This window comes from Pseudorasbora parva, chromosome 2 (assembly GCF_024679245.1).
Source record: "Pseudorasbora parva isolate DD20220531a chromosome 2, ASM2467924v1, whole genome shotgun sequence".
Lineage (NCBI taxonomy): Eukaryota > Metazoa > Chordata > Actinopteri > Cypriniformes > Gobionidae > Pseudorasbora > Pseudorasbora parva.
The window spans coordinates 20,956,919-21,074,878 of NC_090173.1; the positions used below are offsets into that span (position 1 = coordinate 20,956,919).

Genomic DNA, 117,960 nt, shown 5'->3' on the forward strand with positions numbered 1-117,960 from the left:
AACTAAATCATTTACACAATAGACAAAATATTACAGTATTTTAAAATAAATAAATGAATATAGCATAAGATGCTTCCCCCCCCCCCAAAAAAAAACATTTGACCAACCAAATACAGGTCCTTCTCAAAAAATGTGCATATTGTGATAAAGTTAATTATTTTCCATAATGTAATGATAAAAATTAAACTTTCATGTATTTTAGATTCATTGCACACCAACTGAAATATTTCAGGTCTTTGCTCATGAAAATCCAAAATTCCTATCTCAAAAAATTAGAGCTAAAAATTAGAGCTAAAATTAGCATATTTAATCCGACCAATAAAAGAAAAATGTTTTTAATTTAAAAAAAGTCAACCTTCAAATAATTATGTTCAGTTATTCAATACTTGGTCAGGAATCCTTTTGCAGAAAGGACTGCTTCAATGCGGCGTGGCATGGAGGCGATCAGCCTGTGGCACTGCTGAGGTGTTATGGAGGCCCAGGATGCTTGGATAGCGGCCTTAAGCTCATCCAGAGTGTTGGGTCTTGCGTCTCTCAACTTTCTCTTCACAATATCCCACAGATTCTCTATGGGGTTCAGGTCAGGAGAATTGGCAGGCCAATTGAGCAGAGTATAACCATGGTCAGAAAACCATTTACCAGTGGTTTTGGCACTGTGAGCAGGTGCCAGGTCGTGCTGAAAAACAAAATCTTCATCTCCATAAAGCTTTTCAGCAGATGGAAGCATGAAGTGCTCCAAAATCTCCTGATAGCTAGCTGCATTGACCCTGCCCTTGATAAAACACAGTGGACCAACACCAGCAGCTGACATGGCACCCCAGACCATCACTGACTGTGGGTACTTGACACTGGACTTCAGGCTTTTTGGCATTTCCTTCTCCCCAGTCTTCATCCAGGGACCACTGAGCAACAGTCCAGTGCTGCTTCTCTGTAGCCCAAAGTGGCTTGACCTGGGGAATGCGGCACCTGTAGCCCATTTCCTGCACACGCCTGTGGACAGTGGCTCTGGATGTTTCTACTCCAGACTCAGTCCACTGCTTCCGCAGGTCCCCAAGGTCTGGAATCGGTCCTTCTCCACAATCTTCTTCAGGGTCCGGTCACCTCTTCTCGTTGTGCAGCGTTTTTTGCCACACTTTTTCCTTCCCGTAGACTTCCCACTGAGGTGCCTTGATACAGCAGTCTGGGAACAGCCTATTCATTCAGAAATGTCTTTCTGTGTCTCACCCTCTCGCTTGAGGGTGTCAGTGATGGCCTTCTGGACAGGGTCGGGTCGGCAGTCTTACCCATGATTGCGGTTTTGAGTAATGAACCAGGCTGGGAGTTTTTAAAAGCCTCAGGAATCTTTTGCAGGTGTTTAGAGTTAATTAGTTGATTCAGATGATTAGGTTAATAGCTCGTTTAGAGAACCTTTTCATGATATGCTAATTTTTTGAGACAGGAATTTTTCATGAGCTGTATGCCAAAATGATCAGTATTAAAACAATAAAAGACCTGAAATATTTTAGTTAGTGTGCAATGAATCTAAAATATATGAAAGTTTAATTTTTATCATTACATTATGGAAAATAATGAACTTTATCACAATATGCTAATTGTTTTAGAAGGACCTGTATATAAACACTTCTGGGCCAGCCTAGACACAAATGGCTAAACACTAAGCTTTTAATTTGTCTTAACCACAAATTGTTGGTCAGCAAAATTTAAGCAAATGCACTACTTACAAAATATGCATAATTACATGCAGCTAACCCTCAACCAAACCCGAATCCTACCATAACCCTATATTATGTACATGAAGTGAATTTATATTACTCAGAACTTAAATATAGAATTACACAGTAACAATGACACCTTAAAGTGTAACCGCCATTTAAGTCGCAGAAAAACATCAAAGACAGAATTAAGTTTAGGGCAGAATATGGGAAGTTGTGTCTGGAATGATGAATCAGAATTGAACACACGAGTTGCTCGGTGATGGTCCAGAGCGATGACTTCGCAAATCTGCTGAGGAATATAATAATAAATGCATCTCTAGCACATTGAAGCATGGAGGAAGAGACGGTCATTGTGTGGGGAGCCTTTTTTAGCTGCTGCTATTGGGGAGATACTTCACTGTGAAAAGTCATTTAATGCTTTGGAGTGCAGTGAATATTGCAGAATATATTTTGTCCCACACCACAGATGAAAAGTTGTAATCTATCAGCTGATATTTTTCAACCAGACAATGCTCCTGCCCAAACTGCAAAGACAACCAACAAGTGTCTTGAGCACAAGTCCATCAGGCTCATGTTTTGGCCTGTTTTGAAGCCTTTATCATTGAGTGTAACAACACTGATTCTTCGCTCTATAAAAAACTGTCTGCAAGTCGGGGACGACTAATTTATCTGCAGTGTGCAATTCATGTAATATTTATATAAAATATTTATATACAACAATTTTTTATGGTTAGATTGGATGGTTGAATGTCAGCAACAAAGACCCAATTTGTCTCAACATGGAGACAGGAGAGCTGTCAGTCAAAACATGGGGTCATTAAGTTATTTAAAAAAAGTAACTGAGATATTGTTATGAATATAAAAGTAATGAGTTCCTTTACTCAATACTTGAGTAATTACTTGTAATGTGTTACCTCCATAACATGAGATCAACATTAATGTTTTCAGTTCCAAATCTAGTCAGAGTTTTCCACATTCTCTCTGTCTGACCTTTGTGGCTTCGCCTTTAAGACAGCTATATGTACACCTTATTTGCATGCAAAATAGGTAACACAGCCTTGTTGTGCTCATTAAAAAAGTAGATTAGTACTTACACTGTTAATTATAAAAGTAAATTATTAAAAAAGGTTAGTTCAAAGTTGACTTTAAGAGCAGAGCTTCAGTGAGGCTGTCTTGGAAACATTCAACAGTAAAATGCCTCACAACCGTGACCTCCCTTCTCCTTCAAAGGGCAAAAATGCAGTCTACACTCTCAGAAAATTGTACCTTTAGGGGTACTAAAAGTAGAAAAAGTTGGCACATCAAAGCTCCAAAATATATTCTGATAGTGCAACAATGTTCAGAAATGCAGGTTTTTAAAGATTTTACCCACATTGAGAGACATATTTGCAGTTTTGCATGAAATGTTGCCTCTTATTTTGCAGTATGTGGATGTTTGAAAGTTTTATAAGTAGAATTGTTGACAGTAAGCCTACTGCATCTATAATTGTCAAAAGGCACTTTATATAAAAAAATGTGGAGGGGTTAAACTTGAGCTCAGACCAAAATACTGCGAAGATTTGTTGGTTTTGGCTAGCTACTACACTACTTTTTCAACAACAACAAAAAAATTACAGTTGAGATCATCTTTTGCCAATGTGAGTATTGAATAAAGCAATTGACTTGATGTTCAAAGGTCTTCTGTCTTTTAACAAGACACTCATGTTGTGACAGCTATTCATGACATGACTCCCAGCTGAATGAATCCATTCTTCCTTGTGTGCTCTTGTGCTAAACCTGAAAAATTGCTGTTCGATTTTAGTGCACTGCTATTTTCTTTAAAAAGCTGAGACTCCATAACAAAGAAATCATCAATGTATCATTTCCATAGAACAATGTGCCACAATACAGGGATGCACAACTAAAGGCCATTTTGGAACCCATACTTACACTAGAGATCTGTAAATAAAAATCTGTTTAATGTACGACAATACCAATTTAGTAAATTCCAGTAAACCTTGCGAGTCTGTATGGTTATGTGCCAATTTATATGGTCTTTTATGTTTCAGCATACTGTAGATGCAACATCAGTTTCAACAATCCAATGCAGTTTATAGTTGTATGATGAAGAGTCTGTGTTGCTCTAAACGTATCCCGTGTGTGAGTCTACTATTATTATTTTTTTGGAGCTTTGGTGTGCTGACTTTCCCCCCGCATTGTGGTATATGAAGCTGCCTGAATATGAGTAGACTCGCTTCCTGGGTTAAAATCGAGGGAGCAAGGGTCTGTCCATATAAACTTCCCTTGGAAGTGGAATGCACTTCAAAATGGCGGCGGGGATTCTCCCGAGGGGAAGTGCTTAGGGAAGTTCGCAAGTGCCTGTCTAATAGTGGAGTGGAACGTAGCACAAGTCACTTTCAAAAGCCAATGCTCCCTTTACATAGCCTACCCTTTACCTATTTGTCTGGTCTGACGACACTACAGACTTCAACCGGCTCACCTGAGTTACTTACCTGCTTTCCTAAACAGTATTCTGTCTGCCATCTTCAGATCCCATCGTCATCTTTCTGGAATCCCTGTGGATAAGAGGAAACACTGTGTCACTTCCAGATAAGCCTTCAGTCAATTATCAACCTGTGCATTACTGACCTGATTGATTCCCCTGCATATAAAGACTTATTATTTGTCACTTACCTTGTCTGTCCTCTTCTGTTTATGACAATTTCATGGAAACGTGTCTCTTAAATCAAGCTATTCTACAGTGTAGCTATAAAAACACAATACCAAAACAGTCCCATTGATTCATTGAGTCTTATTGAAGAATTACAAACATGTTTTGGCTGCACACTGGCTTTTAAAAGGCCAAATTTGCTATTTTAATAATGAATAAGTCTGTCTTAGATAAATATTTTATTGATCTTAATAAATTATCAGTCTGATCAAAGAGCTACGGAATGCTCAAGTTTGCCCAAAAATGTCTGTTTGTCCGTGTTTTGCCGATTGAGGAAAGAGAGTAGAAGTGAGAGAAAAAGCAAAAGTGCATTAGGCTAGAAAGACAGAGTAATGTGAAATAGAGGTATAAAGTAATTGGGGAGTTGAGCTGATGGAGATGGAGGGATCAGGAGAGAGAGAGAGAGAGAGAGAGAGAGAGAGAGAGAGAGAGAGAGAGAGAGAGAGAGAGAGAGAGAGAGAGAGAGAGAGAGAGAGAGAGAGAGAGAGAGAGAGAGAGAGAGAGAGAGGAGCTCATTTGGCAGGGAGACAGAGAGAGAGAGAGAGAGAGAGAGAGAGAGAGAGAGAGAGAGAGAGAGAGAGAGAGAGAGAGAGAGAGAGAGAGAGAGGAGCTCATTTGGCAGGGAGACAGAGAGAGAGAGAGAGAGAGAGAGAGAGAGAGGGAGGAGTTTGATTACACAGACATTTTCCTCCCTCTCTCTCTCCATCTATCCATCCATCTCACACACTCACTCTTCTGCCAGGGGAGCCGAACAGACGTATCTGGGCAAAACAAACATGAGGGATTATATGTCACGGAAACACACACGCACAAATGCAAACAAACAAACCCAAAAGATGGAGAAGAAACAGGAAATGGATGCAGAAATGATGCATGATGGGGAAAGACTGAAATATAGATGGAAAGCTGACAAGGACATCAGGTGGACAGACACATCCTTGGTTCATGGTTAAAGAGTTAGAAAGTTTCAGATGATCAGCATCACACTCACATGATCAGCTTTTCTCTCTCTTTGCACCTTTTTACACTCGTCTCTTCTTTTAGCCTTGTAAAACAACACCTACACCCCCATCCCCCCTTTCCGCCTTCTTTCCTGGACCTGGAGTCAAAAGTAATTTATACTGACTGACAGCTCCTGACAAACAGACTGAGAGAGAGAAAGACGGCGAGAAAAACAAAAAGAGGGGGAGGCTTGGTGGAGGTGAGAAATATCGCTTTTGTTTGGTCACAATAAGAGATGAGGAAATAGGAGAGAGAGCTGACTAAATTTTAAAATTTTGTTTTTATTTTAAATTTTTAGAGCCTAAAATTAAAAATATAAATAAAGATAAAAATTTAAATGAGCCTAAAATGACTAAATTAAAATGATAAACTAAACTGAAATATGAATAATGAATAAATTCCGCACAATATAGCTTTTAATAACTCTGCGAACAGCGCTTATTTGTATAGCCAGCCTACAGATACATGTGCTGCAGATACAATCTGCCCTCACGTTGTTCCAGATCTGCAAATTACTTTTCTGTGGAAATCAAAAAGATACGTTTTTGATTCCATTTATTGCACACAGTTATATGACTTCAGAAGGTTTAAACAACAGGAGAGAGTAAAAAAAAATTCTATGAGACACTAAACAATAGACTATTAAAAAAAAGTTTGTTTGGTTTTTAGTAAGATCATATGTTTTTTAAGATATTTCCTTAGTTGCTATATAAAAGTTATTCATTCATGATTTTATCGCAGTTATACCCCGTCATGCCTAAAGGCCCGTTCACACCAAGAAAGATATCAAGAAAAGAAAACTTTAAAGATATTGTTATGTTCATTCTAAGCACGTGCTTGTCGGTTGCTTTAAATGCCCAAGCTCAGTACAGCAGGATTGATTCTGATTGGCTGTTTTTGATGATTTTGTTCATCAGCTAAAATTAATCTGAAAATGACGTCCTTTTGAAAAATAAAGCATATGCGGTATGTTTTGAAGCATGGCAGCTGGTTTGAGCTGGACAAATGCTGGTCCTATTGCTGCCTTCTCGTGCTATCGGAATTATCGTAAATATGAGGTTCCTAGGTAAAAATTGCACATGAACACCCTCCCATTTCAAAATGTGAATGTGATAAGCTCGTAATCACGACTCCAGAAGTGGGAATTATCAAATTTCTGATAGCACGTGAAGGTGGATTATAAGAAACAATAGCTCCAGCTCAGGACCAGCTCATGATGACCAACCAAGGACCAGCATAAACCAGCTGCCATGCTTCAAAACATACCTACCCAGAATGCTGTTTTTTTTTTTACCATGGCGAAATTTATTATAGCTGTGCTGTGAACTCATTTTTATATTGAGAACGATTTTTAGAACTATATCTTTATTATTATCGTTCTTGGTGTGAATGGGCCTTAACACTTAAAGGATTAGTTCACCCAAAAATGAAAATTATTTCATTAATTACTCACCCTCATGTCGTTGGACACCCATAAGACCTTCGTTCATCTTCAGAGCACAAATGAAGATATTTTTGTTGAACGCTGATGGCTGAGAAAGCCTGCAGATAGTCCTCCATTGGCATTCAGTACATTCCCACTCACAAGACCCATAAAGGCACTAAAGACGTCGCTACAAAGTCCATCTTACTACAGTGGCTCTACAATCATTTTACCAAGCGACGAGAATAGTTTTTGTGCGCAAAAAAATCAAAATAATGACTTTATCCGCCAAGAAATTGTCTTCTGTGTAGGTCTCGGACGTGAACTCACGTGATAGCAGCGCTCCTCCTCCTCCGGGTCAGGTATTGAACGGCAGAGCTGCGTCATATTCTCGCACATGCGTCGAGTTCACGTCAACTTTTTTTTTGCGCACAGAAACTAATTCTCGTGGCTTGTTAAAATTATTGTACAGCCACTGTAGTGAGATGGACTTTGTAAGTCTTTAGTGCCTTTAATGGGTCTTGTGAGTGGGTCAGTGGAAATGTACTAAATGCTAATGGAGGCCTTTTTGAAGCCTTTCTTAATGAGTAATTAATGAAATAATTTCAGGGGAGATAGTGATTGCAGTGTCAGGTTTGGCCACAATCTTACACACACTTCCTTTAAATTTTGACATTCTCAATGGCATTGTTTGAAAGGAAGTGAAGCTATTTTATTTAATTGCACGATAATTTGACTAGTTTTGCAGAATTCTGTGTATCTATTTACAATGAAAACATTGTCACGTGCAGGGCATCACACTATAGAAATGTCCAAATAAAAATATGTGCTCAACAAGCTGTAAGTCGTGATCATTTTGTGATTATTTTATGGCCTTCATCAGTGATCATTAATAGATTTGCTTTCTGGCGTCTTCTTATCACCCTGTGAACCTGACACATAGAAAAGGCGAAAAAAAAAGGAACATATTACATTGTCCAGTAAAAAAAATTTTAAAAAACATTTTCTAGTGTCTGATCACATCTAAATTTTTCAGTTGGCCAAATTGAATTTCTGTGAATTGATGCAATTTAATGAACAAAAATTCAATTTGGCCAACTAAAATTTTAGATGTGATCACTCAATTTTCAATTTTCAATTGGAGACCTGATTTTTTTTTTACAGTGAACTTAAAAAAAAAATGTTTTTTTTTTTTTTGCAGTGTAATGCACTGCCCCTTGTGGCTTATATGCTAAATGCCAGTAAACCTATTGCATTGCAAATCACAGACATGCAGAATTCAGATCCTGAAAAAGATGAACCGAACAGACAGATAAACACAAAGCAAATGGGTACATGGGTTTATCCAAGGCTACTTGCCTCCATTTTGAAGAGAAATGGCATGATCAGGCCAGAGAGAGAGAGAGAGAGAGAGAGAGAGAGAGAGAGAGAGAGAGAGAGAGAGAGAGAGAGAGAGAGAGAGAGAGAGAGAGAGAGGGTCTGAAATGATTAAAGATAAGTTACCCCAGGCCTGAACGCTCATCGCCCCTTATTTCTCCCACAAGACCTCTGGACTCATCCGTTCCTTCCCCGTGGTGCCGAGAGCCGCTGCTGCACCACAGCAATAATTCAAAAACACAGACCCGGACACTGATTTTGAGTACAAAGATGCTACGGGAGGAGAAAGAAACAGAAATGCAGGGAAACAAATGATGAAATTACCAAAGTCATGGATTCAATTTGCAGAGAACACCTTGAACCTTAAATGTGACTGACTAAATGTGGATATGTATGTGATTCAAAAGCTTTAAGACAATGGATTGCGTGAGATGATTCCCCGTGGCCAGAGGAAGGCTAAGCTTCCTCCAGTCTCCGTTGGCCGCGGCCCATTTTCTGAAACATCAGTGCTGTAGATCAGCCCGTTTAAATGAGTCAGAAATATTTAACAGCAATCAGAGCTCACAGAGCCACCGGCAACCAAAACACTCAACGAAAACATTATCATATATGCAAATGATTCTTTCCTTCTCTCTCTATTCCTGTTGTTCTTTCTTTGACCTCATTTATTTTCTTGTCTCTGCTGCTTTTTATCCAACTCTCAATGGGTGAATCTCACGAAAGCAGATGTAAAAGTATTGTTGTGATTTGTCTCATTGTGACACTATGTTTCGTGATAGTTTAAAGGGGTACTTTTAATGTTAGCAAAATGGGCTTTCAATAAAACTTTGCTACCTATTCAGTAGAAAAGTGATGTTGTTTTTTTGGTGCTATATAGAGTAAACAGAGAAAAAATGTTGTTGTTCACATTTCCCAAATAGGCTGGAAAACAACACCTGTAATGCACTGTGCATGGCCACTCCCACCAGTCTGCTATAGATACACTTGACCAGAGTCAAATAGGAGGAAATTAGTAGGAAATATTGCTTTAGTAGGAAATATTTCTTAGCAAACTTTAAGCCATAATGGTGCCGACTTGTTCCTGGGAAGAATTCAAAGAGTAAACGTTTAGCGGGAGTGAGTTACTTTAGGTTTTCAACAGAGGATCCAGTGCTTTGTAGGCAGCGGCTAAAGTCTGCAATGAATCATAAATACAGAGAGAACATTGCGACAGGAAATCTAAAAAATATCAGTTTGTAGTCAGCATTTCAAACTGGATGACAGAAGAACAGTATTTCAGGCCAAACGGAGGGGAAAACTGAAAGAAACTGCCATTCTGTCAGCAAAGTGTTTTCTTGTACAGGTAAGGCAGCTGTTGTCATAGTTTTTTTACCATGATGCGGTTTAAAGAGTAGATAAAGTACAGCACAATTTTCAGTGATTAACCTACCCTTACAACAACTGTTCTGTTAATAACCCTCTGATGATCTGACTGTCCGTCAGCCGTATAATCTGTAGTTTTCACGAAAGCCCTGGAGCTTTCAAAAAGTCCGGATCATGCATTATGAATCATCTAGCAGACTTTTGCTGACAAATAAACATATATTTCTTCTTTGAATTTAATTTATGTGCAAAATGGGAATATCGTATAAAACATTAGCAAAAAAAAAAGCACATTCCATCTAGTAGGTTCGAAGAGAACAAAATAATCACTTCCTGATAAACTGGTGCTAAAAATAACAAAATAAGATAAAGTAGAAGAAGCCACTGTACATAATATTTGTCATACTTTAATAAATGATGTGTCTCAGAGCACGCAGACAGAGCGCACTAAAGGCCTTTCAGAGGAAGATGCCTGCCATTTGGGTACGCAGTCGTGTAAAGCCTGGGATACACTGCATGATTTTCGCCCGTCCTAGACAAAATATTGCCCTTGTGAAACAATCACAGCGATTTCTGTGATCTCGGCTCCTAATCAGTGGTCGTACAAGAGAGGTTCAAAGACGGCCTCTTTTTTCAGCACACATAAAAACTACAACTACCAAAGTGTGATTCATTATGGTCTTTTTGTTTACCACTGGCGCATGCTGATGACGTTTTATTCTTCTATAGAAACTTGCATCAAAGCCTATGAGTAAATAGGTTATAGGTTATCATTATACTGTCTACATGTATGTCGTACCCAAATTTAATAGATCCATGTCGGACAGTGCGATTTTTAAATAAAAAAAGATCAGTCCACTGGTTGGTCCTGTTATGCCGTCCCATCACGGAGGACACTTTTTTTTTTTTTTTTTTTTGATGCACAACAAGGAATTTATTCGGAAAATGTGTTTCCATTGTAATTTATGTGCATATCTTATTGGATAAAAAAATGTATCCGACTCAAACAAGCGCATATGTTTTTTATGCACATTTTTAGAACTTATGCCCATCTTGTCGTTTATACCATATAAAAAAATGTGCATAAAAATAGGTGGATTTAAACATAGCTACTGTTTGCTTACATAAACTACCAAAAGTGTAACGATACAAATTGGCAACACATTTAAGCGCCCCTCCCCAACTGTCAGTTGCAGCAAAGGTTTATTGAAAAAACGTTTCTGTGAAAACTAAAATGTTACATTTTGTTGCATTGTTTAGGAGACATAAATACCTTTGCAAGACCCTGTATTTTTATACTATGCTTCTAAATAAGAGTCTACAAATTGGAAATATTTTTTTCTTTGCTGTTTTAGATTAAAATATTCTACGTGACGACATTTTTGCATTTACAAGGGAAATAAGACCCATCTTTCTGTTCAAACCTTTAAATTTACTCTCTCCTCAGTCCATATTTCCCATTTCTCTCTTTCGTCTTTGCTTCCTCTACACGATTCCTCTGTTCCGTTAATCTCCTGCTGCTTCCTGCCCATCATCTCAGCCAAACCCCAAAAGAGTGACACACACACACACACACACACACACACACACACACACACACACACACACACACACACACACACACACACACACACACACACACACACACACACACACACACACACACACACACACACACACACACACACACACACACACACACACACACACACACACAGATCTGTGACCTGCTGTCTCAGTAAACACTGCTGCAGTCATCTGTTGAACCACAAGATTTTGAGAGAGAGAGACAGACAAATTGATAATTGAAACAAGAGTATAGAATTTAATAGGCAATCATGTTCCTATACCAATTTCCATTGACTACTAAATTGTCCCTAAATGTTGGCCAAACAAATAAAGAATATATATAATCCCTGTTGTAATTTTGTCCACATTTAAAATTATTAAAACACTGATATTACCTGAGAAGTTAAATCGGCATGAAAAATAAGTTGAGATAGTCTTTTCTTCTCTATAGTGACGTACACTCACCGGAACACCTGTTCAATTTCTCATCAATGCAATTATCTAATCAACCAATCACATGACAGTTGCTTCAATGCATTTAGAGGTGTGGTCCTGGTTAAGACAATCTCCTGAACTCCAAACTGAATGTCAGAATGGGAAAGAAAGGTGATTTAAGCAATTTTGAGCGTGGAATGGTTGTTGGTGCCAGACGGGCCGGTCTGAGAAGTTCACAATCTGCTCAGTTACTGGGATTTTCACACACACAATCATTTCTAGGGTTTACAATGGAATTTAAAATGGTGTGAAAAGGGAAAAACATCCAGTATGCGGCAGTCCTGTGGAAGAAAATGCCTTGTTGATGCTAGAGGTCAGAGGAGAATGGGCCGACTGATTCAAGCTGATAGAAGAGCAACTTTGACTGAAATAACCACTCGTTACAACCGAGGTATGAGGCAGAGCATTTGTGTAGCCACAACACACACAAACTTGAGGCGGATGGGCTACAACAGCAGAAGACCCCACCGGGTACCACTCATCTCCACTACAAACAGGAAAAAGAGGCTACAATTTACACAAGCTCACCAAAATTGGGCAGTTGAAGTCTTGATTTCTGTTGAGACATTTAGATGGTAGAGTCAGAATTTGGTGTAAACAGAATTAGAACATGGATCCATCATGCTTTGTTACCACTGTGCAGGCTGGTGGTGGTGGTGTAATGGTGTGGGGGATGTTTTCTTGGCACACTTTGGACCCCTTAGTGCCAATTGGGCATTGTTTAAATGACACAGCCTACCTGAGTATTGTTTCTGACCATGTCCATCCCTTTATGACCACTATGTACCCATCCTCTGATGGCTACTTCCAGCAGGATAATTCACCATGTCACAAAGCTTGAATCATTTCAAACTGGTTTCTTGAACATGACAATGAGTTCACTGTACTATAATGGCCCCCACAAATCTCCATCAACTGCAAGATGCTATCCGATCAATATGTGCCAACATTTCTAAAGAATGCTTTCAGCACCTTGTTGAATCAATGCCACGTAGAATTAAGGCAGCTCTGAAGGCGAAAGGGGGTCAAACACAGTATTAGTATGGTGGTCCTAATAATACTTTAGGTGAGTGTATAGTGAAAAGGCTACTCGAACAAGAAAAATGGTGGGACTTGATTTTGTCCATAAGGAATTGATTGGATGGTTGTGGTTTGCTATTTCTGTGATGTCATGTGAGTGACAGTTTGCCCCGGCCTCGCGCCGCTGCAAGAGCAAGGGGAAGACATTTTGATTAAAGACGACATGCGCAGTTAAAAAGTTTTTACTGCAATATTCATTCATCATCGGCCTAATTCATTTCAAATTTTAAAACAAAGTTAATGTACAAAGCCATTAGGAAGCCCCTTAAAGACAAAAGTGTTGGCATAAAGTCACCATGAAATCAAAATGGACAATTCTTATTTTTTTTTATGGAATATTCCAGTATTTATTTTAAATGATTTATTGGTGCACATCAATATTTCATAAAAAATGAATGTGTCCTCTTTAATCAAATCTCTCTTTTCTAACAATTTGTTTACCGATGCAAGGGCGGGACAACCAGTCACTCAAATGACATCAAAGCAATAGCAAACCCCAAACATGCAATCAATTCCCAATGGACAACATCAAGTCGCCCTACTTTTTTTTTTTATTGTTTGAGAAGCACGGATAGAAGCTTTATTATTTTTCACTTGGATATGTCACAATTGGGAAGAAAAGACACAACATCTGTTTCATGGTGACTTTAAAGGCTTTAGATGACCTCAAAATGGAAATAAAAGTCTATCATAAATACAAAAAAAGGTTGGCATGAACCCCATCCATGTCAAAATCAAACTTACCCTCTTGATTGACACACAAAAAAAGATAGCAGGTTGTGGAGACAGTGAGTGCAGATAAACATATGGCAAACAAGAGGCGGGAACAGACAGAAACAGGGGGAAACGACAGGAATATTTTTGAACAGTGAGAACAAAACATGCATGGGACAAAGGAGGGAGAAGGTGTCAATGACAGAAGGAAAAAAAGGGAGAGGGGGGGGGCGAGTCAGCAAACGAGATACGCTCATTCGCTCACGAGACAAACTGAGTGAGAGAGAGAGAGAGTGAGGGAGGGAGAGAGAGAGGGGGAGAGAGAGGGAGCACAAGCCACTATCATTCGTTCCTGACTCCACACGGGAACACACCATCCCTGGAACACGGAATCTGGCAGGCGGAGAACGGAGAAGCGGGAATGCACTGGGACGAAAAAACTGAGGAGAATAAAGATTACCTGCCATCTGTTGGTCTTCCTCACTCATCTGTCATCCACTGTCACTTTTTCTTTTTCTGAGGAGAACTTCTTCAGAGCCTCCAGTGAAAACACATACATATAGCGATATATCTATAACAATCCTATACATATATCAATATACAGTATGCCTGTTTTCATAAACAGCGTATGGGTAAGCCGATGGATTCAGATTCTACGCTTCAGAAGCATTTCCTCCGTTGTAGGAAGCTGATCTGTTGCATTCTGAGACGTGTGCATCTGCATCGTGCATTTTGCCTCATCCACATGGAGAAAGACAGGCATAGAGAGGGAGCTTAGAGCAGGTGCTTTGGGAGCTGGATTAGGTGTGCTGTTGTGACTTTTAGCATTTGTGTGTGTGTGTGTGTGTGTGTGTGTGTGTGAGAGAGAGAGAGAGAGCGTTTTGTGTTTTGTGCGTGGTTTCTAAGTGAAGAAACCGAGTAATGCTGAGACCCTCTTTTTCATTGTGTGTGTGTGTGTGGTAGATTCAGAAGGACAGCAAAAGGAAAGAGAGCAGCAAAATGATAGAAAAACTGAGAAGAGGCCCCAAAGAAGCCACACAAACCCAGAGGAAAATGCGTTGACGTCGCTCAGAGGTTGCTCTTTTATAGCTCAGGAGACTTCTCACTTGTGTTTGTTTGAGTAGCAACTTTGTCTCAGATGTTTCTGTTAAAATTTCTTTGGAGCAAGTGAAACAATTTGAATAGCGTAGCTCAGATCATTTTGATTTAGATTAGAAATGAGTTTGAGCGCTCATATTGAAATCACAGACTTCAATGTTTTGGTCCAGTCAGAGCAGTTTGAAAAAAATGTTGCGATTTCTTTTGAAACTCTCTTCAGAAGAAACATCTGAGCAGCAGAAGCCCTCCATTGAATGCAGACTGTGGTCTATAGGAGAAAGAATGGAGATGTTAAAAAGATCTCATTTGTGACTGCTCTTTCTTGTGGGGACTGCAAGTATGTTTGTGAAGCAGAGAAGCAGAGTGTGTGAACGAGAGAGAATATCTGATCAAAAGTGCCCGATGTGAGATACAGCTGCATGTTCACACACAGAACAGAGTTCAGCAGATCAGATCAGATATTCAAAAAGAAGAGCTGTTTTGGCTCCTAATTATATCAAATGTATATTTATTCTATTGTCATTTAGATTTATATATTTCGATTTGTATATATTTAGACCTATAACTATACATTCTGATTAACATTTACGTATTAGAGTAAGTGAAAGCATACTATATATATATATGTACATACCTAGTAAGTGCATGAATACATAATAAAAAAAACATTTTTCTTTATAAACTAGAGTCTAAAAACTAAAACTACTATAGTGTGTGAAAAAATGTCTGATGTTTTGTCACAGGGGACAGAACTGAGCAGAAGGAAGACACCTTGATTTTGAAAACATAAGCATCAGGGGGACTAAAGAACAACAGATATTCCTCTGAGAGAACAGAAGAGTGAAAAACACCGAGAATGACTTGTAGATTACCTACGAACTGTAGCGTGACGCACCTCTTCCTCGCTGGCATCACGCAACGTTCGGTAGGACAAAGATCACGGATAAGGCTTGATTCCAACGCTGCGATTCCTTCAGGCTTCTGAACTGGAATTTTACCAAGTGCTGTTTTTTTTTTCCTTCCCGGGCCACGGAACAGTTTGTCTCAGGGTGAGATCCTGGAGTCTCTGGAGTCTCTCCAAAGGGGAGGAATCTTGCTTGCTCTCGCTCTCTCCCTGTAGTGATGACAACAGCGAGCATGTTGTGTGCTGAAGTGGCGTGGAAAGCTCTCCGTCTTGTTCACTGATGAGGGCTGCTTTCCCTGTATCAGCTTGCCGTTCTCCTAGGAGCCGGACAACAAGTCAGCAATAAAACTGCTCTAAACTTGGAGACATAACTCTTTGCTCAGCAAACTTGCTTTCTTGGTTCACATTAACTAAACTCCATTGGTTTAACTGTCCCCAGTGGCGTGGTTGCATTCTGGGATACGCATTGTGGGATTACTCGAAGAAGATTATGGCTGCCTCACACCTGTTTATGAATGTGTTAACTGCTATTTTACTGTTGAGCTACATCTCATACGGTCAAAAATCCAACACTGCCAGCACAGGTGTGCAAGCCACCAATCGGACGGCTGCTCCGTCTGGTGCTCCGGAGGTCACTCTTGCGACCCCGGGGGCAGAAGCAGAAGAAATCCCGTCAGCTGGAAGTCGTTGTTGGGGTTACTATGACGTGATGGGCCAATGGGATCCTCCGTTTAACTGTAACGCTGGAATCTACCTGTTCTGCTGCGGCTCATGTTTCTATCGATTTTGCTGCCAGTTCAAGATCCACAGCCTGGACCAGACGTCTTGTTCCAACTACGACACGCCGGTGTGGGCCAACACGGGCAAGCCGGCGGCTCCGGTGACGGATGTCCAGGAGGAACCGGATCGAGACCGCACTCACATGATCGTGTATATTATATGTGGAGTGGTGGCCATCATGGTGCTGGTTGGGATCTTCACCAAACTGGGCCTGGAAAAAAGTCAAGGAGGACAGACGGACATGACAAACTCCAGGTGAGTGGGTGTTGCTCGCTAATTAAGTTCTCTGATATGTCTCATATGTAGATATTGCTTCACGAGCAAAATAAAAACGAGACAACTGTTGACATGCAGTAGAAGTACAGAGCTGTAAAAATCTCTGTAAACCTCTGAGTTTTGCATCTTGGTAAATCTGAACACAGTTTGAGATCTCTTCTGAATCTGTAGAGGAAACTCGTGCGAGGGTGTTTTTCTCAGCAGAAAAATCTGAGGAGGAGATTCAGGCAAAAATCGCCATGCATTCTCTATGTTATCCAATAGCAGACAAACCCTTTTCATAAGAGAACCATTTTAGGGCTGGATCAGGGTAACAGCGCTTTTGCAGTGTTAAAATGTTACCTCTGGATGTTTAGCAACAGACAACTGATTGCGTACTCTTATTTGTGTGCTTTGGGCAGTCACGGAAACACTGCACATTGTATATAAACAGTAAATTCAGTGATTAAGAGGTCAAATGCTGACAGAAAACGCAACAATTTGAGTCAAGAAGAGACTTCTTTCTTTCCTTTATAGTCAGAAATTTCCCTTTAGTATAAACTTGATAGTACGATCAGCAATACGAGGATGTGCATTGCTAGAGCTTTTATGTAAACATGTCGTGTGCTGCGTTCTTCCAATCAATTACACTGGCACTGCAAATATGCAAATAACAATGTTAAGCCATGGTTTAGAAATGCCATTTTATAAATAACTGTTTTGTTTAGGCAAATTAGAGTTTTTTTTTAGATTATTAAACTGTTCTTCTGACTAAGAAAAACTAGTTTACTGTTCTAAATGCATAAATCTCTTGTCTCAGGGGGATATGCTTTAAAGAGTTAATTCACCTGAAAATGCTGTCATTAATTCCTCACCCTCGTGTCGTTCGACACCCGTAAGACCTCCGTTCATCTTCAGAACACAAATGAAGATATTTTTGTTGAAATCCGATGGCTCAGAAAGGCCTTCATTGACACCAATGTCATTTCCTCTCTCAAGACCCATAAAGGCACTAAAGACGTCGATACAAAGCCCATCTCACTACAGTGGCTCTACAATAGTTTTATGAAGAAAGTGTTTTGAAGTCAGCTATAAGTCGTTAATTAGGGGGTTTTTGGCGCACAGAAACTATTCTCGTGTCTTCATAAAATGATTGTAGAGCCACTGTAGTGAGATGGGCTTTGTAACGTCTTTAGTGCCTTTTATGGGTCTTGAGAGAGGAAATGACATTGGTGTCAATGAAGGGCTGTCTGAGCCATCGGATTTTCAATAGAAATATCTTCATTTGTGTTCTGAAGATGAACGGAGGTGTGATGGGTGTCGAATGACATGAGGGTGAGGAATTAATGACAGATTTTTTTTGGGGGGGGGGGGGGACTAACCCTTTAAATGAAAGCAGCTCTAAAAAAACATGAACTATACAAATTCGTATAAAACCTGATAAACGCTCTCCTGCATGATTTAAGATGACAAGTGTGTATGTGCTTCAATGGAAGGAAGAACATCTGACCGTTTGTACAGTCACATTTATCATTTGATTAGTAACTTCATTTTATATAGTACCTTTTTTGTCTTATTTCAAAATGCAGACTTTAATGTGGTCTCAGACATTTGCACCCCACTGTATTTCTAAGATCATATGTTCATGTTTATTTCTAGCTCAGCTTTTGCTTTAGTGGAACTGTACAGCACTAGCTGAAATCAATTAAAAAAGAAGCACCATGAAAAATTAAAATGTTTGTACTTATCTGTTATGTGTTCTGACTATATCACGTCTGGAAATAAAAAGGAAAAGAAATAACTATTTTAAAGCACTCAGCACCATCATAATGTAAATAAAGTTGACACTTTGGTCTTTTCAGCGTGAGGGGAAGCGGAGTGCTTTCCTCTGGGGGTGGGAAGAGTGGACGTCAGTCCAGCTATCTGTCTCTCATCTGTAATGTGGCATGGCAGACAGACACCACCATGATTTAATGAGGGTTATTGATAAGGGCTGGAAGCATGCCATGCCCAAGATAGAAAGTGAGTGCGCGAGAGAGCGGATGATAGATTATCCGCTGTTTGATGATTTTAGGGGGTGGGTAAAAACAAATCACATGGCAGAGACATATTTCTGAATGTATTAAAGTTTATGAGAGTTTCACTTGGTAAGGACGTACTTGGGTTTCTGTAAACACAGGAATTGTGTGTGTGTGTGTGATGTGCCCAATGACTCAGGCAGTGTTGGAAGGGCAAGCTAGCAAAGTGTATAGCCAGCTTGTTGTAATTTAACACGATTTATCATAGGAAAGCTTAATGAGGCTTGATAAATGGGTGCCAAAAGTAGCTAAATAAAGTGTGTGTCATAATGGCACAAGTTAACTATAGTGGGTGTTGGGATGAAATACAGAGGCTCAACGAGAGAGTGATTCTATTGACCAGCTTTGAAAATCCAATGAGGTCTGGATTCATCCAACACAAACATCAGCCAGTATAGAGCCCAACGTGCGCACGCACACACACACACACACACACACACACACACACACACACACACACACACACACACACACACACACACACACACACACACACACACACACACACACACACACACACACACACACACACACACACACACACACACACACACACACACACACACACACACACACACACACCATCCTATGCCACTGACCTTATAAAATCGCAGGGTCAGAACAGTGACTAATGACTGGTGAAACGTCTAGAAACCGAAATGATGTGCTTCATTTGGATGTGCGAATGCACGTGCGCTCTGAGCAAACAAACCGTGCTGGCAGTCCTTCAGGCTTTACGTTTTCATGCATAATCTGACCTTTAATAATTACCTTCAGTGTATTTGAAGGGCATATCATATGTGAGTACGTTTGCAAACGTGTGCATTCGCTGCTAGTGTTATGGGTTTATACAAGTGATGGTTGGACCGTACAAACGTGCTGTTTTCTACTTGTATTATTTTTATGTGCATGCTTGACAAGTCTCTTGGTCGGACATGCCAAATTTGACCAAGACAGAGCTAGTAAACAGAGACCGAGAGAGTGTTTGAGGGCGTACTCAACTAGGCACGATTGCCTGCCTTTTACTGTGCCCTGGCAGGATTGCCCCCACCCTTCCCTTCCCACTCCCCCGCTGGCCTGCTCTCACACTGCACTTACCGTTCCGGGATGGAGCAACGCTTACGTCATTCACGATCAAACTTTTTGTTTGAAAGAAAACAGGAAGAAAAGCACTTTCCCTAATAGATTGCCAAATAGATTTATCTTTTATGCCATGCAGCGATTCTCACTTTATTGTGTTGCACATATCAGAAGATTATAATGGAAGCAGCTGATGTTTGCAGCTTTACTCGCAAACTACAATTCCTGTTCATCAAAGGTGAAAACCAGTTTTAAACATCATATACTCTAATTAATTGAAAAGTGCACTATCCAATTAGTAATAGATGTTTGCTGTCGTAATGATGAGTAGTGCGAACAAGAGTGTTAGCTGTTCGTGCTGCGGCGTGGTTAGCGATCACACTACATGCATACCAGCGTCTGAGCCCACCTCTTAAAGGAATACTTCACCGGTTTTTATATTGAACTATGTTATTCCCTTAACTAAAACGAGTTGACACATAACTCTCTTGTCTTAATGCGTGCACTTAATCTCTCTGACGCGCGGTGACGATCTGATATCATTTAGCTTAGCCCACTACGCCCAGTTCATTCACTATGGTACCAAACAGAGATCAAGTTAGAAGCGAGTTAGAACCTCCACGTTTTCCCTATTCAGTTACACGAATAGTTGAACGATCAAGTATGATGACACAAAATAAAACATAGTTGCTCCTCCCTCACATCTCCCTCTCCCTCTCTCATTTCTGTCAATATGGGGGAGATGTGAGGGAGGATGTTTCGGCCGGGACTTTTTACTGCGCCGAGTCGAAGTACTCTCAGAAGTGCTATTCCGCCATACATTATAGTTCTTCTTTTTAATTCGCTTAGAAAAGCGTCATGTTTTATTTTATGTCACCATACTTGATCGTTCAACTATTCTTGTAACTGTATTTAAATAGGGGAAACGTGGAGGTGTTTGGCCGCTTCTAACTTGATCTCTGTTTGGTACCATAGTGAATGAACTGGGCTTAGAGGGCTAAGCTAAATGCTATCAGATCGTCACCGCGCGTCAGAGAGATTAAGAGCACACACTCAGACGAGAGAGGTATGTGTCAACTCGTCTTAGTTAAGGGAATAACATAGTTTAATATGAAAAAGCGGTAAGGTATCCCTTTTAAAGTGGGCTAGGGCATGGTTCAGAGCAATCACACAAGTCAAACGAACCAGATTTTGGGGGTAAACACGTGCTCGGTTCAGATTCTATTTGTGTGAGTGTTACCTTGTATGTCCGTGCTGAGTGCTTCCGCATTACATGATCATCCCGGCAATAATGGAAGTGGTTCCTTAATGTTTTTTTAATGTCTAAAATGTGTGAACATGCAAATAAAGATTCACATTGAGAGGCTGGGAGAAAAGGAAGAGCATTAGAAGGACAAAATTAAGGGTAGAAACTCGTAACTATGTTTTTAATGAGCGTGTCCTTAGTAAACACACATTACATACCAAGATGCCTACTTTCTATTTTAAACCAGATTGGACCTTATTTATTTTCTTAGTACATGTATGTTCTCTAATATCTGGTTAGTAGAATTATTTACATACTACTTGCAAAGTTACTAATTACAAAGTTAATTTTTACTTAACAGGTCCTCTGTTGGAGGACCATCAAAACAAACAGTTTACAGATTTGAAACAGTCTCCAATGACTGGTAGTTGACACACGTAGTTGCAGTTACTTATAGGTAGTAGAATCAAATGTGTAAAGTGGATCATTGAAAAAATTGTTAACCCATGTAGCTACCATGTTGCCAAGAGTAAGCCCATAATAGCAAATACTGGTAAACTTGAAAAAAAATTGTTACCATAGGCTATGTTGTGATGCTCTTGAGGGAGAACTTTTCCTTCAGCCTACATGTTCTGGTCAAAATGTATGTTTTCTGCAGGCAAATGAGAATGTGTCAAGGTTTGTTTGGTTAGCATGGTCCAGTTATTCCCTGGTGGTTGGTGATGTGACTACACCATCTGGTTCAAAAGTGCATCTTTCCCCATTGATGTCCATTCAAAAGTATAGCCTGTAATCCTGACAAAATAAAATGTTGCAAGCAACATATCACAAAATTTTTATTATTACATTATTGTAGATGTTCTGGAGGACTCGTACGAGTGTGAAATGGCTTGTCATGATCCAATCAATTCCTGACAGTTACAAATGGTGAATGTCATTGTGAGCGCATTTTAGCAGCGTAGTGCATATGAACTCCACATTAAAGATCTTCCAGATGGAAATACACACTGAATGTCTTATGTACGTGTACATTGGAGGGCCTTGTGGTTCGTTTTATGGATAAATCTCACCACAGATTTCTCTTTTTTTGATTTCATAGAGTTTTTTGCCAGTCTATATTTAGCTTTACTGACCAACACACTTGGGCCACAGTCACAGAATACAGTGTCCCATTAAAAATGCATTACAACTTCTGATAGAGATGATTCCCATGCTGGTCCAGGAACTATTAATGCACTAGACAAACAAACTGAACTCCACAGTGGAGGCAGAAACCAGCGGGAGACGTCTCACAGGTCCTTCCATACAAGCATCATGAATACAAACCTGCTGCACTTCACTTACCCACAGGTCAAAGACTCCTGGGTGTTTTTCACAGCATTTCAGATGAGACGATGAGAACTGATGCAGAATGACACTTGACACATTTGGCAGTGTAATGAGGAAGAAATTAATCTTGAAGAGCAAAAAAGCAAAACAAAAACCAATTTATTGGCCTAGAAAAAAAAGGAAGGCATTTTACCTATAAAATTGTTAGCCTATGTGTTTACTTGTTCAAAAAAAGCAAAAATATTCCAAATGGTAAAATGATCAAAATTTGTATAAATACAATTCTGAAGGTGGAAAAAGACTAAACACTTTGATTCTTTCATGATCTGTAACAATATATGTCTTCCAACTGAGGAGTTAGCTATTACCCTACCCACTCGTAAATTTCCATCAACAACAAATCATGCATATGCTGCTAAAACATCATATTAAACTCAATTGTGTTCATAGGTCTACAACATGAACCTTCATGTTCTTTAACATGCTAATGCATGTAACTAACCGGTTATGTTAATAGTTGGACAGGTTGATTGTTAGCATAAATGCTTTAATGTTAGCATTTTAATGCTAAAAAGTAGCCTATTGTAATAATGTGTTGAAATTGTGCTCACTGAAAACATTTCATAGCGAACAATATTGTCCTTACAAGTAAATAGCTTCCCAATTAACTATAGCGTAGCCTCATCAGTGTCATTGTGATATTGTTTTCTATGTCTCAGCCCATGAGAATATAGTTTGATTAGTCATTCTCTTTGAAAGTATAGAGGGAAAATATGTATGTAGGCGAGATCGGGAGAAGGCTGTCTCATGGAAGCCCAATTACAAAAAAACACGTTTTCTTCCGCAGTGGCTTTCTATAGTGGCTTCTTTTTATAAAAGCATCTTAAATTAAATGTCAATATCATAACGTTTAGGTGTTGGGTAACAATTGAAGGGATAGTTCACTAAAAAATGAAAATTCTGTCATCATTTACACACCTGTATGAATTTCTTTCTTATGCAGAGCACAAAAGAAGATATTTTGAAGAATATTTTTTTCTTACTGTGAAATTCAATGAGTTATAAAGTCAGAATTGCGTGATATAAAGCCAGAAATGCGAGATATAGGCTAACTCGCGATTGTGAGGAAAAAAAGTCAGATTTGCGAGATATAAATTCACAACTGCAACCTTAATAACTAAGAATAACAATTCTGAGAAAGAAAGTCAGAATTGTGAGATAAAAAGACAATTACCTTTTTCAATGTTTTTATTCTGGGGTGGAAACAAGCTTCCATGGGGTCCATCAACTGTTTGGTTTTCCATATTCTTCAAAATATCTTCTTTTGTGCATGTTCAGCAGAAGAAAGAAATTCATACAGGTTTGAACTCATGTCCTCCCCACACACACACCAACTTAAATGAGTTAAAGTTAAAGCAATACATTTACAAACTGGAATGAATGAATTAATGAAAAATCAATTCAACATAAATGGTAATTTTTAAAAATAATAATAATAATAAATAAACAACTAGAAAATTACTAAAAACTAAACCAAAATGGACACTTAATTAGCAGTCTCCTATCTAAAAAGATACTCCACATAGTGTGACAAGACAACATGCCCTGCGAATGTGTTCATTAACATGTTCTTTTTATCCTGGCCAAAAATAGTGGAAATAGTGGAAAGTGATTATACATCAACTCACTGTCTACTACCCCTTGTCACATTTACAGTTCCTCTACAGAATGTCCTGTTGTTTGAAGACGTGACCTGTCAGTTTCTATGCATGCTTGGACACATTAAACTGTGGTGTGCTCAAGTGGGTGACAGAAAATGGCAAAATCTCACCTCCTTGTAATTTCTTGTCAATTTTATTGACTCTATCTATCATTAACAACTGTACCCCGTAATGCCACTTTAGCATCCCTGACACACCAATACCCCATCACACAGACGGATACACATGTTCACACACACATGTCCTGTTCTGCTTCACTGAAGATCGAGAGGGTTCAGAGGGCTCTTTGGCAGCCAGAGGCTCAAGCTATCAGAGCCCTTTGAGATTTGCAGTTTCACTGCATGTACCTGTCTATCAATGCCTCGTGAGGAAGCTGAACTGCACGTTACACACGGACGGACATCACTCCGGCTATAAAGGTGACCGTCTTGTAAAGCTACTAAATGGACCATTGCGCCCATTATTGTTGCAATTCCTCTAGGAAACTGCCTCCCTGAGCTCAAGAGCAAAGATGTCAGTGACGGATGCTGCCACTATGGATGGATTAGACACCGATTACAGAGCTTCACCGCAGGATACTGCTCTGCCCCAGATTTCATTTTGACTCAAATACCATGTATTTGAGTAAAAGGCTAAAAGCAAAAAATGATGTATTTTGCTGGGGCGACATGAAAAATAATGTCAGAAGGCAAACTAGTCTAATGGCAGAAAAACATTACTTTAAAGGACAAAAATATTTCATTTCATACAGTCATGACTTTGATTTTCTAGAAAACTACTGGAAAAAAAGCACAACATCCTGGCTCTTTTCTTTGGGGGGGGGGGGGGGGGGGGCACTCAGTTTCAGTCAATCTCATGTCAATCTTGAATACCTAGAGTAGTACTGCATCCTTCATTTCTCCAAAAAGTCTTTAGTTTTATTATATTTATAAAAGAAAGATACGCACCTATAAACCTCACTCACAACAGTCTGAGGACGACAACAGTGCCACGCTACAGTCTCATGCCGGAAGTGGGCGGAGCTGATTTATCTTCGTATAGAGGGAATGCACGTGACGTCATCGTCAGCTGGAGTGACTGTGATTACGCCCCGCTGAGTGGCAGAAAGACTGAGAGGCAGCATTGGTTTACAGCGCGAACGCAGCGAAAACTCACAAAACCAGGCCCGGCGCCAGAAGGGGGGTAGGGGGAGGGAATACGGACCGCATTAAGACGGACTTGAGCTTAAGACGGACTTGATAATAGCGTGTAATTTTCTCACTCAAACCACTGCCAACTGCTGCAGCTTCTGCTTTTGGAGTGACATTTTTTTTTACCTTTCCCTTCTTTTTCTTACCATTAACATGAAGATCCCACTGTAAATAGAGCCATCCAACTGTTGTGGAACAGTCTAAAACAATAGAAAATTATAGAATAGAACTATATAACATTCCTGGAAAATGTGAAATATAACAACACACTATATGTATAAGTAGCTTCTGTCTTTATGAGAGCTTTTTAAAACCAACCTTGTTTTTGATCAGCTTCCTTTCCAATGGAAGCTGTATGTATGTATGTATGTATGTATGTATGTATGTATGTATGTATGTATATATATATATATATATATATATATATATATATATATATATATATATATATATATATATAATGCTTGGTTGTGTATTTAATTTAATCAAACACATGAAGTTATGTTTGTATTTTGTTAGCTTAAGCACATTGTGTATTATATATATATATATATATATATATATATATATATATATATATATATATATATATATATATACATACATACATACATACATACACACACACACACACACACACACACACACACACACACACACACACACACACACACACACACACACACACACACACACACACAGACACACACACACACACACTTGAAACTTTAAAACCAACTCATTAAAAAGGGATAACAAATAAATACTATTTCTTGCCACTGTGTATAAACAAATAACTCAAAACCTTCATACCTCTATGGACAGCTGCTGTTTGAAGTGAATAAGTGAATATGAAGGTGTACTGTGCCATCTGGTCAGTTTAAAACACTGGGCAGTGGAAACTGTTGCAGAATGTCTTGCATTGATGAACATGAAGTAAAGCTGAGCCTCTCCAAATTGTAATGCCTCTATAAATTAGAGGGAAAAAAATCCACATAAAATACTCGTCAGTAGGCTATCAGATAAATGACAATCACAAACAATATGTTACTTGAAGCAAGACCATAACAGACGCGATAGACATCGTAAAGCCCATTAGGAAAAAAATAGAGCCATGTTCTGAATAAAGTGTTAATACAACAACGATGGCTCAAATACACAAAACAAATAAACTTGATAGATTAAAACCACAACACAAAACAGCTGTTTACCTCCTTCCGCCGTGCCGATTGTTTAGTTTTCGTTAACTCCGCCCACTTCTGGCATGAGACTGTGGCGTGGTGCTGTTGTCCTCAGACTGTTGTGAGTGACTTATATGGGTTCTGCGGTTCTGCAGTTGGTTATGATTGGAGACATTTTACGGAAAAAAAGGAGAACGACCTGTGGGCGGAGCTAAAGAGCCCTTGCAGCTAGTGCGTTGAGAGTGGTTGAGAGCATCTGAAAGCTGTGCCATCCTCAAATGTGGAAAAGAAAACGTTATCCTAAATAAACCATGGATATCAATCAGATTCAACCATACATTTATGATCCAGAATCAGACCCGGAGGCTGAAATTGAACAGAAGCAGCAGCAACAGCAGGACGTCTCCTTGTGGTATGTACTGTAACTGTATGCTTAGCGGCTTGTCAACATTTGTGTCTGTTTACTCGTGGTTTATGAGGACATGATTTGGTTTTTTTGGCTATACTATTGTTTAAGACTAAACCTTAGCAGTAGCAAGCGGAAGAGTTTTGCACGTCAGACTAGTGTTTACATAGAAAAACAATGGATTAGTAACGTTAGCACATTTTAATGAAGAAGCTTCGTGTGAACTAGGTTTAATATGAAATAATTAATTTAGCTCAACACATAGTGGTCAGCTAAACAAATGTATTTAAACACACACCATCCTTTGCATTCTCCATTGACAAATTAACTATACACGGTCAGTCACTTTGTTTCAGTTTGTGTACATGACGATAGCCAACAACATTCAAATAGACATTTGAAGCAGTTTCGCTCACCGCCTGCTTACAATGCTCGACTGTAAACCTTTATCTTTGGGATCGCTCCATCAAAAACACACTTTTGTGGTGACATTGTTCATTTGGAGAAGTCCTGTGACTGCAGTGCAGCCGGTGTCATGACAAATCCTGTCAGAGCAAAGCGCGTTTATGGGCGTGCATTTGCTCTGGCTGTGCGCGCCCTTCCGGGAGAAGAGCCCATACAAGGGATTTATTCTACCTTCTCTATGTGCTATCGGAATTATCGTAAATACGAGTTTCCTAGGTAAAAATTGCACATGAACGCCTTCCCATTTTAAAATTTGAATGCAATAAGCTCGTAATCACTTGTGAGAAACCATAAGGAGTATTTTTGACACAGAAATACTCCATCAAACGTCCAACTTATTTTTTAAAACTTTGTCCATGTTTAGCATGGGAATCCAAGTCTTTAGCCCTATTCGCACAGGATTAGTATTATCTGGTGACCTCTGGTGATTTGTAATAATTGCAGAGAATGTCTGTGATCTTAATCCCGTGCGAATCGGCCATGTCTGTAATTTGTAAAGTAAAAAATCCCCCGCAAATTACCTACCATATTTCGCAGAACACCAAGGTCCTGTGAAAATATTAGTCCCGTGCGAATCGGCATCTCTGTGATTTGTCTTTCATGAAGAATGGAGTCTGCATTCATAATGCACACCGTTATGAATTCCTGTGAGGCCACATGGATTACTTTCACTTTACCAATTTGGGAGCAAACTGATTGAATGGTGTGTTTAATATTAAAGTATTCTTAATGAAAAACAAAACAACAGTGACAATGACAAGCTCGCAAAAATGGAGGCTGCGTCCGAAACCTGGAAAATGCTGCCTTCGGAGGACACATTTGAAGGCAGGAAGGCATCAAGCAACAAAAATTGTTATTTGCACATTGTTCATGACACATTTTTTTCCCCTAAATGTTTTAGCTGGACGTTCATGTAACATTTTTTAAATGTTATTTCTCATTGAGAAAAACACACCAGTGATGTCTGAGTGACTTCAGCTGATGAAACCGCAAACTATTTACTTTTTTTTAATTGATTTTATCTCTTGACTCCTGGTCTTCATTCATCATATCTGGTCCTTTGAGTCTCTAACTGTAAATGCTGATTAGACGTTGAACTGAGGTTCTCTGTGGTCATTGAAAATCCCATTTCACTTCACGTAAAGAGTATGGGTGTAACTTCCGGTGTCCTGGTCAAATTCCCTCCATTGGCCCTTACCAATCATGGGCTCCTCATAATCCACATCCACTGAAATGGCTCTATCTCCTCTCTCCACCTATTGCTGGTGTGTGTTGAGCGTGCTGGCACCGTTGTTCAGTGGCTGCCATCATATCATTCAAGTGGCGGTTGAGGAGAGACCCATGACATGAGTGTAAAGCGCTTTGGGTGTACAGTAGTACACATGAAAGCGCTATATAAATGCCTCATTCATTCATTAATTCAAATTCCCCCAGTTAATGGTGGAGAATATGACACATACCAATTATACATTTTACGATTTCTACAAAATGGTATTATGTTGTTTCTTGCACGTTTCACTGTTTTTTTAAATGTGAAATGTCCATTGAGTGGCACTAAAAGTGCATTACATTTTCTCTGAAACTGATGAACATGAATATGGCAGTAATTTTATGTTGGTTTTAGTGAGTATCAGGGCAGTTTGAAAATGAAATGTCCGGTCAGTGGTGCAAAAAAGGTTCATGCTCCATTGTGTTTGACAATAACGACCCACCTACATTAAACCCTACCCTGAACCTAACTGATAGTGCTAAGAAAAGCAAAGTGAGATAAAAAAGCATTTGCTGAAGCAAGCAACCGTTTTGTTGAGTCTTTGAGCTCTTTTATAGTGACTTGTGCTTCACGGGACTTGTTCTCGAGTGCAATGCTATTTCAGATGAGCTATTAAGCAAGTTAACTACGTCAGAAAAGCCAGACATATGAAGTGTGATGCAACGTCAAATTGTATTTGTTAATAATTCAAGCAACAACAAGAAAACAAGTCTTTATGAATTGATAATCTGCTCCTCTAATCATAATTTGTGTAAAAAATAATACAAGTTGTCAGTGTCTTACATCCAGTGTTAATTTCAGCTGGAAACGGCAGTGAATTGTATAGTTGGGATGTAATGTTATATGTATTCGTCCTGAACAGTCATGGTATAGACGTCACGGTTCGGTGCGTACAGTCTGACAACGAATATAGTCGGTTACAGGCAATCCATACTCCAATCAAGGGCTGCGCAATATATCGGAATATCGCAAATGTATATATCGCAATAAGCATATCGCAATGGCATGCAATATCTGAATGATTTTAATTGCTACTTCAGCACTTGTGAAAAAGTGTACTTTTAGGTCGAAGCCGCGACGCATATAGCAGAGAATAGACTGAGCACATGACTTTTACTTATGGGACTTGCTTGATGTTAAGGAGTTATTAAACGCAATAACTTGCGAAAAAGCACAATTAGCAGTCTTGCGCTGTCTGACACACACACACACACACACACACACACACACACACACACACACACACACACACACACACACACACACACACACACACACACACACGTGTTTTCATTTTTAAAAAAGTGTATTTAAATGGATTTTACACACTAATAGCAATATCGCATCGCATATCGAATATCGCATTAATAAACATGGTATCGCATTTTGCATTTTTCTTCAATATGGCACTTCAATACTCCAATCCAACAGGGCACGTACAGTAATGCTGTTTGCTAACCGCCACAGCAAAAGAGATATGCACCAACCCAAAACAAGAGTTCAGATGGCACTCAAGAGCTTGCTAGTAGTGTATACACTGCATGAGTTTCAATTCATTTTTGTGACGCATTCCACAAGCGTCACGGAAAGGAAACCGGGACAGCAGAAGGCAGCATCCTGTTTGTTTTCTTTATTTCACAAACACACAATGATATGTTTTGAATGATGTCTAACTCTTATCTGCATGGCCATAAATGATGGAGTATTTTAATATGTTTCCACTGTTATAATAAGACAAAATCAATCGTTTTGTAATTTGGAATCGATTTGTGTCGTTAAAGTATGTAGATGGCTCTTTTTCTTCTTCTCGCTCGTGATTTCTTGAAAAAGCGTAATATTGAATTCTATGCATCCGCCAGTGTCACCGTTTGAAAACAGTCGTTGCATTTTACTGCGCAGCACTGGTCAATCTATCAATTAGAATAACAAATCATCAGTTCGGTCATTTTTATTCACTCGATTCTAACCATGACCCCAAAACAGTGGTATGTACCGAACCGTGACTTCTGTGTACTGTTACACCCCTAATATATGTTTGACACTTTTTCAAAGGAGCCCACAGTGGATATTGGGGCTGCAGGATCCAAAAATGGCACAAAAAAATACTAAAAGTGGTCTATTTAACTCGTTCAAAAAAGTCTTCTAAAGTAGTGGATCTGTGTAAGGAACAGACCACAAATCATTCCTATTAATATTACCCTCCAAAGCTCTTAAGATGAACTGTATGGACAGAAAAATTGTATATTGTTGCCATTTGATGCCACTGATGCCGAATGACATTGGTTCTTATGACTAAGACTATTGGATGGATAACTTTTCTGATGGTATTATGCTTCTTTTTTTTTCTTAACATCATAGTGACCAGGATATTTAAAAAAAAACATACAAACGACAACGTTTTCTGAAGAAAAAAAAGGTGGCATGGAATGACATGAGGGTGAATAAGAAAGATTGAGAGGAAGATTTTTATTTTTTTGGGTAACGGTCTCTTTAAATTGGACATTTCTTTTTACTCAATCATGTTATCTAATAATAATAGTAATAATAATAATAATAAAAACATATATGCTAATTCAGGAGGATTTTAGCTATTAAAAAATCTAAAACTATTTGGCTTGAAAATCGAAATCTCCTTTTAAGGCACAATCATAAAATGGACACACTGAACCATGCCTACTTCAGTTTAAAAAGCCGTAGATGCCTGTGGTGCGTGTGCGTATGTTCTGTTTTCGGCTTCCACCGCATGCTAAGCATATTTGTGGTCCCCAACTGTTTAATGGTAACACACACAACACACACACAGCCATTTTGCAGCATTACATAACGTGGGGTGATATTGAATACACCCCGGGCACAGTGTGTGACATCACTTAAATGCATCTCATTTCCCACCCTTGTAATATAGATAATGAACAGCAAACTTAACACACACACACACACACACACACACACACACAGTATTCATACGTGCCCCGTTCCGAGGCCTAGTAAACTGCCTTGCTGTCATACATAATGAGCACTGAAATGGAACTTCACAACGATGCTTTAGGCTAGCATACATGTACCACACAAATCGAAGTGCATGGGGGATCCAACTCACACTTAAATCCAATAGTTACACATTTGCGTTCCAGCCAACAGGGAACATTCTCAGAACGTTGGCTAATGTTATAAAAGGTTCAAAGTTATGAACCTATGTTCTAGTAACATTAATAGAATTTTCCTTCAAAGTTATCTGGTCTCCTTCAGAGTTATCTATGTTCTCAAAATATTAGCACAAAAAATGTTATTTGCACATTGTTCATGACACGTTTTTCCCCCTAAATGTTTTAGCTGGACGTTCATTTTGAAAGGGGGTATCTTAAGGTACAGTCTCTTTCATGCCAGGAGCACACTACGAATCTTGAAAATGCTTGAACAAATAAGGAGAGAAAGTTTTGTGAGCGATTATAACATATACGTGGTTTCAAGTTTGTATTTAGGTGGATTTATAAAAAAACATTAAACTGCTAGTGTGTGAAAGATGCATTTATCTGTGTGTATGCTGCATTACCTCATGCATATTTGTTTGGTGGTCACGTGTATTAGTGTAACTTCTTCGGGGCACTCATGAACTTCATACCTCAAACGTCTGCAGACAGATAAACAGGACAGAAGGATCAAAAGATGAAGGGGTGCTTGGTATGCTCTACACCAGGGCTATTCAAATCTTACCCTGGAGGGCCAATGCGGTGCAGAGTTTAGCTCCAACCCTAATCAAACACACCTGAACATGCTAATCAATGTCTTCAGGATTATTAGAAAATCACAGGTGGGTGTGTTTGATCAGGGTTGGAGCGAAACTCTGCACCGCATTGGCCCTCCAGGGTAAGATTTGAATAGCCCTGCTCTACACCATCTATTTAATGAGACAACAATTTTTCTTCAGAATAAAACTGTATTTGTAGACCAAGAGCCAATATAGATGCACAGGTTATAACCAGGTGCAACAAGCTATTTCTGTGTTTATCTGGTTTAATCTCCAAACCAGCTATGACCGGAATATGACAATTAGGTTTCTATGCCTGTGGAAAAAAGGTTTTGTCTGGTAACATATAAATTGTCTTGCAGAATTCTTTTTTTTAACCTAAAACCAGTTTATTGGAGACTTTTACCTGGTAAAATTATCCACGTTACCAACATGGGGTGTAAATATCCATGAATATTAATAATCACAAAAGGAAGTGATTTCAGTTATGTCAATTTGTTTAAAAACTACTTGTCGCTGGAAAATTACACTTCCAATTACATTCACAAGAAATTCTTGATTCTTGGTACTTTTTAGAATGTAAAACAGTAAGTGTGTTTTGGCCTTCACAGTGAGTTGTGTGTTTGTACATGTGCTTTGTGCCTTAATCACATTGATGGAAAGTCGATGGCTAATTTGCAATTTGTTACAGCAATTGAGTACTTTACCTTCTCCTCTCTCTCTCTCTCTCTCTCTCTCTCTCTCTCTCTCTCTCTCTCTCTCTCTCTCTCTCTCTCTCTCTCTCTCTCTCTCTCTCTCTCTCTCTCACTCTCACCTTGATCTTGAATCACTGCTGCACAGTGTCCTGTTAATCCCATATAAAAAAAGATTGTGAAAACTAGGGCTGCACGATTTGGGGAAAATATATAATTGCGATAATTCTGGGTAAAATTGCGATCGCGATTTAAAATGCGATTATTATATATTTTTTTACAGAACTTATTTTACAAACAAACAAAAAAAACTGCTGGGTTACCTATTAATATGCAGACAGCCTATGACTAAAAACATTAGAAAGGTCTAAGGAGTTATTGTAAGAAAAATATTATAAAACAAAAATATTATTATTAAAATCTGTGTTTGTTTATCTGTGATATAATTTCTTAAAGTCTATGTCTTTAATATGAAATATGAAATATAAACCTCTTGTGCATCCACTGTGGGGTAAAAAACTCATGTACATTGAAGAAAAACATGGATTGTCCTATAAATTTATAATTTTTTAAGTTTATTAAGTTTTAAAATGTATTCTGTATTATTTTCTTATTATTTATTACCTAAAGTTTTTAATTCATACTGAAGGCCAGAGGGCGCCCTTGAGCGGAAAAGCTACATTTGCCTCAGAGAAGTAATGACGACGTTAGTTTTCAGGAAATCCATGATGTAAACAGAAGATAGAAATGCGTTGATTAAACATGACGACAAATAAACACGACTGCAGCAAAATATGGTGTATTTGAGTTCTTCAAGCCGTCAAGGGTATTTTCATGATAATAAAGTATATTATAATGCAGTGTTGATTGACATAGACTTCATCACTGTATAGAATACTATAAAATAATGCATTATCTTCCTCACTCTGTGATGAGAAGCCACATCAGCTCACACACACTCGACTGACGATATGAAGTGAGGTTATTAAACGTTGTCTTTTGTTGAACAGGTTTATGAACGCTTCACTAGTTTGTGAAGATGTTTGACTCCTGTTGCTTTTTCAAATGCACGTTATAAGCGACTCAAACTCGCAGTCTTTCAGACGGAGCAGCGTTACTCCAGCCTTAGAGCTTTCATAATCGCAAACAAGCTAAATCGCGATTGCGGTTCGATTTCGATTTATCGTGCAGCCCTAGTGAAAACACAAAACCGCATGGCCATAAGTATCCCCAATGAGCTGCCCAGAGCTGAAGCCCTGCGGGAGGAGCGATTCTTTCCCTCTCCGCCACTCATCCCTCATTTCAGAAGCTCAGCGCTGCTCAGTCATTCGGAACGGACTTGTTCCAGGAAGGGATGGCTGGATGGGGGGTTTTGTCAAGGCCGAGTGTATTAAGAGAGGACCTGTTTGAGACCAGGGGGTGTGGGGTAGATATTTATCTTGATCTCTGTCCTGTCAATCAAGCTACACACACTGGGGATAGTTGATGGGAAGATGAGGGAGATCGTGTCAGTGAGTGGAGGAAGGGTAGAGTGTGAGTGTGAAAGAGAGGGATATGTATTGTTCATTTGACTGATGAGTCAAGTAGAATCGAAGATTATTCTGACAAACAAAAACGGGGTATTGAGGGCATCTATTTTATCTTGATATACCACTTCAAAAAACAAATGTTCATGATGCGAGATGCTGAACAGAAAAATCCTTCTGATACAAACAGTGTTTACAAATACCTAGCCTGGATGCCAGCCAAACTTAGCCCACAACATTTGAGGTCGGGAAGTTGGGTCTGGACTTTATCCGTTGTGGTTGTCTGGCTATCACCAGACGAAGCCTTTTATTTAAGACTAGGGTTGGGCACCGAGAACCGGTTCTAACTTGGAACCGTTTAAAAAATAACGATTCCATTGGAATCGTTTAGAAAATGTATTTTCGGTTCCGATCTTCGGTTCCAAGCGCGCAAGTTTTGGTTTCCATTGCCACCTGATTTCCGGTGCTTGCGCGCCCGCTTGTTCTTTTAGTCATGGAAGCCCGGTAAGCGGCTCTGAAGTGTGGATTTATTTCACTTTTAAAAGCCTGGGTCGGAACAGTGCAACTAGTGTTGTCAAAAATATCGATACTGAAATATCTGAAAAGATACGATAGCCTGCTCAGCCTACACAATCGTTTCCAGCTGCTCTCCTCTCCTCTCCTTCTCTGACCGACAGCGAGTTGACGCGCAGCCGCATATTCTCATTCAGCCGGTTAACCTCTGAACACGACGGACGCTTGTTCTGCTGGACTTTTCCTTACGACAGCGTCTTAGTGTTAGTGTGTGTGATCGGTCTGAATTTCGCGCGGGGTTGCACATAATTCTACGAATCCCTCAGATTTCAAGCTCACATCTGAAGCGCACACACACACATACCGTAATAAAGCCACCCCTGACATACAAGTGCAAATATTTGCTTATTTTTCCAGCTTATTATTGGTCAAATACACTCAAACAAATTCTCAGTGCACATTTTGAACAGTATGTAAACACAGTCTTAAACAATTCAGGAAGAAATGAAGAATGAGTAACAGGAACAGTGTTCAGGATCCATGAGTGCGGCAGTTCTTAAAGGGACAGCAGTCATTTGTTATTCAAAGTCAAACTACAAAAAGACCAACGATCACACTGCTCTTGACTGATCAACTTGTCTAACTTTAATGGTTTCATATGAAACTATTTAATTTTTTGCAAAAACATTATCCAATGTTATTTTAAATTGATTTAGCCACTTTGCGTTTTTTTATTCAGTTTTTTACCTGAATGTTAGACCTACCTGAAATATAAAGCAGTCTATTTCATTTATATATTTTATTCTATTGTGTTTATTTGTGCTATTTTTTGTAATATGTATCTTTGTTTATTCAATTTACAATTCAAAATCAAGCTTTCTAGTGCTGTGTGTAAGCTATTGCAACACAATTACCCCGTTGTAAAAATTACATTGAGTTAACAAATATTTGTGAGATAATTTTAATAGTAATTGATCAATGTTTATATATGAAAGAAGCTTTATCATATAAAGTGATCTCTTCAGAAGAAATGTTTGATTGCCTAGACTTTCAAAAGACAGACAAAAAAAAAAATTATATAAAAAATATCTAATTGACAGTATATGCAGCGTTTTTCCCCCGTTGTATTGAAAATAGCATTGAATATCGATGTGACATGTTTTGACTCCACCCCTCAAAGAATCGGAATCGAGAATCGAAAAGAACCGGAATCGAAAGTAAGAATCGGAATCGGAATCAGAATCGTTCAAATCAAAACGATGCCCAACCCTATTTAAGACTGAACATTGAACTAAGGGAGTCTGCGCTTTAATTTCTACTGCACAAGAGGCATGATCAACGAGCATAATTCAAATGACTGTACGCATACGTCTACCATTGTGGAGCAACTATGCTCGAACCAGAGCTGTTCGGACCAATCAAAATGTCAGGGCGGGTTTTATACGATGATTGACATGTCTGCAGATAACACTGTAGTCATCCACATCACCAAAGAGCGCTTGGGTAAAAATTGTTCTAATCCTAAACAGAGAACGAATTGCCTGTCTTTTTCAACCTTGACTACTTGGCAGATTTGTGCCAAAAAAGTTGACTTTTTTTTACCTGACAAAATAACCAAATCCCTAACAGCATTGTTATTGTTAAAGCTACACTGTGTAACTTTTTTAGTTTATTCTTAGCTAAAAACACTTAGTTCTTTAAAAAAATAGATGTGCTTATTAATGTATATTTACTTCTTTCAAGTAATAAAGTATTCATGTAAGTTTATAATATGCCATTGAAAATACATACGGGTGAGGGGTTCGAATCACGGTCGCCATGTTGGCCCTCCATCTTGAAAGTACATTAGCCAAAGAGGGACATACCCATAAATTCAAGCTTCACCTTTCGCGTTTTAACACTCGATGGCACCGTGTTTAATGTGAAGAGGGGGATTGCCATGTTAATCTTGGACTAAATTGGCCACTGTAGGAGTTAAAACGAAATCGGAATTGAGAGGAACAGAAACTGGATGGTCATATACCTTTTCACCGCTAGATGGGGGAAAATATCACACAGTGTAGCTTTAACTAAAACTTTACACTTAAACTAAATATTTTAACTAAAACTAAAATAAAATAAAATAAAGCTGAAATAAAATATAAATATTAGATTATTAGACAAAAACTAAAATAAAAATAAATTAAAATCTACAGTATAGAGAAATGTTTTAAAAAAAGAAGACAAAAGCACATAACAAAATGACTAAAAACATAAACTAAAATGAAAACTGAAAATATAATATTTTAAAAGCTAATTCAAATATGAATAAATATATATAAATAACGCCATAATATTAACAAATATAAATTTGATCCAAACAGCAATAACCCCTGCAGACAGGCTTCATATCTCCTCTATAAAGCTTGCAGGTGCAGTCTGACCTTTACAGAAGGAGGTGCAGGTCCACATGGAGGTTCAGGTCATTCATCTTAGAGGTGAAGAACGGTTTTCTCTTATTCCAGAGAGGATGGCGGTTGGTGTGCTAGTTGGTGCAGTGAGGCAGGATTGATGTTTTTATAAACCTTCACCCAGCAAAGGTGTCGGTGGTTCATCATTTCTCCCTAATTGCACCGTCTTGGACTGTAGCGTGTGCACCAGTTAAGTCAGTCGATGTTTGTGTGTGAAAGAGAGAGGCAGTGTTTTTGTGGAAACACTGTGGATTAATACTTGCGTGAAGCATTCATCCTCATAAGAGAGTGATAAATGTGTGTATTTATTTTCTCTTTAAACCCCTCATCACATTCAGACCCTCGGTTCACTGAACCTGGTCTAACAACATTCTGGTCCCTCAATACCCAGAGCACAAACCCGTCGGTGTTTCTTCCACAAGCACATTAGTTCGAGTACAGCTGACCCAAATTGAAGTGCCTGGCTCAAACCACATGTCCATTGTGGATCTGTTTGGAATTCTCTGTGCGGCAGTACCCCAAATGGCTGTTGGTTTTCAGACAGTAGAGCCGATTAACTTGATTTGGGAATAAATTGCTTGCACAAAATTTCATTTACTGCTTACCTCTAGCTGAACGGTCCACATCACAAGCAAACACACACAGATCCAGTGTTCTGTTTAATGTGCAGTTATCCATGTTCATCAGAAAAAGTAACTATTTTTAACATTGATAATAATAAGAGATGTTTCTTGAGGAGCAAATGCAGCATATTAAAATGATTTCTGAAGGATCATGTGAGCCTGAAGACTGGAGTAATGATGCTATATATATATATATATATATATATATATATATATATATATATATATATATATATATATATATATATATATATACACTGTAAAAAATTATTTAGAAAAAAAGTTACCTGGTTGCCTTAAAATTTTGAGTTCATTGAAATAAAAATTTTGAGTTTATAAAATTAACATTTATTGAGATTCGACAGCCTTTATTAAAATATTATTAAAAGATTTTATAAGCATATTGGGTAATTATGTGTGTGTTATTTCTGATGACGCAGTGAAACATGCCAAATTGTGCTATTTTCACGATTTATCAAATTTTTTATGTGGTTCAGATACAAAAATATTTGGAGTTTCTATTTATTAAACTAATTTCCTTCATTGTATCAACTCACATTTTTAATTTCAATAAACTCAAAATTTTAAGGCAACCAGGTTACTTACTTTTTTAAGTTAAACCAACAAAAACCACCATTATAATGCATTTCAACTTTGGTTACAATTGTTTACGAAAAGATTTAATGATTTTTACCAAATATTTTTATGCCATGTTTTTATACATATAAACATATTGTATAAAAACTAAAACACCCCAGCAGTCATCCAAAATATTAAACATTAACATTATATATACATTAAACATCAAATATGTCCGGAATGGCCGTGACTGTGTAACATCGCACTACATTTTCTCTTCTCTTTTGGTGTGGACAGTCAAATTACCTGTTGCTCACCAGATACTTGTTTGGACAGAGTATTTGCATACAATACTGAGCAAAAGTGAGTACACCACTACACCCCCATAAAAATGACCAAATAATGGTTTAAAATTGATTACCCTTAAAGCTAAAATGTAATAGAATTGAACAAATGACACTTGGAATGTATTTTGTAATTATTTGAACAGGTTACATAAACAGAAATGCCACTTTTATATACACCAGTTTTTTTAGAATCAAGTGCAAATTAGTAGAAAAACATTAAAAAATATATCTGGATTGATATAATTAGCTTTGAAATAAATCAAAAGAGCCATGCAGAGACCCTTAAAAGGAAAATTGTTGAGAATTATGAATTGGAAGAAGAACATTTTTAAAGCCAGTTCCAAAAGAATGCATTTTTATTTGTTAAATTAAATCACCTTCACCCATAAATGTATTTCACAGTGGGTACTTACTTTTTCACTAAAGCATTAAATTGAAGAGAATTCTTTCTTGAATCTGCTCACGGCCTACCAGCTCTTACTTTTTAAAAATGTATTCCTCTTCTGGCTCTCTCTTTTAAAAATATCCCAGAATTCTCTCTCTGCCCCTTTACCTAACACTTTCATTACAATTTACGCACACACGTTCTCAAATCTCTTGTGCGTGCAGACTAAAAGCTCTGTCTCCCCTCAGTAAATACTCTCAAATCGCTCACGGATTTTATCTGAATATAGCGTTTTATTTCTCACCTCTCTCTGACATCTCTTAGGAAAGTGTGTGTGTGTGTGTGTGTGTGTGTGTGTGTGTGAGTGTGTGTGTGTGTATTCACCCACAGGCATACAATGCAGTGCTCGGTTTAGCCCAGTCAGCTCTACAGATATTAACACAATTTACACAGTTATAGCAATGCAATTGCCAGGATCACGCAGCCGTAGAAGGACACACACACACACACACACACACACACACACACACACACACACACACACACACACACACACACACACACACACACACACACACACACACACACACACACACATGTTGGTCTATGTGGTTTACAGGGACTCTCCATAGGCGTAATGGTTTTTATACTGTACAAACCGTATTTTCTATCCCCCTACACTGCCCCTGCCCCTAAACCTACCCATCACAGGAAACATTCTGCATTTTTACTTTCTCAAAAAAACATCATTTAGTATGTTTTTAAGGCCATTTGAATTATGAGGACATTTGATATGTCCTCATAAACCACATTTATAGTGTAATACCAGTGTAATACCCATGTAGTTATACAAATTTGTGTCCTCATAAACCACATAAACAGGCTCACACATACACACACACACACATTCATAAAAAGCGAGAGCATGTGCCCTTGGAGTGAAGTGCAGTATATAAACCCAATATTCCCGCTGGCCCAGTTTAAAAACAGGCAATCAATGAAAACTGACCTGTTCATTTGAAAGCGAGTAGGTATGACCCAGCATTTCGCCCTCTGAGTGTGTGAATCTCTCTCTCCATCTCCCTCTTGATAAGGCCATAATGGAACGTGCCGTTATAAAACAAAACGAGTTGGTCCAGAGAAGAGAAAATGAGTTCTTTGATGGAGTTCCACAGGGGACGAGATCACAGGACGCCTCTATGAGAAAGATCAGAACACAAACTCAGCAAAGCACAGAAAGAGACATAAGAAGGAAAAGTGAAGCTCTTTAATGTGTAGTTTTCTTTGCGTCGCTCACTCCAAAATGAACATCCTTTATGTCATTCCAAGTACATGGAGTTTCTTTTAGCAGAATCGTACTGGTTGCACTTTCCCATTCAATTACAAAGATTGGAGACAAAAGTAAAGAAAGCACCATAACATTTCATAAATGTAGTATGCAGTATAGTCAGAGTCTTCTAACGCCCATATAGCAGCTTTGTGAAACAGACACAAGTTTAAGTTGTTTACATCACAGCCTGGTCAAAAAAAACATAATTTGATACATGCTAGTTGGTATAGTAGTGTTTGTTTAATTTCAGATGTTCAGAGAGTGTTTCCCAAGAATTTGCTTTATCTGTGAACAACTTTAAAGTGAAATGAACTCTTTAAAAGAGCTCTGAGAACAGTTTGCAACACTGTCCATATGTAGACAAAATTGGGGTTTGGTAATTTTTTTAATAGAAGTCTCATGTTTGCCAATGACTGGCCTGGCCTGGCCTGAATCTGTTTTTTATTGTTTTTGCAGAAATGTTGTCATCTGTACCTTTTCGATTTTTAGTACATTGTTGTTGTGTAAACATGCCCTTAAACAATAGCATGACAGTAATATTGTGAAATTTCAATTTGAATTTATTTTAAAATGTAATTTATCCATGTGATGGTAAAGCTGCATTTTTAAGCATGATCCGTCAGAAATCATTCTAATATGCTGATCATTAATTATTTCTTTAAAAATGTAAATAAAAGAATGCAGTCTTTGTTTGACTCAGTCCCCTTTAAGTGGACTCAACCCTTACATTTTCAGGGGAAGATTTAGCAAATGTAAGGATGTCAATAATTAGGAAACCTTTGTTTTGCACTTCTAAATAAAGTGTGTGTTTGTGTGCGTTTGTGTGTGTTAAAAGCACATGACTCATATTACTGAGCCCAAAATATGTCTCATCGTGTCTTTGTTTAATTTAAATGGTCCCATTTGCTCAATTTCACGAAGGATGCCAATACGTCTTGAGTTGCCTTTAGACTTCATTAATCTGCATTAATCTGACGGCAGACTGTTGAAAGAGAGAGCGAGAGAGCAAAAGAGAGAAAATTGCCTGAGGGATTGACGTCCTGCTAGTACAGCTTCAATATTTTTATTCTGATTGCTGCATGAATTTGCTTATGCGTGTACACGTAATAGGTGAGGTGTATCAGGGTGAAATACAGGACATTTCTTCTTTTTTTTTAATCAACTGACTCGTACAATCACTTACAGCTTTTCAAAGGGCCTTTATATATACAGGTGTCTAGGCATAAAAACAGATACACAAGCTTTAGTTTGCAACTTTGCATTTATTCACTAAAAGGAATATCACTGAGGGAGGGAAGTCATTTTCATTAAAGTTTGCGAGGGGGCATGAATTAAAAAATGATGTGCAATGATAAATAATAGTTAACAAATACAGCAATATTCTATATAAAAATAAATGTAAATTTTGATTTGATTTGATTTGATTTGATCATATTAATGAGCTGTGAACAGTGTTACATGTTAAAGTGCTCCTGTAGTCAATCTTTTCATACCTTGAAACTCATCTTTAATCACCAAAATGACAATAAAAAAAATATTTGTGCCTTAAAATAGCTTGAGTTTAACTCTACACCCTTGCTTAATTTAGTATATGCGGAACATGAATATGCAAATTAGCTCCACTTTCACTCACTCACACCAGACACACTCGCTCATCTTTTACTTAAAGTTACTGTAGTAAACACTGAACAATGGCATTACCCTTCACAATGTCGGACACTTAACGGTAATTTATATTATTAGCTTTTTGCTTGACTACAAACCCGATTCCAAAAAAGTTGGGACACTGTACAAATTGTGAATAAAAACAGAATGCAATGATGTGGAAAATTCAAATATTTTATTCAGAATACAACATAGATCAAATGTTTAAACTGAGAAAATGTATTTCAGTTTAAACATTTCATGGCAAACAAATTTCATGGCATCAACACACCCCAAAAAAGTTGGGACAAGGCCATGTTTACCGTTGTCATGGCATCCCCTCTTCTTTTTATAACACTCTGCAAACGTCTGGGGACTGAGGAGACAAGTTGCTCAAGTTTAAGAATAGGAATATTGTCCCATTCTTGTCTAATACAGGCTTTAGTTGCTCAACTGTTTTAGGTCTTCTTTGTCGCATCTTCCTCTTTATATTGCGCCAAATGTTTTCTATGGGTGAAAGATCTGGACTGCAGGCTGGCCATTTCAGTACCCGGATCCTTCTTCTACGCAGCCATGATGTTGTAACTGATGCAGTATGTGGTCTGGGATTGTTATGTTGGAAAATGCAAGGTCTCCCCTGAAAGAGACGACGTCTGGATGGGAGCATAGGTTGTTTTAGAACTTGGATATACATTTCAGCATTGATGGTGCCTTTCCAGATGTGTAAGCTGCCCATGCCACGCACTCATGCGAACCCATACCATCAGAGATTTAAGCTTCTGAACTGAGTGCTGATAACAACTTGGGTTGTCTTTGTCCTCTTTAGTCCGGATGACATGGCATCCCAGTTTTCCAAAAAGAATTTCAAATTTTGATTTGTCTGACCACAGAACAGTTTTCCACTTTGCCACAGTCCATTTTAAATGAGCCTTGGTCCAGAGAAAACACCTGCACTTCTGGATCATGTTTAGATATGGCTTCTTTTTTGACCTATAGAGTTTTAGCCAGCAACACCGAATGGCACGGTTGATTGTGTTCACCGACAATGTTTTCCGGTAGTATTTCTGAGCCCATGTTGTGATTTTCATTACAGTAGCATTCCTGTATGTGATTCAGTGCCGTCTAAGGGCCCGAAGATCACGGGCATCCAGTATGAATTTCCAGATTCTCTGAATCTTTGGATGATATTATATTATGCACTGTAGATGATGATAACTTCAAACTCTTTGCAATTTTTCTCTGAGAAACTCTTTTCTGATATTGCTCCACTAATATTCGCTGGAGCATTAATTGGGGGAATTGGTGATCCTCTGCCCATCTTGACTTCTAAGAGACACTGCCACTCTGAGAGGCTCTTTTTCAAGTTCTCCCCACTGGGGATAAAACTTATTCCACAGAGGCATGTAAGAAGGAGGGAAATCCCTGCGACCCCAAATCGCGCCCTGGTCATGTACATAATTCACAACTATATTTCTAAATACCTGATTTTTCATATCAAGATAAAAATATTCCAGGATAACCTGGCTTCTCTTGAGACTCCCCTGCTTCAGAGTGGTTATAGTAAATGATATTCTAAAGCCTGCCCATACGTTGACATTGTTTGTAGAGTTTTGAGGAAAGTAATGAATTCGATTCATTGTGGAATAAGGCTGTAACATAACAACATTTGGAAAAAGTAAAGCGCTGTGAATACTTTCTGGATGCAATGTAGATTGCGATGTAAGAAACACCAGTGATTTCAAACCACATTTTAGAGACCATCTTTAGTTCACTGCAGTTTTAAGGAGTAAAGACCAGTTTTAAGGAATGGTGTTTATGGTGGGTGTATGAATTAGCCCATGGTTTGTCATAAAGCAAAAGACCACATAGACATATAAATAACATTAAAAACTTGATTTTCAATGCAGCAGGTCTTTAATTTTAACAATGTACTCTGATACAACACTCAAAATGCTCTAGTCAAGCATTTGTGTCTGCCTTTGCATAATGAAGTAGTATTTTTTTGGACGTAGTTTTATCTGCGCGTGCATGAGAGACAGAGACTTTGAATTAAAGGCTTAAAGAGTCAGTCAAAAAAATGTAAATTTGCAGCCAAAAAGTATCTATAAATGTTGATCTGTGCATGTGTGTGTATGAATCAGTAGGAATTTTGGTATACGTATTACAGCTTTACAGACCTGATATGAGCTGACAGGTGTAGCTAAGTGTAGCTAAACGGCCCATATAACACAAGGATCGAGAAGGAGAATCACATAAACACGCACACAAATTTTATGCAGTGCGCATGGTCTTTTGATTTATGTATGGTTATGTGCGCGGGTCATTATTCAGTAGTGACATGTTAGTGACGTGGTCATGGGATCAAAAAAGGGCATTATGATGCTGGGATGTACATTTAGATATTTAGTTTCTGAATTCAACAGCAGAGATCCAGTCAATAGACATGAACTGTTAGTAGGTCGCCGCTGTTAGTAGGTCTGCTCAGCATTCAGATGCAACTGCAATGAGCAAATAAGAGAGAGCATGTATCTCACAGAAGCTGTCAAAAAATGTCCTGGTCACATTCAACATCTAAAAAAAATTGAATGAAATAAAATAATAAAATAGATAGAAATAATATTGACAAAAACACCAAACTCGGCACAGTCCTTCTCATATAACTTATATTTAAATATTTATAAAACACATTCTATTATTATTATTATTATTGCTGTATTGTAGTGACTATTTATTAAAGGGATCCCCTGGTGTTTAGACTTGTATGGCTTAATATAACATAAATAATGTCTCTTACTGAATTATGTAGTAGAAAACCCATGAAAGATCTACGTTATTTTAAAAAATCGATTTTATATTTGGACCATGGGCGGCGCCATTTTGTTTGCGTTCTAGGTTGATGACGTAGATTGGTTGAACTCCTCAATCAGCTGGCATTACCCGTAGCTATTTTTACCACAACGCACCTCGAAAATTGTTTCAGAGTTAAACAAAACCAATGAATTGCTTTGTAATTGTACTTAAAACACACTCAAACATACATGTGCACACAAACTCACCTACACAAGTCACAAACAGATCGGCGGGCGCGCACACACACCTGACAGCTCTGTCTCAATCGAGATGTTGGGCTGCTCAGTCTCCACTACAGGGGCTGAATCCGAAATCGACCCCCTATACCTTGAAATAGGGCATTATTTGAAGGGACGGCCATTTGTAGTGTTGTCCGACACCATAGTGGACATGTTCGAGTGCAGTCATTCAGTCTCACGTTCACCGCAATAACGAGTGTACAGCCGATTTACACACAACAGCTGTCCGACTTCACACACTCGATCGTCTTCATTCACTCCTTCAAGTTGTATTAGTGAACAAAAGTAGCGAAAGTAATTTGTGTCTTAAAAGTGAAAGTTTAAAGATTGAGGTTAATTCACTGAGCGTGCTCAAACTTTAATGCACAAACCAATCCCATGCATCATCACCAAAACATCCTGCCTCTCTTCTTCACGTTAACTTATCCCATCATCCTACCTAGATATTTCCCTCTGCTGGATACATTAGGCATTACAGTTAATCTACTGCATATCAACAGTCTATCTATGATATAAACACAGGGAATAGTGATGTATGCGCGCACGCAGTGCGTGTGTGTTCGCGCCGATCTGTTCGCGCCTCATATGTGTGTGTGTGTGTGTGTGTCCGCGCCGATCTGTTGGGGTGTGTGTGAGTGAGAGAGCTTGTGTCCACATGTATGTTTGGGTGCGTGAAGTCGGACAGCTGTTGTAAATCGGCTGTACACTGCGGTGCAACGTGAGACTGAATGACTGCACTCGAACATGTCCACTATGATGTCGGACAACACTACAGTTGTGTTTTAACACTGAGTGTGTTTTAAGTACAATTACAAAGCAATTCATTGGTTTTGTTTAACTCTGAAACAATTTTCGAGTTGCGTTACGTGGTAAAAATAGCTACGGGTAACGCCAGCTGATTGAGGAGTTCAACCAATCTACGTCATCAACCTAGAACGCAAACAAAATGGCGCCGCCCATGGTCCAAATATAAAATCGATTTTTTAAATAACATAGATCTTTCATGGGTTTTCTACTACATAATTCAGTAAGAGACATCATTTATGTTATATTAAGCCATACAAGTCTCAACACCAGGGGATCCCTTTAATAATAGAGTCTGTATTAATAACGTGTGTAGCTGTAACTCTAAAGCTCCAAATTAAGATGATGATGAAGATTCAATGACAGAGTATTTATTCCAAACGTGATAAGCCAGTATGCGAGAGTGCACATGAAACAAACAATACCGGACGCTAAACAGAGGAAACGTTAATACACAGATGATAAACTCAAATGATGAACAGCTTTGATGATTAGTTCGTATCCATGGTGACTGATGAGCGGTGGGAAAATAGAACAAAGAAACATGTGTTGAATGAAAACAAACTGAAAGTCCATGATAATGAAACTAAAATGAACAGACTCGAGACAAAACGCCCCTCTCCGAAAAGGTTGCGATCTCACACCGTGAAGAAGGTGATGAATGAGGTCGTTTCGGAGGAGGACGAAGAGGGATGAACACAGGATGTGGCAAAGGGATGGTAATGGGAGGACGATGATCCCCTGGCGGTGATGGTGGAGATGGTCCGCAGACCCAGAGCTTCTCAGTGCAGACAGTCCACACCGAGACGAAGAGGGAGGAGCCAAGATGCAGCTGGCTTGGTTGATGACACCTAAAGGGGATGACTGCAGAGACAGAGCTGGTGGATCCGTAGGCGCAGGCTGAGGGTCGAGGGAGCTGAGTGACATTACTGGTGCAGGAGACCCAGGCAATGTTGTGGCGACGAGCTTCATAAGTGGAGTCAGAGTATCCGAGGGCTGGGGCGACGATGGTGTGAGTGGGGACAGAGGTGATGCAGATGGCAAGGAGGAACCTAAAAAGGGAAAGGGGTGAAGGGACGGAGCAAAGAGGATGGCTCTTAAAGGGTTAGTTCACCCAAAAATGAAAATTCTGTCATTAATTACTTACCCTAATATCGTTCGACACCCGTAAGACCTCCATTCATCTTTGGAACACAAATGAAGATAATTTTGTTGAAATCCGATGGCTCAGAAAGGCCTTCATTGACACCAATGTCATTTTCTCTCTCAAGACCCATCTCACTACAGTTATGAAGCCATGATAGTTTTTGTGCCCCAAAAAACAAAATAACGACTTATATAGAGATGGACGATTTTAAAACAAATATTCAAAGCATTATGAATCAAGCGTATTGATTAATGATTCGGATCGCGTGTCAAACCGCCAACCTGCTGCAATCACGTGACACTGGCGATCCGAATCATGACTCGATACACAGATTCATAACGGATTGAATATTTGATTTGAAATCGTAATCTGAAAGCTTGTAAAGCTAGATTTATGTTATTTTCAGCTATTACGGACACTGACAGTGAGATGGCTGAGACAATAGTGCGCCATCAGACAGAAAGAGCAAGACTGATATTTACTGAACGCAGAACGAACCTTGCAAAAGACTTTTAAAACGCCGGTTGAAATAAACTGCTGTGTGAGCTAAACCAATCCGCATGTTTAGCGCTCAAGTCCCACCCTCGAAAGTTCCTGAACTTTGAAAAAGTACTACCTCGCGAGCAGGGCCGTTTGGAGAGGGAAATATTTACCCCGTAACTTCATTTAGACTCTAGTTCCTGCGGTGGAAACACACCAAGTACCACCCCAAAGTTCCTAGTTCCTGGGGAAAGTTCCTGCGGTGGAAACGCGGCTAAAGTCTATCAGCCAGTCCTACATTTCCTCTCACACCCCTGGTCAGATTCACACTGGGGCACTTCATCCGGGACGATGGCAAGCTCTGTCCTCTGGTCCTTGGGCTCTGGCCTGCTCGTCGCGGTGGGCTCACGTGACTTCTCTGCAGTCGCTGGTGGTGAAATGAGCTCTGGGTCTGGCAGTGTCCTGGATTGGGGCGCAACGTTCTCTAGACACCTGATAACGGTCTTTTACCAGTTCTGTCCTGTGGTGTCTGGGAGGTCGATAGGGTAATGGAAGGTTGCCCTGATCTAGAACAACATCTTCAGGTTCTCGTCTTCAAGGGGACAGGTGATTGCCAAATGACGAATCTGGCTCTAAAATCCATATTTCTGGGCCGGTATTCAACGCTGTAAGTTCCAAATTATATATAAGCTTGTTATCCCATTAGAAATAAATACTTTGTTATTAAATCTATAAGGGTTACGAAAGAGCACTCTGAATCTTGATTCATTGATGGAAATTAAGCTAAAGTAAGATCAGAGAATTTAAAACACTTTTGCTAATATGTTAGTTATTTCACAGTATTTTGAAGTGCCAACGGTAACAATATTGTGCATTAATTGGCATGATAAACAGTATTACTGAATAAAAGGCATATGTCTACTTAAATTGCAGGTTTAATTTTTTTTCCCCTCATGACATGGTGTGCCACATCACGGGCCCTAGTTTGGGCATATCTGGTACATATATAAATTGTCATGCCTTGAAACTTTCAGGCAAAACTTCATCACACCAACATCAAAGTTTGTCTGGTTCCATCAACTACACTAGAGAACATTCGAAAGACAATATGTCTTGAGCATACATCAAATACAGTTATATTTATAGTATGCCACATCTGCAGAAAACACTACTGTATTTCGCTCAAAGCTCTTCATCTCTGACCACATGTGCCTGCCTTCCAGCAGTGTGTGATGGGGTGTCTAGAGTGTAATCACATCACAAACAAACACACTCGATCTGTTCCCTGCGGTCTGGGTGTTTTGATATTACACTCTGTGTTCTGTCATGTGAATCGTCCTATTTTGTCTGTGTGTTTCTGTGTCTGATGATTTAGCATCCATGGCTAATTGTTTATGTGTGAATATATACACACAAGCTCTACTTTACAGCATATGTTCACATGCTGGGTGTGTGTTTGATGCATCACAATGACGTCAGTCATTTAGTTTTGCCCCGAGGCCTCGTCTGTTCTGGAAAGTGCTTTGTGTGTGTGTGTGTGTGTGTGTGTGTGTGTGTGTGTGTGTGTGTGTGTTTACAGCCCCAGTGACATTTGCAGTGTGTGTGGCAGAATGGGGGAAGCCTTTTGTGAAGTTTTCATTCAAATAATGATGAAAGGTGAAATACAGGAATCTGATATAAATAGATTCACAAATCTGACTGGCAGCAATCTGATTAAGAAACTAGCATGTAAAAAGCACTATACCTATAAAAGTTATAATAAGCATAACTCTGACGACAATCTGATGACAAAGGCCTAAAACAAGCACAATATGTGAACACAAAGCTCGATATCCATTCACAAATGTGTCTGAATTCAATCCATAATCCCTTAGTTGAACTGTTGACATGTTTATAACCAGCTAGCAAGAAGCTAACACATCTGTGTTAGCTTCTATGCATTAGTTTGGAGTATTTTTGCATCGAATACAGCAAACTGCATGATAAATACAAAATAATAGCAAAAACGTTTTCTTGCAGAGTTTTGCACTATTGTGTTCCCCAGAGAAACGTTATGTTTCCTCACAGAAGCACTGAAATATAGTTTCCGCTACCACCTCATATTATTTCCATCACAAAAGTTTTGTGAGCAAACACAAAAGCATTGGATTTTTTCTTCCATGTATTGGGCTTCGCATATTTCGTAGCACGCAAAAAGGAATATAAATGGAACAGAGTTTTAACCAGTGTAAACAGCTAAACAGGAATTGTGTTTTATTTATAATAAGATCAATAGTGTTTGCAGTGCTTATACACCCTGGTTGCTGACACACAAACACGCATAGGTAGCTACACCTTCTTCTGCGTTTCGGGACGGTACTTGGCAGCTGTCAGGCTCATTAGAATTCGAGAGAGGGATCATAAATAGAAAGGGAACCATTTTTAGAAGAAGAATGACAAGAGAGTACAATCAACTGCATTCATGTGCAGATAACAGCAGAAAGACAGACACAGAGAGATGAGGATGGCTGCTGAAAAACAGACCTATAGTCATGGCATTTAAAGGGGGGGGGGGTGAAACACTCAGTTTCAGTCAATCTCATGTCAATCTTGAGTACCTATAGAGTAGTATTGCATCCTTCATATCTCCGAAAAGTCTTTAGTTTTATCATGTTTATAAAAGAAATATGGGCTGTACCGAGTCTTTCCGGAAAAAAACGAGCGCCTGGAGGCGTATCGTGTGGGCGGAGCTAAAGAATGACAAGCGCAAAGCGGTGACGTCCTCAAGCGTGGAGAAACCCATCTATCTCAGCTAATACAGATAATGATCCACAATCAAATCTGAGGAAGAAATAAATTGAACAGGAGAAACGGCAACATCAGGATGTTGTGGTATGTACTGTATTTAGGGGCCTTTGTGTGCAGTTTATGAGGACATGATTCGGTTTATGGACTATTGTATGTGACTAGACCTTAGAGGTAGCAAGCAAAACGGTTTTGCACGTCACAGTCAGAATAGTGTAACGTTATACAGAACAACAATGGAGTAACCGTTAGCGCATTTGAATGACGAAGCACGCGATCGTATCGTTTACTGATGTTTACTCATGCGACGGTAGCCAATAGCAGAGACATTTGAAGTTGATTTACTCACCGGCATCTTCCAAAGCAGGACCGCTCTGTCAAAAACACACTTCTTTGGTATGATTTGGTGAAGTCCTGTGACAGCAGTGACCGTGGAAATCCACTTTGCGACGCGACTGAAGCGATGCCTTGAAGCTTCCCGTCATTTCTGCGTTCAAATCGGTTGAAATGCAGCGCTGCCTTCCCGGAATGCTGTGCTGAAGCGTTGAAGTCGCTCGACGTCACCCATAGGAATAAAGTGGAGCGCGGCGCGACATAAGTGTTCACGGACGAGTGGATCTGCACCTGAGAGACTGTTTACAGCGTGCATTTCCTCTCTCTCCCTCTAGTCACGCGCGCGCGCACCCTACCGGGAGAAGAGCCCATACGGCCCATACAAGGACCTTCCGCTCTATTTAACGTCAAGTAGACCCATACTCGAAAAAAACTCGCCGAAAACTTGTGAGAAACCGGAAGGAGTATTTTTAACACAGAAATACTCTATCAAACGTCCAACATTAGTTTTTGAAACTTTGTCTATGTTTAGGATGGGAATCCAAGTCTTTAAAGGTGTAAAAAGCTCAGTATGCATGAAACAGCATTTCACCCCCCCCTTTAAGGTGACGTGCAGCTGAATTGTGAGTGTGTGGATGTGTGTTTGAAAAGTCTGTGTCAATTCTAATAGGTGATTAATATAAGTTCATCCATTAAAACATCCACACAAACATCGGTGTGTGCATGTTAGGTGGTTTTCAAAATCCATTGTATTCAACTTCAACTTGTTTAAGCTACAGATTTAAATGCTACCTCAGCTTGTTGAGGAGGTGTATTATAACTTTTTTATACTATGAATTGTGTATTGTAATTGTTATATTGTAATTGTTTGAATCTGATCGGCTGACAAATGTTCTACGTATGCATTTATTTTTAGGAAAACACACGGCTAAAATAGTTCCTGGCGGATCTTGACCGCATTACAGTTCCATATCCCTTCGCCAAAGGATTTCAGTCATTTTGACTGAACCAAAACCCACAATGACACTGACTAAGCAAATAAATGTAGTAAACAATAGGATAAAAATGACTAGTTAATAGTTTTTTTGCCACTAAATTACGTTTTATTATGTATGGAAAGCACTTTTCTTTCCCCTGCTGCTCTCTCACTCAAATGCGCACACACATTCAGTGTGTACACACTCGCACAGAAAGGTGTTTTCACTGACAATTTATTTAGTAAAATAGTTAGCAACTTAAAATCTACAGGATATTTCTCACTAGCAAGGTAATAGCATTGTTCTTACAGTTTCTTATTAGTAGGTGCTGCTGCCGTCTGAACTCTGACTGTTGAGAGATGCTGTACAGAGTTAATTCTATAGAGAGTCTCTCTCTCTCTCTCTCTCTCTCTCTCTCTCTCTCTCTCTCTCTCTCTCTCTCTCTTTCTCTCTCTCTCTCTCTCTCTCTCTCTCTCTCTCTCTATATATATATATATATATATATATATCATTTTAAATTAAGAGACCACTTAACATGGATTTCTCAATGTTAAGTGGTCTCTTAATTTTTTCCAGAGCTGTATATATATTTCCCCTCAAGGCTCTTGTCAGTTAATAAGCAGATCCATTCCAGGATTCAGCAGAGAGAATCTGCTGCTGTCAGGCGTTATTGACTACAGAAAGTCAGTCAGAAGGGGAAGGATGTCAAACTTCATTGCTTTTCCGTTACCCAGCAAATCTTCCCTTCCCGCCCATAGATTACTGCAACAGATACATGCACTGACATCTCAATGATTTTATATCCCAGCAGACAAACTTGAACAAGATCACATGATTTCTCATGTAAACGATGAGGGTCGGGGTTCTAAAAGGTCTCCATTATGCAGATTAGCGTGCAAAGACACAAACACACACACACACACACACACACAGTCTCTAGTTTGCGGCTAACAACATCTGAGGCTTTTTGTAGTGTGTCAGGCACATCAGAGCCAAATATTTCCCCTACTGTGATATCGCTAATGGCTAATGCACCAGAAACACACACGGACACACATATTTCCACACACACACACACACACAAACATATAGTCTCTCCCACTGGAGCAGAATTGGCCCTGCGGCTAACCGGGCCACTATGAACCATCTGCCTCACCAGCTCAAAGTTTGAACTAACTGATTCCCAATGCATGACAAGATTTAAAAAAAAAAAAAAAACACTCTGGTGAAACATATTTTGATATTATTTGGGTGTTCCAAGTAATACTGAAACAATGGTTGTATGTCAGGAAAACCAAGCTAAACCCTGCTGAAAAAAATAAGAAAAAAACAAGCTTGTTTAGTCAAGCTCAAATGACCATGTTAAATGACTAGCTGCAACCATATTATTGCATAATAATGTAAAAAGAATGTTTTGGCCTCTTTCATGCCTCATTTTTGCATGGATGCACTAGTCAGTAAGCTGCTTAAGCTGGTGCCAGTAACAGACCAGCATTGCCCATCTACTATTGCATCAAGGTCATTACTGACTAAAACAAGGCTTAATTGACAGATTTTTTGGGCCAAAAAGATGCATCAATATGAAAACGTATTTATTGTAATATTCAATAAAAAAATCCATTCAAAGAAAATTGTTGGGGATTGAGATGAATGAGCTGCCTGAACCTCTTTGCTTGCTAGTTAGCTGAAATGAAAGCAAGTGAAGTTGAACAGTTACATGCTAGTCAGAATGAATAATTCACACTGTTTATACTCTATTGGAGTAGCAACGTGCTAAACATGCCTGATATTATATCCTAAACATGAACTAAAAAGCATGATTAATTCATGCTTAGTATCTTCTACAAGGATAATACTTGTGTATACTCGTTTTATGCTATTATTATCCCAATAAGAACAGTTTTCACATTATTGTACACTATTGTATGCTTTTATGTTTAACCTTCCGGTGGTGGAGTCACGCTCATACTCCTTCCTGTTGAAATGTAATATTTATGCAATAATTATTATCCATTTGTTTCCACAATTTGTACAATACAATCAGTTAACCCAAGTGAAAAATAAATATACAAAAATGTATTTGAAAATAATAACATTTTAGGCTTAATATTAAGAAATGTGCATTGTGCAATAAAGAAGAAAAAAAGGTTTATTATAATATTTATTTCAGTATGGATTTGTATACTTAGTATGAAATAAATGTATTTTAAATACATTTTGATAGCTCATTTGTAGATTGTACACCACAAAAAGGTCTCTGTATTTTCGTTTTTTTCTATTCTTTTATTTTTTATTATGATTTAATTTCTATGGCGGTAATTTGTGAAGCGAGGCGTACAAGTGTGGCATTTTTTTGGGGAAAATTTTACTTTTTCAAATCAATGTTCACATAGCAAATTTCTAAAAAAAATCAAAGTGTAAATTTTTTCACGTAAAAGAGCACTAGCGGGTTTAAAAAACATTTTAATTAATAAAATATTATTAATAAAAAAAGAAATCTTTGGAAAATGTGGTTAAAATTTAAGTTATACATTTAGAAATTATCATGATATTTTTGTCTAAAAGTATATCACATTAGTAGAGCGAATTAGGCTAAAATAATTATTTGGCAATTTATATGTATCCATTATTTTTATATTTTTTTCAAACTGTGACTCAAAAAGTAAAAGTGTAATGGAAATTTAAGCTGGTGCAAACTGTTTTTTTTTTTGTGTTGTTTTTTTCATTATGGCACTGACTATTAAGAGGAATACGAGTTCTTGTTCAAGAGCCCCCAAACAAGTCTTTAAGTGAGTTTAGGAGCCAGTTGGGGGCACTTAAGACTGATTTGGGATGCTTGCAGTTAGTCTTTCCACCTGTGATTACCACCGGAGCGTCTTAATAAGAATTTTGCTGAAAAGTAACAGTTTAATTAGAGACCACATGTTTCTGTAATGAAAAGGGAGCATACTGAGATAACAACAGCAAGAAACCTCTCACATAATTTCATGTAATACACACTCAAACAATCCAATCCAGTGTATGTCCAATCAGAAACCTATTCATCACGCATTAACAACTCTGAATGTAAGACCATCAGCGTGATTGACGATCGTATTCTGTCAATAAACGACTGAATGATGGATGATTGCTGCTGTGTTCTGAAGTACGGCAATAGGTGATACAGATTGAGCCGTTTCAAATATTATGTAATTGCTGAAGAGAAAAGAGGGTGAGCTGAGCCGGAGATGTTCTTGGTGAACACAGCTGGGAGCAGATGAATGGAGGATGTGTGTAGATGTTTCTCAGATTTCATGTTTACATGCTCTGTAACATAGGGGACATTCTCCTGAGGTGAAAGTGAGACCAGGACACCAGGAGAGCTGAGGTGCATGTTAAGATCATGTGGCACCATTCCTACAACCTTGATCTACCAGAGATCAATACAAGTGTTTTGTGTAGGTTTAGCACAGTGCAGATTTATGATCAATATAATTGGCATGTCAGTTCAATGAATGCATTTTTGTCTCAGTGCATGCTTTGTTTTAGTTTTGCAGGGTCACCGCTAGCTTAGCTTAGCATAATGAATGGAATCCTATGTTGCCATGTCTCGAGTAAAAGTGATCAAACCCCCCACGCAACACATTGCGCAACACATTGCGATCCCTCAACAGCCGGAGGACGTGAGGATGAGAGCTGTGATATCTCTGCGCCCAAGTAGCAGTGCTTCGCCTGTGCTTCCCCATAATATAGTCCCAAGTCAATATCTGCCTAGGAAATCGCCTAGTCTTAAAGGGATAGTTCACTTTGAAATTAAATTTTGATATGTTTTAGCTTACCTCATGGGCATCCGAGATAGAATTATTTGTTTCCCCAGTAGTTTCAATTTTGATCATTTTAGGTCAAACCGTTCTTGTCTGTGCCTCACATAATTCAGGTCTATGGTCACCACCTCAAAGAGCATACACAGAGAAGTCCAAATTAAACAATCCCCCATCGTAAGTACACACTGATGGCCTAAGAAACGAAAAGAGTGGTTTGTGTGAGAAAACCAACAGTATTTATATCGTTTTTACCTCTTGTACACCACTACGACTGATCCGAGGGCGCGCGTGCGTGTTTCCTGTTGTGATATTCGCGCGTTCTGGTTTTAGTCTGCGCAAGCGCGGAAAGCGCGGGAAGTGGATCTCTCGCGCGTGTACATCTCTCATTGTTTACACAGAAATTTGGGAAGTGTTACCTTTTCACGTGCAAATGTCACAACAGGAAACACTCGGAGTAATTAGATGGGTGGGGTTTTGGATCACTTTTACTCGGGACATGCTAGCTGGCAACATAGGATTCCATTCATTATGCTAAGCTAAGCTAGCGGCGACCCTGTCAAACTAAAACAATGCATGCACTGAGGCAAAAATGCATTTGCCCACATATCTAAATGTAGGAAAGAAGTTGAATAAGCCCATTTCTAAAAACGCTGGAGTGTTCCTTTAAATATATTCTATATATATATATATTTCTTCCTAAAATACCTTGCAGCAACTCACAATGTGATGATGGCACATAATGTAAAAACTACACATAATGTAATAAGTATTACATTGATAATTGTAATAAAGTGTTCATAATGTAATCATTTTCTCAAGATATAATATAATTTTGAGCTCGTAATGTAATAAAAATGATTATATTATGAGAAAAAGGATTACACTATTAACATTTTATTATAATATCAATGTAATACTTATTACATTATGTACTGTTTTTACATTAATGGCAGTTATTACATTATGAGTTGCTACATACCTGCATTAAACTTTACACCAAGAACAAATTGTGCCCACTGATGACTGTGAAAAATGACTTTGGTCTTCTACTGCCTCTGTTCTGGCTCAAAGCCCATTTTTATAATTAAAATTCAGTTAAAAAGAAAATGCATTTTAGTTGACTAATTCTGTAGTTGAAAGAGAAATTTTTAGGGTGACATTAATGTTTAATTACATTGCAGTTTGTGAAATGTCTAATAAATATGTGGAATAAAATCACTGTTGCTTCCCACTGTCTGTACATTTGAGTTAGGGAATAAATTTGATGATTATATTTGATGAACTTATCTGATGTTTAAACTGCAAAAAGTCTTATTCTAGCTAATGAGAGCTTGGCTATCAGCATTCTTTACCCAGCGCAGAGTAGATTAGAGGAGCTTTGTTTACTGCTGTCTGGAATCGCTGCAGTAATGGCTTCTTCAGGTATATTTCCATATATACAGTATATGACGTTCAGCCATCCTTGCTCTATACGAAAGCTGTCAATGAGCTAGATGAATTCTGTGGGTGCGGTCTCAACTGGATGAGCTCATGAATAGTAATGAGCTCAGGCAACACCATGGGCGTTTCTCAATGTCAAGGAAGGATTCTCGGAAGCCAGAATTCCAAGGATGCTGCGTCATCGACATCCGACGAAGGACTGTTCCAATGTCGAGGATCCTCGGAATTTCAACCAAGGACTGAGTCCTTCATTCGAAAAATATGTCATATACAGGAAAGGATGCATATGAGTAGCCTTCGCACACTTCGCGTTCTCAAATCACCCACAATCCTATGCCACAGGTTTGCTATCAGACGTTCCCAAGTCGGAGCGTGAACGGGGCAAATATGCTTGTATCGGGGTTTGTAGATGGGAAGGAAGGAGGCGGGAACCGGCGAACGTTCAACAACTTTATAATAAATAATAAACAAAACGAAAGTAACGTGGGATGCCCCTCATGGGCGACTGTCCGCATTCACATAATAAAACATAAAGAAACCATAACATAAAGACCAGGCCTAGTCCTTCCACGCTCCTCCAATTATACTCCCGTCACTGCCGTGAGCCGAGACCGGTGTGGCGATCAGCTGCCGCTCATTCACTCCACCAGCCCGCTTTCACGGTCCCTCACCAAGCTGCTTGCCACAATGCTTTTACCAAAAATTTGTTATAACCGTAGTAAATATAAGTAAAGTTAATGTTTAAATGCCGGTACAAATGACTACTGTATTGATATATAAAAAATACAAATAACGTTACACATAACGTTATTGATGGCCAACGGACCTTTTCACTGACGTAATGACGTGCACTTGCTAGCCTGTTTCATTTACGTGTTTTCCGAATGCTTAAGAGGAGCCTCGCCTCTGAAGGAAGTGACTTGGAAGGATCAGTCCTTCCAAGGAAGCATCCTTGACATTGAGAAACACCTCATGTCAGACTGACCAGGTTTTGTAAATGGCCTGATTTCTCCGCTTATTTTTTTTCATTGGCTAGAGCATAAAGGAGATAGCCTGACAAGCCAGACCCGCATCAAGATGTTTGGACTGGAAACTCACCATAGACAGGACTCAATCCGAGGGGCGGGATAAACGTCTGTCTTTCAAACTCCCTCTGCACGCGATAGGCTAGCGCTACAACCAACCAGAGCAACGAAGGTGAAACAGAGCTTGTTGAAAGATTAAACATTCGACGTATCCGGTCGGCTAAACTCAGAACACATCTTCCCTTTTTAAGAATGACTTCAGTGCCGCTCTTTGTTCTTTTCTCAGAGAAAAGCTTAACTCCAAGTCTTCCAGAGTCACGGTCAAAGCTGATTCGAAAGACCGCCGTTCGCCAGTTTCTGTGTTTAGGCTACTAGAAGCACGCAAACACAACTCAGCTGTTGTCATTTTGGCCCCGCCCACCGACTCTATACACGATGTGATTGGCCCGGCAAGAGTTAGGTGATTACAGCTCAGAAGGGTATTGAGAGTTGCTAGACGACACTCGCGGCAGATTAGATTTGCTGCCGCTAGGGTGCGTCTAGATTTCTAGGCTAGAGAGGAGAGGTAGTTGTTCATTTTCACAACATAAACACATACGGACCTAGCATATTTTTAAAATACAGGAAAAATGGTTTTGTGTGGCAGGGCACCTTTAAGAAGTATTTTGTCTTATTTTCTAGTTAAAATATCTCAAATTCATACATTTACCTGAGAAGCAACACTGAATAAAATATTAAGATTTTTGTCAGAAAAAAATGTCTCTTCAATAAGAGTGTATTTTGTATTACTGCACTGCAGCAGACTTCATGCTTTAATTATACGTTTAAAAAAGTACAAACAAAATCTGCCAGTGCAGTGAGACAAAATACACTTTATTTAATACATAAATATAAAATCTATGAAAACAGGTCTTGTATGAGTTTTACTTTGAAAAATCTTATTTGAAGGGTTTCTATTTACCTGGCAAATTAATTTATAAAAAGTCCACACACAAAAAAAAAACTGGTGCTATTTGGCACTAAAAGGGGTTATTGGCTTGTAATCATAGGGGAACCTTTTTGAGTGCCAAATAGCACCATATCTTTAAAGGTGCACTACAGCACCTTTGTCAAATGGCATATTTATATCTTCCTCAAAAATGTTGCTAAACGGCACCAACAGTAGTTCTTTGGCATGTAAAGAACCTTTAAAGGGTCTTGAAAGGTTCTTCATATGGCAGTGGTGCTATAAAGCACCTTTACCATCCTGAAGAACCATACAGGAGCTTAACAGGTTCTGTTTATGATATTGGTAATGGTGCTTTATAGCACTTCAGTCATCCCAAAGAATTCGCAAAGAACCGCTGAAGAAACACTGAATCACCAAGATTTGGTGCTATACAGCACTTAAAGTGGTTCCCCTTTGATTACAAGCCAAAGAACCACTGTTAGTACTATATAGCATTAATTAGTGTAGAGATATTAGGAGTAATGTTTCGTTTAGTTTGTTAATATTTCTAAAAATGTCTCTTTTTCTCACCTTGGCTGCATTTATTAGATAATGAATACAGTAAAAAGAGTAATATTGTGATTATATATATATATATATATATATATATATATATATATATATATATATATATATATATATATATATATATATATATATATATATATATATATATATATTTTAAGATTTTACAGATTTTTCGGCATCATTACTCCAGTCTTCAGTGTCACATGATCCTTCAGAAATCACTAATATGCTGATTTGGTGCTCAAGAAACAATTATGATTATTATTAATGTTGAAAACAGTTGTGCTGCTTCATATTTTTGTTGAAATCGTGATGTATTCTTTTCAGGATTCTTTAATGATTTCCTAGAATTTAAAAACAAAAATCTTTTGTAAAAAAAAAAAAAAAAAAAAAAAAAACTCTTGACTGTCATTTTGGTCAAGTGAATGCTTCCTTGCTGAATAAAAGTACTAATTTCCTTCTTTTTTTCTTAAAAAAAAGAACATGAAAATCTTACTGACCCCAAACTTTTAAACCATCTTAACATAACATAACCTCACAATCACCTGTCTGAGTGAAAAATAAGCCACATTCAGGTTCACTAAAGGACTGAATATTATACGGCTCACCTGAGAGGCAGGTAGTTTGTGGACAGCCATCTTCCTGTGTGGCCTGTACTGGCTTTGAGGAGACAGAAGCAGCACATCAGTGGAGCATACAGCAGAGAGCTGGCCGGAGTGGAGTGCCTCATTCTCCTGCTCGTTATCATGAAAGACACAGACCCTTCTCGTATTCCTCAGCCCAGCGGTCCTGGCAACTGTTGCTTCAGAAATGTCCCACGGTTCCATCCTGCCCTGAACAGCTTGCGGAACAGAGAATGTTGAGACATTGGGTGCGTTTACATGCACACCAGTAAGCTGATAACTCACAAATATCAGCTTTTTGAAATAACCAGTTATCACCATTTACATGCAAACCAGTAAACTGACAATGCAAGTAAACCGCGTTTACATGACTTTATTAATAAACCGGGTTATTTCCTTGTAGTGACGTCAAAAATAATAATGTCCGTATCTGACTCCTAGTATTCCAAATGTTACGTCAGTTGTGATGTTAAATAAAGCGTACACCGTCAGCGGGAGATTTACGGCTCATATTCTCCCTTCATGAAGTTACAGATGCAGCGTTTTGACTGAACCTCTTCTACTTCTGCTGCATGAGAAAAGAACACATCTTTACAATTTCTGGGTCTTAAAAGAGTCTGCGTTTGTGATATATGTCCTTATTTCATGCAAAACGCTAGCTCGCTCTGTCTGGATGGGTTTAAATCTGCTCTAAGTTTACGTTTTTGTCACCTATCACACATGCACACTTCAATAAGCCGACAGAAAGCAGGTTAATGCATTTACATGCTGCGCAAAATCAGGGTAAAAGGCAAAAAAACGACCTGTCCTGACCGGTTTATGCTTAAGCCGTTTATGACCTTACTCCGATAAAAGGAAACGGGTTACCGCGTTTACATGACCATGTTCATTGTCTGCTTATTAGGCATAATCGGCTTAAGAACATGTATGTAAACGCACCCAATGACGTCACAAGGGAAATACCCTTGAAGAGCAGCCGAACAGAAGTATTTTCAATGGCACTGGAATCAGGTCACGTTCGCAGCACTTCCTGCGCACCTAACACATTTTAATGCAACCACTGAAGCACTTGCCAGTAGGGACGGATGAGTCGAGAGGGATGGTTGTTAGTAAAGTGTTAGTGAGATGTTATGGCAGCACTGAGAGTTCAAAGATGTCTCAGTCCTGGATGATCGGTGAAGGTTACGGTCACTGATGCTCCCAGTGAGGGATTTGGTTGCATTCTGAAGGTGCAAACAAGAGTTAGTGAACAAAGGGGATTCGAGATTCAAGGACGGGTGCGGCAGTGATTGAAGCACTCTTTGAAAGCATAAAGGCAGAATGACAGAAGTGGTATGGGAATAGAAGAAATAACTAAATTGAAATACAGATGAGTGAGACTATATCAAATGAACAAAAAGAGGGTATAGTCATAAGAAATTGTACATAAAACATTTAAGTCTAATATAAAAATAAACCAGTATATGGTGTGAGAATGATTCCTGTTTAACAATGGAGTATGTAATGCAAAGGATAATGGACAACCTGCAATTAGTTATAAACCCCAACAGCGATATAAGTGACAAAATTTTGATTTAAGTATTGCCTCATTAAAGTGTTAGTTCACCCAAAAATGAAAATTCTGTCATTAATTCCTCACCCTCATGTTGTTTGACACCCGTAAGACCTCTGTTCATCTTCAGAACACAAATGAAGATATTTTTGTTGAAATCCGATGGCTCAGAAAGGCCTGTCATTTCCTCTCTCACGACCCATTAAGGCACTAAAGATGTTGATACAAAGCCCATCTCACTACAGTGGCTCTACAATCATTTTATGAAGCGATGAGAATAGTTTTTGTGCGCAAAAAAACCCCCTAAATAACGAATCATGATTCGGATCACATGTCAAACATGTCTTAAATCACATGACTTTGGCGATCCGAACCGCTGATTCGATACACTGATTTATAACGTTTATTTTTGTTTTTTGAAATCGGCCATTATGAGTCGTTATTTAGTTGTTGTTGTTTTTTTTTTACTATTCTCATCGCTTCATAAAATGATTGTAGAGCCACTATAGTGAGATGGGCTTTGTAACGACGTTCCGAAGATGAACGGAGGTCTTACGGGTGTCGAACGACATGAGGGTGAGGAAATAATGACAGCATTTTCAGTTTTGGGTGAATTAACCCTTTAAATGCTTCATTAAACTTAGTTTAGTTAAGCTCTTAGCAATCAGCCTGAAGCCTACAAACGAACAAGTTCAAACAAGATGGACATATAAAGGATCATGTACAGTCCTATCACTTAATACAAGGCTTTTTATCACATACATGACAACATAAATGACATAAAATTATTTTTAAATCTTATCTGTTAACTATTTTATAATCCATTACAGTGTACAAAAAAATTGTTCTAGCAACAAGATGAACATTTATCACCGTATAGACCTAGTATTAAAACTATTAATACAGGTCCCGAGGTTTTAATATCACCAGTAAATACATTTCATTTTCATGGTTTCATTTGGACATTTAATACAGTCAATAAATAAGCATTTGAAAGACATGAACCTCAAGCGGCAACCTCAAATGCCCCTGATGAGCAGACATTATCGTTGCTATTGATGCTATAATCATAACTGACCACAGAATGTCGCGACTGACCAATCAGAGTCAAGCAATTCATATGCAATAAAATGGAATATGGGGTGCATCTCAAACGGATGACTGCATCCTAATGAGGCTGCGTCCTTCATAGGCGTGAATTGGAATGTGTGTGAAGGATTGTGGGTGATTGAAAGACATGACGGAGACACTTGATGCATCCTTCAAAATGAGCTGAATGAGGGACGCAAAACAAAGGCTGCTTTCCAAGGATCCTTCAAACTGAGTCGGCCTTCTGCACCACTTACGCTTCATATGCAGCCTTACAAGGACGCAGACTTCCGTTTGAGAAGCACCCATGGACTCTTCGCTAAGTCCCCTTTAAAGCTGCTATATGCAGAATTCAGAAATCCTTGCTATTAGTGACACCGGTGGCCATTAAGTCGCACTTGTGCACACGTAAAGAGTCTGAATGTGATTCAATGCCCTGATATATTCACGCCATGGTGATATTCTCCATTTTTATATTGCTTAGAACTAGGGATGCACCGATATGACAATTTTAGCCGATATCAATAACTGATAATTCTTTATATTTTAAAGCCGATGGCAATAACCAATATATTGGCTGATCTAAATGCAAACTTTTTTATTATTTAGAGAGCCTAAATTCAAAACAAAAGCCTCAACATTAAAAGCCATGACCCAGGCAAACAATGTTCTCATTGTAATTTTATGTAGCCTATTTGACAGACTAACACTGCACATGTTGCACTTCACTTTATTTTCCTTTATCCATTATTTATCAGCTTTAATATATCGGCCATATTTTCTTAAAGGGTTACTTCAGCGATTAACATATGGCTTTGTATCAGTAGAAACCCTGTAGTATATTCAAATGATCGTGCTCCCCCCTCTTATATTCCCCTGAGACGAGAGATTTATGCATTTTATTTCTGAAAAAATTCCTCTCGTGACGCAAATTGACGATATTTGCGTCACGAGAGGAATGATTGCCCAGAGGCTAAAGACTACAGCCAGCAGAGGGAGCCATTTCCGCATGTTTTCAACTCATGCATGGGGAATAGGAGATCACACTTACAGCACAGCTCAGCTATGGGCATTAATTTAAACACATGCTGAGCAATGTAAGTGTTTTAACTTCTCAAATTAATTTCTATGAAAGTTAAGCTTCCAAAGGCATCAACTGAAAACGCGTTGTGAATGTATGCCGCGAATGTGGTCGCGATTACCTCAGCTCTCATCACGAGAGCTCATCAGCTCATTTATGACGTTAAATGTAATCTGACTCCTAATCTGAGTCTGCTGTGAGACTCATGCGGCAACTTGATCGTTATATTGAACACACATGTTTAGTATTTAATTGTACTTTTTGAACTCAGTCACTGTAATCCAGTAGCGTGGCTTTGGGAATGGCCTCACAGGGCAGCGAAGCATTCTGGGAATTGTAGTCTTTCATCCCCATGAGACAAAAATACATTTTCTGTCTTTTCTCAGTCTAGAAAGCACCAAATTCAAAAATAATTTCACATTTCTACTACATTAATGAACCATTTTAAATACAGATTCATCTTCCCAGCGCTGAAGTACCCCTTTAATGGACCAATAACTGTTAAAAATGAGCATATATATACGATTACCGATATGGTGACCAATGTGGTGTTAGCGAACATCAGGACGCTGTCCACACTGCTGAGAGTGACATTCAGATGAATATGTGCTCCACGCTTTCCTCTCAATAATAAAATAACCGCACAGCAAAAATGACATCGGTGAGTAAACAGCAGTTGAGAAAGCATCACAGTGACATATGTTTGCATGAGCTCTGCAATTCACCGGCATCATCCCGACATATGAGGTAAATTAAAATGACACTTATGATAGTTGGTAATGTGAGACTATAGTTTTCTTTTACGTTTAAGTTTTCTTTGCATGAAACATTGACATTACAGTACAGAATAGTTATTTCGGCATTATGTGCCATTGAACTGAAGAGAGGCTCCAGGGGATGCACATAAATGTCACATCCTTTTGATTTTCACAGTAAAAACGTCCCAAGTCCTTAACATGAAAATCAGTCTACAGGCTTTTTTACAACCTAGGAAGTTTTATGAAAAGTTTAGTCTCTTAAGTTTACAAGCCGTTTACACATTGGCAATAAAAAAGTGATGAACATGTACATGAACATTCTTCAAAAAGTTACTGACCAATCCAACTTTAGCAACTGTTGTAACAAGCGTTTGCTCTTTTTTATGAAGGATGTGCATGTTAAGATTTTTTTAAATTATTTTCTTTGCAAATAATTCACTGTCAGTGTTCAAATAAATTTGCACATACATATTTTTCAGGTCATTGCAGTGTGAAAAGTGAACATGCTGCAGAAACGTTAGCAACAGTTTAGTCCACTTACACTAATGTGATCAGCTGTAATCATTTTCAAATGGTTTTTCTCACTTTAATTGACTGTGAGAAGTATTTTCCTCAGCTTAATTTGCAGTCTCTGCAGTTTTTAATCATATGACTGCATATAATTTCAACATTTATTTACAGAAAATACTTTGCAATATCATAACCCTTTCCTAAAAATTAATCGTCAGCACTTTTATGAGCACGGTTAACTTAAAAAAAAAGAAGAAAATTCTCACTGCTCACGAAAATCTCATGTTCATTCCTCACCTCAAGACGTCTTGGCAGGTTTTTAAGACTTGAAGACAAATGACTTGAATAAGTGAGACGTGACTTGGACCGAATGCAAAACTCTGGTGTGGGCTCACGCCTGGTTTGTATCGCTCACCCTTGTTTGCCAAGTGCCCTGTTGAGAAACTGATGCTGTATAAACCTGTCTCTTTTTAGGGCCCTGACAGAACTGCTGAAACAGCCAGGCGAGGCCGGGGGCGTGGACAGAGGAGGAGGTCACCACCCGATCGGATCTAATGGCATCTCTGGCAGGTCAATGCGCACCAACAACGGTGAGTCAGAGCTCCAGACGTACAGCTACTGTAGAGTCTCTGCTGAGCTCAATCACAGATAAACACAACATCAAATGAAATATAATGAACATCAAACATTCAATGCTGGGGTAAAAAGGGACCTTCACAGGTTTCTTGCATTTCTGCTTCCGTCGCCAATTAAGATCTAGCCCTGTAGATTTTGGCGCATGAACGTGAATTATTGATCATGTAACTACTTAAATATGTGTGTTAAAATACTTTCTCTATCCCAGCTTAATATGCCGTGACAACTTTATGTAGAAACATCGCTCTGTTAGCTTGAGCAGCCTTTCTAAAACTAAAACTATTAAATCATAAAGACTTACAAAAAGAGAGAACTGATTCATACTTACAGAGAATATCAACCTAAAGTTGGGCTAATTTGACTCATACCAAAGTCTCTTCTAATGGCAGATGCAGTGATGCAATGACAAATGACTACCAATTGATGACTGGCTTTTTTTTTTTATAAGGTGGGACTTATTCCACATTATTGCAACTGCGTTGCCATTTCTCCAGTAAGAAAAAAAGTATAATTTCCCCCAGAACACCCTGTGGTGATTAGGGTTGGGTACTGTTCACATTTCAACTACCAGTACCTAAAATTCAGTAACGGTACCCAAAGGTATCTTTTTTCGGTACTTTAGGGATGCTTAAAGCACCTGTTAGTCATTTATAGAAATGTTATTGACATTATACCAGAGCTGTCTAGGTCGCTGTCTGCCACTGTTCATATACTGTAATATTTATTATAATAATAATAATAATAATAATAATAATAATAATTAATTACATTTATATAGCGCTTTTCTAGACACCCAAAGCGCTTTACATAGAAGGGGGGAATCTCCTCAGCCACCACCAAAGTGCAGCATCCACCTGGATGATGCAACGGCAGCCATTTTGCGCCAGAACGCTCACCACACACCAGCTTATGGTGGAGAGGAGGCAGAGTGATTAACCCAATCATGATATGGGGATTATTAGGAGGCCATGATGGACAGGGGCCAATGGGCAAATTTGGCCAGGATGCCGGGGTTACACCCCTACTCTTTCTCGAAGGACATCCAGCTTACTATTTACCAGTAAATAGTAGGCTACTAGTTACTCGATTAATTGTTTGTTCAAATTCTATGTTGTGTATTTTCTGGTAATGAAATGAAGACATAAAACATTCATTTAATTTATCTTTTCATTGAAATAAACAAACTTTATCAAACAAAATGCTGCACAACTGAGCTTTATACTGGTAAAAAATAAAAGTGATAAATTGTGATTTATTACTTTAAAAATAAGGTTTTGATAATGTATTATTATTACATTAGTGTTAACATTATTATTACATTGAGACATATCTAAATTCTATTGTACAACAGTAATTTATTTGTCAAGTTAAACCAAATTTTTATTTTGACGGGTTGCCGTGATCATCATCACATTTGAGTCTCTGTGTGTTTATGATATGATGGTCAGTAGTTTTTCTCAAATAAATTGGTAAAATGGCATGATTCGTATCTAAATAGTCAGTTTAATTCACAGACACCTATATTACCAGATGCGGGTACCAAAATTTGGCACTGATTGATTTAATGTAATTCGAGATATATATATAAAACATCATTCTCACATGATCGTGATCCATTTAATTATTCTCAGATACACACTGGCCGGCAAAGTTGTTGATGAAACCTCAACAAAAGCACTGAGGGTTTAAAGGCTATCACCTTTTGACCCTGTGAGGTTAATGAACTTGAATGAGAGAGTAATTAAATTTGCGGATATGAGAGATCCTACTGCTGCTCCCTCTCAGCCTTGCAAGAGGAAGTGGCTTAACGAAGCAACTGTGCTAATTAAGGCATAATTAAGAAACTTCAGCCAAGACCTGCTGATCAAGAACACACTGTCCTTCTGTCTGAGAATTAGGGACCCATTTATCTCTCTATCTCACACACACACTTCATCAGGTGTGATTATTTCTTGGGAGTGTGAGAATTTCCACTGTGTCAGTGTTTCTACTCGTACTACTTTTATCTTCCTTTTCTAAATCCACCTCTTCATTGAGTGTTTAATTAAGTTCTCATTAAACCAGCTTGATCACACAAAGGGTCGATCCATCTACACACACACACACACGCACACACACACACACACACACACACACACACACACACACACACACACACACACACACACACACACGCACGTTTGTTTTTGTGACATATTTGGACATTCCATAGGCGTAATGGTTTTTATACTGTACAAACCGTATTTTCTATCCCCTTACACTGCCCCTGCCCCTAAACCTACACATCACAGGAAACATTCTGCATTTTTACTTTCTAAAAAAACTCATCCTGTATGATTTATAGGCATTTTGAAAAGTGGGGACATGGCCAATGTCCTCATATTTCACCCTCTCCTTGTAATACCTATGTCATACCCATGTCATTATACACATGTGTGTCCTCATGTCACAAAAACATGCCAACACACACACACACACACACATACACAAAGTACAAACATAGAGTCGTTACAGGTAAACCCATGTTGACACAGGTGGTCAGGAAGGACGGATGGATGGAAATGAGGGAAGGAGAAATGCGGTGATAAAGATGGAGTGGGATGATAAACTCCTAGAAAAGTAGTTTCTCAAATAGATCTGTGAAAGTATCCAAGAATGACTGCTAAAAAAGACCTAAATAAATATAATTATAATTGACAAAGAACACCAACATTGAATTAATTCTTTGATTAAAAAAACAATGCATTCAATAATTATGTTGCCATTTTTGTGTCTCATTTCGGTTCATTAGCTTAACATAACAATATAATTCATTTAAAAAAATCAAAACAGCAGTCTGGAAATATTATGCATAGAAAATTATATAATAAATATGTATAAATAGAAAAACAAATGATTTATATTTAAACTACAGGGGCTGTGCTTGAATCTTATTGGTTGACGAATGTTCTAATGTATGCAAATAATTTCAGGGAAACACACGGCTAAAACATCACAGTTCCATATTACTACGCCAAATTATATTTTATTTAGAATATTATTATTTACTCTTTCATGCAAACATATACAGTACAGACACACACTGCAGAGAAAAGTGTTGTCAGCACTGTTCTGATGATTTCATCAATAAAATAGTTAACAACTTAAAAGCTACAAGACATTTATCCCTAGCGAGGTAATAACAGCGCTGTTCTTGAAGCAGATAAACATACAGTTTCGTGATTAGTCTGCTAAACACTGCAGAGAGTTGTAACACACAGTTTCTGCCAATCTCATGTTAATCTTGAGTACTTATAGAGTAGTATTGCATCCTTAATCTCAGAAGTGTTTTTAGTTTTATCAGATTTATGAACGAAAGATGCTGTACTGATTGTTTCTGTGAACAGCTGAGCCATATCGTGCAGACGCCCCATCACTATTTTCCACTGTCAAAAAGTGAAGCCGCCAATGTCAGAATATGATGCTGATATCTTGCGCTGATTTGGGACCTGAGTCTGCGCAGTAGAGAGCAGGAATTAAACCTCATAATATGAAACTCCACCCACGATCCCACAGTATCTTTTAGGTGCATAAACATTCATTATGTTGGTGTGAAATAAACTGTTTGTATATATATATATATATATATATATATATATATATATAATGTATGTGTTCACACACAAACACATTTGTAGAGAGTATTCTATATTCTAATTCTGTAAAAACAACAAAATCACTCACTTATTTATAAATTCTTTTTACTTTAGGTACATTCATTTAAAATTAAAAATTAATTTACTATAAAAATACTGTAATCTGAGTGTTAACATTTTATATAAGTGAAAACCTCTGTTTTACCAATATTGTTATATGAGACATATGTATTTTGGAATGTTTTTAAATTAAAATTAAACAAAGATAACCTACTTGGCAGACTCACTCACTGAAAGTGGATGGTGAAATCTTCTAAAGGAATAGGGCACAGGGTCGATAACTCTGAATAGAACACAGCCCAGGTGCGGCGCAATCAATGACGTCGACACAGCAAAATAACGACGAGCTATGCCTTTAACCACAGGTGGAGAGCTGTCATTCCAAAGACACAAGTTTGCGTTGCAGTTTGCGAATGTTCGTTAGAACTATGGTTTCGGGAAACACTGAACCGTTGAACTATGTTTGGTAACGACGGAACTTGCGACCATAGTTGGCTAACGATGTTTTTGGGAAGCGCACCCCAGGTTGATGTTCAGGAGAAGTGCCCATACAGGGAATTCCGGCCTTTATGATGTAATACAGGCCTATACCAAAATGTATATACAAATCCTGAAGGAGTGTAACAGAAATACTCATTACTCAAAAAAAAAGAAAAAAAAAGACCTTTCATGAGAATCCAACTCTTTAACAGGGTAAATAAGTCAGAATGCATGAAATAGCATTAGACATCCCCTTTAATCTCTCTCTCTCTCTCTCTCTCTCTCTCTCTCTCTCTCTCTCTCTCTCTCTCTCTCTCACTAATAACTGCATTAATCTGCTATCAGTGGCTCAAGCCTCCAAAAATGACGTGAATTAGCAATGTAGGCTTGGGATGAGATGCATGAGAAATTAGTCCTACACACAAGAGCGTTTAAGGACAAAACCTGACAAATGTCTTGAAACACAGTATCAGAACAATTTCTCGAGGTGTGGAAACCGTAGTATAAGCGGAATAACTGACTCAGGTCCATTGAATTATTAGAAAATAATGCACATCTGAGGTGTAACTGCCACCTGCATTACTACCGTGGGTGTGCATCATTTTCTAACAATTCAATGGCCTGGAGTCAATTATTCCTTACATATTTTTTTTTACATAACATCAGATTACAAATAATAACTGTTTATCAGGTATTTGGTGTTTTCACCAGTTTTAAAATTTAAAGCTACACTGTGTGATGTTTTCCCCCATCTAGCGGTGAAAAGGTATTTGCCTTCCGAACCTGCAAGCGCTGCCTTCGGAGGAGGCAGACCCAGCCCTGGCTTTTCTCTGTCCTGTCCGAGCAGTTCGGACGTATGTGGACAGAACGCAAAGCTTTATCACCTCTTCGTCTGTTACGGAGGACAGCAGAAGTTAAAGGCTGTCTCAAAGCAGAGGATGGCCCACTGGATAGTGGATGTCATTGTTTTGTCATTGTTTTGAGTCCCATGACGTGCCCTGTCCGCTCGGGATTAGAGACCATTCCTCATGGAATGGAAAAGTGCGCTTATATGCTCCAGTCGAGTTCCCCAGCATGGCGAACCCTGTCGAGTCCTCCGCAACCCGCGGCAGTCAGATGTAGCGGAGCATCTGACGCCAGGTCTAACACTCGTGTGCAATGTGGAACTTGTGTTAGGCTGGGTTCCATATGTAGTGACCCCCACGGCGGTCCCATATGTGTATTCTCCATGGTACGGCCCCCTACGGCGAGCCCGTGTCTTTCCCTTGGCAGAGCCCGCTCTGCCCTCTCAGTGCGGTGACCACCCCTGGGACTCCCGTATATAGCACTGCACGGCCAGTCCATACGTGTCATTTCTACACGTTATCTCCTTCAGGGAGGGGGGTGTGGCTTCCGCAGCGGCCTCCAGGGCACGCTTTCCCAGCGTTATCCTATAGTCCACTGTTTGGGTCTTGTGGGATAGCAGTGGGGCTCTCCCTGCAGGAAATTCTCCGCCCGCTGAGACGGGGTCTGAGGGACTCCGGCAGGGTGCTGGAAGTGGTAGTAACTGTGGCGTTTTCCATAGGGATCCAAATTCGTCGGTCTAAGTCTGACGTACGTCGAACGTGACCGACTGAAAGGGAACGTCTCAGAAACGTATGGTAACCCTCGTTCCCCGAAGGAGGGAACGGAGACGTACGTCCCGTCGCCACAGTTGCTGTACCATCACTGCAGTTCGAGCCTCGGTTCGGCTCCTCAGTGAAAAACAACGGTGCGTGGTGATCGCTTCCGCTTTATACCCGCGCAGTGGGGCGGGGTGCGATATGCAAAGCGTGCACGGCAATGTTCATTGGCCCGTTTTCTATATCTCGAAGCTGATAGGGGCTCCCAGAAGTGATCCCAATTCGTCAGTCTAAGTCCGACGTATGTCTACGTTCCCTCCTTCAGGGAACGAGGGTTACCATACGTAACCGAGACGTTTCTGTTCCTCTAAATTCTGATTTCGTTTTAACTCCAACGGTGGCCGATTTAGTCCAAGATTAACACGGCAATCATTTGACACGGTGCCATCGAGTGTTAAAACGCGAAAGGCGAAGCTTGAATTTACGGATATGTCCCTCTTTGGCTAATATACTTTCAAGATGGAGAGGCAACATGGCAACCGGCACATATATATTTTTAAAGAACTAAGTGTTTTTAGCTAAGGATAAACTAAAAAAGTTACACAGTGTAGCTTTAAAGTGGTCTGCAATCTCTGTGGAAGGAGTCCAGCACCTGAAGGAGTTTGAGAACCACTTTTCTTTATGGGAGGAAAATGAGGTTTGAGAAATCAAGGAAACCAATAGGTGAGGGAACCTGGCAGAGAAAAATAGAAGGAAAATGAGACAGGGTTTGAATGAATAAATAGTGTGTGTGTGAGAGAGAGAGAGAGAGAGAGAGAGAGAGAGAGAGAGAGAGAGAGAGAGAGAGAGAGAGAGAGAGAGAGAGAGAGAGAGAGAGAGAGAGAGAGAGAGAGAGAGAGAGAGAGAGAGAGAGAGAGAGAGAGAGATGGGAGGGAGAGGAAAAGACCTGAGGGGAGGAATAAAGAAAGAGAGAATGAGACAAGAGAAAAGATGAATGAGTGTGGGAGAGGAATGGTGTGGGTGTGATAGGGTGTCGAATGAAAGCAGAATTAGAGTGATGTTTAGAGAGGAGAATGAGAACTGAATGAAACAACTGTCTCTCCGTCTTTCATCATCCTTCCATCCCAGTTTGCAATGGCTAGAATCACAGTTTAATCACATCTCAGGTTAGTAATAAACAATGGATTAAACTGTAGCTCAACCCACTGTGTTCGTGCTATGGGCAAGAATAATAGCATGCAGCTTGTTAAGGAGAGGTGCATTACATTTTCAACTTATTAGTGTGGTTTGAGCCATATCTAGAGACTTGGGTAGGGTTGCAACCACCCAAAACAACCTAGCAAACACAATGCAATGGTACGTTTTGCACAGGCAAGAACATTTTCATTAGAAAAAATGCATCCAAGCATCCATAAATAATTGAAGTATCTGATTTTGCTTCTAGTCAGCTTTGAAGACAAATATAAGACCACACAAACTGATTTTAATTTGAACTACGCGTCTCAGAAAAGAAGTGTGTGTGATTGACAGCTTGCCTGTGACAGATGGAGAAATGTTCACGTTCATCTTACAGTAAATCTTAAAGTTCATCTTCGCTGTCTGACCGAGCAGTCCGCCTCTGGAAGTGCCTTTAGGCAGAAACACTTTTCACCTGCTCTGGAGAGATGCGGCAGACGATTTTACTGCTGATATAAGCACGTTTGCACTGGATTTCTCAAAATGCAGATCTTACGGGTCTGGCTGAGTGCAAAATGCTTCATATGTGCAGCTAATGAGCGCAACAGCATGAGTTGTCACACTGTTTGCATTTGATGATGAGACATTGTGTTGTTTGTGTGCGGGTAAGAGAGAAAGACTCTGTGCCATATGTGCCAATCATGTTCTTGGCAGACAGCGTGTGTGTGTGTATGTGTGTGGGCTGAGGTGGGTTGTACTACAGACCACCCATGAAAGACACATCCATCACATCAAAAATATGCGTGTGTGTGTTGAGAGCGATGTCTCTCTCCATATGTCTGGGAGAATATTTTTTATCAGTGTTGTTACTGTAAAAGCAGTCTAGCACTGGTTGTATGAATAACACTTCATAAATATGATACATCTGACCAAGAAAGGCAGTAGATTGAAGAACATTTTAAATATGTATCTTTTTTGAGAGTCGTTTCTAAGGTCGTATATTTAATATTTTACTTTTGACCTTGAGAATTTCCACCAGTGTGTTTGGCCAGACATTTACTGTGCCTGCATTGCCTTTGTATGTATGTATATGTGTGTGTGTAAAGTGCAATGAAGTGGAAGTTTTATAACACACCCTTCTTACTAACTGGTTCCAGCGGCCTTCCGCTGACCCCAGCAGCTGTGGGCACCACACACGCACACACACGCGCACACGCACACGCACACGCACACGCACACGCACACGCACATGCACACGCACACGCACAGAGATCTATGCGGTGGACAAACAGCAGGACACTATCCCAATCTTCCGAAGCCACAGCAGGACAGAGCATTAATTTCATCGCTTCACGTCTCCATAACAGGGTTAAACTGATCTGAGGCCTGTACTAATGCTCACTGATCTGAGCTCTTTTGATGTTTCCACAGAGCAGAGGTGATTTCTGCAGTGAGCCTGAAGCTAAACTGGCTGCAGAACTATCAGGATCCGTTAGCAGCCATGATGCTCTCTTATGGAGAATCACTGCAAAAATACTGTTCTTAACCATTATTTTTGTTGTATTTCTCTTGTCATAATATCTAAAAACATTTGAGACAAGATGTACTTGAGAAGCAACATTGCATAAGACATTAAGAGTAGGTTTTCAGAGAAAGTTGTCTTGTTTCTTTCAGGGGTTTTTTCAAGTGAAAAAATAAATAAAAAATCTGCCAGCGCAATAAGACACAATGCACTTATTTCCAAGATGCAAACTTTGAAAACAAGTTTTAATATTTCATGCAGTACTGCTTCTCAAGTACATTTATCTTGTTTTAAATATTGTTAGATATTTTGACAAAAATGTAGGTTATTTTTGTCCAATATTTTAAATATATTTGACTGGAAACTAAGATAAAAAAAAGACTCATTTGAACATGATCGTCAAATCATGTGACTGGTTGAGAAGTACTAATACTGTAAGCAATCATCAAAATAAATACATGTAAAATTGTGATTTTTTTTGTTGTTGCTAGCAAACAATCCCCCAGAACCCCAAAGGATCTAGATAGCAATGTGTTAAAAACACTCCAAACACCTTAGCGTCATCCTTACAACACAGCGACTTTGGCACAGGCAAACACCACTCACATTTCCTTCAAACATTCTTTAAACTTCTACTGTAAGTGTGGTAGGATGTTAATTCTTTCCTGTGATGGTCTGCTCTGGCAGGATCTCAAAGCCCTTTGAAATTCTCCTAATTAAGAAGATTATTACAGCGTGACCTTCTGCATACAGCCTGTAACCGCTGAAAGGTTATCTTAGAAAAGGTGGAATCTCAAGAGGGACAAAAATCACAAGTGCTTCAGAAAGAAAAAGATCAAACAAAAGGTTTGAAGATCTCTTGAAGGTCAGAAAGGAAGGGAAATATTTGGACTTGGCTGTTTGTGTGTTGTAGCAGAATAATATTTAAAATCGATTATTTAACTGAAGACCACTGCACACCAGAAATATTTATGTTATGATGTGCTGCACGTTTGCAAGAAAAATCTAATTACATTTTTTAAACTATATATATATATATATATATATATATATATATATATATATATATATATATATATATATATATATATATATATACACACACACATTTTGATTTGACTGTATTTATTTATGTGTTTATATACAGCCAAACCAAAATTCATTCAGGCACCTTCAACATTTTCTCACATTATCACCGTTTATTTGATACATAATGTTAATAAAATATGACAGGAACTCAGAGTTAAACTGTCAAAACAAATTCATCTTGATAATGTCAGATAACAGAAAGGTATGGATTACAATCAACCAATCAGCTGTCAGCTGTTAAATTTAAGTCCACAATGATCATCTGGTGCAGTTTCTTCACTGAATTTTGAAGGGATCGAAGTTGGCGTTTCAATTTGACAACAGGAAGCTTTGTTAAAAGCACCAATCATAAAGCGGTCGTAGAATATGTCAATCACACAGGCATTGATGTTTGTGTGAAAGGAGAGTGATTTAATGGAGAAGAGAAAAGTACAATGGTGAGTGCGAGCGAGTGAGGGAGAGAGAGAGAAAAAGTGAGACATCAAGTTGAGATGTGCTTTTTAGGAAATGGAGTGGAAAGCCTGAAAATACGAAAAACTCAGAACAGTGGAAAATATTGCCCTTTCAACCCCTCTCCTTCCATCTGAAAGGGGTTTAAATGTCACAAGGCAGATAGTACATGTGGTCTGAGCAGAGACACCGAAATGTCAAGCATAGCAGGATGACGTATTTATGCGTGTTTCTGTTCATACATGACTTTAACCCTCTAGAATGCACGTGGCAAGGTTTTTGTTTTGTGTGGTTTTTTTTCAAATAAAGTGGTTTTTCATCAAAAATGTTGTAAGATCAGGGTTAGTTTTACTTTAGTTGTTTTTGATGTTACTCACATTCATGTCCTTCCAAACCATTTGTGGAACAGCAAAGCCTGTCAGTCTTTTCCATACAATCATGAATGAGGAACTGAGAGTTTAAAGCATCAAAAAGGACAGAAAAGCCTAACAAAAATGTTCTTGAAGTCATACGATATCCTTTAGCATGTTCAACCGAGAAACAGTGATGTCTGACTTGACTTACAAATGAACGATTTATGGAATGAAAAATTTGTTTAGATTCACAGTCTGAGTGATTGGAAAGTAAGATTATCAGTCAATCCTTTATTGCGCAAAATTATTGAGACTTTAGAAGATTTGAAATATAGTGCATGAATCGTGGTTTTGTGTGCTTTTTGAAGCTTGGCGGCATTTTAACAGTACAATTTTTAGTTGAACTATCCCTTGAAGGTGTCCTTGATAATTTGTTTTTTCATATTTAGTTTGCTATTTTACATTTAAAGTGTGCTACCTTTAGTTTCTATATGTGCTTACTAGAAAATTCAATGCAATGATTCGAAAAGTATGTGCATGAGTGAGGTCAAATCTAATCTGCTATTTGACATTCCAAAATTTTTATGTAGTGACTGAGATTGATAAGCTGTAGGCGTGATCTGTGTCTCTCTCTCTCTCTCTCTCTCTCTGTGTGTGTGTGTGTGTGTGTGGTGTAAGACTAGTTTGACCTTCGTATATGTGACAGATGTTTTCAGATGTCCTCAAATCCAGCTGCTTTTCATTGCTCTGTGGAAAACGGATGGTCAAATCCTGCAAAAGCTGTGTCAGAAGAAATGCTCTGATTTAAATTTATGTGCATGAAAAAGAGTATGACTACTACTAAGTATTAGTATGATTAAGTATTTCTAAACCTATTATTATTAACCTAGTATATCTAAAAATAATTTATAATTTTCATGTCATTCCCAACTATACAACTTTATGTACAATAAAAGTGGTCCATACGAATAATGAAAAAATATGACGAAGGGTAAAATGATATTTAAATATAAATATCAATTTATATTGCTTTCCTGTACTCAAAATTGCTTTCCGCCAATAAGCTTTGCATTCTCTCACAAAACTTGCGTTCTCTTACACAAACATATTGCATTCCCACTTTGTGTTTGTTTGTAAAACTTTTGCATTATAGCTATATCAATCTGCAAAAAAATGTTTTGCAAGAGAACACAATGCATTAAATACATTTTTTCCTCTAATCTATTTTTTCTTCTCCTACCATCCCCTTGGACCCTATCATACAGCTGAAGTGTTTTTTGCTAGTTTCAGCCTGAAGCAATTATAATTTTACATCCTGTTGTTTAAATAGCAAATGCACTCGTGCCCATCTGTTCGCCCATGGGTGTGCTGATCTGAAAATATGGTGTGCTGCTATTTTGAGGCAACTAAAAACGACTGTGCCATTGACCAACAAAAACCTAAAGCTTGTGTTTTTATAAGAGAGCGTCAGTAATTTGCACCTTTAGGCCTGTACACTCTGCTTATTACACACACAGGGATGCGCAGCAGCACACAAACATTTTTAAATATTTAAAATAAAAGGATTCCTTTCTAGAGAAGTCTTCTAGCTTGCAAATTCAAATTTGATGAAAGACAACAACTCCCAGAATGCACTTGCTTCGCTGCCTTATGAGGCCACTCCCAAAGCCACCGCTACTAGATTACTGGATCACTTTCACACTGCGTTCATTTTCATAAAATCAGTTCAGTTAGAGAAGAGACACTACAATTAAAAACTGAACGTGTCTGTTCAATAACGTGAGTGAGCAGAACGAGAGTCACAGCACAAAAGCAGCAGGAGTCAGATTAACGTTATATTTATCACTAGAGCTGAGGTAAGCGCGACCGCGGCATACATTCACAGCGCGTGTTCAGTCTGCTGCGTTTTCAATTCATGCCTTTGGAAGCTTAAAGGAACACTTCAACCATTTTTAGAAATAGGGCTTATTCAACTTCTTTAGACATTTATATATATGGGCAAATGCATTTTTGTCTCAGTGCATGCACTGTTTCAGTTTGGCAGGGTTGCCGCTAGCTTAGCTTAGCATAATGATGGGGAAGCACAGGTGAAGCACTGCTACTCGGGCGCAGAGATATCACGCAACACACTGCGATCGCTCAACCACCGGAGGATGTGAGGATGAGAGCCGTGATATCTCTGCGCCCAAGTAGCAGTGCTTCGCCTGTGCTTCCCCATAATATAGTCCCAAGTCAATGTCTGCCTTGGAAATATCTGACACCTAAAAAAAACTTTTTATCACTTTTACTCAGGACATGCTGGCAACATAGAAATCCATTCATTATGCTAAGCTAAGCTAGCAGCGACCCTGCCAAACTAAAACAATGCATGCACTGAGACAAAAATGCATTTGCCCACATATCTAAATGTAGGAAAGAAGTTGAATAAGCCCTATTTCTAAAAACATTGGAGTGTTCCTTTAACTTTCATAGGAATCGATTTGAAAAGTTGAAACACTCACTTTGCCCCGTTTACATGAATGCCCGCAGCTGCCGGATCCAAGCGTTGTGAGTGCGATCACTCCCCCCATGGTCCGGTTGAAAACATGCGGAAATAGCTTTCTCTACTGACTGTAGTCTTTAGCGTCTGGACAAAAAAATCTTCCGATGACTAAAAAAGAACGATATTTGTGTCATCTGAGTATTTTTTTCCAGAAATAAAATACATAGATCGTCTCAGGGGTATATGAGGAGGGGAAGCACAATCATTCGAATATAATCCAGGGTTTCTGATACAAAGCCATATGCTAAATCGCTGAAGTATCCCTTTAAGAGACTAGGTACAACCATGGACCAGCACCACCATGCTTCGGGCGTGGCGACCATTTTTCCTTCGTTAAACTATCAAAAGTTGATCCGGACACGCCCTAAGTGCATCTGCGCTTTAGACTATGCGCTTAGAACGTTAAAATAGGGCCACATGTCCACTTATGGGTCTGTAGAATAAAGACGTGGGCGTGGACTACTTTCATGGGTTATTTGTGTTCTTTTTGGAGCTTGAAAGCAACAGTCTTGCGTCATTGTAATTGTATGAAAAACAGACAGTAAATCTTCAAAAAGTTTTTGCCATGAGTTTACCATGATATGAGGTTGAGCAAATGATGGCAGACAAGTGGTTTTTGGCTGAACAATCCCTTTCATGCACAATCTCTCATTGCTTGTTCAATATTAACCACCTACAATCCTTGTAACTAAACACATACACACCATTTTCTCTCTAAATAACCACAACAACCCTATGACATACACACACTTCTTTTGAAACATGCAATTGTAGTGACAGCATCAGCACATCATGAGAGATAGGCATAAGAAAAGAGAGAAAAAAAGAGTGAGGGTTATTTAGTGTGACAGTAGAGCAGCTGGTCTCTGTGTTAGACATCATACATGCCTTCATCTCTCCCTCTGTCCTGTCTTTTCTCATCCCTGTCTTTTTTCCCCCTTTCATTTTTCCCTTTCTCCCAAAACACAAGTAACTGCATGAATAACTTCCCGGTAAATGTGTTTTAAAAGGCCTTAAAAACCTCTAATCTTTCCTGTGTCATTTAATATCTACCATTTTCAACAACATTTTCTGCTTTTTCCCCCCTCCTTTATTTGGTTCTTTTATGCAGCCCATTTACAGAGCTGCATGAGTGTTCGTGTACACCCCTTCACAACAGGTACAATGATCCATTCCTCCTGTGCTCTGATAGGGATGGGACAGGGTCGTACCATCTGAAGAGCAGAGAGAGGGGGGAACGGGGATTGGAGGTGGTTTGAAGGTCAGAAAACTGCCGGTGTGTAAGAGCATCAATCAGGTTTAACTGAGCGCGTTCAGCCGCACACACACACACACACACACACACACACACACACACACACACACACACACACACACACACTGCTTCGCAAGCACTTTGTAGAGATTGGGTCAGGCTGTGCAGCTGAGTGAATGAATTGCATTGTACTGCATGCACAACGATCTCTTTAACACACACACACAGGCTGTATGTATGAATCGTATTGGTCCATCAGTTTTATAATTGCCTGGGCTTTACTTACTGCTGATTGCTGTATCTCCTGTATGGGATCTGATGACATACGCATGAAGTCTGGGGAGACTTGCTAATTTCCTATGCTGATCATTTTAATGTGTGTGTGTGTGTTGTGTGTTGGTTTTCTGAATGTAACTTGTGGATCTAGTGGAATATGTGTCATTAAATTAGTTCCGGGCCATTGAGAAGCGGAAAAATAAAACCATAGTTGCTCTGGCAGAGTGCATGCAGCAAGCGTTTGACAATCTACTAAATTTATCAATAAAGTGTCGAATCTAAACACAGCAGAAGAATAAGCAGAAACAAGCAACAGAAGCATTGCTTATGCAGGCGTAAAAATCACTATTGTCACAGTTGTAAACATGAACGCGTTCTTCTTCCACAAGGGACTTTAGAGTCGCAGCATTTGTTTCCAGGCAGACCATTAAAAAATGCAACACACACGTCTCACCGCTTGGGTGAGTTGCTCCATTAAGGATTAAATTAAGCAAAGTGTAATGCTAATCTAAGATTTGTTGATTTGGGTTTTATTTTAAATCAAGTTGTTGCACCACTTCATTTTAAACACAGATTAATTAAGCAGGAAAACCGTTAAAGAGCTCATCAAGCAGCAAACGGAAGGTGAACCAACACCAGGCTAAAGAATCTTTAATAGTGCATAAGTGCAACCCATCCTGAATTTGTACTATAACAGTCATTTATATTAAAAGATCAATTTCAGTTTACACCTTTTTGATGATGATGCATAATATTATGTACAGGTGAGAAGATGAGCCAAGAATATGTATGAACGCAATGGGGTTTCTTTATAATAGGTTTCGATGGGGAAAAACTCCTAATGAGAAACCTCGTGTTGCATTAAAATTCTTTCCTGTATAAGCTATGCAACATCAATAAGGTGTATATACTAATTCTATTTTTGAAAGCTCAAAATGGAGGCTGCGTCTTCCGGAGGATGCAGGAGTGTCCTCAATCAGAATTAAACGAGGCGTCCTTTGTAGGACAAGCGGCCGGAAAAGGAAACAGGAAGTATCATGTTGCTATGCCAACACGTTCACAGCGGTTGTACTCTCACACCAGTTAAATGAATGAGAATGATTTATAACTTGAAAATGACTGATATATTTTTTGCCTTGCCAGCAAAGTACTGTTCTAAATGTTTAAAAACCATTAAACACTTGTAATCCTATTTATCACAACTATCTTTTAAGGTAATACAGCTTAGAAAAACAAAAACAAGCTTGAAACGACTTGAATCTACGCTTGCATGTATATCTGCCGGCGCTGCCGTTTTTTTTCAAATAGTATAAAACAAAATATATATGAATCATGTGACACTGAAGACTGGAGTGATGATGCTGAAAAGAACATTTTTATTAAAATGTTACTGTATAAAATGTATAAAAATGTTACTCTTTTAATATTTTATTTAATATATTAAAATAGAAAAGAGTTTTTTTTTTTAATTGTACAATATTTTTAGGGTATTTTTTCAAATAAATGCAGCTTTGGTGAGTATAAGCGATTTCTTTCAAAAACGTATAGACTAGCCCTAAACTTTTTGAATGGTATTCATCCAACCAATTCTTTGAGCAACTTGCATCAAGAGATCACATACGGATACACACACATTCAGTTCCTCCTGCTCTGTCAGTAACGTACTTCAGTTTGTGTTGTAAATCCCCAGATGTGCATAACAGCATCTCACTGAAGCCCTGATGCTCAAGAATATGGAAAATATCAGCTAGATATATGCTAATTAATGCAAACATCTGCATACAACCTTCTCCCAATCGATCTGTCCTGTTTGATTTTGCTCCATATTGTTCAAGCTCTCTAAGTCAGTGTGTCTTAATGCGCATTTTCCTCTTACTCTCCCACACTAACAGCAAAACCGTTCATGATTAAAGGGTTAGTTCACCCCAAAATGAAATTGATGTCATTAAAGACTCACCCTAATGTCGTTCCACACCCGTAAGACCTCCGTTCATCTTCAGAACACAGTTTAAGATATTTTTAGTCCGAGAGCGTATCTAAGTGTATGCACACTATACTGTCCATGTCCAGAAAGGGAATAAAAACATCATCAAAGTAGTCCATATGGGACATCAGTTAGTTCATTAGAATCTCTTGAAGCATCAAAAATACATTTTGGTCCAAAAATAACAAAAACTAAGACTTTGTTCAGCATTGTCTTCTCATCCGCGTTTATATTCAATCCTCAAACAAAGATTCAAACGGTTATGAATCAGCGGATTGATTTATGATTCGGATTGCGTGTCAAACTGCTGAAATCACGTGACATTGGTGATCCGTAGTTTTTATTTTTTGACCAAAATGTATTTTCGATGCTTCAAGAGATTCTAATGAACTAACTGATGTCCCATATGGACTACTTTGATGATGTTTTTATTTCCTTTCTGGACATGGACAGTATAGTGTGCATACACTTTCATTGAAGGAACAGAAAAACTCTCGGACTAAATATAAAATATCTTAAACTGTGTCTTACGGGTGTGGAACGACATTAGGGTGAGTCGTTAATGACATCAATTTCATTTTTGGGTGAACTAACCCTTTAACTACTACTGATAAGACTAGATAAATTAAACACAGACATAGATGCTTAGTTTTTCTGAAGAAAATATGAGTGGTGCTTGTCCATGCAAAACTCACCGCTATGGTACTAGAGTGTTTTGCCCGGTTTCCAGGGTGTTGCTATGCAGACGGATAGAGGGTTCTGGCTAGTTTCCATGGTGTTGCTATGCAGATGCTAGGGTGGCCGGGTAGTTTGCAGGGTATTGCTAATGCTAGGGTGTTACCGGGGTGGTATTCATGCTTAGGGCGTTCTAGATGGTTTCCAGGGTGTTGCTATGCAGCTGCTGGGGTGATGGAGGGGTTGATTAATGGCTCAAATTCAAAAATATGCAACATAGAGGTATCACATAAAATGATTTTGATTAGTGTTTTTATAGTTTGAAAAAAAAATGCACAGCACAATGGTCAGTGGCTGTTTTATTATACTATATAAATAAACAAAAAAATATATACATGTGAGCTTGCATGCGCACACACACACGTTTTTGTGACATATGGGGCGTAATGGTTTTTATACTGTACAAACCGTATTTTCTGTCCCCCTACACTGCCCCTGCCCCTAAACCTACACATCACAGGAAACATTCTGCATTTTTACTTTCTAAAAAAACTCATCCTGTATGATTTATAGGCATTTTGAAAAGTGGGGACATGACCAATGTCCTCATATGTCACCCTCTCCTTGTAATACCTATGTCATTCATTATACACATTTGTGTCCTCATATGTCACAAAAACATGCCCATACACACACAGTTTAGTAGCCTATGTTTTTTAAGCCATTTTGGTATACGAGTCGAGGACACAGGAAGTGACGTCATAAACCATGTTTATTTTGTAAAACCCATATCATTATAATATATACATTGTATCTTCAAATACCATCTATACATAAACACACACACACACACACACACACACACACACACACACACACACACACACACACACACACACACACACACACACACACACACACACACACACACACACACACACACACACACACACACACACACACACACACACACACACACACACACACACACACACACACACACACAAAAGACTAGATTTATGCTAAATTTGAGCTCAATCAGCTTAAAATTACACTGATATACTAGAAGAATATCTGAGCTAAATTTAAGATACACTGTCAGAAAAAAGGTACATTGCTGTCACTGGGGCAGTACCCTAAAGTACAAAACTGAAAAGGTACTATGCACTCTTAAAGTACTATTATGTGAGGGGTGAGTAAGTTTTCACTTTTGTACTTTAGGGTACCGCCCCAGTGACAGAACTGTACCTTTTTTTCTGAGAGTGTATGAGCACCAGGAAAATGCAGCATTTAAACTGTTTAGTTATACCAAAATATCACAAAGTTTAAAAAAAATATTTCTTTAGCAAATTCAGCAACTTTTTTTCTCAAAGGTCCTCACTAATTTCTAGACAAATTTAAAAACACCTGACAAGGTACACCTGATAATTTTATATAAATGCATACATTTTTTATTGTTTTATTGCACACATTTTTATTGTTTTGTTCATTTTTGTTTAATATAATTTGCACTGTTCAAAGGCCATGTAAAATGCCTATGCATTTTTGGCTATGTGATGGCATTAGGTCTGCCATGAGTTGGGGAGGCACAAAAGTTCATGTTGCATACACCCTTCTACAACTGGTGTGTGTGTGTACTGTACGTTTATGTGTGTGGTAACTAAATGAATGTTGACAGCAGTAAACTGTGTCAGGTTGTGTGTCGTGGCACAGATCTGGGGCCAAATGTAGTTGACAAAAAAAGATTTGTGTCTCTCTCTCTCTCTCTCTCTCTCTCTCTGTGTGTGTGTGTGTGTGTGTGTGTGTGTGTGTGTGTGTGTGTGTGTGTGTGTGTGTGTGTGTGTGTGTGTGTGTGTGTGTGTGTGTGTGTGTGCCAGTACAGTCACATAAGCCATCACTGTCACTACTGATTATTCGTCAAATAATATCAGAGTCAATTCAAGTAAATTCTAAGTGTGTACTTAGAGGGGTGTGACAATTAAGAGCTGATCACACACACACGCACACACACACACACACACACACACACACACAAAAAACACACGCACATCTGACACGTTAAATCAAGGCAATGGGGCCTTGACTTAACTCTTTCTTTTCCTCATGGCAGTCAATATTGCTTTTGCATATTAGGTTATTTTACTCTTTCTTTATCTCTTTTTTTCTCCGTCTTGTTCTCTCGTTCTCTCTCATCCTTGGTGTAAAATGCTCTTCAAAGCCTTAAAGGGCTGGACAGTAATATTTAAAAAGCTAAATGAATATGCATGGTGATTGCTCTTTCTTCCTGAGCGGGATGATGCATTATTAATGAGAAGTACAGCTTTTTTCTGTGGTGAGCCGTGTGTGTTTGATTGAATTCAATCCCGAGGGACTGCCTGCCCTCAGAGAACAGAAATCTCCAACTCCAATGGAGCAGATCCCCGGATAGATATCAAACGCTTTTCCTGCCGTACACATTATTCTTCAGTGAGAAATCAGACAAAGTTTTGTCTGCATCAAAAAGTCACGTAAAAAAACAGCTTGAAAACTCCTTCTGTATACAGTAAATGGAGATCATTTAATCTGCATGGTTCAAGATGCATCTTTTCAGTGTGATCCTCCATTGATACCTGAGCCTGCATGGTGCTCGAAATCTCTTTAGTTAAGAAAACTAAAGGGATAAGTTTACATATTTTTTCACCACTTACTCTGTGCGCTTGAATATAATTATCTAATGCCAGGCTTTCGTCTTGCGCGCAAGAGTGACTGATTATAGAGGACTTGGTGTTGTCCCCCGTCTTTTAGATTTTGTTTTTGTCCTTGGTCCAGTTTGGTTTAGATTTTTCCAGTAGCCTACTGTAAAGCCGGTTAGAAGACACATCTAGTACATGTTATTGTGTACTTTCGTGCTTAAGTTCAAGGCTGCAAAAAAATTCTGTGAATCTAATCACCAAACAGGCAAAGTGGCATTGATGCATGAGTACAATACAATACACGTTGGACAAAAAATTTAATTTAATGAAAAACTTTGTGGTGTGGCAGGATTTTGCACACTCTGATGTTGTAGCTGGACTCCATAACTCAAATATTGTTGTACAGCTGTATAGTTTAGTAAATGTTAAACTTTTTTTTCAGTCAGTGGTCTGTTAAGTTTATTGTGTGAGATTTAATAACTATAGCAACCACTTCTCAATTGCCGTGTTTTGCTAGCCTGACGTGGTCATGCTCAATTCTAGTCAGAATATGAGTCTGAAACTGCTCCATTGGGCTGTGATTATGGGGCGTGTTTCAACCGAACCAGGAAAGACCTCAATTGGATAGACCTACAACCAATCAGAGCAACGAAGCGCCGCATTACGTTAGTTGTCAAATGCCAATAGAGATCCATGAATATGCAAATGAGCCCTGTCTCCACTCACTCACACAGTCTGTAAGTCGATGAATCAGAATAGTAATGTGTTTTATGTAATGCTCTCTACAACATCTGACACATGACGGTAATTAATAAGATTAGCCTTTGGCTTGACTACATCATCAAACAGCTAATAATGAGTTGCTAATGTTACACAAACCATGTGTCTCCGATCTCCACCTCAGAGTCAGACAGCTGCAGTCTCAAAATCAGCATCCTTAGAAATGCATTGAACATATTAGAACGTCAGTGGAGAAAGGCATATAGTTCATCATAACATCGTAATATCCTATAAATAATTCACCCGCTATTAGGGCTAAATGTACCAGATTTTTCATATCAACAGAAAAATATATCGGGATAACCTGGCTTGTCTTGAGACTCCCCTGCTTCACAGCATAGTATTGATGATATGCTAAAGCAAGCCCCCAGGGCGACGTGATTGGTTACAAGGTAGTTCGTGACATCAGCTGATTTCAAACCACTTCTTTTTTCACTGCAGGTTTAAGGAAAAAACACTCAGCAATGGTGCTGACTTATGAATTTGCACATGGTTTGTCTTAAAGCATATTAATAAACAACATTAAAAACTTGATTTTAAATTTAAATGAAAAAAAATTCAGACAACTGCACATCCGTTATCAGACACTTAAGCATAAAATAATAAATCATGAAAAAGCAATGTAGCATGTTGGCTAGAAAATAAAACCCTCTGACAAGCTCTGGCTCATTTTGTGACTATTGTGATGTCACTGCGAATCCACTGGAATTCTATTCATGGTTTCCTTTTTGTCTCTGTTTCACTTCATTTATGACATCATAGAGACTCCATACTGTGACTTGCCGCTTTAACTCTCGAACTCATTCCGTAATGAGATTCCCCCACGCACCTTCTCTAAGCCAGCAATGACAAATAAGTGGAATGGATGACGTGTGCTTTAGTCATTGAAGAACAATTTGTCAACTGATTTATACCAATCAACCCTGACTGATATCGATCAATAGCAGATCAATAAAAAAGGAGAAAAAAATGACAGTTTCAAACCATTTCATCAATCCATGAGCAGCAATCTGATTAATAATCTAAAACACACAAGTTATTGTCCCCCGTATGTCCTCACTAGGTCAGAGTCAACAGGCTACCAGATCCCTGTAGTCATTGTCATGCCGTTATTATTAATTATGACACGAATGTCAGACTCCCATTGGGAAAAGAGGCCTTGACAGGGAGCTACAGTTCGATAACCATTTAGCAGTTCATTAAGTTACGCAACTCCAGACTGAGAGGAGAGCAGGTTGCGCACCCAGCACTCTATATGGGTGGATAAGGAACAAGTAATGTGGAGAGAGCACAATATTTTTAACCTTTAACATGTCACATGATGTCAGTGCCCCAATTCCCCAAAGGTTTGTAGTTTCAGTTGGTTGAGTGACCTTTAATTCTTCATTTCTTGCTGATTAATTCATTTCACAGGAATCAGTGGGGATATATAAAAAAAAATGCATGCAAACAAATCAAGACAAAGAAAGAGTAAGAGGTTGGGGTGAGGGTGAGGGGCAGATTCAGTGTGAGACACTGTACGGTATGTCTGATTTCTGAGTCTAATGCGTGTAATGGACTTTATATTATTAGATTACAACATCAGCCTGACCGCAGAAAAATCGCTCACAGCCTCGTGCACAAAATGTCAATCCACCAGCCCAAGAACTCAGAACAGGACTTCCAGGCATTGTGCACAAGCAGACCACGAATTCTCTCTTCAGGCAGAAAATTCACACTCACAGGCCATTTCAGACTAGTCTGTAATATCAGCCTATCAATAAGATACCGTATGGACTGAAAGGTCAAATTTATGCTGTGTTAAGTTTAAAGTTATGCATTTATAAGCATGTTTTTCGATGACACCCTGCACTACTCATATTTGTCTATATATTTTTGCACTACTCACTACTTACAAGAAGCTAATAAAGTTCACGGTTCTGCCGTACATAACTTAAGCCCACTGTCAACCAAAACATTTTATTATTATGCTTTAAACAACAAAATATTACAACAATACAGCATACATACCAAAAATTAGCCCATGATTTACTCACCCTCAAGCCATTCTAGGCGTATACGACATTCTTCTTTCAGATGCACACAATCGGAGTTAAATTCAAAAAATGTTCTGGCTTTTCCAAGCTTTATAATGGCAGTCCTGATGTTGAAGCCCAAAAAAGTGCATCCATCCATTCAATCATCATGAAAGTAATCCATATGACTCCAGGGGGTTAATAAAGGCCTTCTGAAGTGAAGCGATACATTTGTGTAAGAAAAATATACATACTTAAAACGTAATAAAACTAAAATAACTAGCTTCCGGCAGACAGCCTATGCAACTCGACTTGCGGCAGAAGAGCAACTTGTGACGTGATCTATTAAGTAGGACCATAGACTGTAAAAAAAATGACGCCATGTCTGTGACATCACCCATAGGATTCTGAAGAGCAGTTCTGAAGTGTAAAGTAGGGTCGAGCTGGCCATTGCCATCTTGTCGGGGCATCAACTATCGGGTAATAGAAAATGGGCAAAGATGCGGGACGTGGGCGGAGCTGAGGTGACACAATGACAGACAGCAGACAAATGGCTATCCACCTGTCACTCAAAGTGGCCACGCCCACGCCCTTAATTATGCAGAACTTTAAGGCTTTATATAATGTAAACGAATGAGTTAGAAAAAAAATTAACCCACCCTCACAGTTTAGCCATATGTAGCAAAAAAATTTGCCATATAGACCAAAACCATAATTTGTACCAGGCTGTAAACATGTTTAGTTTTATTGCAGTTTAAGTCACTTCCGTATTGGCTTCAAGAGAGACCGCGGGAGGTTGCCGCTTGCGTAGGATGTAGGAGTAGCGTAGGATTTGACGCCACTCGTGGTTCAAACAATAGGGCTGGGGGAAAAAAAACTCAAGCTCCTCTTCTCTTATATCTAAATCTTCCGACATTTCTCATCCGTCAATACGCCATCCATCAGGTCAGAGGTCACTCTTTCTCTGTAAATCGATGCATGCGTTCGTTTGTCAGAAGCTATTTTCGTTTATAAAGCTTTAAATATGAATATATTTATTACACAAAAGCATTGCTTTGCTTCAGAAGGCCTTTATAATAGAATTCAGTAACTTTAATAAGCAAACGGTGTATAAACAGAATAACAAAGAACCTTCCTTCATCATTCTGTATCTAGCCATTATAGCAGGAAACCTTCAGAGTTTAGCTCCCCTTATTAAAAAAACAGCTAGACCAGGTGATCAAAGTCTTCATGACAGTTAAAACTTTCCAGCCAGATGTTTTGGAGCAGGATTGGACACTCCTGTTTTGGAGCATACTTCACATGCAAGAGGGAGAAGGACCCTTTGCCTAATATCATTTACAAACTGACATCCTTTATTAAGCCATTGAACGGAAGAGTGGCAAATCTGTGCTGTTAATTAAAGAATCTCTCTGCTTGACTGACATATCCGTTTTTACAAACACAACCACAGTCTGTTTTCACCACAGTTCTCTTTCACAACATAGAATAGCTAACAGAGAAAATGAAAAGAAAAGGAAGAAACAGAAAAAAGGATTCGGTTGCAATTATTTGGAGTCTGACACTTCTATTCTAGAGCAAGCCTAGAGAAAAACACAATCTCTTATGTTATGTCCTTAAAGAACAAAGTCTGTCTATTACATTTATATTTTCAAATATAACCTGGTATTCGTTTAAGAGGCCAAATTGTACCCTTTTTTCAGCAGTTAAATTTTGTTTTTCACCAAAACATAATTCATACCATAGTTTTACATGCTCATCGCTATGATGATAAATGGCATTTTTGTGTTATGAAGGTTAGAGTATGTTGTTTGTTAAAAAAAAGAGTAATTTCTGGTGGGTGAGCATGACCGAATTACATATGAGAATTTAGTTTGAAACTTCTGCTTCTGAGTGAAAAAAATGAATGAAACCGACAGACAGAGAGAGAGATGAAAGCGAATTACAGTGGAGGAATAGACAGAGATCTCCTGTTGTGAATGAGATTGGGTTTGTTTTGAGTTTGACAGAAAATGGGTCGAAATCAGCCAGGATTTACTGCAAAGACTGGAAAAATGGAGAGAGACCACAAGAAATGTGTCCCTTGGTTGCATAAAACATGATGTATATGTATATATATATATATATATATATATATATATATATATATATATATATATATATATATATATATATATATATATATATATATATATATATATATATATACATAAACATATCTCTATTGCTGAATGCTTATTGGTCAGTACAATGCTGTATATGCATCTACAATGAAGAAACAGCTGTGACTATATTCATAATAAATAAATGCATCATTTGATTACAAATATTTACATAAATAGCATACACTTAGAAGTCATAAGCATTTTTTCAACTTAAAGGGTTAGTTTACCCAAAAATTCATGGATTCATAAAATCATTTATTACTACTCACCCTCACGTCGTTCCAAACCCATAAGATCTTCATTCATCATCTTCGTAACAGCATCTCCCTATAGACAGCAAGACAACGACCACTTTCAATGCCCCCCCCCCCCCCCCCCCCCCCGAAAATAACGACTTTATTCAACAAAGTTTTCTCTTCCCTGTCACTCTCTTACTCAATTCACGTAAGCACCACGACATGCCTGTGCTCAATAGTGAGTCGGCGTTCTGCCGCATATCAGCACATGTAAATAAATATACTTTAGCTTAAAATCAAGGTTTGTAACTTTATGATTTATCTTGGAGATTGTTGGTTTGATCCCTTGCATTGAACTTTTTGCTGAAGAACCGTTTTTATTCCCTGAGGAGAGAATGAATGAATGGGGAAAGCACTAGCAGAACCAAAACAAGTCGATAGTGTTGAGCACATATCACCAGCCTTTAGTGCTTCAATAATAGTCATTTTCAAAATTATCAGAATTCATCCAGCTGTGAAAAGTAAACAAACCAACAAAAATATTTGCCAAAAATCGCATTTAACTACAATTTGAAACCATATCTAGACTAAGAAACATACTTTTTATAACAGTATGGGTGATTGTGTGCGCACAATTACTTCTTTTAAAATGTGCCGATAAACACAACGCATGTGTCCCGTGCACGTAAACCCTCGCCCGTGACATGTGTTCATTTGCTGGGCTATAACCTGGGGATTTAATTGTAACTGGACTGCATATGTGAGCGTTAATGTATGTGGAGTAACGATCCATCCTGCCTAGTGCACATGCACTTACACTAACATACATACGTTAAGTGCATATACACACACAAGCAAATAGTGATCTGACAGAATCGGGTCAGTGTCCACACCCCCAGCCCAAAGGGGAGGACACGGGACGTGCGTCCTAAACAACCTATAGTGACCTCGGCACAGCATATAGAGCGCAGATAGTGGCGTATACAGCAGTCTAACGGACATCCGCCTCAGAAATGGACAAAAACACACAGACATAGGAAAGATAAAACATGATCCCTTTATCTCAGTTGTGTCCACTAGACATTAACAACCTTAAATTTGCTCCTTATAGATCTCCTTCAGTTTCAGAAGAGATCTAAACAATGCCTCAATTACACTAACCATATTCTGATGAAAGAAATCAATTTTACTATGGAAGCTCAACGGTGCTCAACGGTGACTTCTCACTCACATAGTATATAGTTACTATAGTTATAGTCTTTAGTATTTTGTTAAATTGTCATTTCTGTTTTGATTATGTAATTTGCAGTGCTTATATATATCATAAGTAGTTCATTCCCACATTAAAAGATTTAAGTACACAGTGACGTACCATTGCCTTTCCCCCCCTTTTGAGTCATATTGGAGCTGGTTGGTTTAACTTGGAACTTAAAAAAAATGCCTATAAAGGGAATAAATGGGCGGAAAACATCCGGAACCAAAACACCTCAAATGTGGGTGGATGTTTAGTGCTGTCCTTTATATGAACTCAAGCATTGCTCATCTAATTCCTCCAAGACGAACTGATCTGAGCTTTGCTGTCCACATTTATTTTACAGTTCTTCACTTGTATTATGTTTCAACAACTGTCCATTTTATTTCTCCAAAAGGAATTTCAAAAGAAACATCAAAGACAAAACATCAAAGAACTGACATTGCATAAGATTAAGACATTTACATATATATGTATTCTGTCTTATTGTATGGCAGATGTTAATTTAACTTTATACTTAAAAACTGGAATAAAGACCAGTCCATTAAGCCAAAATACACGTAAAACCTTGTTAAAGGTAGGGTAGGTAAGAATTGGTTAAAAAAAAACTTACATTTTAATTTATGTATCAATACATAATTAAAATGTAAGTACTCTGAAAAAGAAAGTATAAAATTTGAGTGTCTGTAGACCTCTCACGACTGTTTTAAAGACAGCTCATTATTCCCATTCACTCCACCTTCTCCCCTCTGGGCTCTTTCCAAAGCCACGCCCCCAAAATACATGAACGCGCCTCACCAACCAATCAGCTGGAAGACGCATTTACCTGAGACGAGCGGAGTGCATGTAGTGACATCATGTCAGAATCACATGTAATAAAAAAGTCGAACTTTATCAGTATGAATATAAACAAATAAGATATCTTCTAGTACTCACTATCAAGCTAGAATACTGATACTGGTCAAGTTTAAAAATATATTTTTGTTTGATTCGGTAACAAGCTAGTTATATTTATAAGGCAAAGAAAACGGGTAGCATCATGTTTTCCCAATAACATCAGTTGATGAAGATGAATTTCGTGTAAGATTCATAACATATACTGTGTTTTGCATGTAAGAGTTTCCATGATGAAAGCATTGTTGATTAGTGGCAGCTAAAGCTAACTTAGTTCTAAAAAAAGTTCCTGGATGCGGTCTACTAGCTGTTAAACATGCATTTTGTTATCTAAAAGTCAATTTTGCGAAATTCAACACGACAGCGACCAACTTGAGCTAAGCATATTGAGTATTTATCATCTCTACTAATGGCTAAGTGTATAATATTGTAACGTTATGCTAAGTAATGTTATGTAAGCTATATTAGGCAGCTTCATGTGCTCTTGATACATGCTTCATGAAAACATCAACCAAAAAAATGTATAATCAAAATGAAAGATTACCTGTCCAGCAGAAATACAGCCAGGAATGAGTCGTTTTTCAGCCCCTTGAGGTCCCTCAGTTCTCGACATCGTTGGAAAGCCACACCCATATTTACTCCCGTTTGATTTCTTTGTTTATCCAGAGACAAAGCGGTGGTTGCCATGGTAGTGAGAGAGAGTGACAGTCGCCAAGCCAATCACTTGTTTCGTCCTGAACGAAAATAATGAGCGGTGTTTATTGCAGATTAAAAAGTCTAGAGTCACTCGATTTGTATACTCTCCTTTTCAGAGTACTTACATTTTAATTATGTATTGACATATAAAGAAAGTTTAAACAAATTTGGACAAAAGTGTTTTAGATCATTCTTACCTTTAAGTCTGACATCTAATCTAGATATATGGAGTAGCATGATATAGGAGAATACGGAGTTTTAGGAGGAAACTTATTTTGTTTTAGGAATTTTATTTTGACTGAGCAAAAATATGAATTGGAGCATAAGTTGATGCAGTTGCTAATAATTATATGGCAGCCATTCTGATAGCTTTTTAAAATGATAATACATTCTAAAAATTCATTCAGCAAAGGTTTGATCATGTTGATAATTTAGAGGCCGTAGAAATGTGTGTATCAAATGATACAGTAGGCTTTATAGGGTAAAAGACACTGTATATTCTGTGAAATCTCATCTTAATATCTTATGTTTTGCCGCTTCTCAATTAAACTGGTCATGTTTTAAGGATTTTTAGATGCGAAACAAGTAAAAAAGACCAAAGAAAGTAATGAGTCATAATTTTGCAATACACTGTAAAAAAAAAAAATCAGGTCTCCAATTGAACATGTTCTAGTGACTGATCACATCTAAATTTTTCAGTTGGCCAAATTGAATTTCTTTGAATTGATGCAATTTAATTCACAGAAATTTAATTTGGCCAGCTAAAATATTTAGATGTGATCAGTCACTAGAAAATTGCAGACCTGATTAATTTTTATACTTGCATAAAACATTATGATTGTGTTATGGAAGAGCAGCCTACATTTACATTAATACAACAGACACTTTATTAGTGACTTAAAGTGCATTCATGGCATTAGTTCACATGATCCCTAAGAACTGAACCCATGGCTTTGGCGTTGCTAGCGCTGTTCAGGAACCTCTGAGCTATAAGATCTTCCTAAGCTGTGCATGTCCTTCACCCACCTTTTCTCGCTTAAATTAATGGCAGAGTTTCTGCTAATCAAATGCACTCGTCTGTCTTTAAATGTGCTGACTTCCCATTTACTAATGCACCCCTCCTCCTTCTCTCCCCTTCGCTTCCTTTCCTCTTTCTCCATGCTCCTTTGTGCTTTCTCTCTTCCTTCAGAGCATAACCACCTGAATAACGTCACGCTTCCTCCTTTGAGTCCTGCAATGACTCTTTCCCAGCCACACAACAACCTGGGCTTCAACAAATATGCCTCTCTCAAGACAATGGGTAAGACACACATGCACAAGCACAGACTATTTTTGTTGGGACTCTCCTTAGAAGTAATGGTTTTATACTGTATAAACTGTATATTCTATCCCCTTACACTAACACTAACCCTAAACCTACCCATCCATCACACAAAACTTTCAGCATTTTAACATTTTCAAAAAAACTAATTTGTAATGATTTAGGAGCTTGTTTCCTCATGGGGACCTCAATTTAGGTTCCAACGAAAACACACACAGACACACACTATCCACATAAACAGCTGTCACATCTTGTAACATACACCATAAACGCCACGGATGTTCATCAAGGTCACTTTACCCAAAACTACTGATTACCATTGCAAATCATTCTCAGTGTCATTGACTGCAGGGAAAACACACAACCTCGCATATATTAGAACGATAATCACATGAGCAAATATAACCTCTCAGATCAAGAGGAAAAAACCCTCCTGACATGTTATTAATATAACAGCCCTATTAATGTCTCGGGGAGCGTGTACAGTACACGTACGGATATGCTAATGGCCAAACACACACTAGTGTGACCTTATCGATCACAGAAGGGGTGAATTCACTAAAACAGTGAATATTAAACATAGAGCTAAGCATAGAGCGTTATAAGCGTTTTCCCCCCGATACACATATACATTTTAAATAAATATTCAGGAAAAATATACGTCACATGCTGCAGGAACAACATACTGTAAACACAGATACAGACTCAAGGTCACTAAAACATGTTAAGAGGATCTTCACACAAGCATGTATACGAACATAGACTACTTTACCAACTGTGTTGTACCAAGAATTACAAGAATTGTGTGTGTGTGTGTAAATATATATATATAATCAGTGCATCCGGAACGTATTCACAGCGCTTCACTTTTCCACATTTTGTTATGTTACAGCCTTATTCAGAAACCGATTAAATGCATTATTTTCCTCAAAAGTCAACAAACAATACCCCATAATGACAATGTGACAGAAGATTGTTTGAAATCTTTACAAAGTTATAATAAACTAATATAATTGTAAAAAATAAAAAAATTCCCATGGACTTAAGTATTCACAGCTTAGCACATTTACTACAAGCTTAGCACATTTATTTTTGGGCAGTTTTTTCCCATTCTTCTTTGCAGGACCTCTCAAGGTCCATCAGGTTGGATGGGACATGTCATGCACAGCCATTTTCAGATCTCTCCAGAGATGTTCAATCAGGTTTAAGTCAGGGCTCTGGCTGGGCCACTCAAGAACATTCACAGAGTTGTCTCATAGCCACTCCTTTGTTATCTTGACTGTGTGCTTAGGATCATTGTCCTGTTGGAAGAGGAACCGTCACCCTAGTCTGGGGTCCAGAAAGCTCTGCAGCAGGTTTTCATCAATGAGGTCTCTGCACATTGTTGCATTTATCTTTCCCTCGATCCTGACTAGTCTCCTAGTTCCTGCAGCTAAAAAACATCCCCACAGCATGATGCTGCCACCACCATGCTTCACTATAGGGATGGTGTTGGCCAGGGGATGAGTAATGCCTGGTTTCCTCCAGACGTGATGCTTGCCATTCAGGCCAAAGTGGTCAATATTTGTTTCATCAGACCAGAGAATTTAGTTTCTCATGGTCTAAGAGTTCTTCCGGTGCCTTTTGGCAAACTCCAGGCAGACTTTTATGTGCCTTTTACTGAGGAGTGGCCTCCGTCTTGCCACTCTAACAAACAGGCCTGATTGGTGAAGTGCTGCAGAGATGGCTGTTCTTCTGGAAGGTTCTCCTCTCTCCACATAGAAACGCTGGAGCTCTGCCAGAGTGATCATCGGTTTCTTGGTCACCTTCCTGTCTAATGCCCTTTTCCCCCCAGCTAGCTCTAGGAAGAGTCCTGGTGGTTCCAAACTTCTTCCATTTATGGATTATGGAGGTCACTGTGCTCACTGGGACCTTCAATGCTGCAGAAATTATTCTGAATCAACAGAAATGTGTCCAATCAACTGAATTTACAACAGGTGGACTCCAGTTAAGTTAAAATATCTCAAGGATGATCATCAGGAAACAGAAGCACCTGAGCTTGAATTTGAGTGTCATGAGAAAGGCTGCAAATACTTATGTACATGTGATTTTTATTTTATTTATTTTTTTACATTTGCAAAGATTTCAAACAAACTTCATTGACTGTGGGTTCTAAGAAGGTTCCAGAAGATTCTAAGGGGAGAATATTTAGGAGAATAAAAAGACAAAGCAAAAAATGGATAAAGTCTGACAAACATTCTGTTTAATTTCTAAACATTTCTCTCCTTTCTTCTGGTTCTTTCCACAATTGAAGGCTATATGTTTGTTTTAAATCTTTCTAGTGAGTTTTTCTCACTGTAGTCCCCTTTATCTTGTTCACTAAGGTTGTAAGGCAGTATTCTTAACGCAGGACATAAGCTGCTTACATACATTTATTGTGAAAGTTGCTTATACAAATACTTCAGGTTTAAACATCCAACATTTAGTATAGCCAATTTAAGTTTGGAAACAATATGTTGTATTTATAATGTCACACTTACTACTTATCTAACAGCTTAAATATTTTTTCATATACATAAAATATATAGGCCAAGATGGATTTTAGGAAGGCTTTAGAAGACTTAGAATGGTTTAGGGTTCGGGTTAGTAGATTGCATCCCTGGAAATTAATGTCAGTCATTTAACATTTTATATTATATAGGCTACAGTTGGCAAATAGCCCTACTCAATTGTCTCTTCATGTTCAATCGCTTGTCCTTACCTTGGCTATATATATATATGTTCATCATGTTCAATATCATGTTCATAATATTTTATGTATATGAAAAAATATTTAAGCTGTTAGTTAAGTAGTGAGTATGTCTATATCAATTCTATACATAGCCATATATAGAATTGCCTTGATGGCCAATCCGTCCCTGGTTTTCAGGTTTAATGGGAGGGGACTTTCCAATGATTACAGTAATCTTAATTCTGTGCTAATTGTATATTCTATTCCCCTAATGCTAACCCTAATTATAAAATATTATAATGTATATAATCCCCCCTCCCCCCCCCAAAAAAAAAACTTTACCTATTATTTTAAAACCTCTAGTTAATAGTTTTTAGTGGTCCTAAAAAAATGTTATACTAAACTTCTACTACTCCTGTGACTAGTAATAAAAAAAAATGTACATACACATATATAAAAAAACTATTTCATAAATCAATAAAACATTTATTTGATTTATTTAAAGAAGTTGTAGCCTATTATTATAATTTAAAAAATGAAACCTATTTGTAAGACCATTACCATTTTTTATTTTGACGTTCTGGACAGTTTTCTAATAATTCACCCATTTGATTTCTGTATAGCTATTGTGGAATCTTATTAACGTAAAAAATGTTGTAAATATGCAAAAAAGGAACATCAAAGAGATACGATAGGATAAAATACAAAGAAGGAGAGGGATTTATTTCCCCCCCTTCAAACGCTGTGTAGTTATACGGTTCGTCCGCACACATGCACATGTGGTCCCTGGCACTGTGTCTTCTGTTGGATTATTGCATTTGGAAAGCTTGCGGTGGATCAGCCCTGACTGCGCTGGCAAAGAGAGCGGATGGGGAGAGTTCAGCAGGGCAAGTGGAGGGAAAGATGAGAGGATGACGGGAGAAAAGGAGGGGGAACATACACATGGGGAGGGGGTGTAATGAATAGGGTTGGAGCCAACTTGTGGCAGGTGCCTAAGAAAGCTTCCCAGCACCATTTTAATTAAAGAATAATGATTGGGAAGAGACAGACAGATATAGAGAGAGTTGTGAAGAACAAAACAAAGAGAGAGGCAGAGAAAGAGATATTAGAGAGATGAGAAAAATTGGTGGAAGGAAAGAGACGAAAAAAAGAGAAGAAACGGACAGAGAGGCTGTCGGTACATTTACCGTCTGTTCATTAGTTTGATACATATGCTCCCTCTCTGAGCACTTCCTGCGTCTGACATCATCAGGCGGTTATGTCACATTCTCTCCTGTTGCAGTGCCTGAATGACCCTGAGGACCAAACAAACACATTTTATCTATCATGGTGCAGACTTTTTCACTGACTACGATCGCATTTAAACAGAGCTAATGACTTACATTTTATTACAACATTATTTAGTATGTCTATAAAGTAAAGCTGCACGATTAACAGTTAAAAGATTGCAATCTCATTTCAAATCGTATTAGTCAATGACAAAGATTCGGCTATTCCATTAAACCTTTGGCAAGAAAGATCACGGCAGAACATTTAAATCTGTGTTTGTGCTGCCACTGACCCAGAGTAAGCAGTTGTCATGTAGGCCTAGGTATTAAAACAGCTTCTCAAATAGTCTTTTCAACCACAAAGTTTCATCATTTCTGTTCTCGAGTCAAATGATCACAGAAGTACTGGGATAAATGTTTATAGTTTGTATATAAACACACTTATGTTTATGGTAGCAACCTAAATACAGTCATTTTTTATGTAACCTGAAGCTTCTACGTTTCACTCAACTTGATATCTGCAGGTTTCACCAAGTCAAATTTAAGATTTTTTCAAGACATTATGAATTTAATTTAGGACCTATATCACACAATAAAAAAAGAAAAAAAAGAAATGCAGAACCACAAAATTACTTCCCCATAGCTCAATCCCAAAATGCTGATTTATCCAGTAATGAAACAAGTGAAGTTTTTGTGAGTGAGCCATTGCATCATTCACTCAAACGCAGAATCAACTGATTCAGAATAATAATAAAAATAAAAAAGGGGGGGGGGGGGAAGCAATTAACACTGTCAGACCTTCTAGTAAATTACTGTACATGTTATTTTGTTTCGTTTTCTATACAGAATCGTGGGAGAATCGTGATCTCTATTTTAACTCTTTCCCTGCCATTGACGGAAATTTCCGGATTTCCGTGTTTTCACTGTTAAACGGTAGGGGGCGCTATTACATATCTTCTGAAAGAATACAGAATCTCCTGATCCAAACACATGAAAAGAAGATGCAGAAACGATAGCATAAGCAGTATGTGAAATAATCTGATCATTAGGAGTGTTGATGGACTCGGTCTACTCCATCTGTGTTTCGAATATGCTCCAGATATAGTCTTTAACAAAAATATGATATTCTCAGATTTTTGCTCTAAATGTTGCCTTTTTAAATGAGACTTACCCACATCCAAGTGTTGATTAAAAAAGAATGCATGAAGCTAAAATTTTTATATATATATATATATAAGCAGAGGATCTGTTCTTTCTTTTGACATATTGCATGCACTGCATCAAACACTGCACTGGTGGGGAAAGAGTTAAAAAAAAAAAAAAATGGATTCTCAATTTATCCAGAATCTTGCTCTACTATAAAGGTGTTTTACTCATGGTGTCCCCAAAATGAAGGCAAAACCCATTCCCAAACATGTACATGATAACATACTATAGACTTTTTAAAGGCATTTTAAAGTAAGACTAATCATAACCCTAACCCTAGGACTAAAATAACACTTCTCAGTGATAAAGTCTCCAATTCAGAAGGTCCATTTCTCCACAGAGGTCCACAAAAGGAAGTTGTCTGATTTATCAAACCTTACTGTATGAAATGGCTGCATTTGAAAGGAATGAATGAACGAATGAACAAATGAATGAATGAATATTGTTTGTTGTTGTCTGTGCATATTCAAAGTTCTCAATTTTTCAGTTCCACCTATAGGCCTAATTTAAAGACTGTGTGCAGTTCTGTAGCTGTGTGTGCATATGGCGTAATTGTGTGTGTATGCATGTTAAATCTGTTCTTCATTATATGTAATACTTCTTACTGTCCTTCTCTTTAAACACACTTCCTAAATAATTAATGTCTACTTAACGCACACTGCCCACATTATCTATTCATTGGTCCTTCGCTGGAAGGATTGTGAATCTTTAGCTCTCCTCTTCGCTTTCAAATTCAAATCAAAACACTCCTGAATAAAAAAGAAACACAAAAAAGAAACAAAAAAACCCCACATGAATGTGCTAATGGATGTGCACAAAATTATATGAGCTAATCTACGTCTATCCGCATTAGCAAATTACTGCTTGATTTACTATCCACGGGAACAAATTAACATCCTCATTTGTGTACTTTTTGTCATTTTTCTAAACACAGATTCTGTCACTTCAAACACTTAAGATGTGCTGTGCTGAGTCGTGGCTTTGGCCCTCAGCCTGTGGCATTGTCTCTAAAACCCCTTCAGGTTTCATTTTGACCTTCTAAGCTGATTGTAATACTAACCGACATTCGCTCATGCACAACTACAAACAGTGAGCTCGTTCATACTGATGCGGTCAAAACTAATCATAACAGTGGCTAATGCCAAGTTACCAATTTTACTTTAGTGACTACATATTTTGGCAGAAACAATGATTAACATCGGGCAAGGATATCCCTTAGAGAGCACACAAACATTGAAATAAAGCCACATGCTTGTGTGCCTTGCTAGCAGATATTTGCCCCATGCATTAGCTGTGACTCAATCGATAGCGAGAAGTAGTATAAGAAGAAAGGGTGGAAAACATGAAAAAAGGACAGAAAAATGACAAAACTGTGAAGCAAGGTTGGTTATGTCTGAGGGCAATGAAGCAAGAGGCCCTGTCTATAGCTTGCAGTGCTCAATGAAGATGGGCTAATTTGACGAGACAGGCTAAAAGGCTAACTCTCTGCTGTCAACTGTTGCTAACATGGTAACCCACTTCAACCTGAAAAAGAATAAAATAACCAGCCATTACTTTACTGTTCCTAACCTAACTTGTGTCCATTTCAAGCCATTTCAACAGCTTTTGTAGTGAATCTATTGTAAACACCAGGTAAAACCATAGATGGTTCCTCCCAGCAAGTAACACTTCACATTGTTTCCTTTTGGTTAGGTAATGTTCCAGTATAACATTTCAGTATAAGCGTTCTTAAAAACCTGTCTTTTTGCCACAAAATATCAATATTACAAATGTTTACTATACAAACAAAACCAGACCAAACTGCAGTGTTCTATTGTCTGCTTTAAGCTATGTGCATCACTTTCTCTTCACTTGAAATTTCTTGTATGGATTCTTTCACACAGTGTCTGTCCTCAGGACACATATAGCTACAAAGCTACAACCATAGCTCCCTTCTATCAATGCATGTACAGTCTTGTTCAAAATAATAGCAGTACAATGTGACTAACAAGAATAATTAAGGTTTTTAGTATATTTTTTATTGCTACGTGGCAAACAAGTTACCAGTAGGTTCAGTAGATTCTCAGAAAACAAATGAGACCCAGCATTCATGATATGTACGCTCTTAAGGCTGTGCAATTGGGCAATTAGTTGAATTAGTTGAAAGGGGTGTGTTCAAAAAAATAGCAGTGTGGCATTCAATCACTGAGGTCATCAATTTTGTGAAGAAACAGGTGTGAATCAGGTGGCCCCTATTTAAGGATGAAGCCAACACTTGTTGAACATGCATTTGAAAGCTGAGGAAAATGGGTCGTTCAAGACATTGTTCAGAAGAACAGCGTACTTTGATTAAAAAGTTGATTAGAGAGGGGAAAACCTATAAAGAGGTGCAAAAAATGATAGGCTGTTCAGCTAAAATGATCTCCAATGCCTTAAAATGGAGAGCAAAACCAGAGAGACGTGGAAGAAAACGGAAGACAACCATCAAAATGGATAGAAGAATAACCAGAATGGCAAAGGCTCAGCCAATGATCACCTCCAGGATGATCAAAGACAGTCTGGAGTTACCTGTAAGTACTGTGACAGTTAGAAGACGTCTGTGTGAAGCTAATCTATTTTCAAGAATCCCCCGCAAAGTCCCTTTGTTAAAAAAAAAGGCATGTGCAGAAGAGATTACAATTTGCCAAAGAACACATCAACTGGCCTAAAGAGAAATGGAGGAACATTTTGTGGACTGATGAGAGTAAAATTGTTCTTTTTGGGTCCAAGGGCCACAGGCAGTTTGTGAGACGACCCCCAAACTCTGAATTCAAGCCACAGTACACAGTGAAGACAGTGAAGCATGGAGGTGCAAGCATCATGATATGGGCATGTTTCTCCTACTATGGTGTTGGGCCTATTTATCGCATACCAGGGATAATGGATCAGTTTGCATATGTTAAAATACTTGAAGAGGTCATGTTGCCCTATGCTGAAGAGGACATGCCCTTGAAACGGTTGTTTCAACAAGACAATGACCCAAAACACACTAGTAAACGGGCAGTCTTGGTTCCAAACCAACAAAATTAATGTTATGGAGTGGCCAGCCCAATCTCCAGACCTTAATCCAATTGAGAACTTGTGGGGTGATATCAAAAATGCTGTTTCTGAAGCAAAACCAAGAAATGTGAATGAATTGTGGAATGTTGTTAAAGAATCATGGAGTGGAATAACAGCTAAGAGGTGCCACAAGTTGGTTGACTCCATGCCACACAGATGTCAAGCAGTTTTAAAAAACTGTGGTCATACAACTAAATATTAGTTTAGTGATTCACAGGATTGCTAAATCCCAGAAGAAAAAAAATGTTTGTACAAAATAGTTTTGAGTTTGTACAGTCAAAGGTAGACACTGCTATTTTTTTGAACACACCCCTTTCAACTAATTGCCCAATTGCACAGCCTTAAGAGCGTGCATATCATGAATGCTGGGTCTTGTTTGTTTTCTGAGAATCTACTGAACCTACTGGTAACTTGTTTGCCACGTAGCAATAAAAAATATACTAAAAACCTTGATTATTCTGGTTAGTCACATTGTACTGCTATTATTTTGAACAAGACTGTATGTGTGCGCCTGCATGTGTGTGGCGTGATGCAAAAACGCTGAGGGCATCCTCATGTCACACTTGATGAGCCTCTACTCCAGGCGTTTTACTCATTAGATCATCTGAACACTAAATATAGCAACTATAAGTCTGTGACAAATACATTAGGTTTGTACACTACATAATGTAGGGTATATGAGTGTAGAAGCAACACTTCTAAGCAAAAATCTGTGCTTATTTGTCACAATGCTATGTTGTATTTTAGCCTCTATCTCTCTAACTGTTCACCGCCCTTTTCCCCTGCAGATACTACAGCAAGGGATTACTACCCCAAGAGCTACCCTATGATGGATTATGCACACCGCCAATCCTCGCCTGCAACCTTCCAGCCAATTGCTTTCCATCCAAAAGATAAACCCTTCCTTCCGCCTCCAGACATCCACACTCCTTTGGCCATCACCATTACATCTGCCCAAGTCCCCAAGTCCAAGATCTCCAAGACCAATACCCACCCACTCACCTCTAGCTCAGCCTTCAAAGTCTGGGACCCCAACAAGAGCCATGTCCAACATCAGGTCCCTCTCATGGCACAGGCACAGCCACCGCTGTCCCAACCTAACAGTCGGCGCCAGGCCTTCTCCAACAAGCGGCAGTTTAGCATTGAGACTCTTCCAGAGTTGTTCACCCAACCCCTGGGGTACGGACAGTCTCCACACTTCCACCTGAAACACAAGGGACTGCCCACGAACAGCAAAACGGAAGTGACGGTCTGAGAGGAAAGCCTAAAAGGTCACAAACACAAGAAAGCATGATTTTGATTAGACACTGCAACTGGATGGATGTGAAAGCTTCTGCACATGTGCTTCAGTTATATTTATAGTGTATTCCCTCCTTGTACATGTTTTGGACTAGATTTATATTCATTGTACTATAATACAGAGAACCGAAGGGGAAGCTGCATGGTCTTGGTTTCCGATTCTCGATGGGTCTTGAATCCCTGGTGAACCTACACCCCCCTAAAATTCTGGCCTTGTACTGCTGGCCTTCAGATGTCTCTTGTGGCCCTGACCCATGTGCCCGGTAGCAAGGGGGCAGGAGCCCGGCACCTCAGGAGCCTTCACACCCTTTCAGACAAGGCCATTGTGCTGTCAACTTCTATCAGCCAAGAGCTGCCACAGTGAGTTATTATTCAGACAATTCTAGACCACTGAGGACAAAGAACAGCAAGGAAGTATGAGGAAGCATAAGGAAGAGGACAGTGAAGAAACCAAGGTGTCCTGTGAGATAGGAGGAGAGAGAAAGAGAGTTTCAATTGTTATGATGTCCAAGAGTTTGCTATTTCAGTCAGTGGATAAGGGTCTAGGTGAAATTGGTCCAATGTCCAATGTCCCTAGGACTCTTTACCTCAACACCTCTATCAAAGGATGCATTCCAGCACTTGTCTAGTGAACAGAAAGCCAACATCACTTCAAGTCATAGCTATTATGGCTGCTTCTATTTCAAACTCCTGTTCGAGAGGTAAAGACAAGGTCAATGAGCAAGTCTCTATTACCGACAGACCTCAAGAGAGACATTTCAGGGGACAAAAGTCGCCCATAGAGATAAGGTGCCATAGTGATGGAGGAGCATGCACTGACCTAGGTGAACACGTCATAAGTAGCACTGCCAAAACAACTCTGCTAAAATGACCTATGTGTATTCTTTGCAATATCTGTCAAACAGCCTGCTTCCTCGGAATACTCCTGAATGTAAATAATTATGCTTTTGGTGAAAGCAAGAACCTATTTTACAGATCGTTTAGTGGCCAAATCTAGCATGTAGCAGCAATACCTACACCCTATTGTAGCATCCTAATGAGAAAACCACTAAATCGGGAGGTGGGCATCGGTTTCAGAGTGAAGAGTTTAGGTGTCTCTGGAATTGCTCAAGGGACCAGGGAAAATGGTAGCAATACGAGGCCTATCTGTCCTCTCCCGCTTGGGGCCAAATGACTGATGGACACAGCTGTCAAACTCACTCACTCTCTGCTGTTCCAAGCTGTTTCCAGCCAGGCGTTTGGCTGCTACACTGCACCAGAACAGCAGGGGGCGCTGTAATTGATGACGGCCTGCTTCTAATACAGCAGATCCAAAAATATGTTCTCCAATACTGTCTGTAGACTCGTTTTTTTCCTTGTCTGTCTTGTGTTTTTCATCGTCTGCCTTGTGTTTTTCATCCACAATGGATCCGAAGGGAGATTTAGCACTCTTGCTTGAAGACAAATGCGATGTGACAGACAAAAATTTAATGTTTTATGCACCAATTTAAGGAGGCCTGGCCTGCAGAGATGTCTGATGGTGACCTCTTGCTTCTTTACATGGCAAAAAAAGCATTTGTGTACAGAGGAAACAGTTGTGTCTAAAAAGAAGCACACTTTGTTTGAACAGCCTTGTGAGATTTTACGGGCCAATGACAACTAATGTACAAGCCACCTAGGGACTATTTAAGAGTGTGAAATGTTCAGAGTTCAACGAAACTGCTGCTTAGTGCTGCTTGCAAATAAAACAGCAGTATTGCGAGAGGCGGAGATGGATTATTGAACTCGGAATGAGAACATCGATTGCATTATACTCATTGCAGTACACTTTACAGCAATTGAGCCTGTAATGAACTATAAAAAAGGACAAAAAAGAAGGAAGTACTCTCTCTATCTCTCTCTCTATTTTCACTAGATTCATTTTGGAGATAATTTCAACTTCTGGACAAGCTCCAGGGACAGCAGCTCCAAAAATATAACAGCAAATACAGTTACAGCATGTTCCTGGATGGCTATTTTCAACCGTTGAATTGATGCGAGGATGTATCAACATCGAGTCAGCGTCAAGTCAAACTATCCTGAGCTACAGGGATGCTTCATTCTGTCTCGGTGGCAATGGCTCCAGAGTGTCATTGGGTTTCATTCAGGGGCAGACCCTGGAGGACAGACGCGGCTGTCAGGCTTTCCTGGCACAGAGATGTCAAGCCATGTCAAGGTGAGCCAGCTACACAACCCTCTGCCTGAAACGGAGCTACTTTGTTGGCCAGGAGGTCATCGAGTCTGTCTTTGAGGACTACTGGAAAAGAGGCAGAGTAGATTTAGCTGTCAATAAAACCACAGCGACAATGTCTCAGGCTAAATCAGCTTAAAACCTGAATCAAATGCGGAATAACTTCCTGGAATAAACTTTGTACCTAAATCAATAAATCACTAGATTGATCAGGTTCAGGTTACTTCTTAATTCTACAGGTAAAGGACTGAAAAGTGAAATCAAGTGATGTTGAGTGCATTCACATCTGTTACAAAGAAACACAAGGTGTAAATATCTGCTTCCGAATTCCTTCGGTGTGAAGACTCGTTTCCAGTGGTTTTTTTAAACCACCCAAATAAGCTGAATGACTGTTGTTTCGGATCTCTTCTTAACATAACAGTGTTCTACCTGTGATGTGAATGCCACCGGGTAGCATTTTATCTTTAGCAATACATGATGTACTTTTTACTGTTTATGTACTATTTGCAATGTTGTTTTTTTGTACCGTAAGCGTAACTGGAATCAGAATCGAGTCTGCCGCAGTTGACAACCATTTGACAGAGATGAAGTGCTTCCGAATTTCCTTCTCACTTTCCTTACTAACTTAAAAGATGTCTTGCCATATTTGAAGCTTGCGCTATATGTATAAAGCATATGCTTTAATTAATCATTTTTAAAAGATGTATTATAACCAATGCTTGAATGACATCTTAGTTGCCAGTCCAGAGACATGTAATATGTATATTAGAGAATCACATTGTTCCCATTTGTTTGATGGCTCCATTCGTTTGGTGGTACGTTTGACCAATCTAATCTTATGCACTATTTTAAGCTGTACCTTTTGTCTTTGTATGATTTGGATGAATTCTACTAAGGGCTTTTAAAGAGGTGTGTGCTCTTAACAGGAGTTGCCCGTGATAAACCTGGAAAGGGTTCGATTTTCCCAATGCAATGAGAGTGGGTACAGTTGCTTGTGCGGCACACGTAAGGCTTCGCGAAAGTTGTGTTCTGTTTTGCGATCAAAAGTTGAGGAAGTTTCTAGCTATAACGCACTCAAGGGTGGCGTAATACCAACTATTGGAAAGCAAAACATGTTCCCTCCTTAAGAAAAGAGATACTTTCTTGTTTGAACCCAGAAAAGATATGCAAAAACAAGTGAAGGACATATGAGAGCTTATTACAGCAACAACAACTGCTCTAAGATTGAACTTACCAGCATTAAAGGAAATCCAAAGCCAGCTATAGCACTGCAGGTTGATCCTAATTAAAAGTCACTGGTTACATCATCGATAAAAAGAACGGCAGGAAGACTAATTTGGCTTGTCTGTTGAGGCCAGTTTATTTTTTTACCACAACACTAGCATTGAGAAATATCTCCTGTCACATTTGTGTTTTACATGTTTACTGACTATATACACCCGTTTATTCATGCATCAGGGTTAAAAGAGCAAAAAGTTTAATATATAAATATTGTGTAAAAATGTATGTATATGATGTGAATATAATCCAGCATTTTACAGCCTTTCACAAATACAAACACACTCTAGAGCTGAGCATTTGACATTGTAAAACAGTTTTGTGTGTGTACATTTTTCAAATGCTTTTCTGGGTGCAGCCAGTCCACATCACATCATGTTTCATGACAAGTTTCCAAGTTATTTATTTGTCCATAATGCCTGACAATATAATTTACACACACACACACACACACACACACACACACACACACACACACACACACACACACACACACACACACACACACACACACACACACACGTTTGTTTTTGTGACATATGGGGCACATTCCATAGGCGTAATGGTTTTTATACTGTACAAACCGTATTTTCTGTCCCCCTACACTGCCCCTTCCCCTAAACCTACACATCACAGCAAAAATTGTGCATTTTTATTTTCTAAAAAAAAACTCATCCTGTATGATTTATAAGCATTTTGAAAAGTGGGGACATGACCAATGTCCTCATATTACACCCGCTCCTTGTAATACCTATGTCATTATACACTGTTTGACATTATACACATTTGTGTCCTCATATGTCACAAAAACATGCCAACACACACAAAAACATTGAACGAAACAAATTCAGATCAACATTTAAGCAAAAAAGTATTTTAAATTTAAAATGAGGGGGGGGGGACCCCAAAAGTATAAGATGATTATTTATTTTTTTTGAAGCAAACTAGTTCTCAGTCCAAGAAGCATTGCAAATGATGTAACAAAATCAGCAATAATGGTATAATGTAAAATGATTCTTTATCAAAATCATTGATTATCAAAAATAGTATTGAGCATTATGTTTGAAAATATTAAAACATAAATCTTTAATTATGCCATTAACAGTGCTTTATGGGATCAATTAGGATTTTACAGTGGGTGGGGCTACAGAAGAAAAAACAGGGAATGAGATAAATAGTCCAGTGTACTCGTTTCCGTTTTTAGCTCTATGTCATCAGCATTTACTCTCTCTTTTCCACTCATCCTCCACTTCTGACTTCTCAAGGCTCAATGGATGTTCACACTGACTGTGATTAAACTGTTGGAGGTCACAGAGTCTATCCTGTCTGCATTCTTAATGGTAGTCACCCTATTACACGGTCGTTTATTTGCATAAAATCGCATACCTTAACTTTGTTGCATTAGAGGTTGTTGTCGCTTGTGTCACCCAGAAATTGGCAGCCCTCAATAAAAATGGCAAACATGCTTCACACAGGAGTGTAAGAAGTGCTGAGAAAATATACTTTTGTATGAGTACTGTGACAAAATTTTACTGCCAAAATAATAAAATATATATTTGAGTGAAAGAAAATTCTGCATTCACATTACTGTGCAAAGTTTTGTCAGTAAGACCTTAAGACTTAAAAAATAAATACATAAAATTGTTAAAATTTTTACAATAGTACGATTTTCGATCAAATAGATGCAGCCCGGTGAGCATAAGAGACTTCTTTTCAAAAATGATAAAAATCTTACCGATATCATACCTTTGAACTATGAACTAATGGTAGATGAAATGGCTGTTTTATCATTTTGACATTTCAGACTTTCTTGTTAAAATAACTTGGCAACAAAGTAACCTTTTAAACTGTATATCTTCAATGCCCCGAATATATAAGACTCTTATATATTCTAAACTGCGTATAGTGCTAAACTGAAATCCATGTTTAGGCGTACGCATTGTGCAGATAGAACATGTTTGAGTCAAATTCATCCTCAAAAATGGTTAGAATATGTTGAGGCGATTGATAAGAGGTCTTTTGACAAGGTGTGACCAATTAAAGTACAATTTAAATTGATTTTACTGCTTGTTTCTCAAGATTTGTAGACCTTGATATGCTGTTTTGGTTAAATAAGGCAAACAACATGATATATTCTCAGTAAAAGAATAGAAAGAATTTCCAGAACAACACTTTAGTGATGAAGCACACAAAAGTACCTTGCCCTTATTGCCTACAGGAGCCTGTGCAGAAACTGATCATCAAACTTCAAATACTGCACCATCTCACACTTGGACAGTTTCATTGATTATGTTCTAGTTTTGTCGCATCACTCACTTGCAGTGCAGACCTGATATTACTGTAGTTTCTCTCTCCTTCCTTTTCTCTCTGTCACTGTCTCATTTGTGTTTGTTCCTCCATCTCTCATCGGAACAGTGGGAGGCGCAAGTCTCAGCTGTCGGTGATATCTAAGTTAATATGGGTCTCCTGAGGCTGGGGAGAGAGAGAGAGAAATGGAGGATAATACAGTACATGATGATGAAGAACTGTGGGTGGAGAGGGGAGATCTGTCATCCGCTTCTCTCGTTTCCATGTACTCCATCTCTTTTGCTCGTCTAATGCCCCATTTCCATATCTGCCATGCTTTTTTCCTCCTTAAGTCTGGTTGCACTTTGAGGAGATGTTGAATAATTTAGAGAAATAAAATTTACAGGATGGTGCAAGAGAGAGAGACAGTCAGAGAAACACAGCTGCAGAAATCACATGAAAAACCGTGGCAATTTAAAAGTGAAGCTGAAATGCACCTACTTGAGTAGAACAATTTATAGTCGTATAAGTGTGTAAGTTATATGTTTTAGGAGACATTTATGGACTGTTATGATGTCTGGGAAGGTCTGGCTTGACTATTAAGGAATATCCTAGGTTCAAAACAAGCTTAAGACCCCATGGATTCGCTCAGTTCGCACCATTTTCTGTCCTGTCTCTTGATATTTTCTATTGAAACAGTTTTGAGTTTGGGTTTGAATCGGACACATTAAAAACTCTCTCTTTTTTTTTTAAAGTACCCAACAGGAATGAATCATGATTTGCTGCAGGTGGTATTAGAGGGCGGGACATTTTCCTCCTAAGCCCCTTTCACACTGCACGTCGGACCCGCAATATTCCCGGAACATTGCTGGGTCGCCTTATGTGCGAAAGCAACCACGTCCCGGAACTGATTACCGAATTGAACCCGGGTCGGGGACCTAGTAACATTGCGGGGTTCGATCCGGGACGAGCGCTGTGTGAACAAAAGACAAAACTAATGCCGCAACGTGTACGTAGTTATCGTGCGACTCCTAGAGCTTGTTTTTTCCATAATACAACCCTATTGCCAGAAGAGCTAGTCGGTGTTTTAAATGCAGAGAGTGTTCGTATACAAAAGAAACTAAAATTAAACAAGCAGAAATGTGCGCAAACTGGACACAAGTCGAGACCACGGAGCTCCTTACTATCCGCGCTGAAGCCGAGATCGCTCGCCATTATACGTCACATCCGGATGTCACGTGTCAGCTCGACCCGGGACTGTTACAGGTTGTGTGTGAAAGCGCACATATTACGGTATTTCGCTGGCAGTGTGAATGGACCAAATCTAGCGACCCGGGAACAAATGCCGGGTCGCATTATCCGTGTATTTGCTGGAATCGCAGTGTGAAAGGGGCTCTACAGATCTGATTGGACAAAATATGTTTTAGTGCAAAATGAGTCATCAACATTTCTGCCCAAGAAGCTTCTAGATTTGTAGGAAACATTGAAAGTTATGGCAACTTTTATGAATGCATTAGCCTATAGACGGTTTCAAAAGCTAACTGACCTGGGCTAAAAGCAACAACAACCTTTTTTACAGGGTCGTGAAGATATCAAAAGCATCTGTAAGCTGCTGTCGATAACCATTGAAAATATTGTAATTACAACCTAAACCTTTTTAATACACTTACAATGGAAGTCTAAGGCATAAACATCACAATACACACCATTTCAAAAGTATAATCGTAAACCTAAAAATGATGTGTGTTCAAATGTTTGATCATTTTGCTTATTAACCTTGTCTGTAAAGTTATATCCAAATGAGCTGCCGACAGACTTCAAACTTGTTTTTAGCTGGTATATTCCTTTAAAGATTTACAGAACATTGACTACTGCAGGTGTCTAATAATAAAAACGACAAACCCCACGATTCAATGAACAATTGCTGTAACTATGAGGTAGAAAGATGTCTGCAAATGCTTTCTGTTAGGCCAGCATGAGTGCAACCTTATTCAGTAAATAATGATTATTATTATGAAACCAATTTTTACTAAGCAATGAAATTACTGAACATGTGGTAAAGGAAATGTAATGTTCATGATAAGAAGAGCAATGATGAGGATGATGATGATGATGATGATGGCAACAGTAACCATGCTGACACAACAGTAAAGAAAATGCCAATTGTTTCTACGACACTAGTTGCAATTTATAAGAAACATACGGACATGATCCAACTGATTTAATGGCTTTTTAAGCATCTCTTTATAACAGAAACATTGTTAAGTGTTCTTTGTATAAACTTGTTTAAAAAATAAAAAGCAGAGTGAAACACTCCTCTGGGTTGAGTCTGATTAATGATGCCATGAACGTCACTTGGGGATCTATCTTCCATTTCTGGGAATAGGGGAATATAGATATATATATATATATATATATATATATATATATATATATATATATATATATATATATATATATATATATATATATATATATATATATATATATATATATATATATATATATATATATATATATATATATATATATTATTCCATATTTATTGAATAACATGGTGTACTGTATACTGTTAGAGAATGAAATAATGCAGCAAAAATGCAGCATGTTTGTTCAAAAACTTCCCACATAGATAGGAAAATGGTGTATGCTTAAATTAAGTTTTATTTTTTTGTTTACATAAAGTTTAATTATTTAACATTAGTTAATACATTCAGTATCATTAACTAACAAAGTCAATTAATGGTCAGTTGTTAATGTTAAAGGTATGCTATTTAACTTTTGCCATTTAAAAAACAAAACTGCATGCATTTTGAAGATAAACATTGTTTTGGGTTCGCTTAGGCTCTATGTGACCGTGCGGATGAACATGTTTATCCTCCTACTGCTCATAAAACATACACTATATGCTTATAGATATAACCAGTTTAGATGGAAAGAATCTCAAGCTGACTAGCTGAAGACATTAGCTATACCCAACATGGTACTTCCTTGAATGGAAATTCCAACACAGCGCCACGACAATTATGATGAAATGACCTTGACCCTTCAAAACAGATAATGCTTAACAATGAACTCTGTCAGAGAGCTACATTCTATCTGTTAAATACCGTTCTCACCTGTTGAGTGATAAAAACGCCATCTCTGCATTGCTTTTACAACATTACAAATCCCTTTGTTTTGCCATCTCCCAAAATGTTGATTCTGGTTTTATTACGAGCTCTGTCACATTTTCTTTTTGCGAGCTGACCCTCCTCTTTTCAGTAATAAAAAAAAGTGATTTACAGAGGTTTGAGATTTCCCTGCTTCATGTCAATCTTTCTCTTTCGTTGTGAACTTGTGATTTTTGCTAACCTATGCCACACCCAAACTATATATGCGTCAAAGTAGCAGGAGCAATTTTTTTCTATTTATGGATATGACGCCTAGAAATCTAGACGCACCCAAGCGGCAGCAAAACTATTTTGCAGCGAGTGTAGTCTAGACACTCTCAATAGACTTACGAGCTGTGAAAACCAAACTCTGGTCAGGCCAATCACATCGTGAATAGAGTCAGTGGGCGGGGCTTAACAAAATGACGGGAGATTTGTGCGCTACTTGTAAGCCGACCGGATACGGTGAATGTTTAATCTATCAACAAGCTCTGTTTCACTGTCATTGCTCTGGTTGGTTGTAGCGCTATCCTATCGCGTGCAGAGGGAGTTTGAAAGACAACCGTTTATCCCGCCCCTCGGATTGAGTCCTGTCTATGGTGAGTTTCCAGACCAAACATCTTGACATATATCGCAAATTCTAACGCAAACCCATTCCACATGATCAAAATATAAACACTAATAGGCTTACAATAGTGAACCACAAGTTACTTAGTGTACCCATAATTTGTAAACATACTATAAATTACTTTATTAATTATTATTTAATAATTACATTATTTTTTGTTCATAACACACTGATAGCTGGAATGTTAAAAATGTATTAATAAAACAACTAAGCATTTTTATTTTAAATTGTAATAATATTTTTTTAATCAAATAAATGCAGCCTTGGGGAACCTAAAAAAAATAATTCCAACCACAAACCTTAAAAAAAGTATTGTATTTTAGCTCCTGTTGTAAATGTTACCAAATAAAACGTTATTATAAAGAGCTGCCTTAGGCATAAAGCATGAACATGCAGTTTTCAATTATTTGACACTAAATACCTCATAAACTGAGCTGGAAACTGGTGATTTTAGCCAGCTCAGCAGTTAATCATGCAATACACATTAGACGATACACTGGCATGCCTATTGTTTTTGTTAGCTTGAGAAACTAATAATTTGGAAAGAGGTAACCACAAAGCCGTCTATCACAGCAGTTTAATTGGAAAGAAACTCAAGGAGCAAAGACATCTTCACTCATTTATTCACATTAGAGGTTCAGGAACCAGAGGGGGCAACAACCTCCTGTAATTTTTGCTCACATTCAGCTGGATCATTTTAAAATACACCTTCTGTTGGATGTGCACTCCTGAAATAAACAGGGGAAATGTACAGTAGTTTCAGAAACCTGATATTATTTCAAACAGACAAAAGTGACCAATTTGCCAAGACAATGGTGGTCTATAAAACCATATAACTCAAGCGCATGTGAATTTAACAACTTTACTTATTTCAGATCTAGAGTGCTGCAGTGATGATATATTTTTGTAGGCTGGCCTTATATTCACAGTTCACATGGCAAAAACCCAATAGGATTTTTCTATTGTATATGGAATATTGCAGAACTGAACACATTTTGTGAACTTTAAAGCCTAAAATACTACTGCCAGAAATAAAAAGCAAAACATAGGCTATAAGCGAACTACAACACAGTGTTTTAACCCTTCAACGCGTAACTTGGGTCTTTAGTGACCCATGACGTCATACAGTAACCTCCTCCTCATTCATTTTGTAAAGGTAGACATCCTTATATTCCTCAATCAATTCATTATAAGCAACTGATCAATTGAATTTGTTTTATAAAATTGTAAAAGAATGCCTTTTTTTCACCAATTTTGTTTTTGTTTTTTTGTAGCTAATGACCTGAGGTGTGTAACAGTGCAAGTATATTTGTTTCTGCACAACAGTAACTGAATCTGTGATTATTTAATGACTGATTAAGTGCATTTATCTTATTTTGAAAATGATCTGCCAGTCGAGAACAAATTTAGTTGTTTCCGTTTGCATTAGGATATTTTTTCTAACCCCACTGGCAGATAATTTTACATGTTTCCCTCATTTCAGGATCAACATACTCAGTTTTCACTTAACCTCCTTTCTGAAACGGGCCCCTGGTGAAGAAGCTGTCAGCGATCAAAATATTGATTTGAAGATGTTGAAAATGATAGTTTTGAGAATGTGTTTGAGAGGATGAATATGAGGCAGAAGCTGAATTTACTGGGAAATGAGTTCTGACGAGGACAGTGATGACAGTATAAAACATCTGCTCAAACTGAACCCTTCCGAGCTCTAAAATATAACAAAATAGGATTTATTTAATACTTCTAAAATTTTCACTCTAATATCAAGAGAGATTTATATTATCAAAACAAGTAGCGATCCATCCATGTTAGATATTGATCTGGGCCACTAAAGACGCGGAGTAAGCTATAGGGATAACACCCTGCCGGTTAATATCAGAATAAACCCTGACAGAATGATCAGGACCCCGACGCGAAACGGAGTATAATGGTCATTTATAATGTTCATTATAAAGCTTGGATTAGCCAGGACTTTTTAAAATATTACTCCGATTTTATTTGCCTGAAAGAAGAATGTCATACGCACCTAGGATGACTCGACGGTGAGTAAATCATGGGATAATTTTCATTTTTGAAAATCTAAAAATCAGAATCAAGTATTCCACAGAGCTGTGTAATAATATGTATTAATGATTGGCGGAAACATTCCTGAGTTTAAGGGTTAATTCCACTGATCTATATAAATGCTCAATATATAGATCAGTGGTTAATTCACAAAATAAAACATGAAAATATCTTGAGTTTGTGTTAACAACATACATTTCAGGCATTTAACCAAAATCCCATAAAAAACTTGATTTTAGGACGATGGATCCATGCTAAAATGCTAACTCGTTTCTGGGTTTGGCCTACAAAAATATATAATCCCTGCAGCTCTCTATGTCAGGAATTCATGAGCCAAATCAGCGCCATTAAGATTACTTGAAATGCATTACCCGCAACAATGCCAATGCAACATTTGAGAAGTTTGTCTCTGAGAGGGTGTGCTTTCGTTTCCTGGAGTAAAGCCATTCCAAACCAGTGAAATGTCATTATATAAGTGCACAAAAACAGCACTAGCTCTGAGGGATTAACACCCTAAATGAATGATTTACCCTGTCATTAATGATTTCACACCAGCATCAGCACATGGCATCAAACCTGACACAGTTCTACCTGCAGATCCCAAAAGATAAGTGGCATCAGATGTCTCTCATCCTTACTTAATGTTTGATGTACTCCTAAAAACATCTGTCTCTCACTCTGGGTCTGTAGATGGAGAAATACACACGCAATATCTGCAACAACTAAAAGTAGAAATAAACTACGTGCCAAAACTTGTGAGCTATGTAGTGACAACAATCCAGACATGAAAGCACTTCCAAAACCAGCTTCTATTGTCCGAATGCTAAGGGATCATTGCACGTTTCTTTTGCAGAGAAGTCAATCCCAGAATGCATTGCAAAAAAGTTATCCAAGATGGCACAACAGATGGGAGAATACATTTATTTAAAATAAAATTAATTTAATGAATTATTTCCATTTCTCTCGATTTTAAATATTACTCTCAGTTTATTTAATTATTTACTATGCCTGTGAGTCCTGATATGAGTAAATATCTAATCTGTACTAAATTTAGAGGGTGTTTAGTCGCGTTTTAAAGCCTTGCCGGGTTTAAACTTTTCATTTGCGTTTTACATGCGCTGAGCATGTGCACTTAAAGCCTGTCAAGCACACGTTATTACTGGACTAAGTAGTCGCTAATACTGTCAAATAAACACACAGTTAACATATATAAACACAGTTGGTTATGTCTAAAGTGAAAGTAAAATCGCGTGTCTGTATGAGATGCAAGCAGGTCGTGAACACTTGTCCTTAAAGGGACAGCTCCCCTCTAAAATGATGTTAATAAAACAACAAAAGACAAAGAGAAAAGCACTCACTGCTCTTGAATAAAGTATGTACAGTAGCTTTTTAATCAATGTATACTGTACATTGAAGACTATATAGTTTTAATTTTAGCCTACAATTATTCATTCAATTTCATACTTAAATGCTGCTGTACATCTCTGAGCTGCCACTGAAAATCTTTATACATATTTATTTTATATTATACAATACACTGCAAATGTGTACAAGTTTTTTTTAAAGTTTTTTTTAAGCAAAGTTAAGTTTAAGTAAGGTTTTCAAGTCTTTTAAGTAAAATAAAGAAAGAATATTAAAATAAAATTTTCTCCTTAACCTCTTTCTGTTCCTGTCGCCTTAGAATAGAATAGCAAAAACCGAACCAAAAACTGTGGTTAA

The 117,960-nt window shown here is 38.5% G+C and overlaps 1 protein-coding gene across 2 annotated transcripts; it reads left to right on the forward strand.

Moving 5' to 3' along the window:
• The first annotated feature begins 13,785 nt into the window (after window positions 1-13,785).
• LOC137094173 (protein shisa-9) lies at window positions 13,786-112,711 on the forward strand. 2 transcript variants are annotated; one of them, XM_067459498.1, is made up of 5 exons: window positions 13,787-14,079; window positions 15,289-16,484; window positions 65,773-65,888; window positions 94,932-95,042; window positions 104,114-112,711. In XM_067459498.1, the coding sequence occupies exons 2-5, from the start codon at window positions 15,940-15,942 to the stop codon at window positions 104,578-104,580; spliced, it is 1,239 nt and encodes a 412-aa protein (XP_067315599.1). In that variant the 5' UTR covers window positions 13,787-14,079; window positions 15,289-15,939; the 3' UTR covers window positions 104,581-112,711. The 2 variants fall into 2 exon arrangements, with proteins under 2 accessions (XP_067315609.1, XP_067315599.1); XM_067459508.1 differs by lacking the exon at window positions 94,932-95,042 and having other exon boundaries at window positions 13,786-14,079.
• Window positions 112,712-117,960: the final 5,249 nt, after the last annotated feature.

Excerpts from the sequence above, each read along its gene's own strand:
- LOC137094173 (XM_067459498.1), top strand. The coding sequence starts at position 15,940 with ATGGCTGCCTCACACCTGTTTATGAATGTGTTAACTGCTATTTTACTG. Across the intron at positions 65,889-94,931 it reads GTCAATGCGCACCAACAACG|AGCATAACCACCTGAATAAC; the intron begins GTGAGTCAGAGC and ends CTCTTCCTTCAG. Across the intron at positions 95,043-104,113 it reads TGCCTCTCTCAAGACAATGG|ATACTACAGCAAGGGATTAC; the intron begins GTAAGACACACA and ends TTTCCCCTGCAG.